Source organism: Nesoenas mayeri (assembly GCF_963082525.1).
Source record: "Nesoenas mayeri genome assembly, chromosome: 15".
NCBI classification, from domain to species: Eukaryota; Metazoa; Chordata; class Aves; order Columbiformes; family Columbidae; genus Nesoenas; species Nesoenas mayeri.
This window is the reverse complement of record NC_137559.1, coordinates 9,030,589-9,169,190: the sequence shown is the minus strand read 5'-3', so window position 1 is coordinate 9,169,190 and position 138,602 is coordinate 9,030,589. Positions and strand designations below refer to the sequence as shown.

General features: G+C 51.5%; 6 protein-coding genes across 12 annotated transcripts; 4 read left to right on the top strand and 2 right to left on the bottom strand.

Moving 5' to 3' along the window:
* The first annotated feature begins 17,995 nt into the window (after window positions 1-17,995).
* On the top strand, window positions 17,996-53,761 carry PIGQ (phosphatidylinositol glycan anchor biosynthesis class Q). 3 transcript variants are annotated; one of them, XM_080353731.1, is made up of 11 exons: window positions 17,996-18,060; window positions 22,191-22,879; window positions 27,244-27,375; window positions 28,589-28,709; window positions 33,987-34,113; window positions 35,165-35,318; window positions 37,683-37,794; window positions 40,223-40,303; window positions 41,307-41,421; window positions 44,516-44,577; window positions 48,497-53,761. In XM_080353731.1, exons 2-11 carry the CDS (start codon window positions 22,218-22,220, stop codon window positions 48,647-48,649), a joined length of 1,719 nt encoding a protein of 572 aa, XP_080209857.1. In that variant the 5' UTR covers window positions 17,996-18,060; window positions 22,191-22,217; the 3' UTR covers window positions 48,650-53,761. The 3 variants fall into 3 exon arrangements, with proteins under 3 accessions (XP_080209857.1, XP_080209855.1, XP_080209856.1); XM_080353729.1 differs by lacking the exon at window positions 17,996-18,060 and adding an exon at window positions 18,184-18,309; XM_080353730.1 differs by lacking the exon at window positions 17,996-18,060 and adding an exon at window positions 18,275-18,316.
* Window positions 53,762-54,518: 757 nt separating this feature from the next.
* Window positions 54,519-87,491, top strand: RAB40C (RAB40C, member RAS oncogene family). 3 transcript variants are annotated; one of them, XM_080353811.1, is made up of 8 exons: window positions 54,519-54,626; window positions 54,800-55,109; window positions 72,380-72,440; window positions 74,626-74,686; window positions 81,955-82,032; window positions 82,440-82,662; window positions 84,188-84,382; window positions 84,472-87,491. In XM_080353811.1, exons 2-8 carry the CDS (start codon window positions 54,956-54,958, stop codon window positions 84,693-84,695), a joined length of 996 nt encoding a protein of 331 aa, XP_080209937.1. In that variant the 5' UTR covers window positions 54,519-54,626; window positions 54,800-54,955; the 3' UTR covers window positions 84,696-87,491. The 3 variants fall into 3 exon arrangements, with proteins under 3 accessions (XP_080209937.1, XP_080209939.1, XP_080209938.1); XM_080353812.1 differs by having other exon boundaries at window positions 54,562-54,630; XM_080353813.1 differs by having other exon boundaries at window positions 84,188-84,606.
* A 3,838-nt stretch (window positions 87,492-91,329) lies between these two features.
* WFIKKN1 (WAP, follistatin/kazal, immunoglobulin, kunitz and netrin domain containing 1) lies at window positions 91,330-93,886 on the top strand (the record flags this gene model as incomplete). Its single annotated transcript, XM_080353974.1, has 2 exons — window positions 91,330-91,557; window positions 92,396-93,886. The coding sequence occupies 2 exons, from the start codon at window positions 91,330-91,332 to the stop codon at window positions 93,884-93,886; spliced, it is 1,719 nt and encodes a 572-aa protein (XP_080210100.1).
* A 691-nt stretch (window positions 93,887-94,577) lies between these two features.
* Window positions 94,578-97,895, bottom strand: METTL26 (methyltransferase like 26). Its single transcript, XM_080354088.1, has 6 exons — window positions 97,598-97,895; window positions 95,820-95,982; window positions 95,622-95,681; window positions 95,169-95,236; window positions 94,850-94,928; window positions 94,578-94,770 (listed from the first exon to the last, which is right to left on the bottom strand). The coding sequence occupies exons 1-6, from the start codon at window positions 97,804-97,806 to the stop codon at window positions 94,723-94,725; spliced, it is 627 nt and encodes a 208-aa protein (XP_080210214.1). The 5' UTR covers window positions 97,807-97,895; the 3' UTR covers window positions 94,578-94,722.
* Window positions 97,896-99,801: 1,906 nt separating this feature from the next.
* MCRIP2 (MAPK regulated corepressor interacting protein 2) lies at window positions 99,802-103,428 on the top strand (the record flags this gene model as incomplete). 2 transcript variants are annotated; one of them, XM_080354059.1, is made up of 5 exons in its annotated part: window positions 99,802-99,932; window positions 100,040-100,121; window positions 101,891-102,018; window positions 102,247-102,348; window positions 102,985-103,428. In XM_080354059.1, exons 1-5 carry the CDS (start codon window positions 99,881-99,883, stop codon window positions 103,053-103,055), a joined length of 435 nt encoding a protein of 144 aa, XP_080210185.1. In that variant the 5' UTR covers window positions 99,802-99,880. The 2 variants fall into 2 exon arrangements, with proteins under 2 accessions (XP_080210185.1, XP_080210184.1); XM_080354058.1 differs by lacking the exon at window positions 102,985-103,428 and having other exon boundaries at window positions 102,247-102,497.
* An 816-nt stretch (window positions 103,429-104,244) lies between these two features.
* Window positions 104,245-135,696, bottom strand: ABCA3 (ATP binding cassette subfamily A member 3). Of its 2 annotated transcripts, none has more exons than XM_080354023.1 (31): window positions 135,629-135,696; window positions 130,583-130,684; window positions 126,595-126,859; window positions 125,915-126,042; window positions 125,646-125,811; window positions 124,055-124,314; window positions 123,186-123,302; window positions 122,507-122,627; window positions 121,768-121,941; window positions 120,923-121,104; window positions 119,575-119,721; window positions 119,094-119,223; window positions 118,136-118,290; window positions 117,573-117,732; window positions 117,017-117,223; window positions 116,568-116,718; window positions 115,245-115,343; window positions 114,856-115,048; window positions 113,678-113,981; window positions 113,081-113,354; window positions 112,282-112,486; window positions 111,582-111,801; window positions 111,182-111,340; window positions 110,493-110,665; window positions 109,894-110,028; window positions 109,550-109,744; window positions 108,495-108,682; window positions 108,224-108,394; window positions 107,781-107,968; window positions 107,600-107,673; window positions 104,245-106,752 (listed from the first exon to the last, which is right to left on the bottom strand). In XM_080354023.1, the coding sequence occupies exons 2-31, from the start codon at window positions 130,634-130,636 to the stop codon at window positions 106,621-106,623; spliced, it is 5,127 nt and encodes a 1,708-aa protein (XP_080210149.1). In that variant the 5' UTR covers window positions 130,637-130,684; window positions 135,629-135,696; the 3' UTR covers window positions 104,245-106,620. The 2 variants fall into 2 exon arrangements, with proteins under 2 accessions (XP_080210149.1, XP_080210150.1); XM_080354024.1 differs by having other exon boundaries at window positions 108,495-108,676.
* Between the last annotated feature and the right edge of the window lie 2,906 nt (window positions 135,697-138,602).

Here is a 138,602-nt window from a genome sequence, read left to right as displayed (position 1 = left end):
CTTAAATGGCGTTTGTTTTCCTTTTCCTCTCCGGTGGTTTGACAGAAGAGGGTTAATATTAGGGCAGGGCAGGCGTGTACAGGCACACCAACAGGGTTTGTGTAGAGATCCCACCACTGGTCGCGGTTTAAATCCCAAACATGGGAGCTCCAGACTGAGGTCCCAGCAGCTCCACTCCCTGGGGCCTGGAGGTGCCCATGGAGTAGAGCCATCTCCACAGTGAGCTGCAGGCACAGCTCACCAGCTCCGTGCCGTCCTTCTTGGAGGCCACAGAGTGATTCCCAGAGACGTGTAGGAAGATTCATACCTGTGCCACTCTGTTCCCACAGGGAGCCATCTCCAGGCACTCGCCACCATGTCCAAGGACGACGTGGGCTGCAAGCTGACCTCAGTCTACAAGCACAAGGAGAGGAAGCCGAAAAAGCCCCACTACATCCCACGGCCATGGGGCAAGCCCTACAACTACAAATGTTTCCAGTGTCCCTTCACCTGCATGGAGAAGTCCCACCTCTACAACCACATGAAGTACAGCCTGTGCAAGAACTCCCTCTCCCTCCTCATCGAGTCTGACTGGCCCTACAAGAAGGGCAATCTGCTCCACCCAGAGCTGCGGCTCCTGCACGCAACAGAGACCTCCCGGCTGCGTGGGCGGCGGGATGAGCAGGAGACCTGCGACTCCTCGGCCACATCAGGAGGTTCGGTGAGGACCAAGCAGGGCTCCGGCAGGGATGGCCACGAGGACAAGCCAATGTCAGGGGTGGAGATCCTGCCTGCCGAAGGGGCTGGTGAAGAATGCGTCCCGTTCCAAGAGGAGGAGGAGGATGTTGCTGGCCTGTTGAGGGAGATGGATGCCAGTGAGAAGAAGGAGAAAAACGAAGAGGCAGGTTGCCAAGGTGACCCAGGTGAATCAGAAGTTAACACTTTGGTCTTTGGTTTCAAGAACAAGAGGGACAAGCCTTGCAAGGAGGTGGAGCCTGACTTCATCATCACAGATGTCTTCTCCCTCAAGAACCATGTTGTGAAAAGCAGGGAAATGGCCTCCCCAGACCTAGATGCTAAGCCAAAGCATTGCAAAGTGCCAAAGAAATGCCTGGCCAGCAGCGGGATCCTCATGGAGCAGTGGAAGCTAGTGGCAAATGGGCAAAGGAGGAGCACACCTGAGGTCTCCCCACCTTGTACTGACAGCAACATCATCCCATGCTACCCTCCTCCAGCCTACAATGACTACCATGAACCTCAGGGCCTCAACCTTTCACTGCTGGGTATTAACTACCCATTGAACCCCAGTCTCTTCTCCTACCTGAGCCCCACCATGGCCAACAGTGCTACAACACACCCGCACTTGGCTCAGCTGCCCTTCCTGGCTTCCACAGCCCAGCTGATGCACCCACATACTTCCCACTTCCAGCCCTTGCAGAGCCCCGAGCGCTCAGCTTTCCTCCCTCGCTTCTACTACCCCTTGCTCTTCGAGCACACCTTCGGCTCCACTGAAAGCAAGATGTCCTCCAGCAAGCCAGAAGCCCAGCAGCTGGTCGGCTCTGTCATGCCCACGCCACCCCAAGCCAAGCCCCCCAGTGAGCCAGCCAAACCAGGGCTGCTGAAGGTACCAGTTCTGAAGACAGGTTTTCCTTGGTCCAAAGGGGTCAGAGAGGAACCAGCCTCTGAACTCAGCCACCCCACCATGCTGGTGCAGGAAGAAGAGGATAAATGGTTGTCTCAAGAGAAGGACAGCAACCCAGCTTTGGGCCTCAACAACCTACGCAAAAAGCCAGCCACTGACATCTACCAGAATCCGGTGGGGATGAAGGACAGTGCTTTTGCCCCCAGCAGCATCCGGAAGACAGAGTTACCAGTGGTGACCTGTCTGGAGACCAGCAGCCCTCCAGGCAACTCCCTGAAGAGGAAGCTCACTGCCAATGGGCTGGATTTGATAGGACCTGAACGGCTGATGCCTGGAAAACTCAGCTACCAGAGCAGGTGAGGTGCCTTTGATCTCTCCACCTCTTCCTCCCATCTCACTGACCCTAACACCATCATCACACCCCATCGTGTCCTCAGTCAATCTGCTTGCCTCTAAACCATGAGATGAGTCTCCAAGGGCTACACACACTCCAGGCTGATGGTCCATACACCCAGATAGCCCGTGCCCACCCAGAGCAGGGCTTTCTGCCCTCCGGGAACAAAGGAACAACCTCCAGGTGTGTCCAAGCACCTGAGCTGTGTCACCATTTGCTTCCCCTCACTTTCCGCATTTTATACAGAGCCAGAAGTGATGCGGTGTCTGTGTGGTGTGGACCTGCACTCCACAGGCACCAGGAAATCTCCTCTTGGGTCTCCCAGATATCCCACAGTTGCCAGAACAATCATTGTCTATTTTTAAACATACACATTTGCATTCTTTTGATTTGCCTTCTGGTTTTGAAGCCCAGAGGGAGGGTCATGTTTCCAAACGTTTCCTTTTACCTGGGGCTAGAAATGTGCACCGCTCCTTTTAAGAAAATTTCAGTTCCTCCCCTGGTTGTGCAAGTCCAGCTGTGGCTCCAAGAGAAATGTCACTGTAAAGCCCATAGCTTTTGGAATGCAGAGGAGCTTTCTCTGGAGAAATTCTCCATGGTTTTCTATCTCCACCTGCCTCCTCTCTGCTCTCAGGCTGGCTGGAGAGATACCCTCCAACTGGGCTTTCAGGACTGTTGGATGGTCATTTCCATCAACGTTCTCCAGTGCTCCAATAAGAAGGAGAATCCAGGTTTGGTCAGCTGCGGTGGGAGCATTGACCAGCACCATCTCAATAGACTGGTCTCCCTTTGTTTGTGGATGTAATGAAATAGCCTTTTTCAGTGTCCATCCATCTGGGAGAATGACACCAGGAGCAGGTCCAGCCAGGGCTCTGCCTGCTCAGACCAAAGCCCTTCCTGGAAGGGTGTCGTGCTAGCAGGAGACAGCAGAGGAACCCTGACTGAATCTGGCAGTGCTGAACCTGGATGTATGCATGAGGATTTTCATATCTCCTTACTGATTCTATTCATTTCTTCTCTGCAGTGGTTCAAGGGCCAACCCTGGCCATATCCCCAAGACCTTGGACCACTGGCATATGGAGGTCCTCACAGGCTGGCCTGAGGAACCAGAGAGGGGCAGTGATGCTGAAGTTCTTCCTTCTGTTGGTGCTGGCCTGGATCATGGCCTCTGCAAGCAGAACAGATCCCAAGAGACTTCTGCCACCATGACAGACTCTGAGGCCACAACCATGCTTATTGGGGACCTGTCCAAAACCTTGGAGGAATACCAAGAGGTGGAGAAGAAACTGTCTGATCTGGCAAAGGAGGACACCCCTGGGCAAAAAGAGCTGAGAGACCAGCTGGTCAAAATCCGAAGGGAACTCTACCGCATCCACCAGACACTGGAGAAAGCCACCAAACTCCATGAGGGGCCTCTGGACCTCTCAGTGAAGAGATCCTCTGAAGGTCTGGAGAAGGTTCAGCAGGCCAAGAAGGAGCCCTGCAACACGAGCCTGGGAAGTGAGAAGCTCCACAGCAAAGACCAAGGGGCCTTCAACAAATGTACAGCCACTGGGGAGGCTGGAGATGGAGAGGGGCTGCCAAACTGCCTCCTCGAGGCTGAGAACAAAACCATTGACCTGCTGATCAAAATGAGCCGCTCTGAGAGCCTCCGGGCATCCTCTTCCGAGCCCCACTTGGGTGCTGTGATCAAGGCTGAGGTCCTGCCGCTCAGCATGCCCCTGGAGCTCCGACACGTGATGGAGCCCTACTACAGCCGTACCACCAAGTGTGAGGCAGACTCCAGCGTCCTGCTCTGCTCCGATGGCAGATCCAGCACCACCCAGGGCCCTCAGCTCCCGGTCACCACTGAGGACGGGCCCCTGGGCTGCCGGGCCATGCAGCGCTCCCTGTCCTGCAGCCTCCCCAGCGAGACAGACACAGTGTGTGTCCACAGCCCTCTGCATGCCGACCCCTAAGTCCACTGTGCTCAAAAGCTCCTGGATCTCACCACCTCATGCTTCACCCTCCTAGTGTTCTACTGCTCCACTCCCCCTCTTCCCCATGGATGAAAGCTTAACCGCTGCTTGGCTGGGGCCATGTCGTGTGGGGTTGCAGCAACCATGAGTCCCTCCTTGACTCCACAATGTGTAAGAAACCAGCCTCTGTCCTGCCACACTGCCAAGGACAGTGCCCCTGGGCTCTGCATGCTCCACAGCCCCAGCTCCCTGGTCCTGGAGTTCCCTTCAAAAGGGAAGTGACTAGCAGGCAAGAAAAGAAAACTGCTAAAAGCACAAAGCTTTCAGCAGAAGGCTCATCCAGCCCTCTCATCAGAGACACTCAGGGACTTTTGCAACCCAGCTCCCATGACCTCCAGACAAGGGAGTGACCACAGACTGCGTATCTGCAAGGCCAAGCCTTGATACAGCTGTGGTTGTGCTCAGACTGTGGCTGTCACCTTGTACAGAGCAAAGACATGATGGCTTCAGGGTCACAGCAGGGAATGCTCAGCTGGACTGACCCAGAGGCCAAGTACTTTCCACACTGTGGAGACAAGAACATCCTCCTAGCCACAATGACCAGATGACATGGGAGCCACCTTGCCACAGCTTCACGCCCAGGTCCTGAGTTCTCCTGCCAGTGGGACTTGCCATGTGTGGGGACTGTTTGGCTATGGGGACTCATTCCTGCCCACTGCTCCTCCCAGTGTCTGGCTCCTTCTTTTTCCTTTACACAGAAAGGACCTTCCCTCCTTCTGCCCCCATGGCCTCCCCCCATGCAGACATGATGCACGTTGCACATGAAGGTTCTGTCCCTGCAGGGTATCGGTCCCAGGAGCTCCTGCCCACGACTTCTAATCCTCTAAATGATGACACGGGACAGCAAAATAGGTGAGATGATGCTGCCGCAAACTCCACTGCTCAAGGGGCAAAGACTCTAAAAACAACTACGAAGGGACAAACTTGGCCTTTCCCAAGCTGGAACAATGTTGAGCAGTCACCCCTCAGCCAGAGGACCGGAGCCAACCACCCAGGCAGGTACCTGCTGCCTGCCCTCTGTGGGGTGAGCACTGGCCTTCCCGAAGGGCCACCTTCTCCCCATGCTCACTGGGGGCTCTGGCCTCTATTGGGCAGGCTGGTACCCACCACAGAGCAGTCACACCTCCCTGTCCCCTGCCACCCTGCTGAGCAGCATCTGCTCTGGCTGAGGATATCCCTGTATTTGGGACAGGATTTCTTCTACTCCCTCCCACTGTGGCAGGTATATTGTGCTCTCCTCAGCTTGGAAAAGCCAGGCACCCTTTCCTCTCCTGTCCACAATTCCTTTTTAAGGAGATGGTGGAGCCTCCTGTTAGCACCCAGGTTCTTCACCAACTTGACCTGGTGGCTTGTTCTTTGCAGTGTGAAAGCCGGGATGGGACATGGGAGGGCAGGACAAAGAGGACAGCAAGCAAAGCCACAGATAAGGGACCTACATGGCACAGCAAGGGAGCTTTAGATACTGGCTCTTCTCTAGACACAAAGTGGACAATGCTACTGTGGAAGGATGAAGAAGGCAAGTCCTCACATGGGACGTGGGACTCCCAAGTGCTTTGATGGACCCAGACAACAGGAAGAATTGACTCTTGTCACCTGTTTGCTCTCTGAACAAAGCTCCCACCTCATCAAAGGGTTTAATTTCTCACCAAGGACTTTGCTTAGGGCATGCAGGCCTGTGGAGTTATTGGTCTCTTCCCTCTGGAGAAAAGTGTGGGATGGGGGCGGATTCAGAAGGAGAGTTGCTCAGCTCAGCACCATGGACCTTTTTGAGCCGGCTCCAAATCTTCCTGATGGACCACGTCCTGCTGCTTCCCAGCATCACCCTGGCCCCACAGGGCTAGTGAAAGTCATGGACCCTACCAGAACAGACCCCAGAGCTTGGGTGCAAGATCCTAGAGCCCAGGAGTAACAGTCTCTCTCCAGCCTCTTCCGCCACCCTGTGTCACCCACTCCTTCCCAGCTCCCTCACTCACACAGCCCTGGCAGCCACTGCCTCCCGCACCAGCCCCTCCCTGTTTCCATGTCTCAGGGCTCCCACTCTCCCCCACACCAGCTTTTCTGTGCATCTTTCCAACCGGGACCCTCACCCAGCACAGCCAAGAAGCTAGATCCACATCTTCCCCATGACACCCCATGGCACCCATGACACCGCATACCCACCCAATCTTTACCTCCTCTGAGGAACAACAGGACGTGTGGGTCACTCTGCCCACCCAGGAGCCCAATCTCCTCCCAGCTCTAAGCATTTTAGCAGATCTTCACCTGAACTTGGGCACCGTAGAGGTCCAAGACACCAGAGGGGTAGCTGAGCTCTGTGACCAGCAGCCCTGGGCTTCAGCAGATCAGACCACCAGGCAGTGCTGCCTTTCGTCCCTTTTTAGCTGAGATACCGCTTGCACACAAGTTACCTCTCCCTCCCCAGCCCTGACTCCATCCTGCACCCCAAGCTGGGTTGCTGCCCTGCTCCGTGGTGCCCACGCTGTGAGCTGGGCACTTCTCCCATGAGCGGAGCTGTCGCAGGCAGCCCCTGCCATGTTGCTCACGGTCTCCCTCACCTCCACAGAAAGCCAGGGGAGCAAGTAGGAGGTGCAGGCTGATCACACAGTATTTATTGTTCACAGTTTTACGAATGTACAAAACAAAAACCAAACCATTAAAGGGAAAACCTCTGAGCAGGAGTTGCTGCTGTCTGGTTTGTTCCTCTCTCTGTGTCCCCAAGCTATAGCTCTCCTTCACAGAGCCACGCACTCCCTGGGTTTTGGAGGCTCAGAGTGAGCCACCAGCAGGATGTGGCCAGATGTTGATGCTGGCTGCACGTGGTCCATATTTGCGTGCGTGGGTATTGACTGTGTTCTGTTGGATCAGCACTGAGACCCCACCAGCTTGTCCTGTGCTGGAGAGAGGGGCAGCCTGCTATGTCAGACGGCAGTCGTCAGAAGGAGAAATGCTTTCCCAGGAGCCATGAGGGTCCTGATTCCCCCTGCAGAAGTCCTTGCACACGCACACAGCCTTTTCCCGGCTCTCTTGCTGGGGTTTCTCAGTGGGGCCATGGGGCAGCAGCAGCAGAGCCTGCGTCCTGGTGCATGGAAGAGCTGAGAGGAGGATGTGGAGTCAAGTCCCACATCCCCAGTGCCACCCTGCTGCTCAGTCTTTACACCCTGTCTCCAGGGATGTTAGTGGCACCCCATGGAGGCGATGGCTCCCCTCCCTACCATGTTTGTCCAGGGCAGTCCCCTACCCAGATATCCTGCCTGTGAGCCACCAGAATGGGACCTTCAGAAGGTGGCAGAGCTGGTGGCACCAATCCAGTTGAAAAGATGAAAGTATTTACCTTGAATTTAAATAATGGATGGGAGCTGAACTACCAGGGTGGCTTATCCACTCTGCAATCTGCACCCCCAGGGCCCTCAGCCCACTCCAGCACAGGGCCCATTACACGGCTATTTGGTCACCCTAAAGGCATTTGATAGGCAGCCATCACCTGCCCTTTATGGCAGACCCACCCGATAGGCATCTTTCTTGGTCATGGTTGACCAAAGTCCCCCTACTTGCATGTCCCCCGCTTTCCTGCCAAACCAAGCGCATTCCCAGTCGCAAGCTGGAGGACCCAGCCAAATCCCTCCCCTGCCCCACTGAGGCCAGCAGCCCCCCTTCTCCCCGGGGCAGGGGGGACATGGGGTCACAGCAGGTCCCCAGCGCAGCTCGGAGCCCAGCAGCTCCTGGTCAATGGAGCTGCACAACTTTTATGGGTTTCTAACCCCAGGTGGGTACAGCTGCTCCTGCTCAAGTATTCCTTCTCCTCCAGGTTCAAGAGCAAAGGAGAGCTCAGGGATTGGGAGGAGGGGAAATTTCCTAATAAACAAACCCTCAGGGAAGGCTTATCTAGGGCAAGGCAGTGGAAGGAACAAGATTTCAAGGTTCCTTGTAAAAGAGGAGGTTGTTGCTCTCCCAGTCCTGCCCACACAAGGACACAGTCCCAGGGAAGCTGAGAGTGGACCTGGGGCGTGAAGGGACAGGAGCTGGGACGCTGAGGGTGGCTTTGCTACATCTCCAACCAGTTGTTGATGTGACTGTGAGCCTCTGGCTTGATGTGCTGCCAGGGCCAGCTGTGGGGACACCTCAGATACCCTGGGACTTGGGAAAGGGCCCACGGTTTGTGGGGAACAGTGACAGAGCATCATGTCAGGCTGCTTCTCATGAGCAGGGCAGCTCCAAGCACTAGATGGGAGCATCGCACAGATCCTGTGAAGGTGCTGTGTCTGCCCTGATTTCCCTGGATTGGTGGCAAAGGACCATCAGCAAATTCGGGGGATGGATTCCATGCTGGAATGGGTCAGTCACAGTGTCAGGGCTGCACAGAGGATGGCAGGAGCTGTGGCCAGCATCACCTCCTCCTACTGCACCCCAGCCTGTCAGGGAGAACCACGATCTAAGGAATGGAGCTGCAAATGCCCTTGGGTTTGTCCATGAGAAAAGATGGGGTAGATCCAACCCTATGTTCAGGGGAAGAGGATGCTGCCATGCACTGGCAGGGTGCTTGCTGTGCCATCAAGAAATGGAGACGTGTTTGATGCAAAGGTGAGTTAACCCCTTGCACGCACTGACTGGCAGCTGAGTGAGGGACATCCAAGTGATTTGGGACCACATGAATCCAGAGGATGTGGCTGAAGTGACGGGGGGAAGGCAAGCACTAAGGTGCCCTGCCTGCTGCATCCTGCCCGGCCAGCTGTGTCGGTGCATCCCATGGCAGGGCTGGGCACTCTCTCGGAACAGTGGGCTACCAGGTGGAACCAGCTGGGGACGAGAAGTAGTTCCTGCCCAGCACAACCAGTTTTCTCTTACCCCAACATGGGCAGGCCAGAGCTCAGAGCAGTGGAAAGTTACCAAACATGGACTAAAGAAGGGCCAAGGTCGGCCAGGAGATTTCTGAGCAGACATGTGAAGCTGCTAAGACAACCTGGAGCAGAATTGCTCCATCTTGGGCAGGAGGGAGGTAATGAACCGGCAGGGCTGAGTGCAGTGCATGCTCTTCAACAGTGAACCAAGGGCAGACTGAGATACCAGGTTGGGAAGACTCTGGAGCTGGGAAGACAAATCAGGAATTGTCCCCAAAGGGTCCTCATCATCCCAAGGAGCCTGTCCCAGCCCACCTTGCACTTTCCATCTGGTGAAAGGCATGCAAGTTTTTCTTTCTGCCAAATGACTGCACACTGGAGGGAGTTTCCCCATGACCTTAAGTAAGAAGTGGTGGTGTTTTCAAAAGCTCCAAGAAAAGTGTCCAGAGTATCTAAAGATATCCAAAAGATACCAGCACGGCCAGGAGGAACACAATTCTTTTTGTCTCTTCTTCAGTCCTCAGCCTTGTCCCTCCCTTTGCTTGGAAGTGTCCACACACCAGGAACAAGCAGGGCAGGATGCCAACTCTCCTTGAGGCAGAAATGTCATCCCCCGGGGCTGGTGGCACACCAGACAAGCAGCACAGATGTGCTGAGTCCTGGCAGGGGACTGATTTGCAAGGGCAATGCAGCCGCATGGATGGACAGCCCTGCCTGCGACGGCTCCTGCTCTCACCCAAACTGCAGCTCTTGTGGAAGAACGACAAGTCCTCTTCATCCTCCTTAGATCATCTCTGTGGGAGGAAGGGGAGCAGAGCTCAGGGAGCCCAGAAGGCATCACCCCCACATTACCCACTGCTTATCTTGGATCTGCTGGTCCCAGCTGTTTGTGGCAGCAGCACTGTGGTGGCATCACTGCCTCCAGTTGTGTGACTGTCCCCTGCCTCTGCTGGGACACTGCTGCAGTGGTTCAAGTCTGCTGCAAACCCTTCAATGGCCAGCAGGCAGCAATGGACACTGAACCGCAGGACAGTCCTGGGGGTCTGCAGCTCTGGAGCTGCTCACATAGCAGTTGTATTCCGTATCCCTCCATGTTGTGCAGTCAGCGTGGGCAGGAGCAGAGGAGCAGCTATCCCATCTCCTCAGCTTTGAGTGAGGAAGAAGAATACAAAAAGCTACAAATTTTCTCTGCTGCGTTTCCCCCCTGCCCATCTGTTATTGCAATTGGAGGTTTCCTTTCCCTGTTCCGGGATGCCTCCGAACAACGGATTGGATCATTTACCTGGGTATGTGCCGCGGGCAGAATCATTCTGGCTTTGGAGTTGGATCAAAGGCCCACGGAGGGAAGCACTGAGGGTTTAAGTACTTAAAAGAGCTGGAGCGGTTGAGAACAGTGCTCTGGCTCTCACCCGGGGCTGATGCTCCCCAAAGGCAGACAAGCCAAGCGGGGAGAGGGTTTTCCTTGAGCACTGTGGGCTCTGGCAGAGTGAAGTCCCAGCTGACGATGATGTTTGATCAGCTCCTGCCTTGCCCACCCACTCCCCTGCCTGGAGGTGCATCAAGAGGGCCCACACTTGCTGGGACCGAAGTGATGTGGGAGATGCTGAGCAATGCCGCAACACTAGGCCTGGGTGCTCGCTGATGCCGCACCCTTGGGGTGTGGGGGAAGATGCTGAGAGTTGAAGGGTTGAGATGGAAGGAGGAAATGTTCCTGCAAGGTAGAAGCTGCCCGAAGACCCAGGAGCACCTGCATGGACCAGGTACAGTGTCTGGTACAGTATCTGCGCAGCCCTGGTTCCTCCAGCCCAGGCAGTGACCACTGCAAAGCCAAAACACCCACATAATTTTCCCAGATCTGAGGCTGCAGGTGGTCAAAACCCCACAGGCACTCTTATTTCCTTCCTAATTTTACATGTGGGTTACTCATGGATGTAGACAGTTTGTGTTTTGAGTGGGAAGGGGGAGCACAAAGTGAAGTTTCCTCTTTGCTGCTCTGTAGCCAGTGCCCACCAGCACTGCGGCACACCAGCCTCCACGCTTCCTCACTGGGAGCCTGGACAACCTTTCCTGGCAGCCCAAATGTCCCAGTAGATGCTTCTGGCATGTAGCTTTCCTCCAGTAATCCCCATGTCCCTGAGGTCCTGCAGTGCCTCTAGACCCCTGGAGCCTGCCCCCGCAGGATGAGCACAGGGCTGCATTTGCAGAAAGCTTCTGTCCCTCTCCCGCTTTCCATACAGCCTCGGGACACTGTCCTCTGCCAGGACATGAAGATGTTTCGCTTTCCTCCCACCACCCTGCTGGAGCCAGCCTGGTGAGACCACTGCCCAGCTCCCACAACCCTGGCAGGGCACACAGGGCAGTGGAGAAGGGGGTGGCAATGGGGGGATTGCCTCCAGGGCCATCCAGGGCTGACCCATGGGGCTGCTCCCCACAGTTTTTGTGCCGGTTCCCCAATGTGCTTCACAGCTTTTGGCTCTCTGGGTCAACAGGAAGCTTGATATCTTAAAGGGGATTAACTTTCTAATCCTCTTGTGAGCCTAGTGAGAGCAAGAGGCAGAGGAGGAGAAACAGAGCAAGGGAAAAGCCGAGGCATCAGCTCAGCTCTTATCAGACCTGGAGAATCTTCTCCATGTGTTAGCTGACCAGCAGCAGGGACTCCAAAGTGCCCATGCCAGCCAGAGGACAGTGCCAGAGCAGTTTTAAGGACCAGAGTAGTCACAGATTTCTCTCCTGGAGGGGTTTCTGTGATGCCTGAAGAGGAGCTGAATTCCTGCTCTTGCATCCACGTAACTGGAATTAGGAAACCCCAGCTCCATCCTGCATGGGGGATTGGGCTCCAACAGCACTGTCCCCCCACATCCCCTAAAGCCCCTGTGTGACCCTAGCTGGGCACTGCAAGCACTTCAGGGGAGCACAGCTGGGATAGGGGCTCCGCTTGGGCTGCATGTCCTGTGTTCTGGGCATGGCTGTGCAGTGGATGTACAGCTTCCCACTGAAAGCTCTCACACAGTCCTGGAACCCATTTTCTGTTGCACACACACACATGCACATGATAAATTGCACCTTTTCGATAATTAGTGCCAATCATCCCCGTTTGTTTGGACAGATGGAGCCGCCTGGTGTCTGCACAAAGATACAACAAGGCCACGTCCAGCCCCAGCCAGCCGGACACCGGGTGTGCAGCCTGTTCGCCCCCACAACCGCCAGCTTCTGCTCCCAGCAAACAATCACAGCCCTCGGGCCAAATCTCCCCGTGCTGACAATGGTTGGGAGCAGGCTGGGGACTGCTGGGACCCTCGAGGCTGCAATGCTCCTGCATTCACTGTGGACTTGAGCTACAATGGGGTTTTGTCGCACCACAACAATTAACCCTCTGCGGATGCCGTGGCCATCAGTGTCCCCTTGACCCTCTTCCCAGCCATGGAGGTGTGATCTAGACAGGGAAATATTCTCAGTAGATGGGTTTGGGTTTGGGTTTGGGTTTTTTTCCACCAGTCTGTGACTAGGTAGCAATGACATCAGCTCATCCCATGGGATCTCCCTCCAGTTCCCTGTACACATGCACAGTGCCAAGTGGATGCTGTACCCGTCTCCCTGGGCACAGGAACTGGTAGAGACCCAGGGCTTGCGTGTTCCTTGTGGACACTCAAGCAAGAGCTGCTGTGCCTGGGCCAGCCCCAGGGGAAGAAGTTCACCACTAATGCCTGCAAGTAACGTGCTCCAGGAAAGCCTGAACTGGACCCAAACTCTCTTCTCGTTGGTCCTTCTCCAGTGCCAGCAACCTGACCATGTCCTGGTCCTTGAACCCAGCAGCTCCCGGTATTGGCGTGGGCATGGGCTGTGCCAGGGCCCTGCCATGACACAGGCATCTCCTGGGGTCCGGGGGTGGCTTTTGAACAGGTTGTGACAGAGCCATGGTACCGGAAAGGTGAACGGGAGCCCCAGGGCCAGGCTGTGTTTGTTTATCCTGGTGATGGAGCACACAATAGGGAAACAAAAGGTCAGACCCTGTTGCCCTGGGAGATGGTTTTTTAAACTGCCTACCGTCCTGCTGGGGCTCCATGGAGCAGCCCTGGTGCTTGTCATGTCAAGTTATTTTTTGTAATTTTGGCTGGTAATAGGTCTCAAGCAGCTTTCCAGATGCTGTGAGCTCCGGGGACACATTGATACAGGACTAGAAGGGCCCTAAACACACAGAGCGAGAAGCACCCAGCCCTGGGGCTTTGGAGGCAGATCCCATCCCAGAGCTCCTGCTGCCAGCCACACTCCAGCCTGCATCCTTCATCCAAAGGACCAGGCACGTGTGGCCTCTCCAAGCATCCCAAAAGAAGGGGGCAGTCTGATCTAAACTTCATTTACCCTTGGCCCATCTGAGTAATGAACAAACAGAAACAACTTCACTCCTTGGCCAGGTTTGAGGCAGATACTTTGAGCTCACTGCTGGCAAGAGTGAGCTGAGCACCATCAGCAAGTGCTGCCAGGGAGGGAGGGCAGGATCTGACCACCCCCTGTGGGCTGGTCCCAGCTGACTCTGCTTTTACTCCTGACACTTTTCGCGTGAGCTGAACTGATAAAGGCCACCGACAACGCCAAACACAGCCTTGCCCAGCTCAGGGGGGCCAGGGTGGAGCAGTGTGGAACTGTGCACAGGAGTCCCAGCTGATTTGTCTCTTCCTAGAGCTTCCCCATCACTCGATCTCAAAGCTTGACATTTTAAAAATTGACAGTCTCCTTTTTCGGAGTGCAAAGACTGAGGCACACAACAGCACAGTGCACAGGTTGGGAGCACACAGGGAGCTGGCGAAGAAGTAGTGGGACAAGTCAGGAGCCCTGGTTCAACTGGGCACCGTGGGGCTTCTCCTTCCTCCGGCAGGAGCAGGTAGATGGGACATAGCCCAGTCTTGGAGGAAAGGCACCTTCTTTCTGGGCATGAGACCAGCAGGGAATAAAACCCATGCATATCAGCCCTTGTCTTGCTGCTGCTGGTTGTCAGCACAAGGAGCTTTTGTGTTTACTCCAATTCAAGGGCAATTGCCCGTCACTAACAACACAATATCCCTGAGCCCCGCTGCCCTGAGCCTGGCGAGGGAGCAGGACAGAGCCGTTGGGAGGGCAGCGCTGCCAGGGAAGGACTAGCAGCCCCCCAGGACGTCAGGACAGAGGTACAAGATCTGTTGAGCGGGGTTTGTGGTCGCCTATGTGGTCGTTGGCCAGAGCTGTGCTGGTGACAGTGTCAGTTTCTGGGCTTAGCCCTGTGAATGAGCAGCTCAGGCTTGGCTCAGGGTCTGACAGCAGCTTTCGGTGCCTGGCACCTGGGAAGTGAGGTGGACACTCCTAGTGTTGGGTGTGGTGGCTGGCACATGGGCTACCTGTTTGTGACTCAGTTTCCTCATTTTTAAAATTCGGTTTCTTGGGTTTTGAACTCTGTCCAGCTCTGAAAGAGGACCCTGACAAGCAGTCACGGAGGGGTGGCAGAGGGCTTGCAGCAGGTCTCTGCTGCCAGAGACACAAAGCACAATCACTTTGGGGAAGAAACTGGCAAAGCTGTTCCCAAGCCCCAAAACCAGCAGATATTGGATTCTCCCTGTACTCACACTCATCCCCACCATCACATATTTGTGTTTGATAGCTCTGCAAGCATTCAGGGGATGATTTTTAGAGAATTGCAGTATTTGCGTATGAGGAGGACAATTTACACCAGTATGCCTTAGCCCAGCACAGCTTCCTTCAGCTGTGGTTTGGGGAAGTGTTAGTTTTGCAGGCAGCACGGAGTACACGGTACCAGGCAACCGTGGGACGCAGGGCGATCAAGGCGGAGCAGTGGCTTAAAAACAACTCAGAAGAGCCGAGTGTGCCCACAACTCAGAAGAGCTGAGTGTGCCCATTATAGTAACAGTCACATTTAAAGCAAAGTTAACTTCTGCCTCTCCAGGAGTTTTACTGAGGCCTAATTTCTCTTAACCTTTCTCTTACCGGCTCCTGGCTGTGTGCTACAAGCCAGGCCCTAGGGAGCACACAGCAGTCAGACTGTCACCTCTGCTTTTTGGGGGACTCATTCCTTGTGGTTTTAAAACAGAGGGCAAGTGGGCAAAAGAAAAATTGTGGTTCTCATGGTGGCTTTTACATCTGGAAAAACTGTTTGTGTAGGTTGAATGTGGCCTTCAGTGTAGTATCTCCCTTCTTCTTCCCGACTAGTTGTTGGTTATTTCAGGAATAACTTAATTTATTTGGATGGGGCAGGAGCTGCCCTTAGCAAAGACATGCACTGGCCAAGTGTGACATCTGACCCATGTGGGAGTGGAGGAGTAGTTACCCTCAGTGTCTGAAGTGTTATCATGGATTGAGCATGGTTTGGAGAGATGGGACTTACAGAAAATAGGGTTTAGAAGTGTTAAAGGCCTGAGAGAAGCCTTTAATCTCAGTAACCAGAGGAGATGCCATCCAATGTGCTCACACACAGGGCTCTCCATTACGCAAAAATCCTTGGGCCAGATATAGTACTAGGCAAGCTGTCGTTGAAGCTGATGGACCTTTTTGGCTGGTTCCTCCAGCTGTGGTTCTAGCTTGCTGATTCTCTCATTTTTGTGTTATGGTCCCTGTTTGTCATTATATCCTGAGCATGTAATTAGCTGTCAGGGCTACGATTTGCTCTCTGTCACATCGGAGTGAATCCAGACTGGCACCAACACCTTGACCCTGGGTAGACAGTGAACACCTGAGCTCACAGCATGTCCCCAGAGATGGCAGCAGGCAGGGACAGTAACAGTCCTACTGCTTCCCCTGAACAGGGACAAGAGATTTGTCATGGACTACACTCTGGAGACCAGCCAGCAAAAGGAGAAGCTTCTGAAAACCATCTACACCCTCCAGCTGAAGTCAATCACCACACTCCAGACAGCCAGCCCACTGCTGAACAGCCAGTGTGGCATGGGCATGGTGACACAGCACCAAGTCAGCCAGCTGGCAGATAAGGCCAAAAGCCTCTGCGGAGACCTGGACAACATTAAGAACCTGCTCCACTATTGCCAGGATGACCTGGTCCGGCGAATCCCCAATCCCACTGGCAGCCGCTATGGAGGAGTGTGTGGAATCCATTGCTCCTTGGATGGCTCCATCTACATGACAGCTGAGAGCGCTCCCTGGGTCCATGTCCTCAGCAGCACAGGCCAAACGCTGCAGTCCCTGCCCTGCCAGCAAACGGGGAAGGAAAGTGGCACTTTCTTGCCAGAAGATGTGACTGTGACTCGGACGGGAATGGTGGCTGTAGCCGACATGATGAATGGAGCCGTCCGGGTCTTCAACCCTCACACCAGCCTCTCCAAGGGGGAATGGCTAAAAATCAGAAAAGTTGGTTCCCCCAGGGGTATTGGAGTGGACTCCATGGGCAAGATCTTGGTTGCAGACTATGCACAAGGCCAAGTCCACAGCTTTGCTCTGGACCATGCCTTCAGGACACTCAATATCCACTCAGTCCCCAACCTGCAGGGACCTCGCTATGTCAGTCCAGCGCCTAATGGAGGCTTTGTGGTAAGCGAGGAGTGTGGAGACGTCAGTGTCTTCACAAGCAGCCGTAAGCTCCTCTGCTCCCTTAGCAGCAAATATGGACACCAGTTTGGCAACCCAGCTGGGGTCTGTGTTGATGTGGATGGCAGCATTCTGGTGGCAGACGAGCAGCGCCGCACAGTCCACTTGTTCCCCGAGCATGGGTCTCCCATCTGCCTGGTGTCAGCGGGCCTGCGGAGGCCTGCTGGCCTGGCTTGCTCATCTTTTGGGCACCTCTTTGTGGCAGATGCAGGGGAGAACTGTGTCAAAGTCTTTAAGTACTGTGTAAGGCCCCCGCACAGCCATGCCAACCCCAAGGCACCATGTGGTGACCCCAGCCTAACACCCAGGAGGGGACTGGGGCTGGTTCCACTGCAACCCTGCTGAGCTTTGGATCTGACGGTGGGCCATGAGCTCCATTGCTCCCATAGCTGGGCACTGTCCCCATACTTGACCACCTTATTGCCCTCCAGCTTCTCCAGTCAGCAGAAGCAAGGACTCAAACAGCTCTGAGTTTCTTGGACCCTCCAGCATAGCTAAAGGGGGACTGAGCTACTCAGAACTGGTCGCTCGGCAAAGTAATCACCATACCCTTGAATCCTTGTATGTCTTTGCAAAGATAATGTAATTATTTCTCTTCCTTGCACACTGGTTTTGTGTGGCCATGGTTCCACTTTCATGATGCCAGAGTATGACTGCAGGGGTAAGGCCAGGCCGGAGCTGGCAGCCACGGTCTATCTGTCAGGGCTGGGCTTGCACCAGACTTCAGGAGAACAGTAAAATGAAGGTAACCCATTCTATGCTACATTCCTGACCTCTACAGGGAAGCAACAACTACTGCATGGAGTAAATTGCATATGAGCATGTAGAATTGTTCACATCAACCCACATCCTGGGGCTGAGCCTGCCCTGCGGTCTTGTTCTCCCCTGGAGAGGAAGGTTCCGGGCGCCACAGCCGCTGCTGTTATCGGCCCGGGCCAGGGACAGCGGGCAGGGTGTGGTGGCAGAGGGAAAGGCGTTGTTTCCTCTCCCTTCTCCAGCCCTTGCTGTGGGCACAATTCTGCGTGACTCCTCTGCTGATGTCCAAGACCCAAGTCCAGCCACTGCTTCTCATCCCAAACAAAACCCAGAGAGGACCCTCTCGCTTTCCTGGCCCTGGAAGGAGCACTAAGGACAATGGACGCCCTGTGGTGCCCTCCCAGACCCGCTCTCCTTGCAGAGCAAGGCAGGCCCGGTAGCCTGCCCAGCAGCAGGGCGGGAGGCTGCGTGGTATGGCCAACAGGGATAAGCCTGTTCCATCCCCTGCCTTCATGTGAGCTCCCAGAAAAACAGTCTTCCCCACCTTACTTCCAATTCTGTGGCACCCATCAGAAAAAAACCCAAACTTTGAGTCTCGCCCATCCCTCCACACCCGCTCCTACTCCCTCCAGTTGCCCAGTGCCCTCCCGAGCTCGCTGGCAAGGCAAGTCTCTGGCCATTGGGGATGGGGCACAACAGGGTCCCATGGGGGAAGGCGGGTTCCCAGCCCTGCCAGGCCCGGGTGACTGCACGGCTGAGGCTCCTTATCGGCCACCCCAGCCGGCAGCCCCACCGCCCAGCTCTCGGCGTTGGGCGAGTCCCGGACGAGGCTCCGGCGAGCAGCGCTGCCGGGTAAGCCGAGGCTGAGCTCCGCCGCGGCGGCTCCGGGCCCTCTGCAGCCCGCTGGGCGGGGCGGCCCCAAGAACCGGGGGGAAGGGGGAACCGGGAAGAGCGCCGGGCACCGGGGCAGCCCCGCAGCGCGGGCGGAACGCGGGAGCGCGGTTTCCGGCGCCGGCCGGGCCCGCTGCGGTGCACAGCCCGGCACCAGCGGCGTCTCCGAGCAACCGGCCCCCGGAAGCGGCCGGCGCGGCGGAGCGGGCGGTAGGCGGTGCGGGCAGGGCCGGGGCGGCGCGGGGGAGCGGGGGGACCCTCCCGCCGAGGCCTGGCTGGCGGCGGTGCCCCTACCGGCCCGGGGACAGCCTGCGCTGGGGGGCGGCGCGGGGTCCCGTCGGTGGTGTGGGGGCAGCCGTAGGGCCAGGGGCTGGTGATTAAATCCGCCTTAGAGGGAACGAGAGGTGCGGGGGAGGAGGCATTTCATTGCTGCGGTGTGTCAGCCCGCCCGTGCCCTGAGATCTCAGTTAAAAACTGGAATAAAAAGTGGATGAGCAAGAAGTCGGTGGGTTTTGCAGGGACAGAGCCCCGCTCCCGCTCACCGGGGCGGCCGTGGGCAGCTTGTCCGTGCTTTCTGTACCTCCTGGAACAGGAGATGTAATGAACCCCATGGAAAGACCTGGGCATGCTCAGCCGTGCGTTTGCCAAGGGGTCAGGGCCTCTGGCGTGACTGGTGATGGGGCAGTTTGTGTTGTGAGACCAGGGCCACATCCCGCTGTTCAATGTCGCTTTTCTGTCTAAAATTCTGAAATGAACCAGACCTGGGGTCCTTTCTTCATTTGTTGGTTGCGTTGATACGTTTTAGATGGTGTCTGTTGTTGGTTTTCCTGCACCCAAGATGGTTGCGTTGATGATCTGTGGCATCTCGGGGAAAAGCTGGGGGTTTCCAGCAGAAGTGAGCAGATCTGGAAGACTTTAGGCACTCCATGAGCAGGGACTAAGCATATATACATGTACAAATATCTTCCTGTTAAAATTAGCAGCAGTGAAACAATTGACTGTGCTGACATTAAAATGTCAACTTTAGATTTCAGACAGCCTATTGCAATGGATGAGGTGGGTTGCATTACCAGTCGTGGATTTGGCAATACAAGCCCTGCTGTCTGAGCTCCCTGGTTACTACGATATTCACATTAACATGTGAATAGTTGTTTGACTGCTTTTCAACTATTGAGATACTTCCTACAGCCTGAAAACTGTATCTGGGTCTTCTCTGCCATATCTGCAGATGGTGTACTTGGGCATTATTTGACCTGAGCTACAGCCAATGTAGTTAGCTGAATAAAACTAATTTAATTTAAAGTTGGAGAAGGTATTAGGGAAAACTCACAAAACAGAGAAGGATGAAAAGTGTTTCTCCTCCATGAGAAGTTTTCCTAGGTGACTATGGCTATTAAAAAAAAAAAAAACTCATTGAAAAACAAGTGTTTGGATTAAGAGTAAGTTGATAATTCTCTGAGATGTCCACTCTATGGACAAACCTGTAAGAAAGAGAGCTGGGCAGGGACACCGAAATCTCTTGTAACAATGCACTCAAGCAACTGTGACATCTCTGGAGGAAAAAGAAGAATGCAAATTCAACTCTAAAAAGTTACCTCTCCAATATTACTGGTGGTAGTTTTGGTAATTAAAATAGAAATACTGAAAAAACCATTAAGGTATTATTTTCTTCTTTTGGGGGGAGGTTCTTTAAAATATTGAGCTCAGTTTCAGTTTTTATAGTATTCAGTTATTGGTAAACTTCACTTATAAGGTTTTGGTACTGTGATACGGCTAGAATGTTAGCACACTAGCTAAATTTATATTATTTTAAATAATTCCTGAGCATATGCATGTATGTACATTTTTGACATGTTCAATCTGTTATTTTTCCTTTCAGACCCCCTGTATTGATATAATTTATTTCTTTTTTTCCTGGGAATATGTCTGTGGATCTTATGAGGGGAAAAAACCCATCTTTTTTTCAAACCTAAAGCTCAGTCCTGAAGTAGATCTCATCTTACCACCTGGTAATGTGTCATTAACAGTCTGAGTTAGGCTGAGAGATAGGAGACGTGGTGCAGGGAAGACCGTTTTGGCCCAGCGTCCTTGGACAAACTACACTGTCTTTGTAAAACAAAAGCAAAATGTAAGGGATGCAGTTTATTTCAAACTCTTTTAAGGGCCAGTCTAATGATTTGTGTCTGTTAGCTGATTTTCAATGAGGTTTCCTATGTGTGCCAGGAACAACTCTTTCAGATAGGATATGTGTTCCTTGTTGCTTTCATGGTCTTCAGAAAAAAAAAATTCTCAAGTCTTAGCTATTTCAATAGAAGTGAAAAGTAAGCTTGGATGCCTTTTTTTCAGTCCATTTGGGCCTAATAGTAATTAAATTTTGTCTGGTGAAAGGTGAAGTTTTTCAACTGTACTGCAAGCCTTTGGTCTTTCCCACGCCTGGTGTCCTGCCCCGTTACTTTCTCAGGGTGTCTCATCTGCCATTTTTCTGCCCTTCGTTTGGTGCATCTTTCCACTTCCCTTTCTGCTGGACCCTTGCAGCCCTTTGGAAAAACCCGTATTATTTGAGAGCCTTCTGAGAACCTGCTGTCTCACAGACTGTGTCTCACAGGTTATCCCTCTGGTCCAGGTGGGAGAGCTGCAAGTCCCTCCATGGCTTCCAAATCCGGCAGTGGGCTGGAGAGTCTGTGGGGCAGAGAGCACCCTTACGTCTGTTCGAAGGGAAGTCTTGGGGCGTGCTTTGCAGTTTTGCAGTAAAGGGAGAATTCAGTCCCAGGAAAAATACATTACTCTTTGCAAACGCAGCAGCCGCGGAGCTTTTCCTGTCAGAGGAGCAAGCTGTGCACCAAGGAAACTTCACCTTGCTGCCTGGAGGGGCTGACAGCTCACCCGTGAGCAGACATCTCCCACTGCTGGACTTGACAGGGCTGTGGGGCTGGGAAGAGGTCAATCACTCGCCTTTGCTGCTTCCCCATCACCTCCTCCATGCCGTAGCAAACTGCCACGTGCTGAGATTTACTAGATAATTGTCCTCTATTAAAAAGAGAGAAAACCAAAACCACCAGGGACCTCCACATTGCGCATCCTCTTTACACGTTATAAATACACTCTGTGTTCCTCTTTCCGACTGACTGGGTCCCTCGCAGGAGCCAGCCTCGGGGGCCTGTGGAGTTCTCACATCTCTAACAAAGCGCTGAAGGACGGGAAAGGACAACGGGTGCTGGATGCCGACTGTTCTGCGCCAGCACCCTCCTTACTGCAATTATATTTCTGTTAGAAACCTCCGCCTTATTTAAAGAGACATTGTCAACTGCCTCAGAGCTCCTTTTTGTACAAGTCTTACAAAGCCATTGAAATGTTTACTTAATGACATGGAGAAAAATATTGTAGATGAAGAACACTGATAAAGCAGAGATGCTTCTCCTATTTTAGGATCTTGTATCTAATGAATTAACACTGCTACTTAAACTTCAGTCATTAATCACTATATTCCCCTTTGACAAAATTATCTTCTTTGCTCCCGGATGAGGGGAGTGTGACGAGAGGAGATGAGTGATGTGACCAAGGTTTTTCAGTGAGTTTGTTGCAGACCACAGCTCTGGGTTCTGAGATGATAAAGGGGGCTCTGTAACTATCTTGCTTTATAGCATAAAGCAATATTTGATTGTCGGTAACAGGAGGAAATATTCCTCAGAGGCATCATGGTGAGCCGTGGTATAGTCCTTTTTCTAGGAAGTGCCACCATCAGATCCAGGGTCTGAGGATTCCTTATCTTGGCTGCTCAGACAGGCTGTGCGGCTCAGACTGTTGTCATGAAATGCAGCCCCAAGACTGGGAGAAGGGCTTTGCTGAGAAAGTCCAAGCTCAATACCCTTCACTTCAAAGACTGCAGTTTGTCAAGAACCTCCTAAATACTTCTCTGGATTGAAATCTCTGTTGGTCACTAAGGTTGTTATGTAGTTTCAGTGCAAAGGCAAATGGTTGGACTTAGTGTTTTAAAACTTGACTGAGCCTCCTCACCAGTTACTTTGGTCAGCTCTAATTTTCCTTGCATGTAATCGCCATTCTCAAGTTTTATTTCTGGGTTCATTTGGCAGGTATACCGTTCTGTCAGGATTGCTGCCATGGTACTTAAAGTCTTTTTTCCATCGTGCTGCTCCTCAGCAGAAAGTGGCATTTTGATCGGCCGCTGGATCTCAGAACAGAATTCTGCTGTTATCCTCGCTGTGGTCCATTTCCCTTTTATTCCTGTCCAGGTGAAGCAGTATCTCAGCGAAGTCGAACGGGTGACTAAAGTCAGTGTTTCTGTGCTTGGCTCGTGGAGCAACAGCAAGCAGGAGAAAGAAAAGAGTCTGAGTGAGTTCTTGGAGGACCTTGGGACAATATTCTCCCATGAGCCCTGGATTCAGATAAGCAAAGAAGGAGACAGCAAATTCTGGAGCTGTTCTACCCTTCAGAAACACTCTAACAACCCTAAGGAAGAAGAAATCATCTTAGTGTACTATGACCAGCGCAAAGTCATGCTTTCCCATCTACATCCCCCTTTGGCCACCGACCCCAAGGCAGATGATGCTTCAAAGCTCTCTGCCATCTTTGACACAGTTGCGAAGAGCAAGATACTGTTCATGACGGACAGATACGATGATGGGCCCATCAAGCTGACCCACTGGCAGTCGGATGGCGTTGAAGCGAGTATCATCGTGGAGCTGATGAAGCAAGCTTCTGTGCCTGCCTGCATGCTGCTGACATTCCTGCTTTCACTTATCTCTGGGATCTGCAGGAGCAGGTAAGTGATGTGACATCAGCCAGCCTACATTTGGCATGGAAAAGTAATTAATATTTAGACATTTGCAGGGTTCCTGCTCAACCCCAGTAAGAAGTACAATTGATACAGAATCGTTTCTTTCATGAGTAGATGTCACATCATATCTGCTGGTACTGCTTGTAGTTTCATGGACTTTATATGTCTCTTTGGTATATTTTCTTAATTCTGCGATCACCAGTGTGTGAAAGGGCGTTTATATGGTACAGCAAGTGACATAATAGGTATGGACTGCAGAGCAGGGCACTAACTGACAGGTGAATATGCCTCTTGTGGAGTTTTTCTGAGAAGTCCTTCCCCGGTGGTTCCGGCAGCTGTCTAGCCCCTCTTGTGCACCTCAGCCCCAGCAGACAGAGTCCAGCAGGTTATGATCAGAATGACGGACCTGATGTGACTGACAGACACAGGACACAGAGGTGTGCTGCAGAAGCGCAGACCCGCTTGCAAGGAGGGAGCTCAAGCTCAGTCTGGCAAGTTGGGCACAGAGACCTGCTACCCAGCTTATCAGCAGCTATTTTGATTTCGGCTTTTCCCAGACCCAGTCAGGGCATTTGGAGCTGGAGCAGCAGCCAGGCTGGCAGGCAGCTGGATGTACCAGCGGGCAGAATGCGAGGCTTCCTGTGTGGAAAACCCAGGCTGAACTTGTTCTTAACCTTGGGAGGTAGATACAGGTTACTTTCTGCTTTGTTTTCCTCACCTGTAGTATCAGACTGATACTTACTTATCTTACAAGTGTTTTAAAACAGCAGTCTTGGAGAAGAGATATTAGTACCTGGCTTTATGACAAACCTCCTGCTTGACCTTCTGAGTAATTTAATGTGATTTAGTTCAATTTGCCATGTGGTGTGTGGTACAGCCTCCTTTGTACCAACACACACAAGGCAGGGAGGGTTCAAGAATATTACATGCGGGTGTCCTTCCAGTCCCCTCCTCCCTGTGCTGGGACAGGATGTCCCATGAAATAAGATCTACCAGGTTTTTGCTCCTTCTGATCACAGGACTTCTCCTTTCCAGGTTTTTGTGACATTAAGGGATAGTCAGCTTTGAAAAGCTAAAGAAAGAGATCAGCAATGTCCTCTCAGGCTGGGGGCTTTTTTGGATATGCCACTATTGTGTATTTGCCCCAGTGAAGCAGAGTAGCAACTATAGAAATCTCAGGAAGTGAGCACTAACATCAGTCCGAGCTCATCGAGTGCTCTCAAGTCCTGTGCATCTCAAATTAACACATTTCTTCAGCACCACCTTGTGCTAAGGGATGTCCATTGCAATTCTCTCTTCAGAGGGACTTGTGTGCAGAATTTCCATCACCGCTGAAGGTCTCTAGTGTGCTGTTGAGGACATCAGGATGATTTAGTATTGAAGCAATAAACTGTGTGCTCCTTTTTAAAAAAGCCTGTTTGTAAACACCATGACCTCTGATTCCTTATCCAGAAGGGAGGGAGGGACTATTCCTGCAGTTTCTACAGGGAGCAGAGTGACAGCTGGGGGTTCTCGTTAATGGAGCTTTAACATTTGTGTGTGATCCTGATTTGGAAAGATTGCTTTTGATCTGATATCTGGAAAATCCACTCTCGCTTTTGGAAAAAGTTGGATTGGAAAATCAAGATTTATTCATGCAGGCTATGTTAATTTATTGTTAAAATTCCTTGTATTTGGAAATACCCCAAAGATCTGCTGCGTAAATAATGTGGTGACACAGCATCAGTTTTTGGTTGGTGTTTTTTCATTTGTGTGGTTTTCCACAGCACTTCTGAAAATTATTCCATATAATGTGTGGTAAACAAGTGGGAGCATTTATGGCAATGCATAGTCAGTATGCATAGGGGTAGGAGACCACGCAATAAATATTTTTGGCTTTCTTCCTCGGTACTCTTAGGGATGAGAGTGTCCGTAGCACATCTTGTAACTATTACAGTGAGCTTTTTTCAGTGTGTTTGTAATTTTCTTTAAGTAATTGTGTGCATGTATTTACTTTCCGAAGAAAGTATATTAGTGGAATAGAGGTTGTCCTCTTGATGGTAAGTGGAAAGAAAAGAGAGTCAGTTGTAGTATGGACAAGCACAGAGCCCTGATGTGTCTTTTGGGTCCATCCTATTCAATCAAGGAGATGCATTTACCCCCTGGGTGTGCATGTTGGGGGATGCTCCTGGGGATGAAGCTGCTTTGGAAATCATTCTCGTTTGTGCAAGAGATCCCTGAGGCAGAAGAGAGCAGCAGCCTGTCCTTTCCTTCGGTGCAGGAGACCAGGGGTGTCTGGTTGGTGGCTGACCCTCAAGCTTGGCTGCCTCTGGCTCGGGGAGTTGTGGGGCAGCGATGAATGGTAAGAGACACACGTCACTGGGAGAGAACGGGGAGACTGTCAGCCCAGTGAGTGTTTCACACGGGGCCCCAGAGCCGTTGTCTTCTACCTGAACTGAGATGGTCTGACAGCTGTTGGTTTGACCAGTAATTTTTCACCTTCATTGGTCTGTACATAACCACACAGGTAGAGCATTTCTCCTTCCCCCTTCTTTGCATTTCAAGTCCAATTCTCTGCTCTAGCAGAGGTTTGCCACACCAGAATTTGTAACCACTGAGCTAGGATATAATTGGAAGAGAAAACTCATCTGTGCTTGTGCCTCAGTGAATCTGCGACCCCAGGTCTTTGAGATCAGTGGCCGGTGCAGCCGCCCCCCACATCTCCCTCCCCTGCACTGTGCTCTTTCCTCCGCCACTTTAGATATCACCTCCTGACAAGTCAGCTGAAGAACAGCACGTTCATTTGTCTCTAAGGTGGGAGGCTGTAACGAAGAGCTGAGTAACTCAGAGCCCTTAAATTAAGAATGATTCACAGCACGCTGCATGTATTTCAAAACCAATGTATCTGAAATTTGAATGGGGAGGGGGAAGGGGGGACTTCAGCACTCTGTTTTTTTAAACTGACAAGTGTTGTGCAAAGTACGGTTGAAAGGGCTCAGGAGGATGGGGAGAGGAAGGGGATAACAACCACAGTGAGCCTAAGAGGATTTTGAATGAGCCATACCCTTGTGATCTGTGTAAATTGTCTAAATAGCCCCAGTCTGCCCATATTGTGTTTTGTCCAGGCCAGTCCTGGAAGTGCTCTGCTGCTGACCAACAGGCTGAAGTCCTCCGGATGAAACCCGGGGAATGCATACCCACGTTGCAGGGACATCTCCAGGCTGCACTCACTAATGATCTGAACATCTGTACAATTTCAAAAGCGAAGCAGGATACCAGGAATAATTTTAGCATTTGAAATGAATGTAAACTGGAGGAAGATGCCAAAGCAGTAAGAGAGAGTAGGTGAAGGAGGTGACTAAAAGTGGACATAGATTCCTGGACCTTTAGTAAGAAACAGTGAGACACTATGAAAACAGTGAAACAACCACTGTGTACAGGAAAGAAGTGAACCAAATTATGTCCACATTAGAATTTATTCCTCACAACAAATGTGCCTTGTGTTGCTATACCACTGCTGTGTATTCTTTGACTGGCCTGCATCCAGTGGTATCATTTTAGATTGTGTAAATCACCAGCCTTCCTTTCTTTTTAGATTGTGTGATAATAAAAGTAACACCCCAAAATAATTGAGCATCATTTAGTACTTGTTTTCTGAGTCATAGAACCGCGTGAATGTTTCCACTCCTACAAGCCTAATGTGGATGTCAACTTTAAAACCTAATTAAATGCTAAATGTCACGTTATCTATATAATGATGGTCAACCTTGGCAAGGTGGTGGAGAGAAGATAGAAATGAAGACCCTGAGACAGGAATTTGGAAGTAATAAAGAAAAAAAGAAGAAAGGGATCAAGTGAAGAAAAAGAAAAGAGAAAAGGGACAGAAACTGCAGGGAGAGCACAACTGTTTGTTATAGCAAGCTCACACTAGACAGAGACTTGTGACTTGTAACGTTGGGATTTGTGAAGCAGTTGCACCATGTTGTGTTGTTGCACTGTACACACAACTTCCTTGACTCATCTCCTGGAGACTTACAGCAATGTGCAATCCCAGGGATGTATCTCAAAGCACAGGGTGGAATCAGGATTGTGTTCTGGCTTCCTTGGAAGAATGAGACACTTGGTTTTAGAGAATGGAAATGAGAGATTGAGTTGTCTTCTTTAGATGTCTTGATCTGGAAAGGCTGCCTTAATTCTGTTAACCTTTAAGAGAGCAGTTAACATCTAATATTCTTGAATGTTGATATGTTGACACTGTACCTGGTTACACAACCTTAACTTTACCCTGCATGTTTTGCATGGGGTTTGTACGCTGTACAGCCTGCTGTATGGCAAAAGCAAAAGGGGACTTTCCCATGGTGTTTCTGCAGGGTGCTGAAGTTTTGGCCTTTGTCTTTCTTATGGAGCAAACTCTCAATTTGTGAGCAGCTGGGACATCGCCTACAGCACCTCCAGGTCGTCAGCAGCAACAAGAAGGCTCAAAACCAGACTCAACTAATGAGGTATGGAGTACACTTCAAGTAGCGTGTGTCTTTGCTCTAGCCCTGTCTCCTTTGGGGAACCCAAACCATGGATCCTGTGCCCACACAACACTATGGGGTCCTCCCTGCACCATGTTATGTTGCCTCACTTGTTCTACTCCCTGCTAGTTTGCAGATCTTTACTCTGCGCTTTGTTTATATATTAATTATGCCTTTTGCCAGATATATGCCTTTATCCCCAGCCTGGAAAAGGCAATCACACTATTGCCCACAGAAAGCTTATACTGTGTCCACGTGTGCAGTGCTTTGCTGTCACTACTCCCACAAGCTCGTTGCTTTCACATATGCTGCTGTTAACCAAAAACTGCAGTCAGTATTCAGTGACACTTTCCATAAGAGCAGAAAGGTCTAAATGCTTCCCTCTTTCACCCAGTCTTTTGGGGAATCTTTCTTGCAGTAACTGGAGACCAGAGACTCCGACAGCAGTAAGAAAAGTCAGTGTAACAGAAAAAGCAAACATGCAGCAGAGTGAGTGGAACAGGGAGAGGCAGAGATCTGAGACAGATACTGAATGCCCTATGGCCATTACACAGTGAGCCTTGTTCCATGTGGTTCTCTGATCCTGCAGTAATAGACTCCCAGGGAACATTTAAAATAGATTAGCAGATTTGAAGGCCAGAAGTAACTGTGATTGTTCAATATGATTTCCTGAATAACTCACATAATGGAATTTCATTCAGAAACTCTAGCAGCGAAGGGGTAGTTCAGCAGCCCATCTGGGTATGTCTATGAACCCAGAAGCACTGTTTATTACATTCACTAGTGGTTCTGGTAAAGTGTACCTCTTGGAAAGCCATTGGATCTCTATGTGGATACTGCAGGTGCTGGTGCCCTTAGCCCCTTAGTATTGGTAAATCCCCTCCTGAGTGTGTATACACACACACACACACACCTTGTCTAACATTCCTCTTTGCAGCTTCAATCCCGCTCTTCACTCCCCTTACTAAAAAGGTTCTGTGATGTGGTGGGTCTGAGTGGCTCCATGTTTGGCCACAGAAGTAACAGCACACCACTGAAAGCCAAAAGATCTCTACACTGTGCTTCTTCAATAAATTGTCCTGATGTCCCTGGGACATTAAAGAAGCAATGGAAGTGAAGCCAACAGTTGTCATTGAAACATGAAACACTGTCTGTCCTTTTTCTCTAACACTGTTTCTCCTTATTCTGCATGCAGGAAAGCCAATATCTTTGTCTCTCTGCTGATTGATGTGGCTCTGGGGATCCTGCTGATGTCCTGGCTGTACAGAAAGAACCGAATTGGTCACCTCGCTGACACTCTAATCCCTGTGGCTGATGTAAGTCTTGCCAAAGCCATTTCTCTTTCACCTGCTGTGGGTACTGACCAGCTCTTGTTGCCTGAGCTAGTTGTAAGGAAGCAATGCCTTACACAGAAGGATTTCAGAGAGTGTCCTGTCTGAAATCATGCAAATTAGGTCTCCTCAAGACTAGTGAAATCTTCAAATCAAGGCTGCTGGGGCTGCTCGAAAGGAACACAGCTCTGCTTTGCGTGTGCAGTGAATAGTAATTGGATGTTTACCGGAGGGCTGCTCCAGCTCCTAAAGTAACAATTATGGCTCGGACGGAGCTCTGCAGCTGCAGATTGAGTGGTTATTGAGCCAGAACACTTTTATTCTGGAGTTGACAGGAAGTGTCCTCAAGTTGTTGCTATGTGGGGTGTTCAGGGGGAAAAAAATAGGCTGTAACCTGGGTTGAATCTGATAAACTGCTGAAAAGTCAGAATTGATAAGCAGTGTAGCTGTGCTTGTGAAAAGGAATTTTGTGGGGAAATCGAAAGTCATTAGCCAGTCAGGATACAAACACCTGAAATACTGTCTAAGAGCTCTGGTGTACAGATGGTAAACCAGGACAACTTACTGTGTCCTGTGATTTTTCTCAAATGTAACTCCTCTTTCCCACTAAGAGCCCTGGACATCAGCATAAATTCATGAAGAACAAGTATGACTCATACTATCCTGCTTTTCTGCTGGTTCATTTTAGGTGCAGTGCTCCAATATATCTCTTTAGTGGCAGTAAGGAACATATATTAATACAATGTACTTCAGACCAGACCACTAATCTGAAGTTAGCTCCATTTTAAGAGCTTCTGTGTCTTGGGAATACATGTGCAGCCGATGTTGAGCACTGTCCTGCGGCTGCACAGCGTAATCCTGTCTCTGCCCACTTTCGTTTCTGGGAGAGAAGGTGTGTCTTTTCATTGGTTTCTTTCTAGCAGCAGGAAAATATCCACTCTTCGCTGTTTCCCCAATTTCTTGGTTGAGAGGAATTTTATTCTGATTTGAGAATTCCAGCAGTAATTTATTTTTCCTACTTATGCTGTCTCTCTTGGGAAGAGCTCACATTTCCTTTGACGATCTGCTTGGTCCATGTCTAACCTATTAATTGTTACAAGTCATAGGTCTCTGATCATTCTTGGACGTGCTGTGCTTTCAGAAAGTGTGTATGGAGTGTCCAGACTAGATGTGGATCATGATTATTGCTGGTTTGTTATTTTTCATAGTCAAGCTGTCAAGGATTGTGTGTTTTAAGGATTGCTGCAGACACTATTCAGCAGCGGTGGTGGGATAGAAAGGACCACAATTCTTGCAATACGCTTGCTCTTGTATTTGAGCTATACTTTAAAAATATCTAAGTCTTAAGTCTTTTCCCTTACAGATGTTTCAGCTGGGTACGTTTGTGTTCTCTAGAGCTCTCACTATGGGATTATTTTAAGTGTCCAGCTCTCAGAAAACTGATTTCTTAACAAGTCTGCAAGGAAGTGGCTTTTGGCTGGGTTCCTGTTTGCACAGGTGGCTCCAGAAGGGGTTCCATCTGCCCAGTGTCTTTGGCAGATGGATACTCTCCGTGCTCAAGGTGTATCTGATCCCAGCACCTGTCCTGGATAGACTTGCTTGTGAGAGTTGCTCGTTCATTCCTCTTTCAGTGGCATAGCTCATCTGTCACTCAACTTATGCACCATAATGTCAGTTATTTTCACCATGTCTCCTACATGTGCAGACTTCATTACTTTGGTATCATGAAGAGCTGTTTACTTACTTTCCTGGAAGCGTTAACTCCTCCTCGTGTGGGTGGCCTTGTAGTCAGTCGGTGCTTTTCTTCTCTGCGTGATCTCCGAGCTTGTCAGTTCAGGCCACTTACAACTTTTTTTACTTTCCAGCCTTACTTTCTTCTTTCAAGCATATTGGATTGTGTACATAAAATAATTTGGAGTCCTTTTACTGCCTTCAGTGGGCATTGATTTATATGCATTACGTGCAGGCCTTAAAAAATGCAGATCTGAGTGATCCCAAAATATACCAATGACTTCAGCATTTGGTGTGCAAGCCAGCACCACTTCTTTTCCAGTATGACAGCAAAATCTCCCCTTAGCCATTCAGCAGTAGGTTTCCTCTTCGCTGCTGGGTGTCCATCTGGTATGCATTATTCCCATCACTTGGGCTTTGCCAAGTTCAGTAACGCAAACTTTCCCATGTGCAAAATGAGTTACTTTTCCTTCCCTAATGCTCCTTGCTATTCTGCTTTTGATATGTCCCCCAGATCTGATGGTGACATTGACCTTACATCTCTGTGTTAGTAAACAGAACAGTATATATATTATAATAAGATTATGATACATTGTAAGGTTACATGCATAACCTTATTTTAACCTTATTGATTTAGTTGATTTTAATATTGACAAGCTAACCTTATATAATGTCTAAACTTATTGGTTTGATTGATTTTTAATATGGACAAAATCATAGCTGTGTGGGGGCTGGATACAGTGCTCATTTTATTTCCTAGCAAACATCTCTCTGGAAGGAAGCAGATGCAGGTGGGTTATTTTGCCTCTCAACAACTGCCATGGTCACAAGCTCAGCCTGCTGACGTGAGGATCAAGCCATGTTCCCGAGCCATTGTTCGTCATCCACTGGTATAATGGTTCTCAAATCAGCACTTAGCCAGCAATTGTTGGTGATGCACAGACATTGACTGCAGCTCCCACTTTCACAGCTTGATGAGCTGCGCTGTGCTGACTGTAATAACAAGTTGCTTTTGTAAGTAAATGAGGCAGATGTGATTCAGAGACACCTAGGGAGTAACTGGCAAGTAGCTGTATGCAGTATGAAGGACTAATTTTTCAAGCAGGCTTTCAAATCCAAGAATAGAAAATGTGAATAATCTTCTCTCCGTAGGTGCCCTCACAACTCCTACCTTCCTGCTTCCTCTCCATCCCACCAGGCTTCCCAATGGTTGTCCTTGTTTTTGCCTTCCACAAGACAGCCTTCTTTCAAAAATACCCGATTCAAAGTGCTACATTTGTCTGTTTTACAAAGAAGACCTGCTTGTAAATCATCATCCTTTTTTTTATTTCTTCATCTCTTTCATCCTTGCTGATGTCCCTTTTTCTTAAACTGTAATCTCTTTGAAACAGTTAAAAATTCATCATATATCATGCCTCCAAACATGTTCCTGCAGCTTAGAGATAATTGGATTTAAGTTCCTATTCAGTCGTGTTCTGCTAATCCAGAAACAAAGCAAGCAGAGAGGACACTTCTTGGAAAATATTATTAGGTGATAATTTGTAAAATAGTATAACTTAGAGCCCCAAACACCTGCAACAGACAGGGGGCAAATGTGTTTGGTAGGGAGTGCTTGACTCTGCTTGCTCAGACCTGCAGGAACTTTGCACTGTGCTTCCTTGAGCCCACCCGCCATGCGCTTTGTGTCCTTCCCCATCGCTGGAAAGAAGTGCATGGCTAACCATGTTAGCTTTGGTAATATCCCTGCAGCCCTTTATGAAACAGCTCCAATTCACTGTATCTTATTAATACCGGCCACATTCCGTATTCATGACTGCAACAGGAGAATTGGACTCTCAGTCACCTTTTCTGATTCTGCTTGCTATTGATCAGTCCTAAAATATCTGGCTGGAAAACAACCTGCAAGGTTAGGACTGTGTTTTGAAATGCTTTGCCCAGCTAAATCACAGCAAGCGAGGGCACCTTCCCAGAGCTATGTGTCCCTGTCAGAATTTTGTAGCACCTCGGAGACTGTCAGCCTCCAGAAGTATTCAGTGCTGAAGAAAAGCCTTGCTGAAGGACTGCTTTCAAGCTTTAAATATTTCATTAAAATCCCCAAATGGTTTTTCTAAGTTACCAATCCAACAGTTTAAATATTAAAAACAGTCTATTTATAAAGTAGCTAACACTGCTCAGCCACAGAGGTAAGATCTGTGGGTTCAAATCAGTTCTGCCTTGCAGTGAGATGGGGAAAATAAACGAAATACTAAAGACAATCCTTTTGGATAAACTGAAGATGGAACCATTAATTTTGCCACTACACTAAAAGCAAATGTTTGCAAACTTGTTTTACAAGGATCCTGTTGATTAATAAATAAAATGGAATCATTCCTTGGAAATAATTTCCTCTGAGGGAAATTATCCATCTGAATGATGGGGAAAGTAGGCTACAGTGCATCAGCTGTAGGTAGCATGTCTTGATTCTTCTACATGTGCACGATTTGCAGGGCAATTCACTTGCATGGTCTTGACTATGAGTGGGGTTTTCAGAGATAGAAAACTTTTGCTCACAATCTCTGTTCGTGTGGGACAGCATGAGAAGTCGCTGCTTCCAGGTGCGTTCCCTGCCCGTTTGCTGGAGGTTACTGCTCTCAGCCACCCCAGTTCACAGCCCGGTAAATGCACTTTGCTGCTGATTTCAGCTCAGATTTGCAGGTCAGGTGCAACCGGCTGGGGAGCAGAGCCACCCCATCTTCTGTGCTGCGACTGCAAGGGGCACCTCCAGCACAGTAGTGAGGTGGAGAGAGAAAATCACTAAATAACATCAGCCTGGGATTAAAGCACCGGAAATTGTGAGTCAAAGCCCTCAGTGATGTGGGGATGAGCTCCATTAGGCATTTTTCTCCCTGATTCAGAGGGCTTCTATTTTTATTGGGTTGATAGATGGGTATCTCTCCATGAAGCCTGGAGAGAGACATGATAGTGGTAGGCAAGATCAGTGCTGTACGGCATGATTAATCTTGCGTAGTACACCACAGAGTATCAAGAAAGTTTGTTTATGTATGAAATACAGTTATATAATTGTGTTTTCTCCCCTGCTGAAAACACATGCAGGTTATTTGTAAAAAATTCCCCTTTTAAAATCCTGACAGTCTTCCCCATAGTTAGATGACTTGTTCAGTTCTAACTTTTCAGTTGACTGTCCACAGAAGTCAATTTGTGCACCAGCGTTTGCCGTCTGTTTCAAGAACAATCCTTACACTGAGAGATCACACTGTGCAAGTCTACCAGAGGTGGCAATCACTAGGTTCATGTTCCCAGCACTGAGACTATTCAAGCAGTTCTGCTGTTATGTTTGGATTCAGTAAAGAGTCAATAAAGGTGCATTTCTGATTTAACTAGTTGTCTGTAAAGTAGTTGCTTGGATATTTTTATTTTCATTGGTTTGAAGGGTGTGGTAAGAATACTTTGGGGGGTGTAGCATGTATAGTGCACTGGACCCGTTCAATGTGTAGCAGTTTTTTATCTCAGATGCCTTGTTTCCGTGTGTAGCATGTGGCTGAAGAGCTCCAGGACCTGCTGCAGTGGCTAATGGGAGCGCCAGCTGGACTGAAAATGAACAGAGCTTTGGATCAGGTTTTGGGCCGCTTCTTCCTTTATCACATCCATCTTTGGATTAGTAAGTGCAGTTGTTTTAACTTTTCAGCCTCTCTTTTCATCTCTTCCCTCCTGAGTGTTTAATGTTTGCCTAGAGGTGAATAATGAATCAAAATGCACTACTGCAAGTACAAACTTGTCTGTGAGTCTTCCTGCTGTGGGAACTCAAGCCAAAGTTGGATTCCCACACAAGGAAGTCATGCATATTAAATAAAGTACTTGTATTGATGCTTTGCAAGAAGTGCAAATTACGATGGAGCTTACTTGGTGCCATTAGTGGTGAGTGTCCAAGGGAATGCTTGAGCTCTTATGTAGGCTTTTGCAGTCTTTGCCACATAAGAGGCAGCAGATGGATAGGATAGGATAGGATAGGATAGGATAGGATAGGATAGGATAGGATAGGATATGGACGAGGAATGTGCTCTCAGGATGCAAATGCCAACCCTATCACTGACTTCAGCTTAGTGCAATTTTATTATTTCAAGTCTCTTCTTGAAATAACACACCCCTGCTACCTTGATAAGTGTCTTAATGAAGGGGTACAGTCATGATGGACATTAACTCCTTAGTTATTATACTGATTTACTTGACTCCTCAATCAAGTATGGTCTTGTTTCTGTGACTTTGCTCCACTTTACTGATGAAAGAGACTGTGTGCCTCCACACCATTTGATTTTACAAAAGCCATATGGTGGCATTTGTGGGAACAGCAAAAAAAGGGGAATGGCTGCAGTAGAGATTGATGTGTGCAGTTAAAAGTGTAATTAGGAACCTAGACACAAATCTAGAAAAACAAATCACATGTGGAGCAAGGTGACTGCTCTGTTCAAGCTAAGCATGTCCTCTGCCTCCTCACAGAGCTGCCACACCAGAACAGAAACATGGGGGGAAAGAGAGTTTCTGTTGGCCCTCCTGAACACAAGGTGGCATCTAAAGAAGTTTTCAGATTCATTTCCATGTTTTCATGGCTGTGATTTCTGGAGCAGTGTTCTAGGGTGAGGAGAATCAGTCTTTGAAGAATGTCAATAGGAGGATGTCTCAGTCAAATACTGACACTCTGCAATGTCCACTAGGCTACATTCACCTGATGTCCCCATTCATCGAGATGATCCTCTGGTATGTCGGTCTGTCAGCTTGTCTGGGCCTGACCGTGGCTCTCTGCATCCTCTCCGACATCATTGCACTTCTGACCTTCCACATCTACTGCTTCTATGTCTATGGTGCCAGGTGAGTTGGTCTGTATTGGTTGTGTCTTGGCTACATTTGGAGAGAAGGGCCACTGAACAGGCAGGGCATGCCTTTAATTTGTGGAGGATTCAGTCCTGGTGTAGTTCTCTTGAATTCACAGTTTAGCCAGCAGATAATGTATTGTGTTCTTTTTTTGCATGTAGAAGTGATGGCCACAGAGCAATACAAGCAACCTATCTTTCAGTTCTCCTGCATTTAAATATTTATTTATTTTGATAACAACCTGGAAAAATAAAACTATGTGACAAGCAGAGGACACAAAAGCAGTGGCCCTGCTGGAGGGCCCATGACCTGAGAGGCAGAGATTCTGAGAGAGTGTGTGGGAGGAGTGCAGGGGGCATTGATACATATCCAGGGTACGTCAGGGTTACCATGCAAACGGTGCCCACCAATATGCTCTGTTCCTGCCCTCCATTAACACGTGCTGCAGCAAGATACCACACAGACCACTGGGGAATAGCTGCTCTTGCCAAGGAGATGAGAGACAAGGTATAAATACAGGAAATTTTGGCTTATTAAGTACAGAATGCTCATCATTCGTCCCCAGACTGTGAGCACAGAGCTTTACATTGCAAACAACAGAAGAAATATAGTAGAATTTTAGTTATGGGTAGTTTAGGGAATGGTTAGAAATATTGAGATACGATCTGTGAATCGGATCTGTTGTGAGCACAGGGTTTACACCTGAAATCAGTAATGTCAGTAATGGCGAGTCCCTTCCCAACACCTCTAATTACTGGAATTTCGGTTTTGGGCTGTGGGGAGTGGCCTTGTTCCTTCTAATTGTGCAGAGAGTGGAAATAGGAAAAGCATTTTCTCAGCCATTCTCCCCTCCTCAGCTGTTTGTTAGCAGTATAGAGCAGCTATATGTTATCTTGCCACTGGCACCGAACTGCCCCTGCTGTGTCAGGTGCCCCCCATGGAGAGCCAGGAAGGGACAGCAGTCACCCACAGCAACACAGCCACCACAACACCTTGCATTCCTGCAGCTGGCACAAGAATTTTCTGGTTCAGGTTCTGCTGAAGCCTGAAATCCCCTTCTGAAACAAGCCACATGGTGAAACAAGAGCAGGCAAGTGTGTACAGGCAGCCAGGGAAGGTGTGGCAGGTACTACAGCAGGAACACCTGCTTGGTGCCACATCAGGGTGCGCGTGGGAGTGTGTGGCCTTAGACCAATGGGGTAGGTGTGTACCAGCAACCTGGAGTTGTCCTGGGCACCCACCTGCCTAGGGATTAGTGCAGTGAGCTGTGCCTGCCAGTCTGGGGGCACCCTGCCAATTCCTTGAAGCAGCTGATGTTCTTCAAACCAGATTCTTCTCCTGGATAAGACTCCTTGCCTCTGCTTTCACAACCCTGCCTTGAAATGTGAGCAGTCTCCGCACCTTAACTAGGCTGATTGACCAGTCTGGCTTTTGCAGCTCAGGCTTTCTCAGGCTCTGTTCTGCCCCACAGATTGGCTTTGTTCCCCTTCCCTATATCCCTTTATGTTTGACACTGCTGCCCATGGCTCTCTGTGCTTCTTCTGCATCCCAGGCACTCATTCTTCCTCTCTGTTATTCCATAGAGATGTCCATTTCCCACCCCTTATCACCCCAAGCTTGTCTCACCATTGCCATTTTTCTGGGAGGGAAGTAGCTCTGAGTGTTGTAGCACCAAGTTACAAAAGCCTAAGGAAAGGATGCAGAAAGGGTGCTGCCAGCCGTTTAGTTGATCTTTTCCCACTTTTATGGACATTTGAAGCTGTGGTTTACTAAAGGTGCAGGGGCTCTAGGTCTGTCCCTTGCCTCTTTGTGTTGCAGAGGCAAAACTGAATTGTACTGACTCAAGTGTGAGGGGTAAGGCCATAGCTCCCCTGCTGTGGGAGGGGTGTGGAGCAAGAGGAACAGAGCAGATCTAAACTGGAGAGACAATGGTGAGCTCAGGGCAATAAGCTTATTTTGCTGCAGTGAAGGTGGCGTCATGGTGCTGGTGACTGCTGCTGCTCATAGGGGCCACCCTCCAGCAGCACTTTCCACTTCCCTTATGGCAGCCTCCTCATCAGCAGGAGCAGAAATCGCGAGCCTTGCTGCAGCTCCGGGCCATGCTGTGGCCATTGTCCTCTCCTGGTCCGGAGCTGTCTGTAGTAGCCTGGCCCATGCTTGGCCCATGCCAAGGGCCAGCCCGAATATGATTGACTGAGCATTAGTATTTTATCTGCATCATTCTTGGGCTGATTTCTTTCGCCACCGTGAGTTCTGCAGCGTTGGTGAGCGAGCGGGCACAGGGGTGTAATGACGATGGCTGTTTTGTGTTGAAGCTCAGAAACTCACAGCTCTGATGCACAGCATCTTCTCTTTGCTCAGGCTCTACTGCCTGAAGATCTATGGCCTGTCATCTCTCTGGCGCTTGTTCCGCGGGAAAAAGTGGAATGTCCTCCGTCAGCGGGTGGATTCCTGCTCCTACGACTTGGACCAGGTAGTGTTGCAGTGCCCAGGGCTTGCTGCAGGATGCTGCCCGTGGGCAATACGATCCTATCCTGCTTCAGCTAATATTGAGACAGAAGCCACAGAAGGCTTTGTGGTGCATGGAAGAAGTGTGTGCCATGGCACTCTGCATCCATGGCTTTTCATCCAAATGCTTGGACTCTGCTGTTCTGCAGCACCCCTAAATACTGTGTGTGTTCAGGGGGGCTAATTCTGGCAAGTGCTGGGCACCTGCAAGGCATCCTGCTGAACTTCAGTGGGTGCTGCAGATGCTCGCAGCTCCTGGAGCATGGGAGAAGTGGGTATGGAGGAGGGAGGCAATTTAAAAAGTGATGCCCAGCAGTGTTGCCACAGTAACAGACGTGCCAGCGTTTCTATTAAAAGGCCCTGTTTCATTCACGTTGTGCTGGAGCCTGGCCCACACATTCTCACTCAAGCAGCAGAGGCTGTTTTTTTGTCAAACGCTTATTTTTCTTTTTATTTTCTGAAATGCCACGCAAAAGTTCAGCAGAGTCATGCTGGCAGTTGCAAACATCACTAAAATAATACAATAATATATGGTAATCTCCAGGGCCAGTGCCTCTCTCTCCAATGCAGCAAATAACCTTGAGCTTCTTACACCACAGAGGAGGAGCTATTTTTCTGTTTCTTTGGTGATGGAAAAGTAAGAGCCTCCGTGCCAGGAAGGCGATTTGTGTCAGGGCTTGGTCCCTGTGCACTTTGAGGAGAATTGGTTTGGCACTTCAGGCTTCATCCTGCTGCTCCAGGGACCATTGGGAATTATGTTGTTGGCCTGGGTGGGAAGAGACGTTCAAAGCAGACCTTAAAAGACTTTTGGAGATGTTAAGCAATGGCAGTGGAGTGACAGAAGAGGGAAGAAACAACTGCTGTGAAGAGGATGAGTTGGGTTATGATCTATTTCTGGTGATGTACATAAATCTGGGATGTTGATCCACCTCTGTGACAAGACTGTCTGGGTCGTTTTCCTTCATAATGTCCTGCAGCCATAATCTCTTTTTGCAGAAATGCCAGTGCCCTGTGTTCCTGTCACCTCTGCTCTGGAAGTGGTGACTGAAAATTGAAGAGTCAGATCCCTATTTGTCAGAAATCTGCACTTCTCCCAGCTGGAATTGATTAAACTTACACCAACTGGGCTGGACCAGAATAAAAATAACTGTTTCTGTGGACAGTGGAGCTAATGACACCTGCTTTCCTATGGATTTTTCTCCTTCACCCTCTGAATATCTCTCCCCCTACCCCAGTGCCTCCAGCTTCTTTCTTTCTCCCAGTTTCCCACTGAGCAAGAGGCAGAAGTTCTGTGGCTGGACTGACCATCCGGCCACTGATGCTGGGAATGTTTATCAACCAGATTTTGTCAGCTCTTACCCAGCTGCTTATTCTTCTAAAACAAGGAGGAACAAAAATACTTCTCAGTTCTCTTCCAAAGTCCCTACCTGTTGTGGTTTAACCTGGCAGGCAGCTGAACACAACACAGAGCTGAACACAACACAGAGCTGAACACAACACACAGCTGTTTGCTCACTCCCCTGCTTCAGTGGGATGGGGGAGAGAAAAAAAAATAAACCTCATGGGTTAAGGTAAAGACAGTTTAATAGGACAGAAAGGGAAATAATAATAACAACAGTTATCATTATAACAGCAATAAAAGAATATATAAAACAAGTGATGCACAATGCAACTGCTCACCACCGATTGATGCTCAGCCCATTCCCAGGCATCGGTGCCCCTGGCCATCTTTCTCCAACATATGATGTCAAATGGTATGGAATATCCCTTTGGCCAGCTGGCGTCAGCCGACCCGGCCGTGCCTCCTCCCAGCTCCTTGTGCACCTGGCAGGGCCTGAGAAGCTGAAAAGTCCTTGACTACTTAGCAACAACTAAAACATCGGTGCGTTATCAATATTATTCTCATTTTAACTCCAACACACAGCACTGTACCAGCTACTAGGAAGAAAATTAACTCTACCCCAGCTGAAACCAGGACACTACCAAATTTCTGCTTCTTTGTACCCTTCCACATTTTTCTGGTAAAATCTGACCGATGTCTTTAAAACCTGTGGGGACTGGGAGTGGACAAACAGCATGATCATGTGAGTCTTGTTTCCTAAAGAAGCTGGTCTGAAATAGGAAATCGTGAGTATTGTCTATAAAGGAAAAAATGCTGTCAGGATCCAGCTCATTTATCTTTCCAAACATACTCCTATAATAAGGAGCCTTCTAAAAAGGCCCAGTGAGAGAAGTAGTACTGAAAGTGTTCAAAGTAACAGCATTCTTCACGTTGGCAGTAAAAAAAACACATTAAGGAGTCTTGCAAATTTTCCTTGTCTTACAGATTCCTTTTCTTTTTTTTTTTTGCTATTGCATGGCTAATGATTGATTATGTTTCTTTTTTCCCCTAGTTATTTATTGGCACTTTGCTATTTACGATCCTGCTGTTCCTCCTGCCTACGACTGCACTGTATTATTTGGTGTTCACCCTGGTAAGATGTAACCCTTGCAGCTAGTCATATACTGTCCTCAGAGATGTTCAAAGTTTCCTAATCATTTGCTGTCATCCACAAAGAAAATACAATACTCATCTAAGTGTCCCAGGAAGGGTTCTCACACAGCCCATGTAGGCCAAGCAAGTAGAATTCAGGTTATGTGTTTGTGCTTCTCCAAAGGGAATTCCCAGCAAATCCCAGTCAGCAGGACACGCTGTTCCCCTCTCCTTCACTCAGAAGTAATTTCTAATCTTTCCATCCCACGTCTGGGTTGATGGCCCCTCTAGTTTGATCCAGAACTTTTTTCAGGAAATTAGCTTGCCGTGTTAAATGCTTTCAGCCAGGCTTTGCTCTGAGGGTTGGACTTCTTTGTTTTTCTTTTCTGCCTCCAGTCTGACCAGTCTTCTCTGAGGCCGGTCTGGAGCAAAATTTTCCACAGACAGTGGCCATCACATGGTTTCAACATCTTTTTTGAGCCTCTCTTTTCAGATGAGCTTGGCAACGAAAATAAATGCGGTGTGACAAAAGAAGGTGCTTTAATCAGGGGACAGAAAACACAGAGCAGGAAGCTCATTTCTGCCTGCTTTGCTCTTGCTTAGATGTTCTACACATGGTTTCTTCAGGTAGAAATAAGCTACTTCAGTTCACTGTTGGAGGGAGAAAAATTTGCAGTCACTGATGCACAGTGATGGAGTTCACTAGAAATGGAAGCCTGAATTCTCCCTTCCAGGCCGTGCTGTTGAAAGTGGAACAGCTCTCGTGTCCTTGCAGGTCGCGGCCTCTGCAGCTCTAGGGGCTTCATTTCAGTTACACCCTTGAGCTAAGATTGTCAAGGAACCTCACACAGGGTCTGGATCCCCAGCACTTGTAGACATCAGGCTCACTTTGAGAGGCTTCGGCTTAGTGCACAACAACGTCAGATTGCACATCAGCTCATGAATTTGCAAGTGTTGCATTTTCTGTTTCTCAAAGATCTTCTTATTAAACTGTTTCTTTGTAGCTCCGTTTGCTGGTAGTGATTGTGCAAGGCCTGATACATTTGCTGGTTGACCTGATTGACTCGCTGCCCCTTTATTCAATCATCCTTCGGCTCTGCAGATCCTACAGACTCGCGGGTAAGTCCTTCAGCACTGCACCTGTGGAAGGTCAAGAATTTTGCATTATGCATTTAATTTTGATGTGATGGGTAGCTTCTGAATAGAAAGATAAGGTGGCGGGGCAGGAAAGAACCTAGGGCTCAAGTTGTGCGGTTGTCCATATTGTTAACCAATTGCTGCAGGATGAGGATGTCAGTCAAAAGTATTTTGATGCTGAAGCAGGATCAGGAGCATCATTACAAAGCCTATGGCAACTAGAAGTGATATCCAAACAAGCACCGTACAAATGAGTTCACTTTTAGGTCCAGTTATTGTGTACCAGGTCAGGTAAAGGTTCTGAGAGTTAAACAAGCTGTCAGCTTTGGGGGTCTGGGCTCTGAAACAAGCCAAATTACAAAAATACTTAGATCTGCTGTTTCAAAGGGCTGGATATACAGTGGCTGTGAATCGATGGAGCTGCTTCAGTTCTGTGCTGACATAACTGAAGTCCTGAGCTGAGGTGTTTGGATTAATTTCAGAGTTCTGGGCAGGTTTCAGATAATCTCTCTGGTTTTGAGATTGATCTGTCACCATTTTGAAACTAATCACAGTTTTTCCACTTTTGCTAATCATCAGCTATGTCTGGCATTAGAGTAAAGGGTCATTCTGAAATGGGTTTAACTGTCAGCAGCTATGGTTAATCTGGTTAAAATCAACCAGATCTAAATTATCATCTCACATCCATTTAAAGAGCATGCAGCAAGAATTTTAAATATAAGAAGGAGCTTGATCATCACTAAACCAAGCCTAGTCATCAAACATAGAGGAAGCTTGAGGCAACCGATAACAACTTTGACTGTTGAACCTATGCCAGGTACAATTTTGGGAAGGTAGAGCCATGTTATGAACTCTGTTCGTTTTCTATGTGTGCTTTCAGCATTCATTTTAATGAATCTCCTGGTAGAAACTTCAGGGCTGTCTTTGGAGAATGGGAGGTGCTGCTGAAGAAAATTGACCCAGCAAACAGCAGGTCATAGTGTAAAAGGAAATCTTGTTGCCACTGAGACATCAGGCCATATATTCCCATCAGTCTTAGGTTACTTCTCCTCAGATTTGTCCAGCCAGCTCTTCTGCAGGCAGAGGATTGTCTTCTCAGTTGAGTTTGTTACCTGACTTACTTTCTTTGTTGGATATTTACTTGCTTCTCTTAAACATTTTAATAAAGAGAACACTGCAGGGCTGTGCTGCCTGCAAGATGAAGAGGCATCTCTGAGAATTTCTGCAGCCTGTGTTCCTGCCCCAGCAGAAAAACATGTCATTGGAGTGGTAACAGATGGAGCAGTTGAATCCAATTCAAAGGACTGTAGAGAGTACGCATCACTTGGTGTCCTCACTGCTTAGGTTTTGCCTCCCTTTTCAGACTCAAAATTTGGATAAGACATCCTCTGGCATATGTTACGGCAGGTGATTTTACAGGCACCATGAAGACGGCTCTGCCAACATGAATGGATAGCGTTTGCTATCAGCAGTGGTTCAGTTCAGTTCAGTTCAGTTGTGGCATCTGGCCTCCAAGTTCTTTGACTCAGTTTTTGAATTGACAAAGTATTATACCAGTGAAGCCGAGGTCAGAGTATAGGAAAAACCCATCCGCACACCAGAAACTAAATCCATATTTTCTTTCCACACATCAGAAGTGAAATGCTTTGGACTTTAAGAAGCCTTTTGCAAATACATCGAAGCTGAGTCCTCTCCACGAGAGTTCTGTCTGCCCAGCATGAGCTCAAGGGATGTCACCTTGTTTGGGATGGGTACGCTGTGATGTTGATTTAGAGTGTGAAGTAAAGCAGAGCAGTGGGGTTCAGGGGTCTCAGACTGTGTCCACACCCAAGTCACCAACGTACTGTTTGATCATGCACAGATCAGTTCATTTCTCTACTTCTCTTATCCTCTTGGCCAATACGTAGATACTCACATCACAAACTTTGGGGCAAGTTTTGTCACAGTTCTGTAGAATCTGTCATGTCTCAATTACTGGAATACAAACAAGCAGTGAGCTTGCTTTAGTGCACTGTCATGTGAAAGAAGGCAAATGGGTTCATGTTCCAATCTCTCTCGTGCTGTCAGTGATGCTGGTGTACAGAAAAAGCAGAACCCTGAGCTCTGGAGTTGGCTGACAATCACGGATTGGTTTGGGATTCTCTGCTAGAGAGAATAAACTGGGCCTTCCTGCTTTTTCTGTGAAGTGAATTGCTCAGACTCCTGAGCATTGTAGTAATCTATAGGCCATTCGAAAATAAATTTGTAGCAGATCACTTCATTACTCCTGCCTCACCTTCTTACCTCTAGAAAGGAATAATAGGGGCACACTTGGCTAGTACAGGTTTGCAGAAGATGGATTGGTTTTATTTTTGTGAAGTGATTTAACATCTTTCAAATGTCTCTCTAGTCCTAGTTGTTACCTTTGTTTGAAACATTGCATTAAATGTTCATGTGCTGTATGTCACCACTGGAATCCAAAAACCTTCCTATTCGTCTTTCAAGTAAAGTATTGGGAATGTAGTAAGACCAAGAGGAAATATAAAAGTGACAGGTTTGATGTGGTTAGTAGTGTGTTAAAAACTTACAAATGCTGGGATTAATAGGCAGCGATTGCTTTGAAATGTCTTTAGTGCCTCTGGGCCATCCACTTTCCTCCCTTAGTCTGTAACAGGGAAAGCTTTGCACAGGTGCTGTATCCACATGAGCACAAATTAAAGGTGAGTTCTCTGCCTGCTGTTAACATGGAGTTCCCATTCTGATGGAAGTTTGGGAAAAGAGATTTTTCCAGTCCATCATCATCAGGTCTGGCTCTCTGATTTCTAGATTTTGGACTTTCTTTAGAACTGCATTTTGAAGCGGGAAGTCAAAGGGTGCTTTTAAGGGAGCTAAGAGAAATACGTCATTTGTAATTACCTTTTAAAACACTATAGAGAGAATCTGTGCTTCCTGTTGAAAGTGTGTAAGGGTTCACAAATCAAGAAAGGTTGAAGACTTCGTTTCTAGGAAATTGATGCTCAGCCACCAGAGCTGAACAGCAAATGGCATGGGCTTTTCTCCAGCTTGGATTTGGTTTCCTTGTTTTGTTTCTTTTCAGCTGGTGTGAAGTTCAGAGTCCTTGAGCAGCAGGATGGAAAACCCCTTCGTCTCCTCATGCAGGTAAGACACGTGCCCTCTGTGATGTTTTCTGCTGTAGACTTTGCCTCAGACTGACCCCAAGGTCCTTCTCTCTTCTGTAGCAGTTGTGAGACTGATCCCACTGAAAGACACCACTTAAAAAAATTCAGCTGTGAAATGCTGAAACAAGGGAAATACGTTGCAATGACTGGCTGCTGCTTTATTTTCAATACCCTGCTTGAGTCCTCTGTGTAAAGAAAATGCAGTGTCTTGTATGGTGTGGAATGAAATGTGAAAGATGAGAGAAACAAGGAGCTCTGTTACTTCTGAAGCTGACTTCATGTCATTACCACCTTGCTTCCTGGCTCCATGCAGCTTTGCCTTAATCATTGCTGAACACTGAGAGAAGCAAAAGAAGACAGGTAAACGGTCCAGAATGAAAGACAATTAAGAGCTTGTAAAAGATGTTCCCCTCCAGATGTGCTGAAAAGCCTGAGCTGCTCCATGGTGCCAGCTGGATGAGTGTGTCCATGAGACAAAAGAGAGAAGTGCCTCCTGTTATTCTCCTGAGTTGCTCTTGCAAGGTGCATAGAAATAGTTTACCTGTGCTTTTGTAATCTTGCATTTCACAGAATCATAGAATTGTGGAATCATAGAATGGTTTGGGTTGGAAGAGACCTTAAAGATCATCTTGTTCTAACCCCCTGCCAAGGGCAGGGACATGTTGCACTAGACCAGGTTTCTCAAAGCCCTGTCCAGCCTGGCCTGGAACACTCCCAGGGATGGGGCACGCACGGCTTCTCTGGGATGCCTGTTCCAGTGCCCCACCACCCTCATGGTGAAGAATTTCTTCCTTCTATTATTCTAAATCTACCCTCTGTCAGTTTAAAGTTATCACCCCTCGTCCTGTCACTACATGCCCGTGTAAAAAGCCCCTCTCCAGCTTTCAACTTCCATGCTCTGTCATCAGAAGGAATTTTTTTTTCCCGAAAAGATACAGTATGATGGTATCTGCAGAGTTCTCACTATTCTTTCAGGAGTGATTGTGAAATTTCCATTTCCTGGCTTTGCCAGAGAACTTCCATATCGTACGGGTGCTTTTCTTGCTCTTTGCATCCTAGGAGGAGAGTCTGACAGGAGTGTATAGAATTTATAAAAGACTTTTGGACGCTGGGGGTGTGCATGGAAAGGAATTAACTGCGGCTTCCCAGTTCTTTTGCCTTTTCCATCACTGCTCCATCCCCAGCCCTTTTTCAGTGAGGAACCAGCACACCAGCTAGCAGCGATTTAAAAGGGAATCCCTTCAACAGATGTCTTGTAGGGCAAAACTAGCATTTCCTAAGCATGCTGCCTTCCCAGTTACTGTGTTTCAGTAGCGTAGTGGTGTAAGAACCAAAATCTGTCATTCTCTGTGGCCAGAAGACTCCATTAAAAGGAAACCGAACACCAAAGATGAGGCACAGGAGCTTTTGAGCATAGAATTTGGCATCAGTGTGTTTGTGAGATAGCTTTTCCAGAGGAAAAAGATCATTACTTAAAGAGCAGATGCAGTGAGTCATATGAATATGATGAATTTTCCTTGGACCACTGCAGAAAGGTCCTTCTGCTATCTAGAATATAGCATGTCATCATATCCAGAGGTGGAAGTGCTTTAGTGGATGTCTCTCTTGGTCTTCTGTTCAAATAATAATGAGCAGAGAGTCAGTAAATGCACTTTTTTGCTCTGTTTGTGCTAGTGGAAATGAAAAATGGGCTTGTGTCAGAAATCCTGCTGAATATACCACTTCCTGATAGGTCTTCTGAGAGGACAATCTAAAAAGCCTATTCTTGAGCGACATACTAAGGTTCTTATTTATGGTACATGATGATGTTCCTTTCTAGAAACTTCAGAGTGGCTTTGTCCCGTCCCTGTGTGGCAGCCCTCTGGAGCCACGCTTGGTGGAAGAAAGACTGTGTGCACATAACTATGCCTGAAACAATTTCAGCTGTAGGTGACTGATACATTCACAGCTGTCCTTCGGGGCACTGGTAATGGATTAGATATCAATAATGCTGGTTTTGAACATTCACATTTGACTTGTGGTACATCCAAGTGATTATTGTTTTATTTTTGAGATAGTGTCAGTGGAATGCAAAGTCCAGGCACAGGCAGGCAGAGGGCAGGGGATGATATTTCCATTCCAAATGCTACTTCATTTTCTCCAGGAAGTCTTACATAGCTCAGTATTTTCATTAGTGTTTAAAATCCTTTATTTTGGTATACAAGGAAAAATACTTCTGGCAGTGTGGCTCAGCTGAACCAATAGCCCGGTGAGAAGAAGACATGGTGGGTTTGATTCATCTGTGTACCTTCTGCTGGAAGTGTCATCATTTGCAGCAAGTGCTTTGAAAAGGGTTAAGCAAAAGAGAGAGGGAAAAGTGAACAGCTCCATTATGAAACAAAAGATGTAAATTATATAAGGGTATATTATAGCTTTGGACTACAGAAATTGCATAAAAGGAACTCATATTGCCACTTCCCTAATAAATGGTTGTTTTTGTTTTGCGTGTTTGTTTCCATTTATAATAGGAGAAGCAGATGCAGATATTGCACTGGGCGTAAAACCATCTCTTATTTCTCAGTAGGCAAGTGTTTTTGCTCCATATCACCACTCCGCCCAGGGATGATTTTCAGCCAGAAATGTTGTGTCCAAACCTTCCAGCCCACGTAACTAATAGTGAAAGGAACGTACACTGTGTATCTCCCTTGTGTAGCAGCAGTGCCTATCCTCCCCCAGCATGTTTTCACTTACAACATACTGGTTTGCCTACAGCTGAGGAAATGGGCAGAAATAGTTACTCAAGTTTTACTGTTTGTTTTGGGAACAGGTTGCTTTGGGATTTTTTTTCCCTTTGGTTTTTTTTTTTAGCTAACCATGCATGACAGCAATGCATTGAGGTTGGTTACAGTCATGCAGAATGTCCCATAAATGCTGTGGTCGATCCTTGGCCTTTAGGCAGTAGAACGTGTTTGAAATATGAGCTGTATGAATTTGAGTTAGACATACGTCAGGTGGTATGAGCTCTTCCATAGCCTGACCCTTTTTCATGCATCAGATCTTGGCCAGACTGGATCAATCCTTCGGACTTCACCTGTCTCTCTACCCTGAAATGCTTCACTAGAATGAGATTTTCCAAGGTCTAATCTGTTTCTGTCACCCCTTACCCAGCTAACATGCCCGTGTGCCTCCCCTGTCTTCCAAAAGGCCAAACCAGCAACTTTTTCATCATAATCAGAGGCCACAAACTTTTGTAGGCAGAGACTCCAGACATGGTCATTCTTGGGGTGGTGTTTGAAATCAAATTTTAAAATAATGAACTCAGCCAAGCAGACTTAATTTAAAACAATGATGAGAAGCCCTGTGTGGCATCGTGTGGTATGTGTCCTGTTGTGCTGGGACTCGATTCCACTGGGTGGATATCAGGTGATATCAGGTTTAGCTTAAAGCATAGCTGAGGGCTTAGCACATTAAAGCAGTAGGCCCATAAAAAGTCTGGCTTAACAAGCACATTATAGAGGAGCTTAGAGAGTCACAGTGCAGCCCCAACAGAGTATCACTGTCTGCGGTGGGAGACACACATCCCTCCAGCCACTGCAGCCTAATGCAACAAGCGGCAGTTCCACACCCTGTGTAATGAGCATCACTCTCAAATCCTGCTGGTGCTTGCGTCGGTTTCTCTGATGGAAAATTATTCTAATAATACTCCTTGCCAAGCTCAATTTGTGTATGTTTTGGGGTGTTTTAGAAGGCTAAACAGCTTTAGCCACCCAGAGGGGGATTCTGATGCTTTGTGGGTAGCAATATTGATGTTTTAACAAAGGCTGGTGTTATGCAAAAATTGCACTTGCCTTCCACAGCTGCCTGTGTTTTTTGCTACAACACATTTTCATTGCTGCTGTTCCTCTTTCTTCTCTTCATAGATCAACCCTCTGTCCTATGGCAGTGTGGTACAGACATATAGGCTGCCAACCTACAGCTGTTACCCTAGGGATTCCTGGACATCTCTCTGCAAAAAGCTGTTCCTTGGAGAGCTAATCTACCCCTGGAAACACAAAGGAGAGAAGCAGGACTAAAGACAGCAGAAGAGCTTGAAAGACTTGGTTTGAAAACCATATTGAAACTTAAAGCTTTTGGACCAAAGGAATCTCAGAGCCAGCAGCTGCTGGACTCCTTGAATTAGATTTTGGTAACGTGGAAGGGACTGAAATTTTAAAGGCAAGTATTTTTAGACATTCTTTTTTGACCTTCCCCTACACTGTGTTTGCATAATGTGCTAATAATTATTTTTGAAGCAAAAGGTTAAACCCATCAGTGCCTCATGGAACCAGCATTTACTCTAATCGAGGCTGCACCTCCCGAGTGGTTTGATGATGTATATATCCTTCCGTGTAAGCTCACAGGGCTGTATTAGAACAGCCTTTCAGGTGCTTCAAAGCCACAATGCTGAGGTGCATTCTGCCAAAGGGTACTTTGGACCATTTATGCTTCAGCCTTCAAGCCAGCTGATCAAAACCAAGACGAAGGATCAGCTGGTAGTCATACACTGAAAACTGTACAGCGGGCTTATCTGGGCTCATAGGATATTTATTCTTTTCTTTGTGAGTGGGCGTGCATTCACCCCCACTGCAGCACCAGAGGAGGTGTTAAGCGTAGAAGCAGCGGGGCTGAAGGCCAAGAAACACAGACCGCTGGACATTTGTGCCTATATGGTCTCATCTACAATTTTAAAAAGCAAATAGTGTTTTGGGGAGAGCTGAGCCCTGAGCTGACACCAGAGCCGAAGTGCAGAGCACACAGCCTCAGACCCCAGACTGCTCAGGTTTACATGAGCAGTAAACCAGGCTCTGCCAAAGCTCAGGACTTCTTCAGTTAGTTGCAGTGTAAGGTGAACACAGCTTTGCTGATTCCAGCTCTGTCTGGTGTGTCTGCCAGAGCACTGCAGCAGCCCGGCTTGTTACCCAGCTTGGCCAGCTCAGGGAAGCGTGTGCTGTGCTCCCTTCCATGGTCAGTACATCCCCCCCGTTTCTCGGGACCCAGGTGAGAGCCTCGTCATGTGGTGCCTCATCTTTTGCACTTTCTGATAATCAAGAAGCTCTTAAAGTTATCTCAGATATGAGACATTTAAAGCCACTACTTCCCCTGAAACCGTAGACACATTTCTCTTAGGAGAGTTCTCCTGCTTTGGATACTACCTCCACAGTGCAGCAGTGCTCGGCTTTTTGGTGGCCTGGTCTGACTGTGTGATTTTGATGTGAGTCTTCTATTCCGTGTCTTGGTGAAAGTGCCTCTGTGCACAAGAGTGTGATGTCCCACTGGGTACTTTGTTGTTGTTTAGACATTTACATGCAATTGTTACCCAGAAGTAGGCTGCTTTCAGGTCTGCTAGATCCTCTTGCTCCAGCTGAAACAGGGATGTAGGATCACTGTACCCTGCTGCTATTTTACACGCCTGAAGTGACTGCATTAACTGCAGAGAGGGGTGCTGCATCCTGCTCCCTTTTCCTCTGTCTGTTCAAGCAACCAAGAACAGAGGAGGAAGAGGGGGATGAGTTGTGGCTGTGTTGCTCAGCCCTTCTCTGCAGGGCTGCCTGCACACCCCAGCGGGAGCAGGAGGACACAAGGCAAGGAGCCTCGGCATGGTGCCCTGGACTTCAGTAGCCTTCACTCAGCACTTCCACTGGCAGGATAAGTGTTTCCTGTTCCAGCCCTGTGTCTCAGCCAGGTACTTGGAGCTGTGTCTGAAGAGATGGCTTCCCTGCTTTACGATGTCCCTGATATATTTGGTTTGTCTGTAGCTGCTAAAAGCCTCTTGTGGTATAGCCTCTGCCTCTTCAGTCATAGCTTGATGAGGAGAAAATGAAGCTCTGTAGGCAGGTGCTTGGTCCAGCCATTCCTTAGCAGGCAAACACGGGAGCCACCAAGGTCTTACAGTTTTCTTAAGGTCATTGTGAAGGGAGGCAGCATCATGTGAGCACTGCTACCCAGAGAGGATGTCCTGCTACCTTGTCCAGGGAAGAAGGACACATCAGTGAAGAAAGACAGTGTGGCAAAAGCCCCTCAGCCCTCTCTGCCACCGCAGGCTCTGGATGGGACATCTCTGGCTGCAGAACCTGGAGAGATCTTCACTCTTCTTTAATGATCAGTGCTTAAAACTCATGTACAAATACAGTGTCGTCTTCTCTTGGAATATCAATGCCCAAGTATTTCTCTCCCCTCTAGATGTGAATAACTCCATGTTGTGATCCATTTAATAGATGAATTGTCTGGATAATGTTTCTCACTTCAGCTTAAGTCAGTCATGGAGAGCCATCCTTACCTGCCACTCAGCAGAGCAGATTTACACTTTACTTCCCTCTCATGTTTCCAGTAAAGCTACTAAATGACATTCCCCCTGCTTCTTCCCACGCCTGCTTAGTTTGGTTTACTGATTCCTGTGAGAAACTTCATTATTTTTGGTCTTGTGAAAATTATGTTTCTAATATCCTGGGTTTAAAAGTCTTTTTGTGAGATCAGACAGCTCATGATGGTCCTTAATCATGGCTGTCCTTTGGAACAGTGACCTGAAAGCCCCAGAGACAGCACAGAGCCATGAAAGCCAGTAAATGTGACCTTCCTCTTGGGAACCTGCCAAAAATGTTAGACGTTCCAGTGTTGGGTCTATTTATTAGAGGCTGATACTGACTCTGGAGATGGTGAAATATCAAACTGAGAAAAAGCTTCTCCTCAAACCCTGAGTCTCCTGTGACACGGAGGACCTTGAGTAGCCCAGCTGGGAACTGACAGCCCCTTGTGGGTGCTGTTCTCCTGTGTCATGCACAACTGGTGCCTGAGCTGTCTCAGTGTTCCTCATGCTCAGTGTTCTCCTTGCCTGTGATGGTATCTGAGCCTATGAGTTTCTTCTGCTGGATATTTGCCATGTTTCTCCTTTTCCTTTCCAACCTCTGCTGTGGAATAGTCTTCCCCCACCCTTTTCCGATTCTGCGCAGAGACATTACAACAACTTAGCAGACATCCTGCTCAGGAACATTTGACCTTATGTCATCTCTGTAATTAGAAGTTGGGATCAGCATCTTCTTCCACAGCAGCTCAGACTGTCTCAGCACTGGCATTTCCTCAGGGAAGAGACAAGTGGTAAGGTTATCGCTCTAATTTATCCTCAGGTTCGTATTATCCACATCAGTCCTTGGATGAGAAGCAGTTAAAGATCTCCGATCTTCTCTGATTCCTACCACACACCCCTTACAGCAGGCAACAAGCAGTCTTTGCCAGCCATCATGCAAAGACTGTAATCTTGCAGACTTCTTTTAGTACTGCATTTCCCTATTATTATTTCTTCCACCTTATGTTTCCTAGTGCTGGCACAACACTCAATATGCCTCTTTACATAGGCATGTTTTTTGTGAAGGAAAATTTGATTCACTGCATGCAAAACTCCATCCTAGATAGAAATTCTACCTTTGAGAAGTACTTTCCTTTCCTAACCAGAATAGCATGTGACAATGCCGAAAGGAAATCTCAGTAATTACACTGTGCTGAAGGCTCTGGTTATGGTTTTGGGAGTTTTTCCTCATCCTGCAGCTGGACTGTGCTTTGTTGTGCTGACACATGTGAATATACCATCAGGCCCACAGAAGGAGTGTTGCATGTATGTCTCATCCATATGTTGACTTACTCTCTCAGGAGTGTGAGACAGGAAAATTTCCTGCTTTGTTGTCACACAGGTAGTGAGTTTCTTTCCTTCTGCCCTGTGCTGCTTGATCCTGCTGCCATAACGCTATCTTCTTGCTTGACTCAAGCCCTTATGATTTACTCTTTGTGCTTAGACCTGCACCATCACAGAATCACAAACTGGTTGAAGTTGGAAGGGGCCTCTCAGGATCACCTGCTTCAACACCCCTGCTCAAGCAGGGCCACCAAAAGCCTGTTGCCCAGGACCATGTCCAGGTGGCTTTTGAATATCTCCAAGGACGGAGACTCCACCACCTCACCCTGACAACCTATGCCAGTGCTTAGTCACCCTCAATTTAAAAATGTGTTTCCCGATCTTCAGGCAGAACTTGATGTGTTTTGGTTCATGCACATTGCCTCTTGACCTATTGTTGTGTTACACTGAGCTAGGAGACACCATAACTCAAATCTCTTCAGCTAATTTAAAGATTCACAGTCCTGTGTTGCCTCTGTTCCTGAGCAGTCATATTCAGGGACTATTCAGCAGTCCCTTTGCCTTTTGGGAGGGTATCTAAGCCCTCTGCAGTTAGAGAGGGTTGCCTGCTCATTGAGTCAGCTCCCTGACCTGCTCTTTGCCAGTTTTTCTGGACCTGGTAGCAGAGAGAGTGGAATACGGAGCAGAAACCCCTGAGCTGGTAGCCTGCAAGTCTGCCTGGGTGGGGGAACCGCCTTTGTGCGGTACTCTGAGGCTCTGCGCGGGAAACCGCTGTGAATACCCATGGGACATGCCTGGATCTCAGCTGATCCATCCACATGATGTGAGGCCACAGGGTTTACCAGCCAGTTCGGGAGCTTTCGGGTTGTATTCCACTGTGCAGGATAAACATGTTCAGAGCAATCCAGACCTGATGTGGGCAGCTGATCTGCCATCCTGGGTGAGAACAGTATCACCTCTGCATCTGGCCAGGCATTCTGCACCAGGAGCAGAACAGTTGCTTGCTGGAGTCTGTCCCTTTTGGCTCCCAGCTGTCAGCCTCACCTCCAGTCCTTATCCTCAAACCAAGGATGCTCAAACTCCCCATTTATTGTCTCAGCAAGCTGAAAATGAGGAGAGTATGTGTGATTGTGAATGCTGCAGGTGACAGAATGTAAACCCTTCATTTCCAAATGGGTGACAAGGCACAGGAGCAGGTGGAAGTGGCGGGTGTGCTCCTTGTCTGGGAAACACTGGAGCCAGGGCCCTCACTGAGGGTGCAGGGGGGGCTGCACACACAGCTTATGCCCCTTGTGTCATTTAAACATCTGGCATTGGGGAAATTCACGAGAACTTTGCAACTGTTGTAGTTAATCCTCCTACTTAAAATGTTTTCAGTTTTTAACTAACGTATTAAAAAAAGAGTGCTGAAGCAATTGCAGTTTAATTAAACCTCTGTGTGTGTGTTTGCATGTGAAGTTTGATGTGCTGAATGAAAAGCACCAGTTCATTTTCTCCATGCGTTCACATAAACTATGAAGTGCTAAGCAGGAGCATAGTGCTCATGTAGTAGCAACACTGTTTTAAAAGGTCACCATTCAAAGGTGGCTTCCTTCCCACTGCAGCCCTGATGCAAAATGCAGCAGTCCAGCTCACCAGTCCAAGAGCAGCCCCGGGCTTAGTGACCAGACGTGTTTCCTGCTCATCGGGGCCCCGTTGCTGGGGTCAGGAACTCCTGCAGAGCCACGGCCACGCTCGCAGGGGCGGTGTCAGCGGGTCCATGCGCAGCTGGGACCAGAGGCTCTGCGTGTACCGGCTGCAGATGCTCGTGTTTGGGAGTTTAGGGATGGAGATCTTTGTTCTGCTGTCAGGGGTGGAGTTTTTGGTTAATTAAACCAAAACCCGGGGCTGGCTGCCCAGTCTGCCCTCCCCAGGCCTGCCGCACAGACCCTGGGGTGCATGCACATCCCACCCCCGCTGTAATCTGCACCTGTTTGCTCCCCGCACCTGGGTGCTCCCCACCCGGATACGCCGACACCGGCCGCTGCCACGCCCGCCGGGCCCCCCCGACTCGCTATCCCATCATGCTCTGCTCCGGCAAGCCCCGCGCGGCCGCGGCCGTTCCCCCGCAAGGCACGCCGGGACATGTAGTCTGCAGCGGCCCCGCCCGTCCCTCCGCCGGCACCGCCCCGCAGCCCCACCCCTCGAGAGCCCGGAGGGGCGCGTCGGGGCGGGGCCGACTTTGACGGACGTGTCTTTGAGCCTATGGGAGCGGCGCTACCCGGTGCTGGGTGGGTTCTGCCACCGCCTCTCCGTCGGCCCGGACGGGCGCTGCGCGGCGGCGCCAGGCGGTGGCTGCGCCCGTGGTGGCGGCTGCGCGGCCCGGCCCCGGGTGCCCCGGCCGTGAGGTAGGTGAGTCCGGTGCGGCCCGAAGCGGGGGCCCCGTGGGGCGGGTTTGGACCGCGGGGCCTGGCGGGGCGGCGGCGCATTGTGCGGGCGGGCGCGGGGCCTTTGTCAGCGGCGGGGGGCGCTGAGGAGCCGGCGGGGCCGGGCTATTTTCTTCCTCCTCCTCCCGCCGCAGGTCCCCACGCGTCCCTCGGCGGAAGATGCGAGGCGAGGCGGAGGGCCGGCTGTGAGCAGCGGCGGGGGGACAGGCCTGGCGCTGTCCCCGGAGCGGGGCCGGAGCCCCCCCTCAGGCCGGCGGGCGGCGGAGGATGCGGATCGGGCCTCCTCGCCGATGAGAGGGAGGATGGGAACCCAGGGCAGCCCGGTGAAGAGCTACGATTACCTCCTCAAGTTCCTGCTGGTGGGGGACAGCGACGTGGGGAAGGGAGAGATCCTGGAGAGCCTGCAGGACGGGGCCTCGGAGTCCCCCTACGCCTACAGCAACGGTAAGGGGGCGGGGGCCGGAGCCGTCCCGCAGCCTCGCCGAGGGAGCCCGGGCCGGGCTGGGCCGCAGCTCCGGCATCTCTGCGAGAGGGACCGTGCGAGGGGTCACTGCCCGTGGGGAGGGACGTCTTGGTTTGCTTCCTTCTTTTGTTTTTTTAATTAGCGTTATTATTAACTGGAAGCATAGTGTGGTTTATCAGGGGTCGTGCTGCTGGCAGCAGAAAGGCCACGGCAGTTGCTTAAAATCGTAAGGATCTGCAGGAGGATTTGGCTGGAGAGGCAGCGGAGGGGTCGGTGCCTGATGTAATTCCTGGATGCGCGAGTCCCGCAGTGCAGCTGGACCCTTCCCAGAGAGAGCTCTGCCTCGGCACCCTGCTCAAAACCCAGCTGATTGCCCATGCCCAGGACTGGGCTGTACCCAGAGGAAGCAGAGTCTGTAACAAAAGAACAGGAGCCTTATTTCCAGGCCAGATCTGCTTGCTCTTGGTAGCTGGCTACCGTGAGCGCAGCTTGGTTGGTCGCCTCCCGCAAACATCGAGGTTTCTAATGGAGCCCATGACAGACCATTAACTACAGTGTCACAAGACCATAATTAAGAGCCAAGGAGTGGCGCTGTGTTATTTCCTGCATCCCCTCGCCGCAGTTAAAATGTAACACAGCCTGGCAGGGTGCAGGTCCTGGGGTGGTTTTCAATCTGTCATCCTTCCCTGCAGCCTCCGTGCAAAATAACGTCCCCAAGGGCTCGACAGAAGCGATCCCATTCAGACCCTGTGTCATCACCACAGCCAGCCCCAGGGCTGGGGCAGGTGGTGCTTAGTTCTGCCTGTAAGCAAGATTCTGAGGGAATCGGGTGCTTCTCCATGCTCTGCATTGAAGCTGGCTGAATTTAGAGCGTAAAGGAGCGGCGTGTCTCGGCTCCTGACTGTGCGCTCCATTCTCAGAGCTACTACCAGCTTTGTAGGAGCTGATGCAAGCGCTCACCTGCTCCACAGAGATTTGCAGGGAGGCGGTGACTCAGAAGTTGGGCTGCTTGTGAAATGAGAGCAGCAAATTCTGGAACTAGAAGGTTGTGGTATCATTTATCTTCTTGAGTGTCTGGCTAAGCTGGTGCGGTTTGCCTTCAAGGAGATACTTCGCACTTTTAAGCTTCCCTGAAGAGAGTTTGTGTCTCTGAAGAACCTGCCTTATCTGGGAGCTGCTTCTTGTGCTTAGTGTTTACTAAGCAGAAAGGGATGAAGAGTGTAACGGGTTTGTTGTTTTTAAGTGAAATGTTAAAGTTGGAATTGTCTTCTGATATAGATGGTTTTGACTGTTGTTTTGATGCAGGAGTAATAAGTACAATTGCTAAGTGAGTGTGTGATGGGTTCTTCAGTATATACATAAAACACCAAGAACGCTGACTTTGACTATCACTATAAAAGCTTTGTCTCTGTACCTACAATTTCATTACAGCCAAATATCACCATCCTTTTTTCTAGGAAAAGATCTCAGGGAACTAGTATTTTCAGAACCTTCCGTCATCTTCTGTAGGCAGTCAAACCCACTCCTAATTAGAGAATTAGGTCACATACTGTTTTTTCACAGTAATACATGCTCTGATAGTCTCTGCTTCTGTGAATTTACGCACCTTTTAGATAATCAGATGGAGTAGCTTTGAAATACGAGTGTATTTGATACTGCTGGTATCCTGATAGCCTCAGCAATCAAATTCCCTCTGTCTGGCACAGTTGGGATGTGCATAGTGACAGGGCACGCTTCTCCATCAGCATGCTTTCACTCTGCCCTGACAACCATCCCTTGACACAAAAGCACTTTGGTTTTGTGAACAGCTAGAGACTCCTTTTTGACACGTACCTAATGCTATCCCAAAACTGCAACGGTGGAATGTTATGTAGTGGTTCTGTTTGTACATCTTTTACATGTGTGTCATCCTCCTCCTCATCCCTTCCCAGACCACACATCCCCATGTTTGAAACAAGTTTTGTGTCTTTCACAGCTAGTTTGATCTGTCCAGAAAACAGAACTTGTGTTAGCGGTGTGAAATGGAATATGCTTTAGGTTGATCTTGTGTTTGGGATGTCTTGTGTCAAGCTCAGATTCCCAACCTCCTGTGTGGAGGGGTAAAGCCATGGTGCCCATGCCCTCTGTCTCATTGAGGTCTGCTGCTCTTAGTGTGTTGGCCAATTGTAGCTGTTTTGACACAGGTTTTTGAAATGTTTTGAATGTTTTTAACTTAATTGGACTTTTGCTTTTTCTTCACCAGCCACAGAAGACCCTTAATTAAGCCATCTTACTAATATTTTGGCAAAAATGTGGGCTTTTGAGAGGACATTATTGTTCTTTCTTCTGGGTTTCTAGTGTTGTCCTCCTTCCCAGCTTTCACGTAATCCACTCCCCGAACCTGCAGTGGTGGAGTGAGGGTGTCAATCTCAAAGCCCCACCACCACCCTTAAAAGCCAGAGGACCTCACCCAGGAACCAAAAATCCTTCCTTTCCCTCAAATGCCCTCTCCTCCCAGCACTTGCTCCTTCTCCCGGGGTACAGGAGAGAGCCGCTCTAGCCCTGTGCTATGAGCCACAGTGTTACAGCTGACTCGAAGCAAAACTGTGTGCTATATTCACGGATAGGAGTCAACTAGACACATAATTTGTCACTTTGATACTTAAATTGCCTGCTTGGGATCTGTCCTTATCCTTCCCCAAGTATTGAAGCAGGACAGAAATGTCTCTGGTCACAGCATGGTTTTGGACAATGAGATGTGGTGAAGCTGCATGTGAAAGAAGGGGCGGTGTGTGTGTGTCCTGCCAAAGGAGGACAGGGCTCTTCCTCACTTGAAGTACCTGTGGCTTTGTCGCTACTGTGTCATACATCCACTCTCAAATGTCTAATTATTCATGTGCTTGTGCTGAAATGATCTTATCCATCTGGTTTGTTGGCTTGCTTGAGAAGCCAGTGCCAGGTGAGTCAGGGGAGGACTCCTTGCACGGTAGCACTCGGCAGGCGCAGGTGCCATCGCTGCTGTATGATACGGTCCCCATGTGCACCAGAAATAGGGCCGGGGCTGATCTCACCACGCAGACGTGGATGCGATGTGCTCCATCCTCACGTGATGGAGGGCTTTTTCTGCGGCAGCCTTCCCCCTCACCTGCTGCTGTTCCCATAGGAAAGGAGAAATGTGTGTTAGGGAAAGAGCAGAATGTGTTTCTGAGCAGATGGCTTTGATTGGAAGGGGGATGGATTTTTATTTTTTTCCCTGTCCTCAGCTTGTATTAAGAAAGCGATGAGAAGGAAGCCTTATGTCTGCACTCTGATCTCCTTTCAAGGAGCATGTGAAAGCTGAAGGCAAAGTGTTGCCCTGCCACATGGTTGGTGCAGTGATCGGCCCAATGCAGTGAGCCCTGATGACTTGTTTCCACCCCATCCCTTAGCTGGGACATAGTGCCTTAATTCAGGCATCATCCTTTGGTGCTCTGTTACCCTACTGCTATCCAAAAACCCAAGGAAATGTTAGGAAAAAGGCAACTTAAGTGCTCAATTGAAATAGCTACCAGCAAGTTTTATGGTTCATATAAAAACTGAATCTTTCCCAAGAGTTCTTCCCCTGTAGCAGGAGTGGAAGGAGTTCAGCCTTTGGGCAGGGGGGTTGAGCCCACCACGGCTTGGTGTTGGTGCAAGAAGCAAGGTCTGGGTCAGCAGCTTTGTGCCCTTTCCCTGGCCTGGAGGGTAGGGAGAGGCCACGTTAAAGGAGGGTGGCTGAAGGAGGTGCTCAGGACCCTCCCAGCCAGTGCCTGGGGACCTCACTGCTGTGAGATTACCAGGTTGGTTATGTGAGTGACTCACATCTTTGGATGTCTTTTCCCAATGGTTGTTTCTGTGCAACTGTCTAAATTTGAAGGTCCCTAAGCTGTCCCTTTCAAGTCTTTCTCTACAGCAATTACTTTCTTTGCATGTCTTATTGTACCTCCTTCTCAAAAGGGCACTCTGACTCCTCAGTCACCAGTGTGCATCCAGAAACGTCACCTGGAAAACTGCTCTGTTTTGCCTCATAGCAGTCTTCAAGTTAGTTACTTGCCAACCAGGAGATAATCTGTAGCACAACCAGTGGCTCAGGGATGGAGGAACAGCGATGTGCTGTCTTGTCACCCTCGCTGCCACAAAGCATGTGCGAGGGGATGTTTCTCTATCCTTCTGCTCCTTGCCTGTTGAGATGCCAAGACTGTTTGGGGAGGTGGTTTAATCCACAGCCTCTGTGTTTGCTGCCATGTTTGGCTGGAGGTCCTGCCGAGCTGCTGCAGAGTTTGCCATCACTGGTTCATTTTTTCCCAAGCCTTAACAAAGCAGGTGGCCAAGCAGTTTTGTGTTAAACTTCTGCAGCTGCAGTAAGGATAGAACCTCTTTAAATACCTGATGGCATCTAACCTTCATTTCTTGAGTTTACAAGAAACAGTTTCCTTGTGTACCTGTGTGTGATAAAACCTCGGGAAGAGCTGCACTGATGCCCTGGCACCTTCAGGGCATAGACACTGGAGCTACAGATGTCGAGCACAGCCTTGAGATTGCAGCTGAGCGCCCACCCTGGCATTGCTGCAGCATATCAGGGCTCTCTTTGTCACCAGTGGGAGGGAAACATTGATCCTGGTGCTGCTTCTCTGCTGCCTCCTCCTCCTACTTGCCGCGCCACGTGCCGCCGGGTGTGTTCCTGCTGTCTGCAGAACAGCGTTGTCCCTGTCAGTGGGAGACAGGAGCCATCCAGCTGGGCTGGCCTGCAGTTTCAGATGCTCCATGCCAGTGGAAACTGCTGTTTATTTTTCTGGCATGACTGTATTAATTGGAATAATGTTTTATTTTGAGATTTTAGCACTCTGATGTGAGGAGGATTGAGGGCAGCAGTTCTAAGTGCAGCCTTACCATCGCATCCCTGTAGTGACTGCAGAATTGATCTGCGGAGAGTGCTTCAGCTGGACCACACTGGTCATGCTGCTGGAAATCTCTTTTGACGGTTTCCAGAGCGGAGAGTGGTTGTTGCAGCAATTCCCTATGTCTGCCAGCACTTGCATCAATGTCCTTCAGGGATGTTCGCTTCCCTGTCATTGGGGACACAAAACTGATCTCATCAGAGCAGGCTTTGGCTGAGAAACAACTCCAGCAGCCCTTATTTCTCCATTGTTAACTACTCCTTTGTGTGAATAATATTTCCAAACATACAGTGTCGAACATCTGTCTCTGCGTGAGGTGGGACTAACTAGTTGTGGCTTAAACTTCAAGCAAAACAAAACCCCAAACAAAGCAAACAAATAAAAAACCCCCCATCAAAACAAAACCCAAACCCCAGACTGAGTGCCTAGCAGGTTTTGATGTCTTCTGAAGTCAGGATTAAGGATGCACAGCACCATAGGAGGGTTATTTCAGGAGGGTTGTGGTTTTGTTGTGCTTCTTATAAAGTGGGGGAGTTATTCTGCAAAATTCACAATGGCACTGGGAAGCTCTCACCACCTCTAAGCCTCTGTTTTAAAGCTTTGCCTTTATGTGGCTGTTAATATGTTTCTGAGGCCTAGGTTCACAAAGGTGATACGAACTAAACAGCATAAATCTGAAATGGGTGGAATGTTCTTCTAATAACTGGGATTAAAAGTTTCTCTGTATTTTTTATTTTTAAAAAGCGAGTAGTTTTGCTCTATTGGGATCCTGCAGTGACATTGTCCACTTCTCTTGGTGTGCGGGGTTTTTTTGTTCAGTTGTTTCAGTATATAAGCTGCATAGGAAAGCCCATGGAAAATGTCTCCTCCTCCTCTGCCCTGTCTCCATCAGCTTTTGTTTCCAGCTGTTCCCTGGCATGTTTTCCTCCAGCCTCCCTCTTTCAGAACAGCAGAGCATCTTTCCCTTGCACTTGCAAATAGCTACACTACAAGCTTAGGTTTTGGAGCTGAGGTTTTCAAACCTCACTCTTTTTCTTTCCCTTTGCCCCTCACCTTCCTCTAGCAGCCCAGGCTCTGCACGGATCGAGCAGTGATACAGAAGCATTATGTCATACTGGTTTTTATTTGATTGCAGGCGGAGGAGAAGGAAGGAAGCAAGCTCTGATGTGAAAATCTTCAACCCTGTTTTGCTAAACGCTTTGTTGTGAGTTGGGACTTACCTGAAATAAAATTTTCCTGGGACGTAGGGGATTGTGGCTTAGGGCTAGGGCCCCCGTCAAAGAGGTCTGTTTGTTTCTGCAAAAGTTTTAGTAATAGTAGGGTTGCAACATCAGCTCAGAGATTGTTCCTTTAGGGCTTCTGTTTGCTAAGAGCATTTTTACATAGCTGTAGCTTTTCAGATTTTCTTCCTCTTTTCTACCTCCTCTTTGTTTCATTACCATCACCCCATTGGGAAACTAGACAATATTTTATCATTTTAAAACTTTGACACCTGTTCTCCTATAAATATCACCCCTGAAGTGATTAATGTCTTGTATGTGCTGTGCAGCGTTACAGCTGTTTCGGTATCAGGCATTGAATTTGGACAAAAATCCTCGTGCTATTAAAACAAAATATTTGCTGTTTAAACCATTGATGGTTAAAGAAGAAAAAGGCAGAAGGGGACACTGGAAGGCTGTATTTAACCAGCAGTTTTGTAGAAGATACTGCAACAGCTGTAAGGTCAGGAGGAGGAGAGGACCTGGGAGATGCCAGTATGAGTTGAGAGGTGGAGGCTTCAAAAACATGATTTTGGGCTGTTGAGAGCTGCTCTGGAGCCGCTGTGATGTGGCACAACTCATACAGGTGCATAAAGGAGTGCTTGCTCTGCTAGCAGGGCCAGCTGATCCTTTCAGGCAAGTAGAGACTATTGAGTGCACACAGAGAGGTACTGTAGGTCAGATCCACAGGGATTTTTTGTTATTGCTGGAAATAGAACATATGAAGCCAATGTTTGCAGCCATCATGATGCTCCCAGCGTGGAGTGGTCCCTTTGTGGTGCAGGGCTCGTGGTCGGTGCAGCAAGACCAAATTCAAGAGCTGGTGAAATTCATAGTGAGTGGTCTCTCCATAGCTGCTCCAGGAGCTCTGCGAGTACATGTGCTTGGTTGTGCTTCACTCGTCTACACCAAGCTGAAACACCAGAGTCCCCTTTCAGGGTGTTTGGATGTGCAGCCTCAGACTGGAGCTGGCTGATTGCTGCTGGCCACCTCTGTTGCAACGTGACCCTTTAAATGGCAAAACCTGGAGATGCCAACAGGCGTAGAACAGCGGGGTGTGGATGGCAGGAAGGACTGTGGGTGAGTGTCCCACTGATGACAAACTGCTGCCATGTGTGTCTGGATCCATGTGCAGGATCCCCAGGCGCGGATGTGGAGCCCTCTGTGTGAGCCCAGCACCTTGTGCCTGGTGATGGGAAGACATCACCTTGTAGTGATGCCACAAAGGGCTGGTGCTGTAGAGCAGCATTTCTCACATATTAACATCAGTGTTGAGAGCTGTAAGTGTGGAGGGTGAACCTCTTCAGTGTCCTGATATTTAAGGTGTTTTGGACAAATACTTAATTTTTTTTTTTTCCTGTTGCCGGGTGGATTTCTTTTTTTTGTCTCCAAGCGTATCTTGGTGTTCCAGCAACAACAATCCAGCAACAATGAAGATTGTTATGGTGCCCTCTGATTTTCCTCATAGGCTGTCTTTGTTTCTGCGTGCAGCTGTATAGTTTTTATGGAGATCGGAACTGCAAAGCATGAAGAAACTCTTTTGTTTGTTGTCGCTTCTGTGCATAAAATCAATCTTGATTTTCTTCTAAAGCACAAATCCACTTAACATCCATGATTCTGGACTGACTTTTGACTGTTTCTGTGACTTCCCGGGTGTCTGCTGAAATTGTTTGAGCTTTAGCAACAGATTTGCTTCTGGCTCCAAGTGCCATTTTCAGATGCAGTTGTCATCCTTAAACAAGTCCAGAACAGAATTCCTCTGTGTGAGGACCACGCAGCTCCTGAAATGCTGCTGGGCTGTGGAGCAGGCAGTGGACAAGTGAAGTTTTCTGCAAATCTGGGCTTCCTAAACGTCTCCAAATAAGTGTTTTGCTTTTGGCTGGTTACAAAACCAAATAAGCTATTATTTGTCTGAAAGCTGCAGCAGCTCCCTTGAGTTGGCAGGAGCTCACATGATGTGCTGGGCTTCATTTGGGCTCCTGGCCACGTGAGTGGGGCCGAGCTCCTCGGCTCAGAGTGGCTCAAACTCATCGGCTGCACAGTTAAATAATGGAAAGCTCCTCGTTACCTCCCATTGAGTTGTTCAGCAGGAGTGGATTTTATATTTTGTGAGCAGGAGATGACGAAGGCGTGAGCAGATGGCTGACATTACCCTGTCCTCCAGCCAGCACCGTACGGGAGCAGCGCTGGCCTTCTGCGTGCCTGGTGAGAACCGAGACCTTTTGTTCTCGTTCCCAAGGTGGCCGCTCAGCTACAACACATGATGAGAGTGCAGTGGCAAAAGCAAATGTTTAGTGACGCTCAGCTCCAGCTCTGCAGGCAGAAGCTGAGGGTGTTTTGTCGTGATGCTGTTCGGGAACTTTATCACCCTACTTAAAACAAAGAAGTAATACTGCCGAGGTAAACGCTGCCACCAAAAGGCACAGACCTGAGCTGAATCCACCTTTGTTTTAAAGCATATGTTTTGTTGGCCCCTGTTGTTGATGGAGATAACTTGTTGTTTGTCTATCTAAAGAGTAGGTGATTGAATGCATGACTCAAACTGATGAGCTCATGTGTTGTTTGGAAGGGATTTTTTCTGTGGCTGACAGCTCTGAGCTGACTAGCTAAATTGCAGCTGTTAATGTGCTGCTGTGCACACTTTTTAAGGTCAGATGACTTCATCAGTTGTTATTTGAATAGCTTGAATTCACTTTTTTCATCAACTAGTGTTTATGTGCTCATACTACGTTTTTTCTAAATGATTTAGTATCACAGGTGATGGAGAAAATAACTCCTCTGGGAGATGCAATGGAACGTAATGCACTGGTGGTGTCTATGTGTACAGATGCTACTGCCAATTTTTTGAAGTTACTCAAATCAGAGGATTTTCAATACCTGTGTCTTTGCACATGTGACTTGGGCACCGGCCTCAGCAGCCGCCTGCTGCCTGGGAGCGGATTTTGGTGTTGGACCAATACATTCAGTTGCAGTGTAAACCTGTTCACTTTGAATGTACATTCAACAGCTGGCTTCTCCTGGCCTACTGTCATTTCTACACCCATCCACCTCATTTGACTAGAAATGAAATGACAAGTCACTATGTACCGACTTTTGTACACAAGCAAACAATTCTGATATGAGTCTTCAGCCCTGGCTGCTGTTTTACTCATAGGCTGGTGAGGGCCCCCCCCCCCCCCCCCCCCCAAAAAAAAAAAAACCACCCAGAAGCCAGAACTCCCCAAAATAAGGCATTTTTAACTGTACTCATAATGTATCCTAGCTTTGCATTCTACTTCTTGGAGCAGCTTGGCTGCTGGACCCGGTAGCTGTAGGTTGACAATTGTTCGAACATCTCGCTATAAACCCTTCTGAAATGAAAAGGTGCAGGATGTGGGATGCAATGAGAGGGAACATGTGAACATGGTGATGGGGGCTCTGTGTGTGTGAGGCAGGGGGTGGGTAATAACTGCTGTCTTCTTGTGGAATACAGTTGTTCTGCAGGAAAATGAGTCCCAGGAGGGCAGTGCCCACTTTGGTTTGTACAAAGAGCCTGTGGAGAAGTTGATGAGTTTGTACGGTGCCGGCTGTGTGGCAGGAACATGCTGTGAAGCTGTCCTGGAATAGCTCTGTTCCTCCTGGCCTGACCTTGTGTACAGCTCCCAGTACACCCCAAAGCCGGGCGCTGGAGAGGGCTGGGAACGCTGCTTGTGACTAACACCCTGTGGGTGGGGGGTTGTTTCACCCTCACATACCTTGGTTCAGGCAGTGCTGCCGAGCTGCTATTCCGGTGTCCTTTGTGTCCAAATTCCTGCTGTCACCCCAACAGCAGGTGCAGTTTGGCTATGGAGGTGGTGCTGGTCTGTGGGGTTTTGCCTTGGTTTTAGGTTGGGTTTTTCTGGAACTGGTCTGCTGTTGTGTCCCAACACAGACCTGGAGCTACTCCGCCCACTTTTTGGCCTCAATTTTGTGACCTCCCAGTCCTTCTCTTCTCTTGCTTATTCTCTTTCCCTTGTTGGTGAGGATGTAACTGGTTGGATGTTGCTGCTTCTACCCTTTCTCTGCACTCGGCAGGGTTGGGGTGCATCCCCACCCACTTGTTTTTGGGGAAACTGTGGCACACCAGCCCCTTGGGTTTGTAGCTGGCAGGAGCAGGGTGCTGCTGCTGCAATTATTGCTTTTCACCATTAACTTGCCGCTATGAAATTGTTGGCTGGGGTCAGTGTGCCGGCTGGTGCTGTTGCTGGCCGTTCTCCCCACGCCTGTGGCTGCGATCGCTCTGGCTTTCCAAAGGAGCCGGACAGCTTCACACAGTGCCTGCACACACGGTGGCTTTCCGTTTCAAAGCTGAGCTGTGAGAGTCATGGCTGAGAAAGGTCTAGTTAACATCTGTGACACCCAGGGACTTGGTAAAATAAACAATCATCTTTGGACACTGCTCAGTGATTGCTGGCATTTGGGATAAATTAATTTCTGCACTAATGGCTTTAGGCTGAACATACTGGAGCACAGAAAGGCTCCCGTTACCAAGTCAGAGGTGCAGTCACTGTGCTGGTTTTTGCACAGATTAATTAGTTGGTTTTTCCTCTTTGAATCCAACTGGAAGGTTTGTATAAGCCCTTTGGAGGGAGAGGGAGGGACCTTTCAGCAGCTTGTGTTTTGTGCGCGCAAATAAAAGGACTGCTGGCTTATGTGATAGAAAAACCTGCCTGCACGTCCCCAAAGGTGCACCAAGGGACCGTGGTGGGTTGGGGAGCCCAAGTGATACCCAGCCAGGCTCTGCCAGCCCTGCAAGAGGGTTTTGGTGGAGGGGGCTCCCTGCCCAGACCCCTCCCAGGGAATCTGGCTGGTAAGGGACTGACAGGGAGGGGACAGGGCTCTCATTTCCCAGAAATTCACAGTTGGTTATGGTGTTCTTGCTGGCATCCACAGCATTGTCTGAACTGGTGGTAGAGGTTTTAAACTAAATTTACCTGTCTCTGCTTAGCTGCAGCTCTTGGAGTCCTTGCTGTTAAGCAGCTTTTTGGAGACTCATTCTTGACTTTCCTATTTTGCAGACTGGAAGGAAAAACTATTTATTTATAACTTATTTACCCACTCTAAAGTATTTATTGGCATTTATCTAATTTTAAATGAATGTTTTCACTGCCTCAAGACCAGCTACACACTGGATGATTATGGCTTCTCATCGTTGCTTTTGTATTAAGTAAAGATTTCCATGATACTTGAGTTACAAATGTATTGCAATTTGTCTGTGAAGTCCACTGTACTAACTGGGAGGTATTCTCCATGCTGCTCCAGGAGAAACAGGGTTTGCTCGATACTATTGATGCTGCTTGCCTGTTTTATAATCACTACATACCTTCCAATTTTCAGTTATTGATTTGCCAGCTGTGCTTACAGAGTCCTACATCACTTTCTCCCAAGGATCTTGAATGCAGTGCAGCACAACCAGCCTTTCATAGCTGCTTAGTTGAGTTCATCATGAAATCTCACCAAGTTAAATATTTCATGTGTGTTCTCCTATTCTTTTTATTCCAGCCCATTGCTCTCCCCTCCTCCCAGCAGTCACTGGTCAGTGTGGCATTAGACCTGCACATTTTTAAGACCTTTTAAGAAGTCCTAGACATTTCTCTGGGCTCAGCAGAGCTGATGACCTGTAGGAAAACAGAAGCGTTTGGGGGTGCTTTGCGGGAAAATCCTGCATTTTCAGTTAGACGGTTGTGGCATGGTGGCTTTGGCTGTATTAATGACAGTCACAAATGAAGATCTGTCACCAGGCTCCCTGGGTGAGGTGCTGTGGTGGCACAGTGAGTGTTTCTGGTGGCTTGTGAACCAGTGTTAAAATTTTCCAGTCAAGCAGAGCGTTTCTCTAGAGGTGCCAATGGATCAGTCACATCTGGCTCATCAGTCCTCCTCTGAGGACTCAAATGTCATCGTTATTAGGAGAGTTGCAGAATGGAGCCACTCTGACTTAATTATGTCTGTAGGTAAAATAACAATCTGCCCAAAAGAGCATTAGTCAGATAGGTAATGAAAGTCTACTCAATTTATCTTATTTTCTTATTTATATAATGCATTGAGTGAAAGATTGGCCTTTGTTCGTCATCATTGTACACCTCAGATTTTGCCTATTGACCTTATATATTGCTTTGCAAATAGATTGGTTGATGACTTTTGAATGATAAATAAACTGAACCCAGTTTAATATTAAAAAAAAAAAAAAGGCAAAGCTGAGTTGGCATTGTACAGCACATGTCTATAAGCTGGGGGAACTGATTATAATGAAGTTCGAATAACATTTATTGGTTTCTGTTGTGGGTGGACTAACAGAAAGCGAGGTGGTGGATTCCCAGCTCCCACAAGCAGAGAACAATCCATTTAAGAAATGAGGTGGCAAAAAGCATCTTTGGCCAATCTGTTTCACACAAACTCTAAATGACTTTTAAGTGATAAGCAGAATGTCTCTCAGAAAGAAAACAAGCTTGTCTTAAAGCTATATCAATGTTTCATGTGAGTGTTGTTTTATTTATTTATTTCCTTTTGGGAAGAGATTTTTGAGCGTCACCTGGAATGTCTTCTGCCCCAGATTTGTGGAAAAAAAAATATGTTCTTCTTAAAGACACTGCAGATGCCAAGTGGAGATGTTGCTGCCAACCTGCTGCTGACTTGCTTTAATGTGAGGCAAATCCCTTTGTCCCTCTGTCATGGGGCTCCTCCTGGTTGTACCTCTTTCAAATTTGTATATGTGCAGTGGAGCTGTTAATTGGGAGTTGGATCATTACAACATCTATGGAGGGGGACAGCTGATTTGGACCAGTAACCTAGAACGCAGTATTGGCTCTAGATCAAACCAGGAGCTGGAATGCTCACACGCCAGCACAAAGTGAGGATCACCTTGGGAAGCTGAAGGGGGAAAAAGGCACGTGCTGCTCTTACTGCTGGGAGGTTTTGCTCAAATCTGCATTTTTAAGAGGAGGCAACCCTCCATTCCCCTGCCCGGGTGTTAGGACGGAGTCATCTTCAGAGTCTACAATTAAAAACTTGTCCCTTTTCTCTAAAACAAAAACTTACACAGAGCCAAGAAGCTGCGTGCTTACAGCAGTAAATATTTACAGAACCTTGTTCACTTGAGCTATTTAAAGCAGTTTTCCTGAGATATTAATCTGTTTAAAGGGAGAGCCTGAGAGCAGCATGAAATACTCATTTCCCTTGTCTTTCTACCTTGTCCAATGTGACTTCCAGTTCCGCCTATCTGCTTGCCTGCTGCCTCCATCGTGTTTTGGATGTGCTGCTACTTGCGCAGATGCAGTTCAGAGGGACGTCTGTCTGTGAGCCATCAGTTCCCAGGAGGAACAGGAACTGACAGCCTGATACAAAGTAGTATCAAGCGCTGGAAGAAAATTGTCATTTCTCTTAGAGGGTTTTTGCTTTTCCTGGTCACATCAGGTGTAGTCTTTCAGGTCAAAGTCTAAGTTTTACCTAAGCGAAGACTGGGTGTGGGTTTTTTACAGGTCATATTGATGTGAAGTGTGCTGCGCTCCGCATGAGTAATTTGGAAGAGATCAGAGTTTCCTATAACACATCCTGCCTATTCCCATGGGAAAATGGCTTGTGCTCTTAGGTTTTCCTTGTATCAATTGGCAAAAGAAAGAAAGGTTTAGAATTCCCTGGAGTCTTGCCCGGGAGCGTGAAACCCAGCTCTGCGCAGGGGAGCTGGATGTCTGACATCACTTGGTGACAGCAGATCGCTTTGCAGAGCGCCTTGTGCCAGGTCGGCTCACGGCTCGAGAAGTGGGGTTGAGATGGCGTCAGCGTAAGTAGGAGTCTAAAGCAGGACTGGAAAAATAGCAGAGGAGTCAGATTGCGTCCTAAATTAGAACAGCCCGGACTTGTTTTCCAAGCCTCATTCATTTTGTTGCATCATGCTAGATATTGGTCAAGAAAGAGATTGGTTGATATAAAATAAGCTTTAAAGAAGACTGTTTGCTTTTTCTCTTTTGCCCCAGTGCTGTGTGCCCCGGGGCTGGGCAGGGTTGCGGAGGCAGCTGCTGGCGGCGAGTTGGCTGGTTTGCTGGTGCTGCCTGCGCCGCAGGAGCATCGCGTGGGGTTTGTAGCAGCGCATCCCATCTGGGGGATCAAAGCACTTTCTGGCTGAGAATAAATGTCAGTCTCAAGATGAGCTGTACTTGGCTGCAAGCAGAGGTGATGCTCAGGTGGGGGAAACCCTGTTGACTACAGAAATTAAATTTTAAAAACTTCCCTTATTGGCATCTGAGCTGCCTGAAATGAAGAGGCGGAGGAGCAGCCCTGGCCTGGCACAGTGCAGAATTGCTGTCATGCTGCCAGCACCCACTGTGAAATGGTGGCATCTAGTGGCTACTGTGGCCCTCTGTCCCCAGGACCCACGGACAAGGGGGGAGCCCAGGCTGAGTTTGAGCTGTAGACTGAGCCTAGGAAAGCTAGCGGAGCTGCCTGCCCTCCTTATCAGCTCTAAATGGGAAGAGTACGTACTAGGCTACAGCCTGGGAGACTGCTGTGCATTACCAGCACTAAAATAGAAGGTACCAGCTGTGCAGTGGCCAGCATCGGCATTAGCCACTGTGGCGAGTCCTGGGATTTTAAGGGCATCTGTGGTTGATGCAAGTTTTGTAGCACCGCTGAGCTGTGGGTTTGCCTGTGGCAGCTGGCTGTGTGCACAGTGACAGGAGAGCTGTGCTTGTGAGCTGCGTTCTGCTCCAAGTGCTCACCAGCTGAAAAATACAGTCTGAAAAGGAAGAATGTTGCATGCAAGCTTTACAGGGAGTTCTTACACACTGAGGATGTATACAAGAGGGAAGCTGAAATCTTCTCCAAGTGTTCCAGTTGTGCAGTTTTTGTCGTTATCAGTGAGCTTGTAGCTTGTAGTTGAGTTTTTGCTAAAAAACCTTTTGTAAATTTAGCCCCTGGTCCAGATTTGGGTGTACACAAGTCAAAACGCACATCACTTTCCTCCAACCTGTGTTACCAGATACTGCTTAAATGCTGACAATAGCCTAGAATAACAAGTCAAAACAGCTTTGCTTTTAACGTGAGTGTATGTGAAATCCTCAGGCCAGTTTCATGGGTGTACTGCAGGGGTACAATCCTCTGAAAAGGCCTTTACCACCTCCAGCTCTGGTGACCGAGTCACATATATTTGTCACAGGGAACACATGTTCCCTGTGTTGGGGTGTAGGCTGGACAGTTCATGGACATGGAGCCTAATGAGGGCATTTCTGGGTTTGTGAGTTTTGGCATTTCAAATAATGAGTTTTCTTCTCTTTCCGGTCCATCTGAACCTCTCTCACTTTTAAGAGCTGATAGTTGAGTGATTCGTTTCACCTTGGCAGTGACGATTTTTGGAAGCACGTAGCCTATGTGCCCTGAAAATGATATTATTCCCCCTCCTTGGTGCTTGCACACAGCTGCTCCCCCATGCGCCCGGGCTGCTGGCACAGAGGATGCTGAGGACTTGCTGCTTGCAGGGAGCTGTGTGTCTAAGGAGGAGTGGGGCAGCTCTGCATGGAGCAAAGTCTCTGGGGATTTTGCGTTAATTAGCCCCTTCCCTAACGACCCGTCAGCCTGTGCTGGGGGGTGATCATGGTTCAGGAACTGGGAGATGTCTGGATGCTCCCACTACTGGTCGCCATCCCTGGGGACAGGGGAGATTTATATCCCCTTGAAAATAAATATGGATCATTCATTTGTCTCTGGAGGAAGATAAAATGTAAACTGTCTATTTTCTGTGATAAAGCACTGGAAATAGTTGGAATTTAAGATAATTATCTTTATTGCTTTTTATAACACCCTGTGAAGGCTGAAATCTAATTTGTTTTTCACTAACAGAGAGCTCCTCCTGATGACTCAGAAAAATCCATTTGCTTTATTGACAAACTTGTCTGTCTGTTTATCGGGGCAGAATGCTCCTTGCAGGAAAAGAGAAACACAGGTCATAACACAACGGTGGGTTTTTAATATAGATTTGAAATTTGATATCTATTGGTGAGAGGAAAAAATAAAGTTGATCTAATTGGAGTGAAGTAACTCTATTAAAGACGTGTACATTATTTTATGCTTTAGTGGTGTGCAGTGATGGTGCACAGAGCTTTGTTTAAGCAACTTCAATACCCTTGGACCTTATTAAGTGGAGTTTGTGGAGAAGCTGCTTTTCTTGGGCATCTGGTGCCCCTTGGCCGTTCCTGAGCTTTTGGGGAAGGAGGTGGGAGTTGGTTGTGCCTCTCCCCTCCTGTGCCTGGGGCCACAGCGAGCGGCATGTTCGGCTCCGTTTGGACGTGTTTCTTGCAGGTGGATTTGCGCCTTTTATAAACTTTTTCTCTGCCTGAACGTGAGACAGTCTCCTGGTTTTTAACAAACTCTGTCTGAAGATGTTGGGCGCCCCTCATGTGAGCAGGTGGCTCATCAGCACAGCCTGGTGTTGCAGTTTGGAGGGGCTGCTGCTGCTCTGGCGCTGTGGCTCTGTGAAAGGCAAGTGGTCATGCTGCCTTCTCAGCTCTCCGTAAAGAGAGAGTGCTTTCTGCCTTATGTGACCTGTGATACACACCTGAGAGCTGCTCAGAGGAAGAAACAGCATTTTCTGTCCATTTTCTGGACAGACTTTCAGTATCACCTGCCTCCCAAAACGTCCTTTGACTGTTTCAGACAGTGATGTTTGTAGAGAGATGGTGGATCTGCAGGCTGTACTTAGCAGGAGTGCTTCTAAATTGTTCATCTCTGGCTCACTCCCCAAAAGTCTGTAACTTAATATTGTCACTTGAAATAATGCTGCAAACCACTGAATCTCCTACAGCTTGAGTCCTAACAGGTTTTATCCAAAAATGGAGAAGTAAGAAGCAATCTAGGGGTTAATTGTTTTTAGGTAGGAGGGATAGAGCTCCACAGGAGTAGTGTTGTCTTGAAGCAGAGGTCTATTTCTATTAAGTCTATGTAGCCCTGCACAAACATGCAATAGAGCAAGGGGGAGAAAACATCAGTTTCTGTAAACATGAAATGATTGATCTGGGTGGGCAGAGCACATTTCTTGTCTGTCTCTGAAGACCTGCTCAGTGTTTGCTCAGCTTTTTATTGGTTTCCTTTCAGGAATTGACTACAAAACCACTACTATCTTGTTGGATGGCAGAAGGGTCAAGCTGGAGCTCTGGTGAGTGTTTCTGAGCCGCTTTGGCTGCAAGCGCAGGACCGGTGAGCAGGGGCTGCTGGTGGGATGCTGTACCAAGCTGCGGAGAGGCTTGCAGGCTGTTCTTACCAGGGAGTTACTCTAGCAAACCCGACCTCTTTATGTTGATTGAGTAGTGCAAACAGCATGCTGTTCTTTGCTGGAATAATCTGGTTTCAGTCTTTGTCCATCACAGCCAACCATGTTCCCATGCAGCTCTCAGCCACTGAGGGAACAGTACTATTTTGGAAGCAATAATGAATTTTCCTGAAATTCTAGGATGAGAAATACAGACAAGAGATTAGGAAATGAGGAGGGGAAAAAAAATGGGTGAAACCCTTAGCTCCTACAGAAGCTAGATATCTCTCAATTATTTGAATAGAAAATTAACTGTGAGGTCTGTTCATTGCTCTTGGTTTATTGTCAGAGTGTGGTAAACCCCTGGAGAACAGGACTTAGAGTGACCTGACAGTGGGATGGGGATGGGGGAATGCTGCATAGGAGAGGTGGCCCCTGCCTTATCTGTCAGCACCAGAGGGAGATCTAGAGTCCTCCTGGCTCAGTTTTGTCCAAGGTTTAGCCTGCTGAGATGCTGACACAGCAATCCTGCAGCTGCAAGAGGAAGGATAGGTAGCCTGCCCCTATTCTCAGTTTCACCCGGATCTACTAGAGAATGACACAGGCCTTAAAACTTGAAGCTAAATAGCCCCTTTACCAATGCTGTGTCAAGTAACAGGAATATTGGTAATCTGTGTGAATTGTTCAGTAGGAATGAACGCCGTGTTCTCAACCTCAGTGGCTGACTCTAGCAGTGTGTAGTTTCGTGATTTAATTACATCCCTGCTCTCTGAAGCTGAATGTCCTCATTTTTCTTACAAAAGAACAGAAGCAGCTAATTTATCTCTCCTAGCTTGTGTGTTTATATGTGCCACTTATATTCTTTTGTCTCTCTCGTAAGATGTCTGTTTTAAAATTTCAGCCCCAAGTGTGTAGTTAGTTACTGCTTCCCTCTTGAAGCAGTCATTTTTTTAATACTGTAATTCTTGAGCTGGAAAAACAGCACAGGACCTGAAAAGCTGGTAACATTGGTTTATGATGCCTTAGCGAAATCTTTTACCATTACTTCCCTCATTCAACCCATTATTTGATTGTTAGGGGAAAAGGAGATTTAAGCACAGACTGTTAGATTGATGTCCAGGACCAAGAATGTGATTTACGAACGCTTTAGATCTGAAAGAACAACTGTCCTAAACTTGAGGTCATTGCCTTTTTCATATAGTTGGTTCAAACCTGAAACTGAGGGATTCATCAGGTTTCTCAGTGGTCATTAGTGCGTCTTGTTTTCTGGCCTGGTGAATAGCTATGAGAAAGATCATAACTTGTCTCTAATTACCCTGATGCATTTCAGTATATGCTGGTGAAATCAGTGTGCTGGGCTGTGGCCTGCTGCCCCAGATGTTGCCACAGGCCCTGAGAGGTGCCAGTAATGTAGGCAAACTTATTTATACCACGTGATGAGTTGCAGTCAGGATGAATAATAGTGACTGAATAGCCCCTTATTGTCTCAGTGGGTAAGAAACACTGTTCCCTAGTCCTGTTCCTGAGCTCTCTGTAGGGTATGATTAACCAGGTCTGTCGGAGATCTGGGTATAAAGATACTTGTTTCATTTTGGTTAAAATATGTTTGAAGAAGTAAGTGAAACTAGACAGCGCAAGACAATTTCTCCTGTCTCAAGTGATTATGTTCATTTTAGGGTAGGTCAGCTGTTCTCCAGGAGTAGCAGAGGTTTGTAGGCTCACTCTGACTTTCAGTTCCCACGGACTGGAGGGAGCTAGAGAGAAAATCCTTTGCCCAAGGGAGTAAAATGACTTGCATACTTGTACGTCATAAGGTCGTGCTGAAGCTAAGTGGATTTGGTTTATACCTTCTCTGTGGGTAGCACAGTGACAGCGAGAACTCTGAAGTGTCTGACTGTAACTAAAGGTGGTGGTGCACCCACCGATTCTTCCCCAAAACACTGTGCAGAGCAGTTTGGATACCATGTATGTTCTAAAGACCTGACAAGATCAACACTGTTTTGTTGGGTTTTTTTAATTCAATAGTAGATGTGCAGTATGGGGTTCCATTCTCCAAATTTCATAGCGGTAACTTCACTTTTCTTTGTTGCAGGGACACATCAGGGCAAGGAAGATTTTGCACCATTTTTAGATCGTACTCCAGGGGAGCCCAGGTAGGTGCTGCTCTTGGTGCTTTGATGGGGCACGCTTGCTTTTCCTTTAGGCTGTAAAAACCTTTCATGCCGTAGTAAAGAGCTCTGAAGAGGAACACATCAAGCATCAAAAGATGGGTTCTATGTAAATGCCAAGAGGCACTGCATGTCATCTTGCTGCCTGGTATTCTGCTTTTGTGAAATGGTGGGAGAGAAGGGGTGAATGACAGACTTTCCTAGACTCCTACAGAAAATGTCTGTTACAGACTTTATACAGTGTTAGTTTCTAGAGGAGAGCTGAGAAGATGGGGGTTATAGAGGACAAGGCAATTCTAGCTCTAGATCTGCCTTAGCTTTAATGTGGGAGCGCGTAGTTTCTGAGGTTTGTCAAATTTGTTTAATAGTGGCTTTCCCAGTGGAGTTCTTTCAGTCTGTGTTGCCTTCAAGTCAGTTCCAAAAATAGTGTGGCTTCTACTTGCATGTTTGATGCAGGCTTAAAACTAGAGCAGCTCAATTGGATCGCAAAGTACGTTCCGTAAAACATGAGACAGAGCGTTACATTTTGGGTTTCTCCTTTGGGCCCTGCTCCAGAACAGCACCTAGATTCTGAACAGCAGAAGAATCTTGTGATCCTCTGAAAAATTCCTGTTAGCTAATAGTGCTTTCAGTAGTGTGACAGGGTTCCTCCAGGATAATCTTCCTAAATTGAATGAAATACTGTATTTTTCCTTTTGTTTCCAAACTGGAAGGCTTTGGAAAAAATTCCTTCTCTCTTAGACGCTAGGAATCGGAAGCTGTATATCAGCCTCCCGACTGTGCCAGTGTCCTGGCAGCTTCCTAGCCTTTGGGAAACTTCGCCACTTTTATTCAAGCTCTTGCCACTATTGCTCTTGGCTTTTTGCTCCTTGTAGCTGCAGACTTTGGCTTTGCTAACTGGTAAAATCTGTCACTCTCTCTAAGACTTCCTGCAAACTCGCTTGTGCTGGAGATGTGAGAGCACTTTGCCTGGGATGTGCTGTTGATATCTGCTCCAGTGTCTTGTTTATTCTTGTTTGTGCATGTCTCTGGCGCTGTGGATGCTTTGAAGCAGCTCCTTTGAAGCAGAGGCCAATTTCCTGGTGCTTGCAGAAGTGCAAGGCAAGGGGTGTTGGAGCACACCTTTGCACAGTGGGAGAGCACAGGATCTCCCGTTCACATGCACTGTCCCATGTATGAGTTTATCTTTAAGCTTCCCCTTGCCCATACCAAGTTTCAGAAAAATATAGAGCTCCAATCCTAATATAACCTGTGGACTTGAGACCATGTAATTTGCCTTACCAGTTAGAAATGAATAAAATCAGTCAGTGTGGTTTTCTAATGACCACATAACTTAGTTTTGGTCAGTCTTTCTGAGACCTTGCTGTGTCAGATGCCCAAATCAAACTAGGAATAGAAAGCAGCAGGCTTCCCAACTAACGTGTCTAGCAGTATCATCTTGAGAACTTTTACCCCAACTGCAGCATGACCTGCTTTTCCAAAGTGTTGTGCAAGAGAGTTTCTCCCCTTCACACAGTCTGTGAGCTCCTTGGAGCTCCACGGAGCTGCACCCACGTGCCAGAGCTTGTACAGCGAACTAGGGCAGACAGGAACGGTGAAATAAGTAGTAAAGAGAATGCTTGAATTGGAGCGAGCAGAGGAGTGAGACTGAACTGAGCTTCCCATGAGGAGCGCAAGGGGAATTTGAAGAATGAGCTTCCAAAGAGGACTTGGACAGGTTGGCTGTGAGAGCAGGAGACCTGGCAGCCCTTACAGGGGCGGCTGGGAACGGAGTGACTCTATCTGAATAGCCAGTGCTTAAGAGAATACTTGGTATGAAAAGTGCCTTCAAGTAAGGGAAGCACACCGACTTTGCCACACACCTTACTGTCTCTCAAGTCTAGTTGTAAGAATTGAATCTTTGTTGTGGAGAGGTTTCAAAGTGGAAAAGCAGTCTCTGAATAGGGAGCAGACCTTCTTGGGAGTTTTCCTTTCCCACCCAGCCCAGCCTCATGCTCTGCTCAGCCTGGACTGCAGGCTCATCTCAACTGCTGGATGCAGCTGTGGCTCTTCTGGCTGCTCTGAGCAAATACAAGGTACTCAAAGAGTCATCACAGAGGGGAGAAAGCATCATGGTGGTTCTTTCTGATCTAGCAAGGAAGAAGTAGTGCCAGTATCATTCCTGATGTCCTCATGTGCCAGTCATTTAAACTGTTTCTGGAAACATGACTTGCCAACTCTTCCCAGGCTGTGGTACAGAAGATCCTTCATTAATAGTTTCAGACCACCTACAGGAAGACACAATCAACATTCAGAAATGCTCCCACCTTACAGCAAAGCTGCAACCCTAACACAATAATGAATATTGTTGAGTTCTGCTTAGGCAGGTGATTTGAGTAGTTGCTGTTTATCCTGTTCAGGGCTTCTTAGTATGCAGGAAAGTGGTGGCTTTTTTGACAGCTCAGCAGACTCTGACATGTGGGCTCTGCTCTACCTTATGGCCTTCTTGGTTGCTGCAAACACTCTACCTGCCTCACGTCATTTTCATGGGGGTTGTCCAGCTGCTGGAGGAGTCCGCCTGCCTGCCAAAATGTTTATCAAAAGCTCAGTAACAAATAAACTCCACAATGTGTTATGCTGTTGGGAGAGGATTTGGCAGCATGGTGTTGCTGCCCATGAGCCAGGGTCCACGGTGCCAGCTGGAAATCCGTGACCAAACATAGGTCTGAAAGAGCAAGCAGGAGAGACGAAGTGTTCTGGTTGCTTTCATGCTGGATCTTTTGTTTATGGTTTACTTCATCCGATGGGCCAGAAAAATCCAGGCTAGGGGTATCTCCCAGCCTTCTTCAGCAACAGCTTTTTTCCATCAGTGGAGAACACCAGTGAGTGATGCTTTCCTGGCCACACTGCGCTGAGGTCTTTGGCAGTCATGCGAGCGCTTGCTTCCCCCAGCCGCGTTCTTGCACACTTGTGTGAGTAGCTGGAGATCCAGCTCCTGAAGTATCTGAGAAGCCTTTTTGGAGAAATCTGCTTTGCACTGCTGGGTAAGCACGGTGCTTCTCTGTCACTTTTAAAAGCTTGTCGCTGATAAGCCTGGTCTGGCACCTGCAGCAAGCAGACAAGGCTGATACTTTTTCCCCCCACCCCACTTGATTATGTGGACAGATCTTTGTGTAAGGTCTTGCTGAAAACAAGTTTGGTTTGTGGCAGAGTAAGCGTCCACAGGTAGCACTGGATACAACAACAGATGATCTCTCTGTGTTCCTTGTTCACTACACAGTGTACTCATGGAAATTTCTATCACTGGTATGCTCAGGGTTGTGCCAATCCCAGCAGTGTGGGGCAGAAACAGAGTGGAAATGAACTTTGAAAATCGATTGTGAAAAGACCCAAGACAGATCTGGGGATGAGTGCACTTGTCTTCCACCTCACACAGAAGCCTGTAGGCTGGTTGAGGAGAAGAAGAAGAAAGGCTGTTGGAGGGTTGGTGTGGGGTCCAGAAGACCCTTGGTCTGAGAACCCTGAGTATGTAGCTTTTTACTTCTGTGCAGCAGGCACTTGGGGTACGTGACACAAAGGTGCCTTGTGAAACTAAAAATTGAGGGGTATAGAGATGTGGTACTGACAGCCAATCTAGGCACTTAGAGAACAATTTAGGCTGTACGTGGGAAACTGTTCATTTGTCTAGCTGAGTAAATTAAAATTCTGTGCACATTATTCCAAAGGAGACTTAAAGAAAAGGAAAAAACCGTCAGCTCTTAACTTGGAACTGTCTGCAGAGCCACAGCCAGCTCCCTGTCTGCGTGCATGTCTGTGTTCTGTTCTCTCTAGGGCAGAAAATGGTGATGACAAAAAGTATTTGGGATGTGTGCTCCAGAAACGTGGTGTCTGAAGCATGCCAGTGCTACTTGGAAGAAGTACGAGGTTATCTGGCAGCACCACAAGCTGGCCAGAGGCTTTTAAGACCGTTTCCTCCATCTTCTACTGAGTTACAGTAATGCTGGTCTTAATACTGGTGCTGGGAAGGATGTGGGGACAGGAGCAAAGCATTAGGCAGCTTGGCCTTGGTGTCTTCTGACCCTTGGGAAGCTTTTCTTGACAATATTAACTCTAAACATGCCTGCGTGGAGCGGTGTCACGACTTGGGAGGGTAAGCTGGCAGACAGTGCATCTCTTCTCGCATTTAGCAATCATGGCCTCGACCTTCCACCCTGCTCCTGAGAACCCGGGGCTGCCTTTCTACTGTTGTTTTATCCTTAGTCCTGTTTAAGAAGATCCAGGCTGCTGCTGCCAGCAGGCTTAACAACTCTCTCTTCCTAGTGCATATTTCTGGCAGAAGCAGTCTTCACAAACTGCGCTTGGGTCTGTTTCTCTTGGCTAAAGGAACCTGTCAATCCAGAAATAAAATAAGTAGATTTTATTTAACTTGCTGGCAGTTTGTCTTGGACGGGGGTCATCAAACTTTTTGTTTTGTTATTTCCTGACTCTCCTTCATTCACATGTACAGCTTTGGAAGCCAGAAGTCGAAAAAAATATAACAAAAAATGAAACGAAAGCTCAGAGTATCTTTTTTTATTATTTTTTTTTTCAAAATACCTACTACCAGGATACATATTTTAAGCATATTTCTTGATTTGGTTCTTGAAAGCAGTATCTTTGGGATGGTGGGATTTTTTAATTATGAAAAATCATTACTACTTTTGTATTTTTTTTCCTATTGAAACTTAGAACAAACTGCTTCTCTTCTCCTCCAAAACAAAAACAACCTCCAATTCTTTTTGAATATGAAGTTTTTTGACTGTTCTGGAAATGACACTGCAAATAATTATGGACTTTATAGATATGAGCTCTGAACTTTCCTTGGAGGAAACTGAAGACGTATCTGCTCCCCACACCCCACAAATACTTCTGCAATTGTGAAAACTCATCGACAGGTCCCTCAGAAAAACCTTAAACCCAAACTTTGCAGGGCTTGCTCTTCATGTTGGGCTATTGAACCTGAAAAACAACCCACTGTGTATGACATACCTTTCGTACCTTCTCCTCTTCTTTTTGTGTATTTGAGCCTTTCTGCAGATGGTACGAGCGCAGAAGTGCAGATGTTGGAGGGCCAACAAGAACAGAAAAAGCAAGTTTTGCCTGGAGAGTGACTGCCTGGGGTGGAAGAGCCGTGCAATCAGGCTGGGGATAAAGCCCAAGAATCAGAATTGTTCTGATCAAGACTTTTCAAAAGGACAAAATTGGGCAGGCTTCATGGGAGCGGCTTATTATGAAAGACCTGCGAGAGAAAGGCAAACAACGTCGAGGCACACCCAGCGTACTCCAAGGCTGCTTTTCCAAGTGGGGCGAACGTTTAAGTGCCAGCTCGAGACATTATTATGAGGTTTCTGAGCCCTTGTGGCTCAGATGCCCTGGTGTTTATCATTCCTGTGTCTTCTGGATCTTATACAGTTGATTATTTTTTTTATAAACTTGAGGTACATCATGTCTTAGTACACAGCTTTGGTACAGGCTTTGCCCAGTTGATCAGGGGCTTTGGCAGCAGCAAACACGGTAAAGCTGTGTTTCAGGAGGACTGCGTAGTTTGTGTTTCCCATCTGTGTAGTGCTTTTTCCACTTCAATGAATAAAGTAGCAACTTCACTGGTACGTGAGGTACTTGATGGTCTCTGACTTGTACCAGGACAGACGCTGGGCAGCTCGTCAGCTCCCTCCTTCACTGCACGGTATGTAGGCATCTCCTTGGGAGGACCAGGCTGCCAGCTGAGCCTTTCCTTTGCCAACTTAAGATCTCTTTTGCTTGTGCTGGGGACTTGCCGTAGGGGTGTCTGTTCCTAGAGGATACCCCTGATTCAGAGAAGACTCGTTCTGCCAAGTGATCTATTCTCCTGGAGTCAGCTCGGGCTGGTTTGGTTTGCCCTTAGCTCAGTCTCACGGCTGCTGTGTTACCTTTCATCCAGCACTGTGTTCCCAGCTGGGCTGCCTCCTCTCACAGCACCAGATCATCTGTTCTTCCACAGTGCCCGTTTCAGAGCATCTTCAACTGCGATTCTGTGAAGTAACCTTGAAGTGCCCGTTGTCACTTGAGATGTCCTTGATTGCAAAGAAAAGAGTGACAAGAAGTCAGAAAAATAACGGGAGAGGAGCAGAAAGGCTGCTGCTTAAGACAATTGTTTAAATGCTGTATGTGCCCAGCCGGTACTGAGAGGCAGCTCTTGATGCGTTGACTTGTGTGCCTGCAGGGCTATGCATAGCCTACTTTCCTTGTGTCTGTCCTCAGAAATACTTTGAGTCAAGGAAAGCTCACTCAGTAGCAGCTGCTGTGGACCCGGCTGGTGGCTGGCTGGTCCAGTCGTGATCCTGAGCCCTGCTGACCGGGCTCAGGGTGAGCGTGGAGACCCTCCGAGGTGCTGCTCCATGTTGTCACGGCTCATGCACAGACCTGCCTTGGGTTGTGCCTGTCCTGGCGGCCAGTACTGTTATGCTGCACCTTGAGAGGTGACTGGGAAGTGAGTCATGGATGTTGGTGGCGTTAGGGAAGACGGATGTGGGTCTGAGGATGCTGCAGGCACCTCTCCTTTCAGAAGAAAGGGTGGTGGGGATGGTCCTACAGTGAGACCTTCGATCTCACCCTCTGGGCTTTGCCAGCATTGCTGTGCTGTTTGTTCCCTGACAGTGTGGCAGTGACGATTAGCAACACCAGCTGCCTTTGGCAAAGCCTGGTGTGGATCCCAGCCATGAGATCTCAGTCTTGCAGAGATGCTGTGTTGCTTATCAGCATCTTTCCTTGCCAACAAAGGGACAACAGCATGAGACAGGCTCTGGAGAGGGGAAACATGCTGAAGATAGGTGTGCTTTATTAACTTTGCCATGTTCTGCTACCATCCTACTGCTGAATGCAGCTGTTCTGCATAAGGGGAAAAGAAAAAGACTGTTCCTGTGTCAGTGAGACAGGAGGACGGTGTGTTTTGCTCCTCCAGGTACACAGTCACTGAGACAGTTCCTCCTCGTTTGTAGAGACTGCTACTTTGGAAATGATTTGAGGGATATTCAAGCCAAAACAGGTGTAAAACTTTCCCTAATTGTCTGGGACTGAGTTAGTACAGACCTGTTGTCTCAATTTTTGCCCTCGCAAGCACAAAATAATGCAGCTGGAACAATGTTCTGTCCCTTAGCCTTTTGGTTTCTGCATATGGAGATTGTCTTTCAGGTGTGTTTCCCTTTCATTTTGCCTGCTATGAAATTTCCTGATTGCTTCTGATTTTATTCCACCAGGGAATTCTCTTGGTGTATGACATCACTAATCGCTGGTCCTTCGATGGGATAGACCGATGGATAAAGGAAATAGATGAGGTAAGTTGAACAGAAGAACACATGCAGTGGTCTATAGCAAAACTTTGGGGAGGTATCACCTGAGGTGCCACTTCTGCTATGGGGACAAGAGGAGAGGAAACGATGGCAGTCTGCTAATAAGCAAAGCAAAGGGATAAGTGTCCGCCCTCCCCTCTGTATAAATCTGCAGTAGTAGGAAAGAGCTTGGGAATGATCAGGGAAGGTAGGAACGTCTCCTCTAAAACACATTGCGGAAAGGTTAAATTAGTCTTCCTCGTTATTTAGTAATACTGCTTGGCAGTCGTGCTCGGTCACAAAGCAGTTTATTTCTTTCCCCTTCACTGCTATTGCAGCTAAGCAGGACACTGGGTGTCAGTTGCCCTTACTAAGGACAAACCACGATTTCTCAATTTCTTTCCTTTTTCAAGCATGCTCCAGGTGTCCCCCGAATCCTGGTGGGAAACAGGCTTCACCTCGCCTTCAAGCGGCAGGTGCCAACAGAGCAGGCCCGGGCTTATGCAGAGAAGAACTGCATGACGTTTTTTGAGGTCAGCCCCTTGTGCAACTTCAATGTCATAGAGTCCTTCACAGAGTTGTCCCGTATCGTACTCATGCGGCACGGCATGGAGAAGATCTGGAGACCCAACAGAGGTCAGTGGTGAGGAGGATGCTCAGTGCGGGGAGGGCATGAGAGCTGGCTGGGCGGAAACGGAGGGGCAGGACTGACTGCCTGGGTGGGAGGTTTGTTTATTAGGAGCTGTGGGATCTGAAAGCACCTGACATGGAGAAATGCCTCTCGTCAGACAAGCTGAAACTGGGCCACAACGCGCAGGAACCCAGCGGTGAGGGATGGGCAGCTCCAGAGGCAGTTCAGCATGTCTAGGATTTGAATTGCTCTGGGGCATCCTGCACCTCTCCACTTATTCTGAATGAGGCTGAGAGCAATTAAGCTCACAACTTGAAAGTACTTCAATCAAACGGCTGTGTGGGATGAATCGAAGTGTTAAGCAGTTCTGTCCTTGCCCTTGCCTGAGCCTGTGTCTCCTGTTTGGGAGAAACCTGGAGGCAGAATGAGCCCAAGGAGCTGAAAGGAACTAGATTGCATCCCTGCTGTCAGCGTGCAGCAGTGGGCTGGGGTATTCCATATATCCAGGCACATGTGCTGCAGTGTGGCAGACTGAGCAGAGTCCACATTATGTCTCACCCTGTTGTGTTCAAAGCAAAATAGTCTGAATTCTCACCTTCCTGACTGGAGGTAGCAGCATACCCCACTGGCAGCCTGAGCAGCAGGAGATCTGTGCTCTGGGGGTGATGTGACTTTACATGGATCCTCAGCTCCTGCTCACGAGGGAGGGAAAAATCCTGTTTGTCAGCCCCAGTCACCAAATTATCTGCCAGGGCTCCTGACCTGGCCGCCATCCCGCTGTCTGCATTTCACAGGGAGATGGAGAGCAGGAACAGGGCTGCATTCACAAACCTCTTCTGAACCTCTTCCCGGGGCAGGACTTGTACCTGCTGGCTGCCTGCCGGTGAGCAGCAGCGCGGCTTTGGCGGCAGGCTGGAGGGGAAAGCTTGCCCTCGTGTGGCCGCTTGCTGGGAAATCGCCTTCAAGCCGACTTCCCAGAGCAGGCCCACATGATGGACACTGAGCTAGGAGGGCGCTGGGAAGCCTGAAAGGGCAGAGCCTTCTTCTGCCTTGGTGGGACCTTGGCTGCTGCAGGCACTTTGCAGAGAGCTGGCTTGTGGCTTCTGCTCCCCGAGCAGGTCCCAGGTGCAACTGTCCTGCTCCAGGCCTTGCTGGCCCTGTTCCTCCTACCCTGGGCATGTCCTTCTGGTTGTCAGATGATGGCCTGAGAGCCCAAGTGTCTGGCAGGAACGTGAGCAGGGCGCTGCTGGTCCCGGGCACTGCACAGAGAGGAGGGGTGGCAGTGCCGAAGCTGCTGTTGCCATCAAAGCTGGTGTCTTGCAAAGCATTAATCCCTGAAGGCAGAGCTTACTTGGGGTTTCCCAAACTTCTGTCTTAATTAATCTGCTCCCTGTTCAAGGCTCCTTTGCAGTTATTGTTAGCTTATCTCCCCAAAGGAGCATCAACTGTGCAGCATAAGGAATAGTTGCGGGGAGAAGGCAGCCTTTGAAATCTCCTGGCCCTTGACTGTCTGGTCTTTTCTCCCACCAGTGTTCAGCTTACAGGACCTGTGCTGCCGAGCCATCGTGTCCTGCACCCCAGTCCACCTCATCGACAAGCTGCCGTTGCCCGTCACCATCAAGAGTCACCTGAAATCCTTCTCGATGGCAAACGGGATGAACGCGGTGATGATGCACGGCCGCTCATATTCCTTGGCCAGCAGTGGGGGTGGGAGCAGCAGCAAAGGTAACAGCTTGAAGAGATCCAAATCAATTCGTCCTCCCCAGAGCCCCCCACAGAACTGCTCGCGCAACAACTGCAAGATCTCTTAGCAGGATGGACACGCCGTGAGCTTCTAACGAATCCACACCCACCCACCGATGTACAGCTGTTTGCACACTTAACCCTTTTGGACTGGATCCTTTCGGATGGGCTGCGGTTGCTTTTTTCCGATGGCGAGCACAAGCGCTGGGAGTGTTCTCACGTTTTGGCTTTGCATCCGAAGCGTGGTGCCGGCTGGGTCTCGCAGCGCTGGCGGGGAGAGGACTCTGCCAAGTGACCCTCCAAGAATGCTTTGGGCTTTGCCTCTCGGCCTGGGGTGGAAAATTCAGCAGCTGCTGGGCTGGGGAGGGGGGAAGGGGAAAAAAAGCTCATCCAGTCTCAATGGAGAAATGGATTTAATGGAAGATTGAGAGGCTTAAGGGAGTAGGCAAGGAGAGTCTGTGCTGCAACTTTAACTCTTGGACTCCTGAACAGATTGCTGGTGCAATAGTGATTATTGGATGTAGGGAAAAAAAGAGAAGAAATGGGGACAGGGGCTAATGACAGTTTAATGACAGTTTTCACCAGGATGTTAACCTGCTGTTGCCAAAAAAAAAACAAAATCAAGGCAAGAGCTGGCCAGTTAGCAAGGGGAAGAAAGCAGCCTGCTTGCCTTCGTTTATGTATGTAAATATTATACATATATATATATATCACTTGTTTTTTAAGGGTTTTTTTAAGAAGCAGTCAGGGAAAATTTTATGCAGCCATGTAAATACAAGCACTGGATTAACTTGCCCAGTGTCAGCAAAAGGAAAAGAGTGGAGGATTTTCTGATGAAAATATCCAAATGCTTTAAGAGACTTTCAATCACCACCTGGGCTTGTGCTGGGTTTTTTTTAAAGTACTACATATGCAGAAGGAAAGAACAATTCATGTGTAACATACCCCAAGCTGCTTTATTCCAGTTATTCCCTAAAACATGTGAGTGCCGAAGGGAGGGTAGGATGTCAGTGGATCGAGGGGCAGAGCGGAGAGGCTGGAGTCTTGGGGTTTGTTTTCAGCAGGCAGGATGAAGAGACAGCTCTGAGGTCAGACCGATGCCTTGCTTGCTTTGTACCTTCTAATCCTCAGCTGACTGGGGACCGAGGAGCAGAGGATGGAAGCATTGAGCCTAAAGCAGCAGAAAAACACTGAATTTTGTTCCTTATCACTGCAAGACCTCAGCCGTTGCTTCCAGAGCCCTCCATCCATGGCACAGCCCTCTGGACCCTGATGTGACACCACCCTGTGCGGCAGCACCTGAATCTTGACCGCTTCTTGCTTTGCTTTTCCAAAGACTTTCTGCCTGAGCTGGTGCTGCTGCGGCTCCTGCTGGATGAAAGTGGGGAAAGGACAGAAGCAGTTTTTCCCGCTGGAGCGTGAAGGAGCAGGGACTGGGAAGGTGAAAGAGGTTTGTGTAGAAAAACAGTGATCCCCAGGTCCTGTCGTGGCGAATGCGCTTGGCTCTCATGGCAGTGCCAGGAAGTGGGGAAAGCAAACGGCTTTGCTCTGTAGGACCGCTCCTGGGTTTTAGAGGGGCAAGAGCTTGAGATGTGATCGTGCTGTGGGAGATCATGAGTCAGGCAGGGGCACGTGCTTCCCTGGCTTCATCCCATGGCTGAGCTGTGCTGGAAATTCACCTGGAAATAACACCTAACCCTTATTGCAAAAGCTAAGCAGGGCGTGACAGTGGGACTAAGCTATGTGAACAGATTCTTGTAGGTGGCCAGGATGTGTAGATGGTGAGTAGTGTGGTAGAAAGTGAACTGCTTTTCCTTGTGCGGGGTTGGTCTGTCCCCAGCGAGGAGCCCAGCTGGTGCAGTGCTGCCATCTCCCTCCTGCTGTGAGCAACACCTCTAACTCTGGGCTCGCTCTTCTCCCCGCCTCAGCAGCTTGTTGCATTGCATGGGCAGAATGAAGCCGCAGTGGCTCCTGTGCGGTGGACAGACCCGCTTTGTTCAGGCAGCGTGCGGGGGCACATCCCTCCATGTGGGACATCTCCTTCCCCTCGCTTCCGAGCCGACCTGGGAGGTGAAGGAGCCATCCCCCTCCCTGCTCTGTAGAACAAAATACAGTGCAAGGGTAGGTCTCTTGGCTCGTCTCTCGCGTGCTTTATTGCCCAGCTTAAATGAGTGAGGAGAGAATTAAACCCCAGGCAGATGGAGGGAGAGAGAAGAATCCTTTGTAGTGGTGGTTTGGCTCAAGAGCAAAGCCGCAGCCGAGCTTGGCGCAGAGGCTGGGGGCTTTGGAGAACCTGTCTGGGATGGCTGGCACCTGTTTCCCATCACTTAACACAGAGCAGAAGACAATCGCTGGCTCAGCAGCCCGGGGATATACGGCCAACAGGTGATGGAGATGCTCCCCGGCACCCTAAAGGCGGCTTCTCCTGGAAAACGTCATCTGGGCACCGCGAGGCCCCTTCGCCAGGCTGCTCCCAGTGTGTGGGGCGAAGAGGGACGAAGGTTTCTTTCCTGAAATCACAAAGCTGCTGCATGTCTAGAAAAACTTGATGTACCTCTGCTTGGTTTGGCTTTGCCACACATGACACCTCCCCATGCCTCTTTCCCTGTGCTTGATTTTTTTTTATTTTTAATTCTCTTTTTGACCCTAAAAGCTGTCAGCAGATCCTGTCTGGAGTGAGGATGAAAGATTTACCTGGAGCAATTGCTCAGCAAAAATCCTTTTTTTAATTTAAAAGGAAAAGATTCTTGCATCTGATGTCAACACTAGTGTGTAGCTGCTCTCCAACACTTGTACCATTCCTGAGTTGTTTTTTTGGACTGTCCTTTTATTTTTTTATTCCTTTGTACAGTCAATGTTGTTCAACTGATTATACATGGTTTTGTTTTGTATAAATTAAAGTCTTTTTTTTGTTTCGAACTACAGATTATAAGTGCAGAAGTATCAATTTTTTGTGGGGGCTGGGGAGAAGATGAAGGGAAAAGGTGGTAGTTTTGCCCAAAACTGGGGAATTGGGAGTTTCTTATGGAGGTCCCCACTGCTGCTTCCTTATTGGCCTCAAAATAACTCATGTTAACATCAGATTGCATTTTCTGGAGGGTCTTAAAGTCACAGTTCCTGGATCTGGGGTTCTTTTTGTTTTGTTGTGGTGTAGGCTACTGTGTTTTCTTAATATCGTAGGTAGCCAGGCTCCCATCAGCTCACCATGGGCTCACAGTTCCCGGTTCACAGCCATGGGTTTTGCAAGTACTGTTGAATCCTTAAATTGTGTCTCTGGGCTGTGGCAATCTCAGGGGGAGAGGAGCAAGTGCTGCACAATGCTCGCCCGTCCTACCCAGACTGGATCAGGCTGGAACTCAGCCTGGGATAAATGTGAATTTGAAATGAAAAGGTGCTGCCCGGAGCTCAGAGCACCGGAGTTGCCACCGGGGTGTCACTGGGGCCGGCAGCCCCTGGGGAAGTGGGGGATGGAGGGAAATTTCTCCTCGCCTGATCCATTTCTCTCTTGCTCCCATCCCACCTCCACTTGACCTCCCTTTTTCCCTCCCTGCTTGCTTCCCTAGGATCAGATTTTCCACTTCGTACCAGACTGGCCACGCTTGTTTTAACAGCCTAAGTAGTAATTGCCGAGGCTGGGAGGGGGCAGGGGGGAAATGAGATAGTGTCTGCAGCCTGGAAAACCCTGGAGCTAAGGTGGAAGCCTGGTCAGCGGAGAGTCACGGAGACTTTGGTTTTTTCCTCCTTTTTCAGGGGGTTTCTGGAAGCGTCTGTTCTCTCACCAGCAGAGCCAAAACAAAGGCTGTATGTGGTTCCAGGTGGGTCCAGCCAGCCTGCACTGCAGCTGTCTGGGCTCCAGAAGAGCCGTGCAAGAAAACACTGCATGGCCTGCGTGTCGGGAGAAAGGCTGGAAAAGCTTTAGGGCTCCCTGTTCCTTGGAGAAAGAGGAGGGAGCAGGTTGCTCTGGGCTGGTTCAAGTCTTTCCCAGTTGGGTGTGTTTATCTGAACCCATCTTCCCAGTTCAAGGGGGTCTTGGCTTGATCCCACTGTCCTTTGTGGGGTTGTACCTTACAGGCTGTGAAGAAGTGGGAACCTCCATCTGACTGCACCCAAGATACTTGAAAACGAGGGTGCACCTACCCCTGGGTGCACTGGTGGGGCAGGAGCCCTCGTCCTGGGGTACAAGGTGTTATCGGAGCGGGGGACATGGCACTGTGCCTTTTCCTCCGGCATGGGGTGCTGAGCTGCTTCCTGTGTTCCCTTGTCGTGAAGGGAGAAGACAAGCCATAAAAGTCATGTCTATGTCTGGGATCTTTAAAAGTGACCCAGAAAAATCCCTGTTTTGGGGAGCAGTGGGTGCCTGGTTGCGCAAAGGTGAACAGTTTGGGAGAGACTGAAGTTACGGCTGGTTAAGCTTTTGCATGATGCTGTATCATGGGCTTGGTCCAGGGTGGGGAGAGTTGCTTTTTCTTTCATCTTCGGCTGAAGCAGCCAGGCGGGGGTCCCCAGGCGTGGGTGAGGCTCTCGAGTCATAGGGAGCTGCATTTCCCACCACGCAGCATCCAGCATCCCTGTGGCCGACCTTTCGGCACCACGGCAAAGATTCCCGGCAGACACTTGTCACAGCCTCGCTGCTTTTGATCTCAGCGATGTGGGGATGAGGCATCTCAGGCTTCATGTGGAACTCGGGCCACCCGCTGGGCTGCTCCCCCGGCTCTGGAGAGGGGCTGCTGGGGCAGCACAAACCCCAGCACCAGCATCTTCTCAGACTGTGTTGCTGTGACCACATGGACCCCAGTGTGGGGATGGGTAAAGGCCAAGCTCCAGGTATTCTCTTCCCCCCCTTCCCTCCTGCACTAGCATCCTTGAAAGGACCCTGGGGCACCACAAAGCAGCTCTCTCCTCCCGGGCTGCGTCGCTGGGGAGCGAGCTGCCGTGGCAGCCTGCAGTGCTGCCGCCTGGCCGGAATAAGGGGGTTTGGGGACAAGGGGTCTCCACGCCTGACGCTGCTGCAGACAGCTGGTGTCTGGGTTGGCTGGTGGGTCTGGGGGGCTCTGGGCTGCTGGGGCAGGCAGGTTACAGCCCCCAGCAGCTCCATGGCCGTCCTGATGCAATTCCCTGTTTGCAAAACATCTCACTAGCCTCTCCATGGGTGTCCTGGGGCAGCGTAACCTCTCCTCCGCATCCAGGGCTGGCCAGACCCCTGGGCAGCTGCTTGCTGGTGAAACTGGGGTCCCTGGGCACAGCCACGGGACGTGCTCCAGCCCTCCACACAAGGTCCCAGCAAGCTGATGTGGGGTCTGACCCTGCTTTGGGATTTCGGGCCCCTGGGTAGCCCCGACACAGAACCTCCGGCAGCTCAGCCCTTTGCCGGCCCCGCTCGGGAAGGGCAGCGTTGGTGGCTGCAGGTCGCAGCGCTGTGTCAGCGGCACCATCGGGAGGTCAGCGTGCCGGGGCAGTGCGTCTGTGTCCGGCTTGCACCAGCGTGGGGGTGTTGAGGGCCCCCCAAAACGCCTGCTCCAGTGCAAGAGGGCTTTCCCTGGGAGCCGCAGGCAGGGCAGCACCGAACCATCACATGCCAAACCACCTTTGGGGTGCAGGTAGGTTTTGTTTTTCCCAAAAACAATATCAAGAAAAGTCTCCCTCCCTTTTTTCTGCCTTCCCCCCGTGCCTCAAATTACAGCCCCGAATAGGGGAACCTGGAGGTACTGAGCTGCACCCTCAGGGCAAAACCCCCTTGGGTGGGTTTGCTGCTTCCCAGGATCTGCAGACCCCCCTCAGCGCTGAGACAGATGGGCCACGGCTCTCGCTGGTGCTGAAGGAGTTAATGCTCCCAAAATGCCATGAAAGGTTCCTGCTGCAGGTCAGTCTCCACCAGGGATTAGGGAAATCTGGCCCGGGAGCCAGGGCCGGCTCCTGCCAGCTCAGGGCCGGCTGCGGGACGTGCTCGGGAAGGCAGCGGCGGGATTGAAGCCCAGGCACAGTGCGCCGGAGCAGCCCTGCCAGGGTCTGGCACGGCCAGGCGCTGCCTTCCTACTCAGTTTAAAAAGACCAGCCATAAATCAGTGGTGAGGGAGGGCTGGAAGCTGCTGCCGGGCCGGGTGAGCCCCTCCACGGGATCTGGGTGGGCACCCATCCTGCCACGCTGCTGGGCGAGCAGGGGTCCCGTGCCGGGCAGCGATGCACGCTGCTCACGGGATGCTGGCTGGCGAGGACGGATGAGCAGGGGGCACCCGTGTGGGGGCTGCACCCTGCTCCGGGGTGCAGGGCTGCCTGTGCCCAGCGGGTGCCAAGAGGCTCCCAGGGCAGCCCCACAGCGGGGGCTCCGCGTGTGTCCCCGCTGGCAGCCCTGCCCGAGTGGACAACAGGCTCTGGCTGTTTTCTCATCCTGCAGGAATTCAGCACCGTGGGCTGGGCAGTTGTGGGTTTTTTTTGTGCCCCCCTCCTTTCACTCTCCCTCTTTGGAGACTTTCCGCATTCTGCCTTTGATCTCCCCCTATGTTTGCCCAGCCGATCGCTGGGCTCGCCGGGGTTAGAGGCTGAGGTCAGCGCCTTTCCCATTCCAAACACCCAGAAACATCAGTGGGAAGGGAGGGGATTCAGATTACAACCTTCCCGTCCTCCCCTTCCACCCCACTCGCCCCGCTCGCCGGAGCAGGGGATGGACTGAGCCACACTCACGGAGGGACACCGCTGCCACCGTGTCCCCAGCACCCGGAGAGTCAGGCAGCAGCGATGGATGGAGGTGGCGGGCAGCATCGCTGGCGGTCCAGCAGACACGGGATGTGCTGAAGGCCAGAGGTTTGGTCCTCTCCTCCTCCTCCTCCTCCCCTTTGTCCCCCCGCCCGCCTTCTCCCTCGTCCCTTCCATCCTGAATGTGATTTATCCCAAGCCCTCGCCAGCGAGCCAGGCCGGCAGCGTGGGGTTGCCAGATGCCTCCTCGTGGGAATTTCGGCCGCCCTGGCCGAGGCCGGCACGCCGGCGGGCGGCAGCGTGTCCCCATGGGCATCGCCCTGCTCCTGCCGTTGCTGGCGGTGGCGGCCGGGCTGAGCCTGCAGCCGGGCAGGATGCGGCACCTGGGGGTCTGCCCCAACCAGCTGAACCCCAACCTGTGGGTGGATGCACAGAGCACCTGTGAGCGGGAGTGCCAGGCTGACCAGGTGAGTGGTGGGACTGCGGGGGGCAGGGGGGGTGTCCCCAGATCGGACAAGGGAGATGCTTTGGTCCCATGCCCAGTGGTGCAGCCCATTCAGTTGTTTCAGTGCAACACGCTCAGACTGGCTGCAGCTTCGTCCCCCAAGACCCTTCTGTTGGCAGACGCAAGGGGTGTCCCGGGGCCACTCCCTGGCCACCCAGCAGGCAAAGAAACTTCTTGTAGCCACCAAGTCCCACCACAGGCCATACCACATGGCCAGGATACCCTGTTTGTGCGCCCCAAGGATGCTCTCACGCAGACAAAGGGAACAGGTGTGCTGGGACAGGGCCCCCCATTTTGGGCAGTGGACAGCCCCCCCAACACTCCCTCTGGTTTCCCCTGAGAGCAGCAGCCCACCCCTGGAGCGGGATGCCTGTCCTGCAGAGCCCCAGCTCTGGCTCCGCAGTGGTGAGCAGGGACACAGCCACCTCTGACTGATTTAGGGCTCCCTAAAGGGAGTGATCCCTTTGCAATTCATCTGTGTAACGAGTTCTGCCTCCACTCAGCCAACAAAAGCTGAGAGGGGTGAGACTCTGTCTGCCAGGGAGAAGGGAGCCATCACCACTGCAGTGCACCCCTAACCGTGCTGGCGGGGGTCTGGGGGAGCTGAGGGTGGGCTGAGCCCACCACAGCCACTCGGGGTGGTCCAGCTCTCACCTGGAGTCCAGCAATGCTGAGGGTGCACAGGGCTGTGCAGGGGACACCTGCCCAGCTGCAAGCCCCACAGGGCGGGTGGGAGCAGCACCCACAGCTACAGCACAGCAGTGATCCCCCTGCCTCCCCATCTCCTCTTCCTCGGCCAGGACTGTGAAGGCTTTGAGAAATGCTGCACCAATGTGTGTGGGCTGCGGAGCTGCGTGGCTGCCCGCTTTGCTGACGGCAGCCTGCCGGAGCTGGCGCTGGCACCGGCAGCCTCGTGTGAGAGCTTTGTGTGCGCGCAGCAGGGCTCCGACTGCGACATCTGGGACGGGCAACCTGTCTGCAAGTGCAAGGACCGCTGCGAGAAGGAGCCCAACTTCACCTGCGCCTCTGACGGCCTCACCTACTACAACAAGTGCTACATGGACGCCGAGGCATGCCTGCGCGGCACCCGCCTCACCACCGTCCCCTGCAAGCACATCTTCACCTGGCCCGACACCAGCCCCGTGCCCCAGGAGACGACGGCGCGTCCCACGCCGGGAGCCGGCCCCGAGGTGCCGGTGCCCCCCGCCCTCTACAGCAACCCCTTCCACCAGTCGGTACGTGCCGGTGGCACCGTCAGCTTTCGCTGCGACGTCAGCGGGCGCCCGCGGCCCGACATCACCTGGGAGAAGCAAAGTGAGCGGGAGGAGAACTTCATCATGCGGCCAGACCAGATGTACGGCAACGTGGTGGTCACCAACATCGGCCAGCTGGTCATCTACAACGCCCGCCACGAGGATGCCGGAATTTACACCTGCACAGCTAGGAACTCCGCCGGGCTGCTCCGTGCCGACTTCCCGCTGTCGGTGCTCAGGCGGGAGCCGGGGGGGACCCCGCGGGCCAGCAGCCCCCAGCCCTTCCCCAGCGCCGAGTGCCTGAAGGAGCCGGACCGGCGGCGGTGCGAGGCCCTGGAGGTGCGCTGGCACTTCGATGCCAAACAGGGCGCTTGCCTCACCTTCCGCTACGGGGGCTGTGGGGCCAACAGGAACCATTTTGAGACCTACGAGGAGTGCCGGGCTGCCTGCTTGGGCAGTGCCCGTCCCACCTGCCTGCTGCCCATGGTGCAGGGTCCCTGCCAGAACTGGGAGCCCCGCTGGGCGTACAACCACCTGCTGAAGCAGTGCCACTCCTTTGTCTACGGCGGCTGTGAGGGCAACACCAACAACTTTGAGAGCAAGGAGACCTGCGAGGATGTCTGTCCCTTCCCCAAGAGCCTGCAGTGCAAGGCTTGCCGCCTGAAGAGCAAGATGGTGCTGAGCCTCTGCCGCAGCGACTTTGCCATTGTGGGCCGGCTGATGGAGATCGTGGAGGACCAGGACTCTGGCATCGCCCGCTTTGCCCTTGAGGATGTCCTTAAGGATGAGAAGATGGGCCTCAAGTTCTTCAACATCAAGTACCTGGAGGTGACCTTGACCAACATGGACTGGAGCTGCCCCTGCCCCAACATGACAGCGGAGGACGGGCCGCTCATCATCATGGGCGAGGTGCACGACGGCATGGCCACGCTGGACCCCAACAGCTACGTCCGGGCAGCCAATGACAAGCGGGTGAAGAAGATTTATGAGCTCATGGAGAAGAAAACCTGTGACCTCCTGAACCGCTTCCAGGACTAGGAGAGAGCCAGAACACGCTGATGTGGGGGGCACAGACCTACCATGGGGGGAGGGAGCTGCAACCAGAGGGAACCCCACACCAATGCTTGTTATGTAGGGATTACCACTGCCATGTAGTTCCCCCCCAAACCCATGCTAAGCCCCAGCCCAGCTCCTACCACCCCTGTAATTTATCAGCTGCATGCCCCCCCATGTACTCCCCCAGCCAGCAGCAATAAAGGACTGGGTCAGGTTGCAGAGGGGTGGGAGGTCTGCCAGGACACCCCTAACCACCCCCCCTGCAAAAAAACCCTTCCCACCACACCAAACCCCCCAGACCCAGTGTAGCAACCCCCAGGCAACACCAGTGAAGGATCTGACCCCCTCTACTGGTGCTGCCAGGGCTGGAAATGGGGATGCATCCCCCCTATTGTCAGTGCTGAAAGCATCAGGAAGCTGCTGGGGGCTGACTGGAAGGATGACGAGTCCCCTCCACTGTTGGCATGGTGTTCTCCCGGCAAACTGGCACTGAGCAAGAAGTCTCCTCCATACCCAAGGGTTCTTTGCCCCCCTGCCTGTGTCCCCCGTGGCAGCCGCCGAGGCTTCTCTAGGACAGGCTGGGGCGCCTCATTGCAAAGGGAGCTCTGAAGGGGTGGGGGGAGACAGAGCCCCCAACCCACCAGACAAGCCTGGCTGGAGCGAATGGAGAACTGTCCCACTGCTGCCGTCCCCATCCCCAGCTGGCACCAGCACAGGGAGTGTGTGACGCCTTGAGGAGGTGTCAATGAGCTGGGGCAGCCCTGCTGGAAAGGTGCCAGGAGATGACAGGAGGTGCTGGGAGGTGCCATTGGGGCAGGTCACTGCTTGCGGAAGATGAGACACTTGTTGTTGGCTGGCATGTCCACCTGGAAGCACAGAGCTTGGGGTCAGGGTGGGTCCCCACCAGCACAGGGACTGTCCCCCTCCATCGACCCCAGCACCTACCATCCTCTCCAGGAGCAGCCCATTGGCCTCGGCCAGCTGCTGCAGCAATGCCGTGTCCCGAAGACCCCAGGCGGGATTCCTGCACGGAGGGAGCCTTGGGTCAGACAGACAGACAGACGCCTCGCCCCCACACTCTCTGAAGCATCCCCATCACCAGAGGGTACCCCCAGTTGGTGGGGGTGCTTTCCTCAACCATCATTTTAGATCTCCTCTTGAAGGACCATGCAGGGAGGGAGCTCCCTGGGGCTACAGGCAGGACAGGCAGCATGAGCAGGACAGACCCCCAGCAGCCTCAGGACCCACAGCTCTCCCTTCCTACCTCTGCCTCAGGCTGCGGTCAAAGTCCACGTTGCTCTGGGGGCTGATCTGGCCGTCCACGGCATAGGGCTGGGGGGACATGAAACTGCAGGCATGAACCATCGTGTGCCCCCGACTCCCCCACAGCCCACAGGTTGCTGTCCCCACCACACCCAGAGCCAAGTGAGAAGGGACATGGCCCCTGAGAGTGACCACGGGTCTCATCACCCCCCATGGGCCCCTCGGACCCTGCCCTGGATGAGGCGAGGGAGGACAGGTTCCCTCCTGTCCTGGGAGCGTGTGGCCGAAACAGCCCCATCCAAGGCTCAGCGCCTGCCCTGAAAGCCTGAGGCCCCCACTAAAGCTGAGGCCCCTGCTTTCTTCATCCACCCCACAAGCTGTGCCTGGAGCTGCCCTCCCACCTGCAACCCCCCAGCAAGCCCAGGAATACCCATGCCCGGTGAGCAGCACCCACCCCATAGGTGAAAAGCACACCTCCGGGCTTCAGCAGCACCCCAGCACCCTTGAACAGGCCCTGGGGAAAGAGAGAAGTAGGGAACAGGTCAGGGCACTGAGGACACCCCCCAAGAGCCCCCTCCTTGGGTTTGCAACCACCAAACCAGGGAACAGGGACCAAGCAAGGGCCAGCGTGGCTCCATCCTGCCCTGCTCACCTCAGTGCACTGCAGCTCCGAGATGTGCATCATGTTGATGCTGATGAGGAGGTCGAGGGTGTTGGGTTGGGTGCCTCCCCACATCTCCCAGCTCTGTGAGACATCCAGCAGGATGGGGGGCAGCATGTTGGGGATGTGCATGGCCTCCGCATACGCAGCGATGCTGTGGACACCAAACCTCACATCAACCCCAGCTGGGACATTGCCTGTGTCCACCACTCGCACATCCCCCCAGCAGCACTCATTGCAGGCAGACCCGAAACCTGCCTGCGCTGGCTGCCAGCAGCATCTCCTAGGTGGGCTCTCTGATATCTAATAATAAGGTTGTGCTTGCAACACAGCTGGGGCAATGGTGGCTCTGCACAGGACAAGGGGCTGGTGTGGCTGAGCTCTTTGCTTCACCACAGGCAGCTGGGGAACTGGCAGCAGCCAGGTAGCCGGCAGCACACAGACCAACAGACCCCAGTGCCTAAAATTTCCCAGTTCACTCCTGCCTCAGCAGGGCAGCCGGAGCACACTGCCCTCCCAGCTGCCTGCACACACGTGCTGACGCTGCCCGCGCGCTGCCTGCACCCACACGCCCGTGCTGCCCGCATGCTGCCTGCAGCACCCCCAACACCCACGTGCCCTGGCTGCCTGCACGCCACCCAGCGGGGCTGCCTGCAGTGCTGCCTGCACCCGCCAGGACAGCTGCACCACTACCGGGTGATTTTGGGGTGATTTACACCCTTTTTGGCACAGTTACCAGCCAGATCTCAGTTCCCAAGGCAGTACTGGGATTATTTTTAACCAGGGCAGCGGGTGCCACGTGTCGCTGCCTGAGAGGTGACGGGTGGGAAGGACATCAGCTGCTCCCTCCTTGGACAGGGGAGAATTTTGGCACCTCCCCACCAGGTTTATTTTATTATATTTTTTTTCATGAGGGAATTCCTCCCCGTGCTGCAGAGCTGAGGTTTATTTTTGTTTCCTGAATGGAAACTGAGCCCTTCCAGCCTGGTGCTGCAATGCCTGGAATGAGCATTTGACTGCGGCCGGACTCATGCACATCAACACAGAGCAAATAAATACAGCTCGACATGGCTCACCAGGGTGACACCGTGCCGGGAGCGGGGTGTGAGCCACCCACCGCATGGGTGGGAGCCATCACCAGCATCCTCTGAGCGGGGTATTAGGCCTGGTGTCACCACGGAGCATTGCAGCCGAAGCTGCTAACGGGAGAGGGCGAACGCTGCATGCTGGGTGCTCTGTAGGCAGAAGTTGCTCTGTAGCTGGGGAGGCTGTTAGGGAGTTGGATGGTGGGGCTTCTCCGGGAAAAATAAAGTACTGGGCTGTTTAGGAGTTGGATATTGGCGCTTTTCTGGAAAAAATAAAGCATCAAGCAGGAGAACCTGGGCTGTTTGAGAGTTCAATATTGTTTTTTTCCTGGAAAAAAAACAGGGCATCCAGCTGGGGAGCCTGGGCTGTCCAAGAGGTCAATATGGGGTCTTTTCTGGAAACAAAATAAGCATTTGAGAGTTGCATATTGGGTCTTTCCTAGTAAAAACTAAAGCACTGAGCTGAGGGTCCCAGGCCATATAAGAGTTAAATATTGGGTCTTTCCTGGTTAACAATCAGCACCCAGCAGGGGAGCCTGGGCTGTCCTAGAGCCGAATATTGGGATATCCCTGGGAAAAAATACAGCAAGAGGCTGGGGAGCCCGGGCACTCCAGTTGCAGGTCCGTGGGGTGGGGGCTGCAGGCGGGACCCCCAGGAACCCCCACCCCACGCTCCCCACTCACCTCCGCAGTGCCTGGGGGTCGATGTCGGAGGGCTGCCAGCGGGTCTGCGGCAGTGCCTGGGCGAAGTACGCAGCGTGCAGCCCCGCGCCCGCCCCCACCTCCAGCACTCGCAGGGCGCCTGGTCCCGTGTGGGTGTCGGAGCCCGCGTACTGCCGCAGCACCGCCAGGATCGGGCCCTTGTTGCGCTCCGCCGCCGCCGGTGCTTGCATGGCTGGAGCGGGCGTTGGTCGCAGTGCGGGGACTACAAGTCCCAGCCGCCCCCACGGGGTCCCGCCCCCACGCGCCGCGGGTGGAGCTTCCCATGGGGCGTAAAAAAAAGTAAAAAAGCAACGTAAAAGAACTTGCGCCGCCCGGGAATCGAACCCGGGTCGCAAGAATGGGAATCTTGCATGATACCACTACACCAGCGGCGCGGCTAGACGCTTGCCTGCCCCGCCCGCACTCAGCCTTCCCACCCGTGATCGCGGGGCGGAGCACCAAGGGAGCGTGGGGTGGTGGGTGCTGCCGTTCACTCGCCACCCGTGGGCCTTTGCCACCCTATTCCCACCGCCCCAAACAGGCCCAGGTTACTGCTCCGCCCGGACACCCCAGGAAAACGAAAGTGCATGGGACACTCTGGCCGTGGGCAGGGGGACGGGGACAGCAGGGTCACTCCACAGGAACGGAGCGAAATCCCCAGACTGTCTGCAATGACTCTCACTAACGATGGACGCCTGGAAGTATCCAACCGGAGCCCGAGGCTCTGAGGTCTGGGACTTCCAAGCACGGAAGGGTTTGGGGCTGCACCCACGAGCACCCAATGAACCTCAGGCAGGTGTCAGGTGGGGAAACTGAGGCACAACTCCCTTGGTGTCAGGGTAAGTGACAAGCTGGTGGTGGGGTTCCCCTGGTCACAGTTATATTTAAGCACAGTAACAAGGGTCACATGCGCTAGGACTGGGGGGAGTTGCATGGGGACTGATGGCTGTGGGGTGCACCCCTGTGAGCCAACGGCTGTTGGGTGCACCCCTGTGAGCCACCCATGGGTGCCCAGCACCTGGCAGGATCGGGCTCTGCTTTGCAGGATGCTTTTTTAGGGGGGGTCTAGCACCCTCACTCTGGCCTGGCAGTGTTTTGCTACTAAGGCCACATGTCTCACAAGGTGGAAGGGCCAAGGTCACCTGTGTGGGGTGGCATTGCTGCCCCCATAGCAAGGCTGGAGCATTCCCAAAGACCTCAGTGGGTTTGTCACACAGCCGGTCCCCAAGACCCTGTGTGCCAGCCAGCCATGGGCAATGGTGCAGGGTGGCCTGGGACAGGCTTGGGGTCACCTCCCAGGCCTGCACCTCCGGCCACGTGGGGAGACCTTGGCACACCTTCTCAGCTCCGAAGGTCACTGCAATGGCTGGGACATGGTGGGGTGGCCCACGGCTCCTGGGCGGTCACAGCGTATGTGGCTCCTGCCACTGTGGCTTGGGGCTCAGTGGGCTCATTCCAGCGCTGTCCCCACAGTGGTGCCACCACAGCTCCTGCTTCTGCACCCCTTTGCTGTTCACTGCTTGGGTCCTATGTGTCCCAGGAGTGACTCCTACATGTCCCCTGTGTGTCCCGGGGCTCTGGTGTCCCCGTCTCCCGAATGTCGCCGGGCATGTTCCCTGCATGCCTGTGCCTTCCTGTGTCCCACGTGTTTGCTGTGCCCTTTCTCCTACTTGACCGCTGTGTGTCCCCACCTCCCACGTGTTCCCTATGTGTCACATACATGTCCTATGCGTGTCCCCACTTCCCACATGTACCCTCTATGTGTCCCCCGTGTGTTCTCTGTGTGCCCTCCACGTCCCACATGTGCCCATGTGTCCCGCGTGCCTCCGCATGTTCCTCCTATTTGCCCTGTAACCCGTGTGTCCCTACATCCCATGTGTCTGCTACATACCCCACGTGCCTGTTCCCACACCCCCCGTGTGCCCCCGAAGTGTCCCACGTGCCTCCCACGTGTCCCCCACACCCCCAAAGCACCTCCAATGTCTCCCACGCCCCCAAAGCGCCTCCAGTGTCTCCCACCCCACCCCCCCGCGCCTGTCTCTAACACCTCCCACGCGCGCCTTCCACCCGCCCCTCACACACCTCCGCGGGTGCCCCGCGCCCCCGCGCTCCGCTGCCCCCACGGGCCGGTCCCGCGCGGGCCCTTTAAGGGCGGGGGGGGCGTGTCGCGGCGGCCGGGCCGGCCCGTTAAAGGCCCGGCGAGGGGCGCGCGCCGCACTCGGGCGGGGGCGGCGGGGCCGGAGGGGCCGCGGCCGCAGCCGCAGGATGTACACGCTGACGCGCGGCCCCAGCAAGCTGGCCACGCAGCGCCGCACAGGTACCGGGGGCGCGGGGGAAAAGGGGGTGCGGGGGCGTGGGCGTGGGCACCGGCCCCGTCCCGCTCCGCTCCCCCGGTCCGCCCTGACGCCCCGCCGCTGCCCGCAGGTCCGACGCAGCAGGCGGTGGAGAGCAGCAAACTGGGTGAGCTGCGGGGCCGGCTCCAGCCCGGCGCCTGGCCCTCCGCCAGGTGAGCCCCGCGGCGGCGGCCGTGACCTTGGGGAAAGGTTACCGGGGCGGCCGGGCCGCGCTGCCGGGGGAGGGGCCGCGGACGGCGCGGGGCGGGCGACCGGGGACCGTTGGTCGGTGCCCGCATGCTGGGACGTGCGGGGGGTTGCAGCGCTGCCAGTCCCCGCTCGCTTTCCACGGAGGCTGTCCACGCGCGGCGTGGGCCGCCCCTCATGGTGGGGACTGGAGTTGGTGTTCCCCCGCTCCCCGGTGCGGTTCGGGCAGAAACGGCTTCCGAACAGCACCGGGGTTGCGGGATCTGCCAGCGGAGGAGCGGGCGAAGTGCAGGCAGCAGCGGGCTGCCCGCCCCGGCGAGGCGGGCGAGGGGGGGCCGTGCTGCCCGGGCTGCCAGAGCGGGGCCGAGGTTGTGCAACGCCCCCCGGCCGCCCGCGGGAGGCACCGATTGCACCAGCCCGCGGGCTGACCCGGCGCCGGTGTCACCGCCGCCTCCACGGGGGTGGCAGGTCCCAGCTGCAGCCCCGGATCCACGGAGGGTTTGGAGATTCTCTTGTCCCTAAAGGATGGAAGGACGGGGAGTAGCTTTTGGGTGAAAGTCCCAGCATTTAGCAGAAATAAGCTATTGGGCAGGTGTTGGAGAGGATGGAAGGTTCTCCTCAGGAGATGCTTTCTTGGCTGGACAGCTGGGGGCAAACCCCAGGCAGACAGCGCAGGCAGCTCTGTGCTGTGGGGCCTGTACGATTCTGCCCGTTTCCTCCAGCTGCAAGAAATGGATGAGAAAAGCCTCCCCTCCAGTTCCCCTCCTACCTGGGATTTTTCATTAATTGACTGGTGTGGCTGCTACCACACTTACCCTCCTTTAGGCAGGTTGGTTGAGCATGTTCCTGGCTGCCGCCTGCCCGGTGCCCCCCCGGCCACGTGCGGTTTGGGGTGTGTTAACCTGCCCTGGGCTCTGCCTGCAGAACCAGCAGGGGAGGTGCAGGCAGGGGCTGCCTGTTCTTGGTCTCGCCTGTCCTGCAAACTGTAACCTGCCTGCACTCCCGGGGCCCCTTAGACTTTGTCCTGTGAGAAACGTGGCTGTTGCAGATGGGTTCTGCCCTGAAGCTGGGCAGAAAAGCCAAAATACTGAAGTTTTGCATCAAATGTGCCCACAAGTCTCATCCCAAACCTTTCATTTTGATCTGCTTGGCTTTGCTGTTTCCAGGCTGAGCCTGATTTGAGTGCCCTGCTCCCAGGAGGGGATCCCTGGTCTGAGGAAGCCTGACTGGCTCCCAGTTGGCAGAGGGCTTCATCCCAGTCCTGGGGTACCTTGGGAATGTCTTGGGGGCTGGGACTGCTCCAGCAAACCCAGGTGCTTGGTCTGCAGAGGATGGCACCGCAGTTCATCCTCCTGCCCAGTGCCCAGCTGGATTTCACTTTCATTTTCCTGATATTTCAGCAATTTTGGTGGCAAATTTATTTTAGGGACTGCACTTGGTGCCAGGACTGGAGGGTGGGTGGGAGACAGGTGGCCTGTACTTTTCCCTGGGCAGCATCCCTGACACCCTTCCCTGTGCAGGAACCCCTTCTCCCTGGGGGCTGGATCCCTTTTGGTCCCCTCCCTTGGGGACAGGGCTGGCTGGCTGTAACTGTGCCCCAGTCTTGCCGGGGCTGTGGTTGAGTGTGCATGCTGTGGGGCAACCTGGGGCAGCTGGACAGCCCCTGTCCTTGCTCCAAACTGTGGTGAGAAGAGCTGCACATACCCCCTTACCTCCCACTTGCTTCCATTGACAGCCCAGCCCAGAAACTCGTCTTCAACAGAGTAAATGGCAAGAGGCCGCAGGTGCTGCTGCAGCAGGTCTCAGCCCCTGAGGAGTGCTACACGCTGGCCCATGAAGAAAACGTCCGCTTCATCTATGAAGGTGAGGGCAGAAGGTCCCTCAGTGCAGGCACCCACTTGCTGTCGTGTCCTGTGGGGCTGGAAGACATGGGGTCCCTTCTGAGGCAGCTGCATTGTGCTGGGGACCTTGGTGGCAGGGATAAGGTCTCCAGCCTGGGCAGCTGCCTCCCTTCCTGCTCCTCTGCTGTGGCTCACCTGGGCTGGGAAATCCCCATCCCCAAATCATCCACTGCCTGTTCCCCCCTCCCAGCCTGGCAGCAGGTAGAGCAGCAGCTGGACGGCAGCCGGAGCGGGGACAGTGCCTGCGGCCCCGTGCAGTATGTAGAGAAAACCCCCAACCCCGGACTGAAAAGTAAGTGGGAAGCAGTTGTAGCACTCAGGGGTGCAATGAGCTGGTGTGGGCTCAGCTGGGCACCCGAGCAGGGCTGCAGTGGGAGGAGAAGGGTAATCCCAGTGCTGATGTGGCAGAGGGATGGGTTGGGTCTGTCCTGCCAATGCTGAGGCTGCTCAGGGAGATGCTGGTGGCAACTGGCCCCTGGCACAGTGTCCCACCATGCCCTGTTGGAGGAGCACAAGCAAGCAGGATGCCCTGTTGATGACTCTTCTGGAAACAGTGCCTTCTTCAGCCACCAAGGTGGGTTCAATGTCATGCTGGGGAGTAGCCCCCCAGGTCCTGCCCTGGGAACCTGCCTTTCCCAGGGCCAAGCACAGGACCAAGCTGGAGTGCAGCAGGCTGGGGACATTGTGCTTCTCTGATGGGAGCTGGAGCAAGGGCTGTGAATGCAGCCTGTGGGCTCCTGCAGCGACCAAGAAGTCCCCAAGAGAAGAAGGTCCCTGTAAACCCAGTCTGGCCTGGGCATGGGAGTGGGAAATTCTGGGGCCTCATTTTCCTGGTGGCAAATGGTGCAGCTCAGGGGGGACAGCTGGAGCTCTGCTTACTCTCCAGCTGTTCTGCTATGCTCTTTTCTCTCCCTCCCCTCTTTTTCAGACTTTGTTCCCATTGACCTGGAGGAGTGGTGGGCACAGCAATTTCTGGCCAAAATTGAAAACTGCTCATAAAAGGGAAGAAAGGTTTGGGTTGTTTTTTTTTTTTTTTTTTTTTCCTCTTTGTTTTTAAAAGAAACAAAGCTAAGAGCATCTGGTCAGAACCCAGAACTAGTGGCGTTTTTGAACCACATTTTTAAAAGATGACCGAAATAAAGTGACCCTTGCTGCGAGGCCAGCGGGACCGGACCACAGCCATGCCCAGCCACATGCCCCCTCCCTGTGCCCAGTGTGGAGGAGCAACGTGTGGCCCCAGCCAGGATTCCTTAAGTGCCAGTTCTTGGACCGCTGCAGCTTCCAGCTCCCAGGGACACTGCGGTGCTGTGCTGGGGATGAGGGAGCCCCACCTGCGGCTCTAGCCATGGGGAGGACAGTGGGGTGCTGTAGCAGGACCACCCCAGACAATAAAGCACTGAAACTGCCAGTGGAAAGGTGCTTGTGCCATGGGGAGGATGCGTTTGCCAGGAGGTGGTGAAGCAGGTGGGGTGCAGCATCGTGCCCGGGCTGTGGCGTGGAGGGTGGGATGCTTGTGGTGGAGTCCCAGCTGAATGGGTACCATAGCACTCTGGAGACAAAGGGCTTGGAGTATCTCATCTCCCTTGGAGAAGCATGTCTGTCTCCCTGGACTCATCCAGGGGCTGGTGCTGCCTTGGGTGTACATTTGGGATGGGCGGGGGGGTACATATGGGCAGCTGCAGGGGACACAGGTAGGGGCTGAGCATGCTGGTTGTGGTTTGGAGCCAGGGTGCAGCATGTGTTGGGGGGTAAAGCTGCAGGAATGAAAGTGCAACTGCCATGGAGGCTCTTGAGTGTTTTCACAGAAGCCATTTTAAGCCCTGAGCTCAAGGTCTCCCCCTTGCCCATGGCTGTTGGGGTGCAGTGGGAGGGGGAGGCTGTAGCCAAGGGTGGTTGTGGCTCCCTGTGGGGGAAAAGATGAACTTCGGTTCGCAGAGGCACATGGTGCACAAAAACCCCTCAGCCCATGGGCTCTTCCAGGCTGGACTGAGCCCTTCCAGGCCAGGTTTTGGAAGCCCACCTTCCCCTGTGTCTCCCTCCAAGTCAGAGAGCAGGAGACCAGAGCAGCCCAAGCCCACCAGGGCTAGAGCTGCTCTCTGACTCCAAAGGAGGCCAGGAAACACTCACTGGAAAAAAAAAGTCTTTATTATTCCTATGATGGAAATAATGACCACACTGCAGCCAGAGGTGAGCAGCAGCTGCCTGAGACCTGTGATACTTCTCCCACCACCCAGGGCCACCATGGCCAGCAGCAGCCATGACACTGCCGGCACAAAACCTGTCGGACCCTGAGTGTGAGTGTCTAGTGAGCAACCCTGGTCCTCCTGCCCTGGGCTGGGGTGGCTTTGTGCTGCAGCTGTAACCGAAATAGATTGAGCAGCACAGGGCACAGCCCAGCTCCTGTCTTGGTGCGAGGGGAGGGTTGTGACAGCACCCTGTGACCAAGAAACACTGCTTCATTAAAATGTTCTTAGTTTAGGTCAGGATGACCCCAGTGTTGGGGGGGCTGGTGCTGGGGGAGATGCCATCCTTGCCATTGACTCCTCTACCACCAGCTCTGCCGTGGAGAGTGGGGGTGATGCTGTCTCTGTGCTACCTGCCCCAGGTGGGGATCCCCAGTACCCCAATGGGACATGTTCCAGGGGTCTCAGCTGTTGTTCCTTTTGCCACCGTGCTCAGGACACTGCCAGCCTGTGGCAATTTGGCCATCTTGCCCTCCTGCAGTCCACTTTCCCACCGCTCCCAATCCCAGGCAAAGCCCCAGAGGCTCTGCTGCATCCTGCCCTATCTCACAAAAACACTTGTTACTGGGGGTCCCAGCAGTTTCCTGGTGGCTCCAGACAACCTCCCACCAGAAAGCATCCTCCCTTTTTCTTGCACAGGTCTCTGGTGCTGGAGTTTTCCCACTGCACGATGTCCCTGGCAGTGGGTGGCTCTGCCACCTACAGAGATGCCCCCAGGGAGCAAACCTTCCACACCAGCATCTCTTGAGGTGTTCAGGGATGCCATTCACCTGCTGGCTGCTTACTAATGAAAATACACGTCAGTAAGATCCAGGGAAATTCTTAGTAACATGATGCACCATCGTTTTGAACATCAGGCAAAGGGAAAAAAAAGAAATAAAAAAAAAATGGAACAGGAAAGGATGCGTCAGTCACAGGAACAAAACAAAAACCCAACCCAAAAATAGAACCCAACCCCTGACAATGCAATCACTAGAAGGGAATCAGCACCCCTCTCCATAAATATTAATTCATTTAGTTATGTGCAATTGTGTGTATTACTATAGTGCAAATAGCTCTGCATTGATCACGGAGCAGCGAGCCCGAAGGGGACTGCCCCCAGGTGACACAGGGACTAGTTAAGGACAGACAAGAATCAACACGGATTTAAAACAAACAAACAAAAAGCAACCCACCCACTGGGAGACATCGAAAAGAAATACCTGTTGCTGCCTGTGCCTGTGCCCAATGTACCCAGCCAGCAGCATCCCCACAGCCGGGCAAGGTGTGGGCAGCACCTTTGCTCCCTGCCAGCTGCTGGAGCAGCTCAGCGTGGTGCAGAGGGGACAGGGATGGATGTGCTCTGGCCAGAGCTGTGCAGGATGTAATGGGACAATGAGCAGGACATGGGCACAGCGAGAGCATCACTGGCCTCCATAACCAGTGCTGCTGGTTAAACTTTTTAATGGACGCAATAGTGGGCCCAGCAGCGTCCCCAGGCACCCTGCAACACCTCTCACCCATCGCTGCCTTCGGCTGGAGCTCTGGCTCTGCAGCTGTACCTGTCACGTGCTGTACCCAGGGCCAAGCTCTGGGCATTTCTCCATGGCACGTCCTCCTCCCGCGCAGCACAGCACAGTGCCAGCTCCTCGGGACAGACTCGCCTCCCCCCACCAGAAAACAGGCTGGAGGGGGACAGGTTTTCTAAGAGATTAAAGGAAACAGAGGCTCCTCCCTCAGACAGGAACATTGCCTTGTCCCCTCCAGACAGACACAAAGCACTTCTAAGGGCAACCATAGCACATCCTAATTAACCCAGTGAATGGTTTGGATCTACTTAACAGCCTCCTGTTAAACCACGAGCAAACCACCTAACGATACACATCGACATGCGGGCGAAGACCACAAAGCAGCATCTTGATGGGTGCAAGCACTGGGCAGGGAAGAGGAGCAGGGGGAGTGTGGTGGGTTTGGGGACAGCACCCTACTCTCCCTCCGCTGGCCTGATTCCCAACACCCATCTCCACCCATCCAGGCTTCCCCCTGCTTTTGGGGCTTTTTTTTTCCTTCTGTATAGACAGGAATGAAGGCTGGAGAGTGGAAGTGTCACATGCACACACACACTCACACCCGGACCCGCGCCAGCGCTGTGGCGGCACACAAGGTGCACGCTTGTGTTCCCAATGGCAGAAGGTACGACGCCATCCTCTCCCCCCCTCCCCAGTGAAAAGTTTCTTACATTTATACATTATTTAAGACACGCCGATATATAAATTATTGTCTCTATATATACTATGTATAGGCAGCAGGGCCAGTCCATGACGAAGGGCACCAGTTGGGGCTCATTTCCCTCTGTCCTCTGTGTAGTGCTGGAAGCGAGTGAAGCTCATGAAGACCTGCTCCAGGGATATCTGGCTCACTGAATAGTCTTCCAAGCGATACTTCTCTTTGGCTTTCTCCAAAGCCCCGAAGACCTGCAAGGGACAGCACAGTCGTCATGGCAGGGGACCTCAGCTGCAGCAGAAACCCCCAGGTTGTGACCAAGAAAGCAGAGGAAGCATTTCCTCCAGGGAGACCCGGGGGAAGTGAAACCTTCCCTGTCGGGAGGGTGGTGGGATGCCAGGAGATGGATTATTTAGCAGAGTACCTGACTGCATTTAAAAATGTATGGTTTATATATATATATATTTATATATATATATATATGAGATACATATGTATGTGGTTTTTTATATATCTCTGAGCCCAAGGTTTCTCCTCAATATGTTACATATGCAAAATATATATATCAAAACCGATGTAGTATATATACTATATATATATAAAACTATCTGTATATAGAATAGGTTTTCATATATATTATGTAACTATATGTAGTTTTTATATGTATCTGTACACTGTGTACTCTCTATATAGCATATTTAGTATGTATACTCTATACTACATACTCTACATAGAATATATAAAATACAGAGAGACATATAAAACTATATACTGTATACACTACAAACACAGTATATACAGAGTTTGGGGTGTGGGACAGAGCAGTTCCAACTCAGCATGCACGGTGTGTCCTGGGTGCCGCACACGGACCATACATACAGGTGACTTGTTTGGGCCAGGAGGTGGGAAGGGGTCAGGGAGAAAACCCCTTTTTATTCGTAAATCACCTGGATTTTGGACAGACTGTGGCTCTGGGAGAAAAGGAAGATGAGCTGAGTGTGAAAGCAAAGCATCAAGAGCATGTAAAGAGGTGGGAATAGGGCTGGTCCTATGGCACTGTCCTGCAGCAGGGTGGGACATGCTCCAGCACCCCCTTACCTGTGCCCAGCTGAGGTTCTTGTTGGTCAAGTGATAATGCACCATGCCCTGGTGCTCATGCTTCAGGACACTTCCTGGGAGAGACCAGCAAGGAGAGGCTCTGAGTTAGGAAACTCACTGAGGCTCATGACCAGTATCTTGCCCTCCCTTGGAGGTCAAGTGCTCCAGCGGCTCACAGTACCTGGGAACGTCTTCTCCACGAAGGCCTTGAAGGCCTGCAGCTCACCCTCCTCCTCACTCCGCGTTTTAGCCAGCAAGGTGTAGCCACTGCCGAACTTGCTTTTCAGGTGCTGGGGGCTGCCCAGGCATTTGAACTGCCCGTTCACCATGATGGCCAGCCGTGTGCACAGGGCCTCGCACTCCTCCATGCTGCAGGACAGAAGAGGACTTGTTCAGCAGGGCAGGAGCACCAAGACAGAACAACAGGAGCTTCTGGGAAGAGGATGGAGGTGGATTTCCTCTCTGCACTTTTGGAGGAGAGAGATTTGGGTAAAGCCAGTCAGCACTGGCTGCAGGCAGTGCCCAGCCACCCGGCTGTGGAGGTGGCTCCCATCCCTGGGACCCCACCACCCTCCTGGCCGCTCCCCAACCTTTTGTGCCAAGCCCTGCCTGGACAAGTGTCACCTGTGGGAGGTGAAGATGATGGATTTGCCACACTCCCGCGTCCGTGTCACTGCATCCCAGAGCAAACGCCTGGCCACGGGATCCATGCCGGTGGAGGGCTCATCCAGGAAGATCACGGGGGGACCACCAATGAGAGCAATGCCAGCGCTCAGCTTCCGCTTGTTACCACCGCTGCAGAGGGAGATGGGAATGGGGACAGAGACCTGACAGGAGAACAGGAAGAGCCACACAAGATGGGCTGGGGACAGGGTGCCTCCATGCCTCCTCTCACCTGTAGGTCCTCACGAGCTTGTCGGCATGGGGCTCCAGGAGCAGCCCTCTCAGCATGTTCTCCACACAGCTGCCGATGTAGCGCTCGGGGATGCCCCGCAGCCGGGCGTACATGCTCAGCGTCTCACGGCCTGTCATGTGGTCCAGGAGGGCGTCGAACTGCGGGCAGTAGCCGATCCGTTGCTGGACCTCGAGGCAAGAGGAACCCAATGGGGATTAGCTCACAAGCAAGGTCTCCAAGCCAAGAGGTACCTTGGCACCTGCAGGGCTTTGCTGCACCTCTGACTGAACTTCAGCTCCGAAATTGCATGTGAAACAAGGGGGAAATTTCCCCATCGCTGGAGCAGCCAGTCTGGTGGGGATAGACACACACAGTGTGCCTTGGGACACAAACTGTGTGATCTCCTGCTGCATTTCCCAAGCTGGTTCCTCATTGTGAGAGGCCATTTCAGGTGGCCCAGGCTCACAGGAGAAGGAAAGCACTGGAGGGTCTGTACCCTCCCCCTATCCTGGTCTCCTCTGGGGACAAGAGCCCAACAGAAGGGGAGGAAGCTTTCAGGTCAGATCCTCCCCATGTTCTCCTGGCCTGACACTGTCTGGGGCTGACAGTGGTAGAGGTGTCCAGAGACTTAACTGAAAGCCTGACCCCTGCTCATCTCTTGCTTTCCCAAAGGGAGTGGGCAATTCCCAACAAGAAGACCTCTACCAGGGGCCTGGAAAGGTTTGACCTACTTCTTTTAGAGACATCGTCATCAGACTCTGATCACTCACATTTCTCATGTTTCCAACTACAGAGCTAAACTCTTTGGTAAAGGGTTTGCAACTCTCACAAGATTCATTTCACATCTGTTGCTGCAGTGGAGAGGGGACTGCTTACAGATAACTGGCCAGCTGAGGGAGAACTGGGCCAGACAAGGACACAACATCCCTGGGATATTACCTCCAGCCCTGGCAACTGCAACCATGTCCTCCTCAGAGGCGCTTGCAAAGTGGCCCAGCCCAGGCAGATGCAGGACTGTCAGTAATGCTGCCCTACACCTCTGCAGCCCCTGGTACCTTCTTGATGTTGGCCAGAATGCTGTGACCATCCACAAAGGCATCCCCTGATGTGATGCTCTCGTCACCAGTCAGCATCTTGAAGGTGGTGGTTTTGCCTGCTCCGTTGAAGCCGAGAAGACCAAAGCATTCCCCTTTGCTGACCGCCAAGGAGATTCTGTCCACTGCCAGCAGAGACTCCCGGCTGTCGTAGACCTGGTGGAGACCAAGGCACAAGCCGTGCCAGTCACCACATGTGCCAAGTGCCCGAGGGGACATCAAGGCAAGCGGTGGCTTTACCAGCATCGTGAGGACCATGGCTCTGCCAGCAGCAGGATGCTCAGGAAGTGCCATGTTCTCCTCACCTTGGTGAGCTCCTTGATGACTAGAGGGCTGCTGAGAGATGACAGCAGCTCTGGTGGCGATTCCAAAACCTTCTTCCTCTCATCTGCCACGTCCCGGTCCTCTGGCAGCACAGACACCCTGTTCAGCAAAGCCGCCTGAACACAGGGGGAGAAAAAACACTCTTTGCCACCTGGCTGCTGTGGGACAAGTGCATTCCTTCATGCTGATCCGGGACAAGTGTTCCCAACCCAGGCAGAATCCACCTCCTCCATCAGCCACTCCTGAGGACACCTCATTACCTTTGCCAACCCACACGACCAACAGAATCTGCCCCTCTGAGCAACCGGCTCTGGGGATGCTCCCCCAGAAAGATGGTTTAGGTGAAGAGGCAAACAGCCCATGGAGTTTGGGACCTACAAGTGACACTGTGTGGAGTCCTGAATGGTGGGAGAAGCAGGATTTGAATCCCTGAGCACTGAAGTTGAGAGACTCCACAGACCCAAGGAATTTGAACAAGACCTGAGCAAGCAGTATGGCAATGTCTCCAGGTCACACAGACAGCTGGGCTTCGTTTGGCATGAGCGTATCTTAATTATTTGTCCCACATGCTTCAGCTCACCCATTTCCGCCGCCTGCAGATGCCACAGACCAAAGTTCTCAGTCTCCAGAGCAGGTTTGTCTCAATGAGGAAAAGGAGGAAGAGGAAAGAGAAACCCTGGATGCTCAAGGAGGTCAGGTATCGTCCGATCCCAGGCGTCTCCCAGGAAAAGTAGTTCATCTGATAACTGATATCTGAGGATGAATCAAAATTGGACTAGAATCAATCCACACTCTGGGGAGGGGCAGATAAGCTCCAGAGAAAGCTGTGAGCCCAAAGCTTTGCCAGGCTCCATCTCCATCCCAGCCCACACTGGGCTCCCAGCCCACAGCACTTTCCAACACATCCCACAAGAGAATTCACGTCTGGAGAGGATCTGGCAGAAGATGCCCAGCAGAGGCACACAGAGGAGATCAAGTTACTCTTGGGACTGGGATTTCTTTACTTGTCTGTTAAACTTTTGCTAGCTCACATTTTCCTCCAAATCATTAGTAAGGAAAAGGTTCCTTAATTGGATCACCTATGAGTGCCAAATGCTGCCCAGTTTCTGCTTTAAAATGGTACCTTGAGCTACTGCTCAGGCTGGGTTAGGAGCCCCATGATACTGCCCAGCTCCATCACTCACCCCACAGAGACCCCACAGAGACACCCTCGTGTGGCCATGATGGGATGGCCAGGATGGGCAGGTGAGGACCAACACAGAGACTCACTGAACGCCTTGCAGATGAAGATGGCTTCAACGGAGGAGGTACAAAACTGAATGAACTCGTAGTTTTGGTAGAAGTCACTGATGCATTGGCCCAAGCAGTAATTGGGTAAGACAAGAAAGACTTTATCCAGGGTTTTGGCGAGGTCCACCAAGCCAAGCTCTGAAAGAGGAGGACAGGAAGATCAACAGATTGATGTTAGCTGGTTTTAGAGAAAGACCCTGATACTTTCAAGTTTGGAAGGAAAAACAAACTCTGTGACGTTTAATGGGTGAGAATAAACAGTAATAGGGTTTTTCTGCAAGTGTAGGGACAGCCCTGAGGTGAGAGTCCCCGTGGGGGCTGGATCTTCTTGGTGACAGCAGGGTGCAGTGCTGGGCAGGCACAGAGGGCAGTGACCCACCTGGGATGCTCATGATGGTGACTGCGAGGAAGGTGGCCGTGCCTGAGAGGATGTTGAAGATGGTGAGACGTGTGTAGGCTGTGGCCGCCACTGAGAACAAGAAGCTGAGGAGGTACATGAGGGGGATGATGGCCCAGCCATAAAGGAGGAAGATCAGCATCACATCAACCAGGTGGCTGTCTTGGGTGAAGGCTTGCACGTCAAAGGCTTGGAATATCACCTGCGGCACACCAATGCGAGAACACATGTTTGTCTTGACTGCAAGTCACCTTATCTCAATGGCCCAGGCAGCAAGGTAACAGCAGCACCACTCTGACCTGGATAATAACCCCTTACAGATGGTTTCTACCTGTGCCTGTCCCCCAGGGAAGCTCTCTTTCTGCAGACTGGGATGCAGAAGGGTAGATCTGAGGAACTCCTCTCCATGTTCCCATGTATTTGAGATTTTCTAGTGCCCACACCCAAGTGTTCAGGTGCCAGAGGCTGCAGCCAACTGACACAGCTGGTTGGCCATGGCCCAGCTCCCAGTAGGACCAAGGGATAACTTTCTTGCTGGTCCTTTCTACTAATTGAGATGCTGCCATTGGCTTCATCCTTTTCCCTGCACCCACACATGCCCCAACTCTCCCAGAGGAGCAGCACCCAGAGCTCCCACCCAAGGGACGGAGAGGAGAGTACTGGGGTGTCAGGAGTGACTCACCAGCATCAGAGCACAAGGGATGAGGAAGTTGATGATGTCCCAGAGCAGGGCGGAAAGCCAGAAGTTGACCACGTAGACGCCGCTGACGAACTGGACATGCTTGGCTTTGATGGCTCGCTCGCTGACCAGCAGCAGAGCGAAGGTGCTGGCGAGCGAGGCCATGCCGTACAGCAAGTTGATGGCAATGGCAAACCCGGTCTGGCCTCTGCAACGAGAGAGAGCATTGGGGCAGGTCAGGACAGGGACAGCTTGACAGACCAATGCTGAGGCTACACAGAGACAGCACACCCACACCATGCTTCTTGTGGAGGCTACACTCACCCAGCAAGCCAGCATGCAGAAGAAACACCCCACAGTAGAAGCACATCTCTGTAAGATGAGCATCTCCCACGCACAGCCCTCCTAGCCCACCACAAACCTCTGCCCTGCCTTCGTGAGGCCCCATGCATGTCCCCTTTGGTTACACGTGAGGTTCAGAGACCCTGGACGCAGGATTTTGTGAAGCATACAGCCCTCTCTGCCCTGAGCACTTGGTGAAAACCAACCCCAACCAGTATCTAGAGGGGAATACCCAACCACTGAGATATGCGCATGGGGTGATGTGGCTGCTAGGCTCAGGCAAGTAAGTCATGTACACACAGCTTTGCTCTCCTGACCTCCTGAGTACAATCACAGCTATGTTTGGGTCTGAGCAGCTCCAGCCTGGCTCCTCCACAGACAACAGTAGAACCAAGCCCATCCGCACCCATAGAAGTCACGAGCCCTGGTAGAAAAGCAAGCGCTGTGCCATCAGACATACTCCATGAGCTGGTCTTTGGCCTTCTCGGTGATGTTGCGGGGCTGAGGGTAGTTGGTGACTGTGATGGAGGCGTTGGGACCTGCCAGTACCCTGAAGACAGCGTTGTCAGCCAGCATGAGGGCTGTGGCAGGGGAGTGATATGCCTGGTTGTTGAAGAGCGCAGTGACCACCGTGCGGTTCCCGGCTCCTTCAAAGGAGGCGGCTGCAATGTAGTGCTCGTTGAAGGCTCCCCCTTCCTCAGAGGCTCTTGAGATGAGGTAGTCCTCCAGGCCACCTATCAAACACCACCATGGCTGTTATGAGCAGGCTCCAGCACATGAGAGCAAACTGAGGCCAGCTGGAAGAGAACCTAAGCAGTGCCAGCTCTGGTGGCCCACCCTAGCCCCAATGATGGCCACAAATGCAGGGTTATGGAGAATGCAGCTCTGCTTGGGTGCAGACGGGTCCTGCCAACTGTGGGACCCTCCCGTGCAGGAGATGATACAAGGGGATACGTCAGGCATGCTGCAGCTGGGACCCGAGCCACCCACACCAAGGGCCCTGGCAGGAGATGCCCATGGCTCCTTCACACCCCACAGGTGCTCCATGAACCCTCACCGAGCACCTCTAGCGGTGACTGACGCTGGGTGTCCAGCAGCTCCACGTACTGCTCTGCCAACCTCTGCGACAGACCCGAGGCAGCTGAGATGGAGAAAGGCACGATGGTCTGGCCATAGGGCTCCAGCGTCAGCCTCAGCAGGGAGGAGTCCCGGGGTCCTGGGAAGGTCTTGGCCACAATGAGGGCAAAGGCAGTGAAGATCAGAGGCACGAGGAACTGCGCCGCCACCATCTTCCAGTTGCGCCAGCTGTACATGGCTCGCTTCATGAACATGGCGTAGAACTGCTGGCAGCACAGGTAGAACTGGGAGGGGAGAAGTCAGGTCAACACCAGCCCTGCCAACTGCACACAGCGCCCCCAGCCATGTCACCTCATGCAGCTGATGCGGTGAATGACCCCAAAACTACCTCCCAGTCCTGCAGGTAGCCCAGGAGCTGGCAGCAGAGCCTGCTCTCCAGCCAAGCCTGTCCAGGGATTAGCAGAGCAGCTGCTTGACTCCAGCACAGCAGGTCAGCCCATTGAACTCCACAGCTTCCCAATGGGATGCAGTCACTATGGGATCTCAGGTGTTAAAAGCAGCTTCAGCCATCACCTTTGCTTTCCTCCAGCTCTCAGCATTTGAAGTTCACAAATGGGATTACTGCAGCACGGCTGCCTGCCAAAGCCATCGGGCTGAGACACCTGGGAGCTCCCAGCCTGGGCCCTGCAAGCACCTTCTTTGCTTTTTAAACCCATAAACATCTTTCTCCCTTTGAGACATGTCCTTGAGAAGCACAGGCAAATTTATCACAGGCACATAAGCAGCAGGCCTTGAAGGGCTGCCAGGGATCTGAAACACAATCCTAGCGAGGGAAGGAAGACTATTTTCCTCACCTCCCTGCTGGAAATCCCAAGTGATGTAGCAAGTGGAGGTGAAAACTACTTTAGATCACCTGGGAGACCTTAAAGAGCACCTCTGTAGACCTCAAGATTAACATGAAGAGGATAGCAGTGATCAACCTCGATAATCCTAAAAATAATTTGCCCTAAAAATGCAGATTCCAATTTGACCTTCCAATTTTGATCTTCAAAGCCACATGCAATGAGACTAGCCATAGGGGAGGCTCCACCTGTAGGTAACCCTGCTCCAAAAAACACTTCTCCCCGTTCCTGCTGTACTGACAGTCCCAGCACTCACCCCAGTGTTGAGCTTGATGCTGGAGCAGTCCTCTGTAATGAGTGCCCCGCTGTCGTCCGTCATGTCTGTCATGCCGCTCAGGCTGCTGGAGTCATCCATGGCCCAATCGTTGGAGCGTCTCTCGTGCTGGTACTGCAGAGCAGGTAGCTGGATGGCCTGGATATCCATGCTGGAGTCCACCAGCTTCCCAACCCTGCACCAGGGGGAAAGCAGGTCATGGAACTTGATGCCAGGTAGGATAAAGCTGTTCTGAGCTGGGGAAGCCAAATCCAAGAGACAAAACCCAACACTACCCCAGAGGCGCTGCGGAGGACACTACCATCGCTGAAGCACAGGGAGATGGGTCACCATCAGATGACACCTCACTGGGGCCAGCTCCCTCTGCTTACCTCAGGAAGACTTCCTCCATGGTGGTGACCGAGGCGCCATAGCTGGCGATGCCCAGCTCTTCCCGCTTCTGCTCCAGCTCCGTGAACAGCGCCTCAAACCTGAATGGAGAAGCAAAGCGTTAGATGCTGCTGCTCAGCCCTTCTCCTGGTATCAATGGTCAGATCCACCTGGCAGAGCAACCTTCTGTTCGGGGGCACCAGGAAGATGGTGCCTCCTGCATTTAATGGATGGCAGGCAAAGCTGTGCAGCGCACTACCCTGGGTCCCCAGACCTTGGATTTCAGCACAGCCAAAGTCAAGGAGAGGATGAGAGGGGACACTCAGAGGTTAAGGCCCCCTGGGCATCAGTCTTGCAGCCAGCACTGGAGCTGCCTGCAGTGCTCAGCAACCCACTCTCCCCAGGAGACCAGCATTTGGGCTCCATCTTCTGCTCTTCCTTGCCACAGGCAGCCTCCGTGATCCATACAGAATCACAGAATCGTTTACGCTGGAAAAGATCTTTAAGATCATAGAGTCCAACCATTAACCCAGCACTGCCAAGTCCACCATTAAACCACGTCCCTAAGAACCTCATCTACACATCTGTTAAACCCCTCCAGGGATGGTGACTCCACCACTTCCCTGGGCAGCCTGTTCCAGTGCCTGACAGCCCCTTCTGGGAAGAAATTTTTCCTATTGTCTAAACTAAATTGCCCCTGCTGCAACTTCAGGCCACTTCCTCTCATCCTATTGCTTGTTACTTGGGAGTAAAGACCAACTCCCACCTGACTACAACCTCCTTTCATGTAGCTGTAGACAGGGATAAGGTCTCCCCTCAGCCTCCTTTTCTCCAGGCTAAACAGACCCAGGTCCCTCAGACGCTTCTTATCACACTTGTGCTCCAGACCCTTCATCAGCTCCGTTGCCCTTCTCTGAACTCGCTCCAGCACCTCAAGGTCTTTCTTGTCGTGAGGGGCCCAAAACTGAACCCAAGATTTGAAGTATTTAGTTTCAGAGCCAAACCAACCAGCTTTGTTTGTGCCACGCACCACAGTGCAGCCGTCACCAGCAACCAACGCTGTCTCGGGCAGTTGCTGAATGGGCAATGACATGGTGGGCACAGGGGCAGGAGAGCGGTGTGCCAGCAGACACAGGGCAGGACGGTGCTGAAAAGGGGAACTCAATTTTCCAAGATCAGCGATGCATCGTGCCTCCTCCTGCACCCTCTCAAAGATGCAGGGAGCAGCTCCCCTTTCCAGCAAGCCCGTGACAACAGCGTGTGCCCCAGCGTGTGCAGCCAAGGGGACCCACTCAGGGAAGGAATGCAGGGGACAATGCCATTACCTGTGTGTGCTCTCCTTGGGCAGGATGAAGGACAGTTCTGCCCCGGCATTGCTCTCCATGGTGGCATTGGGCACGTACTGACAGATGAGGCGGGAGATCTCCCCCAGGTTGCAGTAGGGCTCCTTCACCATCACCATGTGATATCCTGCCCCTGGGCAGAGCCACAAGAGAAGGGAGAGGAGGGTAAATCACAGCCCAGCCTGGCCCCGGGGTGATGGAGCAGAGAGGGATGCTGAGGCACCACAGAGCATTGATGGTTTTGCCTGGGCTATGGACACAATGCAAGAGCAAGTGTGGGGATGGGTCTCAGAAGAGGCAGAGGAGCACAACTGGGAGCAAGCAGCCACCAGACAAGGAGCAGTGGGTCCTCCTCCCTGCCCTATATCCCCCTCCTGCTCCTCCCTGGCAAGGAGAAGACATCAAGCGTGGCCTGCCTGCTCCTCCCTTACCATATTTACGCTTGAGAAAGAGCGAGGAGCCACAGCACTGCAGCTCGCCCTTGGCCATGATAGCGATGCGGTCCCCCAGCAGGTCAGCCTCATCCATGAAGTGGGTAGTCAGCAGGATGGTGCGGTTGCTCCTCTGCTGCTGCAGGAGGTCCCATGTGGCCCTGCGAGAGGCTGGGTCCATCCCTGACGTCGGCTCATCCAGCATCACTACCTGCGCACAGGAGATGGGTGCTGGTCAAAGAGGGGCTGGGCACAGCAGCACAGGACATGGCAAACCCAAGGCCCAGAAAGAGCCTTGACCTCCCAACATACATGCGATGGTCATGCTTGGGTGAGCAGCTACCAGGCAGCAGATACTGACAGATGAGGTGGGAGATCTGCAGCCTCAAGGGTGGTCGTCAGACTTGTCGCTTTTTGTGGAGGTGCTCCTGCCCCCTCCTCACTGTCCCTGCATCTCCCACTGGCTCACCACAGGTGAGAGACAACCTCAGCGCTACCAGAAGGGCCTACACAGGCCCCAGGGAGAAAGGCTCGAGGCAAGCCCCACCAAAGACACTTGCCTTGGAGTCCCCAATGAGGGCGATACCAATGGAGAGCTTGCGCTTCATGCCGCCAGAAAGTGCCTTGGTCAGGGAGTGGCGCTTGTCCTCCAGGTTGAGGATCCTCAGGATGTGGTTGATCTCCTCGGGGCACTTGGATGGTGGGTACCCCTTCAGCTGCCAGACAGGGCAAAGGGAGGGTAAGGCTCACTGCAGGGATGTCTCTGGATGACCCTTCCCACCACATCAACAACTGGCTGCTAAACCCCACCATGCTCCCTCCTCCACAGCCAGGCAGGGAAGTGGGGAACCACAGAGACAGACTCCTGCCCAACCCTGAAGGAACTGGCATGAGGGTCTCCACAGAGCCATGCTGCCCAAAACCCTCCGCTCTTCCATCAGCCAAGCAGGGAGTTCCTGCATGCAGGTGAGGCAGAAAGAGGAGGAAAGGGCTGTTCTGCTCAACGGATCTCATCAAGTTTTCCCAGCCTCCCCGAAGCCACAGGGTAGCTGCAGGGGTGCCTCCCCCAGGGCTGGCTCCCAGGGGCCTGGAGATGCTCCCCACAAGCACCCTGCTCACCCCTGCATAGAAGTGGAGGTGTTCTTCCACCGTCATGTTGTCGAAGAGAACATCGTGCTGGGGACACAGGCCCAGGCTGCGGCGGATCAGGACCATGTCCTGGGAGATCTCGTAGCCGTTGATATACGCCTGCCCACTCGTTGGCGAGTGCAGACCTGGGAGGAGCGAGACACAGTGATCTTGGCTCAGGGCTGAGGATAACCCCGGGTGGCAAAGATTCAAAGGTGGGGGTCCTGCCATGCATCTCCCACCCCAGCTTTCTGCCAAAATGTAAGCAAGCTGGTCTCTTGTTCAAGATGGGGCACGACAGCTTTCTCCTCCCGCCTGCAGCGTGGGCCGCATGGCATCCAGAGGCAGGAGGTGGACCTGGCTGTGCTGTTCGAGCGGCAGGCAGCCAGGGGGGCAGGCAAGCCTGGCAGAGGTCCGGGCAAGGCCAGGGCAGATCTCCCCAGAAGGTCCTGTGAGCACCCTGGGTGGCAGGAGCAGCACAGAATGACCGGGAAAGGGGAAGAAAGGACCATCGAAGGTCACCTGTCTGTCCACCATGCCAAAATAGGCTGCCTGGAGCTCAGCAGCTCAGGAATGAAGACAACCAGTTCTTGGCCCATGCACTCCATGCCTTATCACGACAAAGCCTGCAAACACTCATCTTATAGCAGGTCATTTCTCTTCTTAGGGCTCTCCAACACACAGACTGGCTGTCATTTCCCCAGCTGGCTGATCCCACTCTCATGGAGTGCTGGGCAGGGACCCCCACGCTCCCTCTGTCTCCCCAGGTAGCAATGGGCCTCTCAATACCCCAGCATCCTTGGCCAACAGCTCAGTGAACCGAAGGTACTCCAGAGAAGAAGAAAAACCCCTTTCCAAGCTTGGAGATGGGGTTCAAGTCCTCTTTGCAAGTCAAGCCATCAGCTGTTCCCTGCCCCGTGCCAGCCTCACAGTAGGACACAGCTCCTACCTGTGAGCATGGACAGAGTGGTGGTCTTCCCAGCGCCGTTGTGTCCCAACAGGACGGTGATCTGCCCTTCGTACATGTTCACTGTTAGGTCCTTGACTGCCTCTTTCATCTTGTTTCTCACTTTGAAGACCTGCAGAGATCACGTTAACAAGTCAATGCTGCACTCAAGGCAAGCGCTCTCAGACCTGCCCTCTCCGTTCCATCCAGCAGTCAAAGCCTGTGATGTTCAAGTGGTTTTGGCATTAGACTACAGGTCTAATTTAGGTTAAATATAGATGTCATTGCACCTGCAAGTACCTAACAATTCAGCCCACAACAAAAAGCAGCCAGCTCTGGGGAAAAGCTGTACCTGCCTTACCACAGCCAAGCAACCGAGCCCCAGGCAAGGAGGGCAGTGAAATGATAAGGAAGCCACCTGCAGGCAGCACTTTTTACAAAAACAACATTATGGTGTGTTTGTGCTGTGCTGGGCAGTCAATACCTTGGAAAGGTGCTTTATTTTAATTCCTGACACGAGGTCGGCAGGTTCTTCCTCAATGTACTGGCTCTTCAGGGCTTTCTCAGGGTCCTCCTCCTCTTCCTTCTCTTTTCCCACGACAGTCCTGGGGCGCCCACACCAGTACGAGGGCTGATGGAAGAAGGAAGAGAGAGAAAAACTCAGGCACAGGCAGAGACCATCTCCTCTTCCCAACCTCGTCCATCCTCCTCCTCCCATGCAGTTGCCTCCCAGGGATCTCCATGACCACTCTCTTTGGCCTGGGAATTGCCACCCAGCACATCTTCGGCAGGCAGGTCAGACAGAGGATGAAGCTGCTCCTCCCGCCCTGCTGCCTTCCCCTGGCTTTCCCTTACAGCAGGATTGCCCGTGATTACACAGGCAGCTTTTCCCCATCTTCAGTCCCATGGAAAGAGTCAGCACTTTGATGAGAAGCACAACTGCCCAGGCAGAAATAACCTGTCCGGAAAAGCCCATGCAATGGGTGATCATCCCCTCTAAAAACCTTGACATACACTAAATAAAAAAGCCTGGGGTCCAGCTGCAGCAATTACAGCCTTTTTTTTGACCTGGCTCTCCAGGAATGAAAATAAGTGTCCGGGACCTCAGATCCCAGTGTAAATAGCAATTTAACAACTCCTGGATTCAAAATCAGCATCCCACTGTGGTGTCTGGCAGACACCTGAATCTTTGCTACTCTGGTCTAGCTGCAAGAGGGAGTGGGATGCTGGAGTGAAATAATGCTAGGATAGGGAATTTCGAGGGGCGGAGGAGAAACCTTCCACTCAAATAACAAGGGATACGTTCACATGATCAAAATTGATCATGTTGCTGTGGTTCAAAAATTCTCAGCAGTAACCACCGCAGCTATAGCCACTGAAGGTGCTGCCAAGCATTTGACTTGGCAGAGCAAGGGCAGCTCAGCTAACAGGGTGACAGTCGTCACCCATCCCCTGGCACTAGCATGTGAGGGCTGGCAGTGGGACACAGACCGCCCAGATCACTCGGGGAGTTTCAAATGACCGGATCTGGTTGCTCACACTTGGGGCTTCTCTCCAATGCCTTTGCTTGGGCACAGAGACACTTAACACCACGCTGCACACCAGCACGTGTCAGGACAAAGACTTAAAGCCAATGAGATCTTCATATTCAGTAAAAATATACAGCTGCATCAGCCTTTACTGAGGACATGCTGCAGACCACTTGATTTTGGAGGGCAGATGGTGCCACCCTTGTACATAGGTCTATAGCCCACTGCATAGCACAGAAGCAGGGACCATCCCCGAGAGATACCTGTCAAGCTCACTGGAAGGGGTGTGTAAGCAGTGCTCACCGTCAAGAAGAAGTACCAGGGCTGTGGCACACCGTATTCCCCAGGGAAGACAGCCTCCACATACCAGGCCACCACGCCGTAGAGCACCGAGTCCAGGAGCAGCATCCCCAGCACTTGGGCTAAGGTGAAGTTGTCGTCCACACTGACGGGCTTCATGAGGTCCCTCCACTGAATGCCAGTCCCTGCAATGCACACAGGGCACTGCTTACCTCTGCCGAGAGCCCTCCTGCGTCCTCCAGAAAGACAAAGTCTTCTCCAAGACTGTCAGATAGCATCCCCTGTCCTAACGCACTGCTTGGTAAGGAGGAGCACATGCATGGCTCTACAGTCCCCCTTCCAAGGAAAGAAAAGATGCAGCAGAATATGCACTGACATCTTAAGGCTTCCCACCCTATCACGCTGCTTCTGTCACATCCAGCTGCAACTCTGGGAAGAAGCAAACTGTTCTCCAGCCACCCTTTCAGTGCCATCACTTCTCAAAAGTGTGGACACTGCTGGAACTAACAGCAAATTTTTATTAACATAGAAATTGAAAACATATATTGGGAAGGAGGAAATGCAATGGGTTCCCATCCCTCAGAACAGAGTTTGCTTTGTAACTGAAGCAATAATGGCATTTTGCATAGCCCAGACTGCCAGGGGCATGGGTTCAGAGGGGCAGAGCCCTGGCGCTGATATGACCTGCGGGAGCAAAATCCAATTAACCCTCCTACTCTCGTTAGGAGCAGGAAAGCATTTCTCCCTGGCTTCTTTCCACCCTTCATGCCACATTCAAGCCACTCCCAACATACACACCACAAAAAAAGCCTGGCTGCTCTCCTGAGGCACGGGAGACACTGGCTCACCTTTTCCTTCGAACATGCCTATGAGCTGTGCTCCCATGGCCATGGCCACGTTGGAGATGAGGCAGGATGCCAGCTTCTGGCTATGGGACATCAGGTCGTAGCGGGGCGAGATGAAGAAGTAAGGGATGTAGGAGAAAAAGTAGAGGAAGCCGCCAGCAGCAGCCGCGACGTTTGCTGCCAGCACAGAGAAAAGCAAGAGGGAAAATGTCAATAATATGGCGACACTACCTAATATTTCTCACCAGCTTTCCACCCCTGGAGACTCAAGCCTTTTGCACCAAGTGTGGTTACAGAGGGACAGGACAAGGATGTGGCCATGTCCCATGGCACAGCAGGAGCAGCGCTGGACCCCAGCAATGAGGAGGGCGGCTGCAGAAGCACTCTCCCCATCCCAGGACAGAGTGCCCTGGGGACAAGACAGCCAGACGATGCACATGAGCTGGTCTGGTTTGGGAAGCGACAGCACACGGATCCCTTCTCATATACCGCAGGGAAAATGTAGTCAAAAAAGGGAAGAAAGGTCCCCCGCTCTGCATGTCAAAGCAAGTTATCCAACATGGAGCCCTGTGCAACCTCACTTAACTCTGAAGCTGGCCCTGCAGAATGGACCGATGACCTCCAGAGCTGCCTTCCAGCCAAAATTAACCAAAGGTTTTACATCATGAGACCCCTAATGAACCACCTGTGTGCATGGTTCACCCACCCAGCCTGCAGGTCAGCAACGCATGGAAGGACTCACCTCTTGAGAAGAAGGTGCTCACCATGAAGTTGAAGGAGATGGAGGAGATGGAGAAGATGGCAAGGAAGGTGAACACCAGCGTGGGGTCGCTGTTGGTGAGCACTGCTCCCTGTTCACTCACCTACCAAGAAAACCTGGTTACAGCCAGGACTGGCAAAACTGGCCATGCCTGCAGGCACATGTGGGTAGCCAAGACCTGATGTTCTTCATGGGTTAAAGACAAACTGAGAGATAGGCAAGAACATCCGGGCCCTCCTAAACCCCTCCAGAGGAAAGAAATATGGGTTGCCCATCTGTGATGCAGGGGACACCTTGCTCAGCATTCAGGCCACCACCTCCTGCTTCTCATGGTGTGGGTACAAGCAGGGAGCTCGATTCTCTCCAAGGGCAGGCAGGGCTGCAGGAGCAGGGTGCTCCTGCTCTGCATGGGACTGCTGGGGCCACCCTGCTGCCTGTGGGGCTCCCACCCCTCAGCCCCCTCCTGGGGAGGTCACCCCTGATGTGAAAGGCTGCAGTTGGGGGCAGGTCTGCCCACCCAGCTCTGGAAAAGGCCAACTCCAGTTTCTGTTACACAGGTGGAGGAGTCCTGAGATACCACAACCATCCAGCCCATGGCAGAAGAGCCTTGTCACCCCTGGCTTCTGGCCTGCAGAATGGTGGCCTGGGGAAAGACACTCACCTTGACACAGAAGAGCATGGTGACGAAAAACACGGACACCAGGAGGAAGAGGAAGAACATGAGGAACCAGGCGCTCCAGTGCAACCAGTTGCTGAGGCCCATCATGTGCATGTACTCCTGTGGGGAGGTCATGCTGTCACCCAGGTCTGCACCCACACTGCCCAGGCTTGGCCAGGGTGAGGTGAAGGCCCTGGTCAGGGTGGTGGTGGTGGTGGCTTTGCCCTGCAGCACTAGAGATAGGGGAGGCAGCCCCAGGTGCCACCAAAGCGGTGTTGCGCAGCCTTCAGCTTCCCATGGTGTCCCCCACCTCCCTGGACAGGGGCTGCCAACGCCACAGGAGAACATCTCCCCAAAGAGCTGAGCTGAACCCAAAGCCACAGCAGCTGAGGTCAGCAGGGCCACCACGGTCACAGGGCAGAGGACATGACAATCCCCCAGCCGGGGGAAGCCCGGCCTGGCACACTCAGCCCTGATGTCGCAACCACGTCAGTCGAGCTCCAGCCGCCTCACAACACAACTCAGACACACGAGTTTCTACATTCAGAAGATAAAAATCTTGCTTCCCACACACTGAACCCTCGAATCTACAAAATTCAGGAATCCACAAGTGTTGTCCCCTCTCCAAGCACACGTGAAACATCGGTCCTTCAGCCCAGCAGCCTTGGCAACACGGCAAGGAGAGCTGAGCCGTGTCCCGGTAGCAGGATTAGCGACATTCCTTCCTGGGGCTCGCTAATCCGCTGCCATCCCCACCTCCTGCTCGCTGGCTCCAAACCCCACGGGGATTTTGTTCCTAATTTAAATGCAGCATCCATTGGGAAACACTGCAGAGGGTGGGGAACACCCAGACGTCCCCCAGCTCGTGTTACCTTCAGCTTCTTCTCCTTCTCATGTACGACGGCACGGACGATGTTGAGTGAGGTGTAGGTGAAGCTGAGCATGAGCAGCAGGGGCAGCTGGTTCTGGATGGCGAGGAGGAAGAGGTCGTTGACGTAGGCGGGGTAGGGGAAGCGCTGCACCACCACCGTGATGTTCTCCAGCAGGCCGGTGGAGCTGGCGTTGGCGTGGTACTGCATGATGGCTCTGTCCACCGCGTGCTGCACCGCCAGGAAACCTTCTCGGATATAGCCTGCACAGCAAAAATGACACCGGGGAATAGAGATGGGTCTGGGTTTTGGAGGGAGGTGTTGGGAGAAGGAGAAGAATGGCCTTTGCGGGAGAGATTGCTTGGGAAGACGAACGGGAAACAAAAAATAGAGCTCCTAAGAAAAGCAAAATAAACGTCACTATGGACACACTTGGACTTGGGAAGGCTTTCCATCACAGCAATTTAAATCTCTCATAATCATCATTTAAAAGCAGCCGGCAGGAAAACTCAATTTAAACTGCGGTTGCCTTTCTGCAATCACAGCTTTATTTTTGTAAGCGGGGAGATTCTCCATCATCATTCACCACCTTTAATGTTGCTGAGCTTTTAAAACAAGAAAATAGGGGCTACTATGCAGGTTTTGCTGAGGAAGAACAGATCCTATTATTTTTGTGCATTAGAAAACAGTGAAAGATAATTTTTTTCAACTAGTCTATTTTTATGTGGGATTTCTGCCACATGTTACTTGAACGGAAACTCAAACTTTGCTTAGAAAGCCCCAAAGAAGTATTTTGAAAGTCAGTTGCTTAAAATGATCTAAACAGAGAAGGAAAAAACTAAGAATATGAGATCAAGGACAATGTTTTTTATTAACTAATTTACTAAACAAACACTGTAATGAGGGAATTGATCTGGGCTCCTGGTCACCCCGTCCTGCAGAACATCTGAACCAGCAGATATTGTCCTCTCAGGCTTGGGTTTATTTACATTGTGTGAGCAAAACCTGTTTGCCTGCTTTCTCGTTCTCTCAGTCTTTTCCTTGACATCATTACTGAACAGTGGAAGGAGAAACCCAACTGAGGAAAATATCCCCTTTGCAACTGCAGAAGAAGCTCCAAAAAAATCAAGTCCTAAACCAGTGCCAGCTTTGGCAATGTCCCCGCTGTCTCCTACTCCATCAGTGGTTTGGCTTTCCTTAAAACCCTGTGCTCAAACCACAAAATTGCTCTATTTACTTTTAAAGTATTTAAGCAGCATGACAAACACTGAGCCGTTTGGACCTTGAAATAAATTTTCCATTAAGAACACATTTAAAAGGAGAGAAAGAAAATTAAATTTTAAATATTAATGTAAGTGAAACCTGTTCATACCCAACTGCTCTCAGCTGATGCAGCCAGAGGCCAACAATGCCCAAAAGGTCATGGGATATTTGTTTAAAGTCTTTAAATAAAATTAAACTAATTAACTGAATTAACTTAATTTAATTAAAATAATAAGTTAAACTTGATTTATTTAAAAACTCAGAGCCTCAGTAACCCCTGTCACCCCATCTCTTTGGCCGAGAAGCAGCCCGCGGCAGAGGCGGCCCTCACCCGGTGTCCCTCCATCGGCAAATTTGGCCTCGCGGGGCCCAGGGAGCTGGAAGAGTGGGAAGAGGTAACTGGTGTGCCAGTCTCGGTCCAGGTTGGGGTTCAGGCCCGTCTGCTCGCTCCGCGGCGCATTCCTCGGGCTGTACTTGAAGCGCAGCTTGTAGTCAACCTGGCAGGAGCACACGGTGGGACAGAATGGAGTGATGTGGGGATGGCAGCGGGACGGAGGATGCCGCCCCCATGGCGTCCCCGTCCCCCCCAGCTCCGCTCACCTGGAGGGGCAGCGGGGACGTGCTCTGCGGGAAGTGGTGCTGGAAGACGACGGCAGCCAGCACGCTGCCCGAGCGGTTGTCTGACTTGACATACTCCTCAAAGTCCCTCTCTGAGGCAAAGCCCTGAGCTGTGGAGTGAGGAAAGATGGAGATGCAGGCACAGAGCACAGCAGCTCATGACGGGCTGATGCTCGGGCATCACCAAAAACATCATTTCAGTCCAGGATACGAGGGATGCACTCAAGGTGCCACTGTCAGACAGGGGGGATTTATATGGGAAGCTGCTGTACCCATCGCAGGGTACCCAGACAATTCCTCCTCATTGAGAGCAGGAGTCAGCAGCTTCTCCTTTCAGAGAAAATCTAAACAGTATCTTCAGTTTGGAACATGAAGCACTAAAATTTTCTGTGCAACCACATTTTCAAAAATACTTTGTCTCAGAGAAATGACAGCCACGTTCTTTAACTATTTTAGTGCAATATTTTTCCAGATGGAAAATTCAACAAAACACAACCAAAAATCAAAACAAAATCCCAAAGTTTTAGTGAAACAAAAATAAAACCATTGCCTCGAAGTTCTGCTAAAAATGATGCATCCTTGCAACAGAGCATCAGGATTTATCAGAGCAAAAATTCATACCAATTTGTGGGGTGGAAGCCGTTGTCCCCGGCCCCGCTCACCTCTGATGCTGATGGGTAAAGCTCTCTCCACCGCCTCGGCGATGCTCCTGACGGCGCTGCTGTCAGAGGGGACGTACGCCAGCTCCCAGGGGTTGCTGGGGTGCCGGCGGTAGAAGAAGCTCGGCAGGTCATCCACAGACTCGGGGGGGTAGATGGTGGCGTTGGGGTGGCTGACGGAGTGTACCCGGTGCCGCAGCGCTATCAGGATGGCGGCAAAGAGCAGCGGCAGGCAGATTTCGATGACTGTCACCAAAATCTGCCGTTTCTGCAGGAAAGATAAAGGTTAAAACAAAAAAAAAGGTAAACACTGAAGGTAGATCAAATGCAGTAACAAGGTTCAAGGCATGCAAACACCATGGAGCAGAGATGTTCTTCTATTTCCCAAGATTTCACATCCTGGGTATTTCCAGAGCCCAGGAATGATATTGCACTGGTTCACTGGTTCCCACATCCTTCACAAGCTTCTGGCCAAGGTGTTCCCTCCCCTAACCACCGCTCCATCTCAAACCACCCTCCTGCAGAGCCTTCCCCACCGCGCTGCTGGGTTTGAATGAGCTGAGCTGGCCGTTTGCCCCTTCCCCGTGCCCTGCCAGGAGCAGGCAGCACTCGGGGTTTGCCTACAGCCCTCCTGCGGTCAGCCGCACCATGTCCCTCCTGCGATGGGGACCTGTGCCCTGGGGACCAGCTGCAGCCAAGAGAGCAAAGAGAACAGCTTTTGCCAAAGTAGAGAAACCTTAATGGAGCTGGGAGCTAAAATTACGGTAACTAGACGAAAGGCTGGGACAAGCGAGTCAGTGAAGCTTTTCCTGCTGGATCTCTGTGGCTGCAGGCAGTGGGACACGGGCTCTGCACCCCAGTCCAGGCTGGAACCTGGCAGAGCCGCTGGCCACGGGCACCAGTGTCCTAACACAGCATGGAGAACGTACCCACAGCTCAGTCTTCACCCCAAGGCCTGCCTGCACTAACCATCGAGGCTCACTTTTTATTTTTAATTGAGCACAATTTTTATTTTTAATCAAGCAACCAGAAAATGAACTCAAGTCCAGCGAATGCACTCGGGCAGCCAGGCCAGAGTATGAACCTCCCACAGCTTCCCCCAGGGCCACCTCTCCTGCAAACCTCCCACTGATACCCACCACCAACCCAGGTTAATCAGCATCCAAGCCAGGTTAATTAGCATTTAAAATTCTGCTCATTTGAGGAGAACGGGCATCACTTCTGACCGGAGGGGCAGGGGCAACAGTGGTACCAAACAGTGTCACACACACCCACGTTGCTGCAGCACAACCCTCTGATCTGTTTTACGGCAGAAGCTGGGACACACTGCTGACCGATGGATTTATGCTCATAAAATCACTGCAGAGGTCATGCTGGCTTGCAGGGAGGGGAGCGGGGAGCACTGGGAGAGGAAGGCAGGGTCTGGTGCTCAGCTGGGCACACCAGTGCAGCGGCAGCAGCCATGCAGGTCTGGTAAGAGAGCTGAAATCTCGATCCAGCCACCTCATTTCCTCCTGCAAACCGAGCTGCCTTCACCCGAGCCCATCACAGCCCAGAAACAAGCACAGCACAGCACACCAGGGCTGCACCACTGCACATCAAAGCTCCATCACTGCAGTGACAGCTAAGGAGATGTCCCCAGTAGCAGCTCTGGGCGCAGGGATTCATGGCAGTTTACTTGGAGCATGAATCCAGAGCAGAAGCAGCAGCATTAACCTCTCCGAAGGCTCTGGCTGAGATGGGCTTTACAAGACATAGAGGGCTTTCCACCCTCCCCTCTGTTGGGCTGAAAGAGGAGCAACACCAGGCAAGAGGAGCACCAAGAGATCCATTCTCACAACTTTGCTGTCTCAGTAGTTGGTTTTTAGGCAATGACTCAGCCCCTCCCTGATGTCTCTGCACACTCAGTGTTGTCAAACCACCTCCTGCCTGGCCCCACAGCCTGGATCCCAGTGGGGCACAGTGACAGGCTGCAGTGCTGTGCAAAACAAGCCTGCAGATGCTGGGCACCTGTACGGGGTGAGGATGCTGCAGGCAGGACATGGCTCAGCCCACATCGGGGCACCTCACCTGCCTGCACTGAGCACCTCGGCTGCCACAAAAGCTTCTCCAGCTCTACAAACACTGACCACTGAGATGTGCTGACCACAGTTATACCTCCTGTCACTCTGCAGAGTGGAAAAAGGTTTTATTTTTTCAAATGGAGACTGTGGGGGAAGCACACTAAGGTGGGCAGGAACAGCCCTGAGCACAGGCCAGCCCAGACCTCCCAGGAGGGGGACAGCCCACCCTGCAGCAGCTGGGATGAACAGGCCCTTGGCTGCTTTTTCAGGAAGGGCACAGGAGTTTATGGCCACACAGCTGCTCCCCCCATCACCACAGCTCTCAGAGCCCAAAGCCAAAAACTCCTCCCTGGGCTTCACCTGGGAAGAGCTGCTGTTCCCACCCGCTGCTGCAGCCGCCCTGGCAGCAGCTCTGAGCAGCCAGGGAACAAGGAGCCTTTCCAAAGGCCATGTTCATAAAGGTGAACGTTGCAGATGTCTGATGGTTTTATAATGCAGCTCTGGCGGACCAGCTGCCACCCACTGATTTACTATCGTATTAACCCCCTCTCAGCCTCCTGAGCTGTCTCCAGAACAGCTGCCTGGCTCCCCCAACTCATAGGCTAATACACATTCACCAGCACAGGCTTTTGCTGCCGCAGAAGTCATTTAAGCTGCTGTATTCCAGAGGTGACAGGGATACTCATCCATAATCGCCACCTCCGCTTGGCCAGAGCTGCCCCAGCTTTGAGCAAGCCACGTTTCCCAGCATCTATCCTCACACCGGGGTGATGATGGCTTGGGAGCTCTGCACGTTCATTGGGAGCACATTTTTTCAGTAGAGGGGAGCAAAGACTCCAGGTCATATTCTGGCATGGGAGATCCAGCTCAGCTTGTGGCTCCAGAAAACACAATAAGAGGTGCCTCAGCCCCAGCGCACACCCAGAAGATGCTATTCCCCTGCAGAGGGGATGGGGGATTGTCCTATACGTGTCTGGGGTGTGCAAGGGGGGATTCACAGGGCTGGTCACCACGCACACCCACAGAGCACGCTCCTGACTGCCAGTCAGACCTGCTGCCAGTCTCTTGGGTCACATCTGAGCCCTGCTGCCTGCTCCCTGCCTGCTCCCTGCCTGCTCCCTGCCCTGCCGGAAGGCACAGGGCAGGCAGCCCAGCCAGCCCTTCCCTCTTCCTTTTGTTTGTTTTTAAAGCAACATCGTGCTGATCTGCAGAAGGGTAACTGAAAGTGTAGAGCCAGGCTGTGGCGATCTCTGCTCCCTCCTCTTCTGCTGTCCCTGCCAGGGCTGGCTCTGCGTCCCAGCAGAGCTGCAGCTTCTGCCCAGAGCTGCTGAAAGGCGCTGCAGCAGCAGGTGAGACGCTGTGAGTCTGCAGGGCAAGGAGGCCCCGAGATCCCAAAATCCCTCCTCATTAGTCAAGCTGTCATGCAGTGGAGTTGGACTGGGAGCAGATGCCAGGACAACGGTCGTTTAGTTTTTTTTAAGACCCCCAAAAGCTGTTTCTGAGGGCTGTAGAAAGTAATAGGGGAAAAAAAATCTGGGTCCTGGTGGGTTTACAGGAGCTGTGCAGCAATTGGCACCTCCATAGGAGGCCAAGTAACAAGACAGCTCAAGAAATCCACTGTTGCACAGGAGAGTACGTGGATTATCCTGCCCCACGAGAAAGGGGAGCTGGACTCCTGGCTGGACTGCAGAGGAGGTGAATGGCACAGCCTGCACGTGAGGACACAGGGACATCTCAGCACACAGCCCGTCTCTCCTCGGCACAAACGCAGGATGACACCACACACACAAACAGATCTGTTTTTCTCCAGGAGACGCCCCGGGTCCCTGGTGAAGGTTTGCTGGAGAATCAAGACCCTGGGCAAGCTCCGCTGTCTCCACGTGTAGTGGTGACGGTGGCAGCCCTGTGAGAGCACAGTGCCAGCCTACCTGCAGGATGTAGTTCTTCCACAGCAGCAGCCCAAATTGCCTGAGAACAACCATCCTTCCATCAGAAGGGGACTGCTGCCGCCGCCACCGCTCCGCAGGACCCTGGAAGAGAGAAGAGAGCCCTGAACACCGGTGGCAGGAGGGCAGCACTCACATCCCACCCATCAGCAACCCAAGGGCAGCTCTCTGCTTCCAGCCTGATGTTGCAACAGCTGGCTCAGCCCCAAACAGGGGAAATAATTGTTGTGCTCCCTCTCCAATGGTCATTACTGACCCATAAGTGCCAGAGCTCATGATTTCTAACTGAACCCGTCCCTGGTCGCTGGCATGACCCGAGCTCCAAGAGAGGAAGGTTGCTGTTTTGAAACCCATCCCAGGATCACCATGGATCCTTCACCAGCAGCAGGCAGGGAACAGCTTCCCTTAAGCAGTGAGGACACCGAGTTACAGAACCACAAATGCTGGCCCGAGGAAGGCCACCAAACACCTTGCAGCCCATTATTTTGGGACTGGTGAAAATTTCAAGTTGTGCCTCCACCTCCTGCAATGCGAAAGGTTGGTTTTGCAATGTTAGGCGGTGTTTTCCCAGCACAAGCTCTCCTTGGAGAGGCAAGGATCAGAAAAGGGCAGGGAAGTGGAAGGGAAGGTCAGCACTCAAGGATGATACACCCACGTCTTCCTGCTCTTAGGAAGCTTCTGCCATCCCTCCAAGTTGTTTTATTCTCCATTTGCAGCGGCATTTCCTGATGAAGCACTGCTGTCCCGCCAGGAGACGGGCTGCAGTTGCACGCTTGCAGTGTCACCCAGCAGCACGGCACAGAGAAGGGGCAGCCCTGGCACAGGCAGAGCCGCTCGCCCACACTGCCGGACACAGGGCAGGTCCCAACCGAGCAGCCCGCAGCCCCCGAGCATGACAAACCCCCTCTTCCCACAGCAATGGGGCCAACCCGGGCTGCAGCAGCACCCACCAGCCCCACCGCACCCTCCAGCAGCAGACAGCTGCTGGGTCCATCTCCAAGAGCGTGTGCTCCAGACCATGGCAGCACCAAAAGCCGCTGCAGAGACAAGGACGGACACATTACCTACCAGCAATGCCCTGGGAGATGCTCAACAGCACATTTTCCAGCCCTGGTCAGGGCAGTACTGGCTCCCTGGATCCAGCTGACACCCACCAACCTCAGCAGAGAGGTTGGGGTGCTGCAGCCTGCCCGACCTTCAGTCCCAGACTGGTGACTGGTAAATGCACATCGTGAGCAGAGCACCGACAGCTGGGAGCAACTCAGCTGCAGTGAGAGCAAGCTAAACACCACGTAGTTCTGCAGGCAAAGCAATAAGCATCCATCTACCCAGCCTAACTTACACAACTAAATCCTTCAGTCATCCTGGCTTGGCGCATATCTTCCCAACCCGTAACTCAGAGCAAAAAAACCACCTGCTTCTTGCCACACCATCCAACAGAAGTTGGATTCGTGTAACAGCAAGTGACATCAGTGTCTGAGTGTTCTGCTCTGGCCAGTGACATAAGAAAAAAAGCAGAAGAGGTCCACTCCTGCAGCCCCAAAAAGAGATGTCAGAGACGCCACAAAAGCTTCCCAAGCAGTGAGAGGGGAAGGAACAGCAAAAGGGACTTTGCAAGGGCGGCTGCTGCCAGATCTCCGCTTCAACACCTTCAGGCACACCACAAAGGACCGTGTCTCCAGCTGGTCTCCGGTCCTCATGACTGGCAGAAATGCCATTCATCTGCTATAGGAGCCCTATTGTAGGTCCCCTGCCCCCACGTACCACACACGGCAGGATCCGACACACCTCCAAACAAGCCCCCAAGGTGCAGAAAGCTTTCTCCCACACTCGCTTGAACAGCATCCAGAGCAAATAAAGGGAATAAAACTTTTAGTTCGTTTTAAAGATGACAAACCCGACAGGTCAGGCTGGAGAAGGCTGCTGCCCTCTCAGAGATCCCACCTCCTGCTCCTGCATCTCTCCTGGTTGCTCGCCCCACTGCACCCTCAACACAAGCTGGACACCCCCGACCGCCCACGCGGGTCTTACAGCTGCCATCAGGCTGGTACGTCACTGAGAAAATGTCAAGCAGCTCTTGGGTAACACAAACACTACACTAAGTCAGAAAACTTCATTATTGCCAATAATTTTTTTCCAAGTTTTTAAGGTTCCCAAGAAAACCCGTACTGGACCTTTTGCTCCAGACGAGGGAAGAGCCTTTTGCTCCAGACCAGAGAAGGAGAGAAGGAAGAAGCTCAGTTACAACAGAGCTATTCTTACCAGATTTGAAAGCAAAAATGATTTTCCAGATTCTGGGCATCTGAGATTATTTTTTTCAACCCAGAAGGGAAATTTTTTTTGGAAGACGCACTCCAGATCAGTCCTGAGATGGGGATTTGCAGGGGCCCCATCCGCTCCCCTGCCCATGTCCAGGACCACCTCTGGCAGGAAAGAAGGGCTCTCGCTCCAGAGATGCTCTCCTGCCCGACCTCAGCACTACACGCTGCGAGATAAGACCGACTTCCCCAGGAAGAGGCACAGACAAAGATCTGGGGGAAGAGAGAGACCACCACCAGCTTCTGGGAGAACAACCCAGTTCCTCTCCCCCTCACTGGAAATACCCGCTCTCCGTGCCTGACCGCGGTGGAAGGAAGAGTCTCCTAAATACATGATGGTGGATTTATCCTGGCCACCCCAGGGAGCTCAGTGAGGAAGGAGACCCTCCTGCCCAGCCGTAACCCAGGCAAGGGGAAGCCAGACAGGTCATCACCGCCTGGCCAGCACCACCGGCCCTGCAGAGTGAAGCGCAGAGCCGTGCCGGATAAGGTGTTGGCTACGCCAGCTGCCAGCCTGGACCGGAGCTCTGATGCCAGTGGATTTAGATGAGGACAGGCTGAGGATTGGCAGGGATCAAGGCCACAGCATCCCACCTCCTGACCCACTTCCACGTCGCCAGGAGCCGGCCGTCCTCAGCCGCCGTCTCAGCAGAAAGGGCTGAGCGAGCCGAGCAAAGGCCACGTGCTCCCAGCGGCTGGCAGTTATTTTAGAGCACTCGCTGCATTTCTGCTCTTCTGATGTCCCGTTCCCATAGAAACTAGGCCTGGAGATGGCAGACATTGCCTTTTTTTAATAAAATCAGCGTTTATCCCCAACGACTTGCAAAGGCAGCGTGTGATCCCTAGGAGATGAGCTGCAGACCCTGCCAGGTGCCTCCATCTCCGTGGCCATGCTGGAGACCATATGGTGCCTGGCATGATGGCATCATGTCCCCAGAGAGGGCTGTCGGCACCCAGGTGCTTTGCACGCTGCTGCCGGAGCAGGAAGCACCTCTGCTCTCCATAGTGCCCATGCTGGCAGCTAAAAACATGAGCACACAGGGCAGGGGAAAGGAATTTTCGCTGGCCAGCGTTTTCAGGAAGAGCGAGTGATTTCCGACGCCTGCACGACCGGGAAGTCCCGTCTCCTGCGGCTAGGTCCTGCAAAAAGCAACCAGGACCAGCGGCTGCCAGACCAGCTGTGGGTGTCTGGAGGCACACAGCTCTCACTGCTGGCTTTTTCCTCCCTCTCTCACTGTTCACAGAGAAGCAAGAGTCACAACACATCCAGACCATAAAAACTGCACCTACCATAGCAGGAGAGGTTGTGCAAACATAGCAATAAAACTTTCTAGGAGGCTGCAAGCCCAGCGAGGTGTGAGGGGCTGCTGACCCAGCACTGGCACCAAGCGCAGGACAAGCAGCCTTGCAGCCCTCTGCAAAACCACCACTCCACTGAGTCCCCTACAGATACAGTTTTGTCCCAGACAGGAACTTCAAGCTTCAAAATATAGAAGTAAACACAAACAGCACCGGGGCTGTGTCCTGTTTGGAGAACCAGGGGGTCATTTTTGTGCGTGGCCACTGTCAAGGGTTGAGGCAAGGAGGAGGCGATGGGGCCATGGAGCCTGGCAGGCTCCTGGGTGACTGAATCACATCCACAACAAGACCTCAGGCAGCAGGAGGAGAGAAGAAGCTGCTGCATCAGAGTTGGTTGTACCCTTTGCTTTAAAAACACCATCACTGTTTTTTCCAGAGAGTTTGCAGTTGCATGTAAAGAGCCAAACTCTCTGCAAATTCAGTTGCCTTATGGATTTGGCAAAGGAGCAAGGTCCAAAGCCCAATGGGGGTTTTCTTGTGATCCCTTGTGCAAACCACCCGCTGCATCTCAGCCACATAGCTGGGGACAGGCCAGACACGCAGCGAGCTCCCGTCCCTCGGGGGCAACCTGCACTTGGGCTGTGCTTGCTAAGAGCAGATACAAAACTAGCCTATGAAGCCGTGGTTTCACACACCCGACCCCTGGAGACCTGAGCTGCAGCTTATTTATACTTTGAGGAACTCATTTGTATCAGTGGTACCTGCTTGGTGAGACGCCTCGGGGTGTAGATGGGTGCCAGCAGGTGCTTGCTCAGTCACCAGCAGCCCCACAAGCCGATGCCTCTGCCCTACAGCACAAACGGGGAGGGGTGACACTGGGCACCCGCCTGCACCAGCCTCGGCAGAAGGGGACAGTCAGGTCACCGACAACACGCAGCCCTTCTCCGGGTGTCGGCAGCGATGCAAATCTGTACGTGCATCCCGGGCAGAGCCTGGCAGGGGCGCGGTGCTGCCTGCGAGGGAGCCGGGCACATGGCCGCCTCCGGCATCCCTCCCGCCCGCCGACCAGCATCCGCCGCTCCCCGCGGGGAGACGCGATCCGCGCCGGCCGCACCCGGGGATGGCGAGGTCCGAGCGCCCGGGACTGGCCGGGCCGAGACCCGGCCCCACGCACGGAGCACCCACCGGGACCGGGCTGGAGCGCAGAGGCGCCCACGGCGCTGCCCCGGCTGACCCCGGCGGCTGCGGCGGGCGGAGCCGGACGACGGGCCCCGGAGGCTGCCGCAGCCCCGGGTGGGGCCGCTCCGCCGAAGAAAGGCCGCTGCCCCCGCACACCCACCCCAACGGGTCGGAGCCCCCCGGTGCTCACCCACCCACCGGCACCCACCCGCCCCCGCACTCGCTCACTCACCCACCGGGCCGGGCGGCTCCGGCTGCGGCTCCGTCCCGCGGCCCCGCCCGCCGCGACAGCCCGGACCCGCCCCGCCCCGCGCACGCGCCGCACCGGCGGGCGGGGCCTGAGCGACGTGGGGGGTGCGTCATCGCGTGTGGGTCCGTGGGGTTGTGTGTGCACACGGGTGCGTGCGTTATGGTGTGTGTGTGTGCATACCTGTGTCTATATTTCACTCGTGTGTGTGTCACTCTGTGCGTGTGCGCATACACCTGGGGATTGCGTGTACGCCTCTGTGTGTGTGTGTATGTGTGTGTGTATGTGCGTGCGTGTGCACCGGTGCGTGTGTACAGGGCATTGCACGCCTGTGTGTGCATCAGGCACTGTGTGTATGCACCCAGGACACTGCAGGAGTGCACATCTGGCCATGTGTACAGGGCATTGCACAGCTGGGCGCACACACACTAGGCATTGCATGTGTGCACAGATGTTTATGTGCACACACACATGTGTGTCCCAGTGCAGAGCTGCATGTGTGTGCCCCCAAGTGCCTGCAGGTATGCTCTTGTCTGTAGGAGAACATCAGAGAGCCTGTGTGTAAGGGGCTGTGGTTGTGCTTAGGACCCATGTGTGTGTGCAGCGGATTCTGCGTGTGCAAGGGACTGTGCATGTACAGCACATGGCCTCGTGTACTGTCGAGCTGCAGGTGTGAGCAGCTGTGCATGGCTGTGCTGCACAGGTCGTTTGGGATGAACCCTCCACGTTTCTGGTGCACAGCCTGTGCTAGCGTGTCCGTTTGTCCGTCCACCCCAATCCTGGACAGCAGCACTCCACACTGTGCCCTGCCCCAGTTTTTGGGAGCACAAACCCGCTTTGGCCCCATCCAGCTGGGCAGCGTGTGTGGGAACACAGTGCTCCAGGGCCTCTCTGGGGCCACTCCAGCTGCCAAGTGGCACCTTCCAGATAAGGATGAAAGTGCCGGCAGAGGGGGGGCTTGGTGGAGGTGGGAGGCTGGTAGCCCTGCCAGCCCTGCCCGCTCCCGCTGCCGGCTGCCAAGTTGGCAGGTGAAGGGGCTGGAGGAGTGAGCCTGGCTGTTAATGCCGGGAACACCGAAGGCAAGAAAGTTTGCTCTGGGTACTTTACGGGAGAGAGGGGAGGAAGAAGAGGGTAAGGAGAGAGAATGGGTACAGGGACAGCCATGGCTCAACACAGCTCTGCTGCGTGAACAGGGCATGGAGTCCCCTTGGGTAGCTGCCTGGTGCTACAAAATGCCTGGGAGTATTTGGGGTGCCAAGGTGACCCTCAGCCCTTGAAGCGCTGCCTTTCTCCACATGATAAAGCAGCAATTTTTGAGGGGTGATGAATGCTCCTGTGATGACTTTGAGCATGACAGCTTTGGAGATGGTTTTCTCCTGAGGTCTTTTCATCTTGGTCGGTGTGGGGTTTCATAGTCATACACCACACCCCAGCTGGCCCCCGGCAGAGGAGAAAATAAACAAAGAAACAGAACCAGGGCAAAGTTGAAGCTGTCTCAATAAAGGAGAGGAAGAAGCAGCAATATCAGCTTTAAAAATAGCCATGTACAAATGGAGAGTGGCACCCCGTGACTGCACTGTTGGGACCCGTCAAGCTGGAAGGAGAGACCCTGTTCACCACCTTGTTGACTTTGCTCTAGTCGCTGGCAAAAGCTGAGGTTTGGCTTCCTGAGTTACCTGGAGCAAGTTACAACCTGTGGGTCTGACCCCATAACAAGGTCACCACAGGGGTTCTCCCCCACTGGCCTGTGCTTGGGTCCCATCTCCCACTGGGCTGCACTGGGAGATGCACAGACCCAGTGCCTGTCTGCAGAGCCACAGCCAGGAGCCATGTCCCCATGCACCCCTGGCTCATTCAACAGACACCAGCGGAGCAGAATCCCATCTGCCAGAGACAACTGAGCAGCCGCCAGACCACAGCAAAGCTTTCCAGCTCGCACTCATCTGCTTAGAGGCATCCAGGAAAGCTCATTACAGGGCTCAGACTCAGTGAGTTCCCAACCCGCAGCAGAGCTGCACATGCACTTTGCAACGTGAATAACGCTGGTTAGCTGGGTGTGGGGATGGCATGTGCCTTCCCACCGAGCATGGTCCAGCTGAGGGCTCATCATCTCTCCGTTTGCCTTCCCCAATCACTTGTCACCATGTCGCACAGCATCCTGCTGTGACTGCAACGGAAATGGCGCGCTGGAGGTCTCACTCTGGGTCTGTGACCCAGCACTCGCTGCAGCGTGGGGACCCCATCTCAGGTGATGTCTGCAGTCAGCTGCATAGTCACAGCTGACTATGGTCCTGGAAGGATCTGGGACAATTGGTGCCTGCAGTGACACGTTAACTGAGCCACCTATCCACACCCCTGCTTGAGCCCAGGTTTGATCCTCCCCAATTACAGCCGCCTCAGTTCTCCCTGTGACCTTCCCCATTGCCTCACGCAGTTCCCCTCCATGCCTGCCTTTGAAGGAAGCTGAGTGATTAGATCAAAACAAAAGTCTTGCCAAAGAAAGTATTTACAGGCTCCTCATGGCTCCTAGAACAGAAGATGAAAGATGTTGCAATGAGGTGCAGTGGCATTGCGGTGACTCAGCTTGCACCCGGGATGGGAACTGTGCAGGACACATGGTGCCAGACTGAGCAGAGACACAGCAGAAACCCACAGGACGCTGCCAGAAAAGGGCAGCGGGTATCAGGCAGCCAGGGAGTGCTTGCTCATGGGATGTCCCTCCCTGAGATCTCCCATCACTCTTTAGCCAGCCCGTGCTGGCAGGTCAAAGCTGCCAACCCCAGTCTTGCTACCTGCTGGTGGCTTGTGCGTCCCTAAGATCATTGGCTCAAGCTATTCTCCACCACCTTCCCACATTGGCTGTTGTCACCCCCATCTCCCTGGGAGTCATTCCCATGGGGTAGTCACTGGGGCAACCCTGTCACCAGCAGCAGGGACACCCAACAGGCTGTGTCAGACC

Bases quoted from the DNA above. Each gene is read 5' to 3' on its own strand.
- METTL26 (XM_080354088.1), bottom strand. From the start codon at position 97,806: ATGCAAGCACCGGCGGCGGCGGAGCGCAACAAGGGCCCGATCCTGGCG. The intron at 95,237-95,621 runs GTGGGTGCTGCT...ATGTCCCCCCAG, and splicing joins GTGTGCTTTTCACCTATGGG to CCCTATGCCGTGGACGGCCA. The intron at 94,929-95,168 runs GTAGGAAGGGAG...CCCTCCGTGCAG, and splicing joins GACCGCAGCCTGAGGCAGAG to GAATCCCGCCTGGGGTCTTC.
- PIGQ (XM_080353731.1), top strand. From the start codon at position 22,218: ATGGTACTTAAAGTCTTTTTTCCATCGTGCTGCTCCTCAGCAGAAAGT. The intron at 34,114-35,164 runs GTAAGTGCAGTT...AATGTCCACTAG, and splicing joins TCACATCCATCTTTGGATTA to GCTACATTCACCTGATGTCC. The intron at 44,578-48,496 runs GTAAGACACGTG...TTCTCTTCATAG, and splicing joins CCCTTCGTCTCCTCATGCAG to ATCAACCCTCTGTCCTATGG.
- RAB40C (XM_080353811.1), top strand. From the start codon at position 54,956: ATGAGAGGGAGGATGGGAACCCAGGGCAGCCCGGTGAAGAGCTACGAT. The intron at 55,110-72,379 runs GTAAGGGGGCGG...GTTTCCTTTCAG, and splicing joins CCCCTACGCCTACAGCAACG to GAATTGACTACAAAACCACT. The intron at 74,687-81,954 runs GTAGGTGCTGCT...TTATTCCACCAG, and splicing joins CGTACTCCAGGGGAGCCCAG to GGAATTCTCTTGGTGTATGA.
- ABCA3 (XM_080354023.1), bottom strand. From the start codon at position 130,636: ATGGTTGTTCTCAGGCAATTTGGGCTGCTGCTGTGGAAGAACTACATC. The intron at 126,043-126,594 runs GTGAGCGGGGCC...CTCACTCCACAG, and splicing joins TTTACCCATCAGCATCAGAG to CTCAGGGCTTTGCCTCAGAG. The intron at 124,315-125,645 runs GTGAGGGCCGCC...TTTGCTGTGCAG, and splicing joins TGCCGATGGAGGGACACCGG to GCTATATCCGAGAAGGTTTC.